The sequence below is a fragment of the Anser anser genome (assembly GCF_964211835.1).
Source record: "Anser anser genome assembly, chromosome: W".
NCBI classification, from domain to species: domain Eukaryota; kingdom Metazoa; phylum Chordata; class Aves; order Anseriformes; family Anatidae; genus Anser; species Anser anser.
In genome coordinates, this window is record NC_139731.1 from 7,622,291 (window position 1) to 7,764,303 (window position 142,013).

General features: G+C 44.2%; 1 protein-coding gene and 4 long non-coding RNA genes across 9 annotated transcripts; 2 read left to right on the forward strand and 3 right to left on the reverse strand.

Annotated features, from left to right (window-relative positions):
- The first annotated feature begins 6,609 nt into the window (after window positions 1–6,609).
- Window positions 6,610–68,077, forward strand: LOC310888735. Its single transcript, XR_014576110.1, has 2 exons — window positions 6,610–7,089; window positions 66,060–68,077. It is a non-coding gene; the product is annotated as an uncharacterized lncRNA (long non-coding RNA).
- On the reverse strand, window positions 25,146–63,883 carry LOC310888593 (Golgi phosphoprotein 3-like). 2 transcript variants are annotated; one of them, XM_083815436.1, is made up of 4 exons: window positions 63,408–63,883; window positions 33,494–33,625; window positions 30,633–30,747; window positions 25,146–27,078 (listed from the first exon to the last, which is right to left on the reverse strand). In XM_083815436.1, exons 1-4 carry the CDS (start codon window positions 63,621–63,623, stop codon window positions 26,654–26,656), a joined length of 888 nt encoding a protein of 295 aa, XP_083671562.1. In that variant the 5' UTR covers window positions 63,624–63,883; the 3' UTR covers window positions 25,146–26,653. The 2 variants fall into 2 exon arrangements, with proteins under 2 accessions (XP_083671562.1, XP_083671563.1); XM_083815437.1 differs by lacking the exon at window positions 63,408–63,883 and adding an exon at window positions 47,982–48,010 and having other exon boundaries at window positions 33,494–33,665.
- A 14,331-nt stretch (window positions 68,078–82,408) lies between the features above and the next one.
- On the reverse strand, window positions 82,409–88,201 carry LOC310888732. Its single transcript, XR_014576104.1, has 2 exons — window positions 87,808–88,201; window positions 82,409–84,687 (listed from the first exon to the last, which is right to left on the reverse strand). It is a non-coding gene; the product is annotated as an uncharacterized lncRNA (long non-coding RNA).
- A 14,176-nt stretch (window positions 88,202–102,377) lies between these two features.
- On the reverse strand, window positions 102,378–118,236 carry LOC310888733. Of its 4 annotated transcripts, XR_014576105.1 has the most exons (4): window positions 117,821–118,236; window positions 105,437–105,579; window positions 103,637–103,767; window positions 102,378–102,884 (listed from the first exon to the last, which is right to left on the reverse strand). It is a non-coding gene; the product is annotated as an uncharacterized lncRNA (long non-coding RNA). The 4 variants fall into 4 exon arrangements; XR_014576106.1 differs by lacking the exon at window positions 105,437–105,579 and having other exon boundaries at window positions 102,380–102,884; XR_014576107.1 differs by lacking the exons at window positions 105,437–105,579; window positions 117,821–118,236 and adding an exon at window positions 112,719–112,753 and having other exon boundaries at window positions 102,380–102,884.
- A 689-nt stretch (window positions 118,237–118,925) lies between these two features.
- Window positions 118,926–123,014, forward strand: LOC310888734. Its single transcript, XR_014576109.1, has 2 exons — window positions 118,926–119,425; window positions 122,821–123,014. It is a non-coding gene; the product is annotated as an uncharacterized lncRNA (long non-coding RNA).
- The last annotated feature ends 18,999 nt before the right edge of the window (window positions 123,015–142,013 follow it).

Genomic DNA, 142,013 nt, shown 5'->3' on the forward strand with positions numbered 1-142,013 from the left:
TAGACTTTCGCACTGGCCATATGGGACTATTAAAAGGTGAATGAGTCTTGCTGATCACTCCTTGGCTCTCCAGTTGACGAATTAGCTTATGGATGGGACTCAGGGAGTCTCGGTTGGTGCGATATTGCCGCCGGTGCACAGTTGTGGTAGCGATTATTGGCACTTGCTGTTCTTCAACCCTCAGCAACCCCACAACAGAAGGGTCCTCTGAGAGACCAGGCAAGGTAGACAACTGTTTAATGTCCTCTGTCTCCAAGGCAGCTATGCCAAAAGCCCAGCGGAACCCTTTTGGGTCCTTGAAATATCCTCTTCTGAGACAGTCTATGCCAAGGATGCACAGAGCATCCGGGCCAGTCACAACACGGTGCTTTTGCCACTCATTCCCGGTTAGACTCACTTCAGCCTCCAATACAGTTAACTGCTGGGATCCCCCCGTCACACCATAAATACAGATGGGCTCTGACCCTTTATAGCTTGATGGCATTAGAGTACATTGTGCACCGGTGTCTACTAAAGCCTTGTACTTCTGTGCGTCTGATGTGCCAGGCCATCGAATCCACACAGTCCAATAAACTCGATTGTCCCTTTCCTCCCCCTGGCTGGAGGCAGGGCCCCTCTAGTCCTGGTCAGAATCTTCGTTTCTGTGTTTAAAGGACTGCCTGCTGGAAGTTGGAGCAGCAAACTTTTCAGAGAACCCCTTTTTCCCAATTGTTTTCCTTTGCAATTCACGTACCCGTGCCTCTAGGGTCGCAGTAGATTTTCCATCCCATTTTCTCATGTCCTCTCCATGGTCACGTAGGTAAAACCACAGGGTGGCGCGGTGTGTGTGCCCACCATATTGTCTTCCTTGCATAGATGAACGTTTACCCCTAATAGCTGAGACATTGGTTTGTACAGGTGGGGAGGAAAATAATCTCTCTTCAAGTTGGTGGATCTTTTCAGAAAGTTTCTCCAAAGTATTCTCTTTTAGCTGGTGGACACTGTTTCGTTCAGGTGGAGGGGAAGATAATCTTTCTTCAAGTTGGTGGATCTTTTCAGAAAGTTTCTCCAAAGCATTCTCTTTTAGCTGGTGGACACTGGTTCGTTCAGGTGGAGGGGAAGATAAATTCTCTTTAAGTTGGTGGACCTCTTCAGAGAGTTTCTCCACAGCTGAGACACAGGCCTGTAGGGAAGAGGAGAGATTTCCTTCGTACTGCCGGAGTAATTTAGCCACTTCATTCACTGTGGGATTCTCCTCCGCTTTCCAGGCTATTATTGCCAATGAGCTGGCATATGATGATGGTGCACTCCGTACAAACTTCTGCCACATGGGTGGTGTACACCGGACTGCATCTGGATCTGCGGATGTTTGTGCATCGTCTAGGTCCTTATAAATTACTTCCCGTACGGCCAATTCCCTCAGGTACTGAATTCCCTTCTCCATGGTGGTCCACTTGCCTGGTAGACATACAAGTTCTTCCTTGAAGGGATACCTTTCCTGCACAGCTGACAGGAGACGCCTCCAGAGGCTGCGAGATCGTGCTCCATCTCCAATTGCTTTGTCAATGCATGCGTCCCTAGCAAGGGATCCCAGCCGCCTGGCTTCCCTGCCCTCTAATTCCACATAATTGGCTCCCATGTCCCAGCACCGGAGCAGCCAGGTGACAAGCTGCTCACCTATACAGCGACCAAAATCTTTTCGCACATCTCGTAGCTCACGCTGGTATAGAGTCCGGGTAGTTACTGTTGATTTTTCAACATCCTCATCCTCATCTACAGTCTCCTGCACCTTTGATGGCTGGTGTAGAGTCCGGGTAGTTACTGTTGATTTTTCGACATCCTCATCCTCATCTTCAGTCTCCTGCACCTTTGATGGCCCAGCCTCGTCTTCACTATGCCCAGACTTAGCAGAAGACTGTCTGCGTTCTAAACGACCTGAGCCTCTATACCATTTTTTCACCTTGTCTACAGGGGCAACTTGCACTGCTACAGCTCGTTTCTCTGACCCAGACACAGGGTCTGCCACAGGGGTTGGAATACCCTCTGCGGGGTCAACTTGCACTGCTACAGCTCGTTTCTCTGACCCAGACACAGGGGCTGGAGCTGCTGCAGGGGCTGGAGCGGCTGCAAGGTCCATCATGGGGGTTGGAGTGGCCGTTGGGCCATGGGGGACCGGCTGCGGGAGCGGGAGCGGCTGCAGGAGCGGGAGCAGCTGCAGGAGCGGGAGCGGGAGCTAGGTTGCTAGTAGCATCAATTGCAGCTCGATAGGCACAAGCCAGACCCCAGCACTCTACAGTGATTTGTGTCACTTTGGAACTGCCAGAGTCATGACACCTTTTTTTCAAGCATTCTGCCAGCTTTTTAGGATTTTGCAGTTGTTCAGGGGTGAATGTCCAAAACACTGGAGGTGACCACTGCTCTAGAAACCTGCCCATATCCTCCCACACTCCCTGCCACTCGCAGATATCCCGCCTCAAGACAGATCTCCGGATGAGATTCCTAAGTAGTTGTTTAACCCTCAACAAAACCTGAAGCGCATTCAGGAGACATAACAACAAGAGCAGGCTGGTCTGAGTATCCCAAGGATATTCAACATCTCGGAGAACCACCGTAACTAGCTCGGGGGATAAGAGGGTGGTGGTGAAGGAGAAAGGGAGAGTGAACAGGTAGGGAAACATGTCTTCCCCTGTCCCCTCCACAGATTGGCTCCCTAACGAAAACAGGCAATAGGTGTAATTGCTAACAGCTTCCGAGATATGGGTTCCAAAGTATAGAGTCGACGTCAGTGCTGAGTACAAATACCAGGTTAAAGTCGTGACCAGATATTTCATCATTTCATAAGCCATTGTTACACCGCACAGTACCATAACAATCTTAAACCAGGGCCCGGAAAGGATAAACAGTGCAACAGGGAGCACATACAGAAAGTAACGCGCTATAAAACTCAATTTGGAATACAGGTACAGCAGACTGGAGATTAAGGCAATCAACATCGTGACTAGCAACTATTAAGCAGGTCCAATACTTATACCAATTTTAGTTTAACACACTCAGGTCAAATCTGTCGATATCTCAACCCTTCGAGCCCCACGTTGGGCGCCAAAAGGGCTGTTGTGGTTTAACCCGGCTGGCAGCTAAACACCACACAGCCGTTCGCTCACCCTCCCCCCTCCCTCTCTGGGATGGGGGAGAGAAACGGGAAAGTGAAGCCGGTGAGTTGAGATAAAGACAGTTTATTAAGACAGGAATATAATAATAACAATAATAATAATAATAGTGATAATAGTATTAATAATAATAATGTGTAAGAAAACAAGTGATGCACAATGCAATTGCTCACCACCCGCTGACCGATGCCCAGCCTATCCCCGAGCAGCCGGCCCCCCACCCCGGCCAGCCACCCCTATATATTGTTTAGCATGACGTCAGATGGTATGGAATACCCCTTTGGCCAGTTTGGGTCAGCTGTCCTGGGTCTGTCCCCTCCCAGCTCCTGCTGCACCCCCAGCCTGCTCGCTGGCAGGACAGAGCGAGAAGCTGAAAAGTCCTTGGCCTGGTGTAAACACTGCTCTGCAACAATTAAAACATCAGCATGTTATCAGCGCTCTTCTCATCCTAATCCAAAACATAGCACCCTACCAGCTACTAGGAGGAAAAATTAACTCTGTCCTAACTGGAACCAGGACAATCAGTATAGAGATAGAGAACTGGCCACTTTTCTCGTTCAGCAATATCTGAAGCCAGCTGAATGGCTTTCACTTCTGCAAACTGACTCGATTCACCTTCTCCCTCAGTAGCTTCTGCAACTCGTCGTGTAGGACTCCATACAGCAGCTTTCCATCTCCGATGCTTTCCCACAATACGACAGGACCCATCAGTGAACAAGGCATATTTCTTCTCATTTTCTCATGTCCTCCCCATGGTCACATAGGTAAAACCACAGGGTGGCGCGGTGTGTGTGCCCACCATATTGTCTTCCTTGCATAGATGAAAGTTTACCCCTAATAGCTGAGACACTGGTTTGTACAGGTGGGGAGGAAAATAATCTTTCTTCAAGTTGGTGGATCTTTTCAGAAAGTTTCTCCAAAGTATTCTCTTATAGCTGGTGGACACTGGTTCATTCAGGTGGAGGGGAAGATAAATTCTCTTTAAGTTGGTGGACCTCTTCAGAGAGTTTCTCCACAGCCGAGACACAGGCCTGTAGGGAAGAGGAGAGATTTCCTTCGTACTGCCGGAGTATTTTAGTCACTTCATTCACTGTGGGATTCTCCTCCTCTTTCCAGGTTAGTATTGCCAATGAGCTGGCATATGATGATGGTGCACTCCGTACAAACTTCTGCCACATGGGTCGTGTACACTGGACTTCATCTGGAACTGTGGATGTTTGTGCGTCGTCTAGGTCCTTATAAATTACTTCCCGTACGGCCAATTCCCTCAGGTACTGAATTCCCTTCTCCATGGTGGTCCACTTGCCTGGTAGACATACAAGTTCTTCCTTGAAGGGATACCTTTCCTTCACAGCTGACAGGAGACGCCTCCAGAGGCTGCGAGATGTTGCTCCATCTCCAAGTGAAAGCAAACTGTGGCCTGCACTGTGCTGCTAGAGGGATGGAGAAAAATGCATTAGCGATATCAATTGTGGCATACCACTTGGCTGCCTTTGATTCCAGTTCATACTGGAGTTCTAGCATGTCCGGCACTGCAGCACTCAGTGGTGGCGTGACTTCGTTCAGGCCACGATAGTCCACTGTTAGTCTCCACTCACCGGTAGACTTTCGCACTGGCCATATGGGAATATTAAAAGGTGAATGAGTCTTGCTGATCACTCCTTGGCTCTCCAGTTGACGAATTAGCTTATGGATGGGAATCAGGGAGTCTCGGTTGGTGCGATATTGCCGCCGGTGCACAGTTGTGGTAGCGATTATTGGCACTTGCTGTTCTTCAACCCTCAGCAACCCCACAACAGAAGGGTCCTCTGAGAGACCAGGCAAGGTAGACAACTGTTTAATGTCCTCTGTCTCCAAGGCAGCTATGCCAAAAGCCCAGCATAACCCTTTTGGGTCCTTGAAATATCCTCTTCTGAGACAGTCTATGCCAAGGATGCACAGAGCATCCGGGCCAGTCACAACACGGTGCTTTTGCCACTCATTCCCGGTTAGACTCACTTCAGCCTCCAATACAGTTAACTGCTGGGATCCCCCCGTCACACCATAAATACAGATGGGCTCTGGCCCTTTATAGCTTGATGGCATTAGAGTACATTGTGCACCGGTGTCTACTAAAGCCTTGTACTTCTGTGCATCTGACGTGCCAGGCCATCGAATCCACACAGTCCAATAAACTTGATTGTCCCTTTCCTCCCCCTGGCTGGAGGCAGGGCCCCTCTAGTCCTGGTCAGAATCTTCGTTTCTGTGTTTAAAGGACTGCCTGCTGGAAGTTGGAGCAGCAAACTTTTCAGAGAACCCCTTTTTCCCAATTGTTTTCTTTTGCAACTCACATACCTGTGCCTCTAGGGTCGCAGTAGATTTTCCATCTTGCCATTTTATTCCTAAAAACTGGATCTCTCAGGCAGGTCCTTTAACTTTATTCTGTTTTATGGCAAAACCAGCCTTCAGAAGGATTTGGACTATTTTCTTCCCTTTCTCGAAAACTTCTTCTGCAGTGTCACCCCACACAATGATGTCATCGATTTACTGCAGGTGTTCAGGAGCTTCCCCCTGCTCCAGCGCAGACTGGATCAGTCCATGGCAAATGGTAGGGCTATGTTTCCACCCCTGGGGCAGCCGATTCCAAGTATATTGGACTCCCCTAACGAAAACAGGCAATAGGTGTAATTGCTAATAGTTTCCGAGATATGGTTTCCAAAGTATAGAGTCGACGTCAGTGCTGAGTACAAATACCAGGTTAGAGTCGTGACCAGATATTTCATCATTTCATAAGCCATTGTTACACCGCACAGTACCATAACAATCTTAAACCAGGGCCCGGAAAGGATAAACAGTGCAACAGGGAGCACATACAGAAAGTAACGTGCTATAAAACTCAATTTGGAAACAGGCACAGCAGACTTGAGATTAAGGCAATCAACATTGTGACTAGCAACTATTAAGCAGGTCCAATACTTATACCAATTTTAGTTTAACACACTCTGGTCAGATCTGTCGTTATCTCAACCCTTCGAGCCCCACGTTGGGCGCCAAAAGGACTGTTGTGGTTTAACCCGGCTGGCAGCTAAACACCACACAGCCGTAGCATGACATCAGATGGTATGGAATACCCCTTTGGCCAGTTTGGGTCAGCTGTCCTGGGTCTGTCCCCTCCCAGCTCCTGCTGCACCCCTAGCCTGCTCGCTGGCAGGACAGAGCGAGAAGCCGAAAAGTCCTTGGCCTGGTGTAAACACTGCTCTGCAACAATTAAAACATCAGCATGTTATCAGCGCTCTTCTCATCCTAATCCAAAACATAGCACCCTACCAGCTACTAGGAGGGAAAATTAACTCTGTCCTAACTGGAACCAGGACACTCTCCCATCAGGGAGTATCCATTTTCCCTCAGACTTTGTGGCTCCTGATTCCTTAAAAAAAACTTTCTCTTAAAAACTTTTTAGTTCTTTCTTAGTTTTCAACAATTCCCTCAATCCTCTCTGGATTTATTCTTCGTTTTCCCTCAGACATTAGATGCTTTAAATACCTGACTTCTCTTTCTACATATTGTAATTTATTTTTCAATACTCCCAAGCCCTGCTTTCCCAGAAGGTTGAATAGCTTGTTAGTAGCTTCCTTCATAACTGTTTTCTCCTGTCCTGACAATAAACGATCATCCACATATTTGTAACAGTAATTCCTCCTTGGGAGGCTGTAATTGCTCCAAATCTGTTCTAGAACTTGCCCAAGTAAATCGGTGGCCTTGTAAACCCGAGGTAAAACTGTCCATCTGTATTGTTGCTTCCGCCCCCACTTCAGAGTCTTTCCAGTCAGAGGTGAATATATCTTTGCTCTCAGGGCCTGAGAGCACTCCATTAATAACAGTGTTATTCCAGTCTAACAATTTACTATTTGAATGCCCAATTTCATCATCAAATCCCTTCCCAACAAGTTAGTCCCTGCCTTGGGTACATACAACAATTGCCCAGAGATCATTTTATCCCCTAGTCTCAGCTTGGTATCCCCCAAAAGTGGCACTGTTATCACAGCCCCTTCTACCCCCATCACTTTTTAGGGTTTCATTAGTTAATTTAATCCCTGATACTTTACAGGCCAGTCATTGAAGGCACGCACGACACAGACTCCTGATGGCTCTTCAACAGCAGGACCTTTATTGCCATTTTTTTACCACTACATATACTTTCCCCGTAGCCCCACACGCTGTCCATGCACCCGAATCTGTCATACAATTGGTTAGAGACCCTCAGACACGCGCCTCGAGCCAGCCAGCAATTGGCCACTGCCCAAAACTCATCTTTAACACTGTAGCCAATTTACTTTATCTCGCCCTTGCTTAAGTTTTGGTTCTACTGCTGTTTTCCTCATTATCTCTAATTCAGGGACGTGTGAAACAGCACGAAGCCACCTGTGAATTCCTTTCCCACAAAACAGCACAAGGCTCCCTGTGAATTCTTCTCCCACAATTCCCCCTTTTTTATTTTCAATCAACCAAAAGCTTTCTATAGATTTTTCTATCAATCACCGCACACACTGCAATAAGCAAGGTACAATAAGCAACAGGGTGAAAAATCACATGCAGAACTACGATTGTAAAGTAGCGTGCCTACTAGAATCTACATCAGTCAACAAGCCACTAAGTGCTAGCAATGTTGCTTCGCAGCGATACTGCTTCTTACTCGCACAGCACAATCACACAATCACACAATCACGCAAAGAGGCCTCTTGCACTTCTCATTCATACCACAAGAAAACATCACCTAAAATAATTTGTGTGCGGCTTCAGGAGGTCCTCGTCTGCTCCCGTGGTGAGTGGCTGAGAGTGGAGACCCCTCCAAGGAAAAAATGCTCGGGGTGCACCTAGGGGCGTCCGTTCCACAGTCGATCCCACAGCCGAGCAGATCGGCTCCTGGCGCAAGGAAGGATGCTATTATAATTTGTATAATGACAGCAAAGAGATGCATTGCAATAAGGAGCAAGTGTGGCGTTGACCTTTTTTTTTTTTTTTTGAGCAATTAAACCTTACACATGCTATTACTGTTACACATCTCAGGATATCTAATTCCTGTGGCTCTAGGGGCGCTTGCCATAATTATCACAGTATCACAGATTTCTAGGTTGGAAGAGACCTCAAGATCATCGAGTCCAACCTCCGACCTAACACTAAGTACTCCACTAAACCATATCGCTAAGCTCTACATCTAAACGTCTTTTAAAGACCTCCAGGGATGGTGACTCCACCACCTCCCTGGGCAGCCCGTTCCAATGCTTAATAACCCTTTCAGTAAAGAAGTACTTCCTAACATCCAACCTAAAACTCCCCTGTCGCAACTTTCGCCCATTCCCCCTCGTCCTGTCACCAGGCACGTGGGAGAACAGACCAATCCCCACCTCTCTACAGCCTCCTTTAAGGTAACTGTAGAGAGCGATAAGGTCGCCCCTGAGCCTCCTCTTCTCCAGGCTGAACAAGCCCAGCTCCCTCAGCCGCTCCTCAGAAGACTTGTTCTCCAGACCCCTCACCAGCTTCGTCGCCCTTCTCTGGACTTGCTCGAGCACCTCCATGTCCTTCCTGTAGCGAGGGGCCCAAAACTGAACACAGTACTCGAGGTAAGGCCTCACCAGAGCCGAGTACAGGGGGACGATCACTTCCCTAGACCTGCTGGCCACACTGCTTCTTATACAGGCCAGGATGCTGTTGGCCTTCTTGGCCACCTGGGCACACTGCTGGCTCATATTCAGCTGACTATCAACCAATACTCCCAGGTCCTTCTCTGTCAGGCAGCTTTCTAACCACTCATCTCCCAGCCTGTAGCACTGCTTGGGGTTGTTACGCCCCAGATGCAGGACCCGGCACTTGGCCTTGTTGAACTTCATACAGTTGACCTCAGCCCATCGCTCCAGCCTATCCAGATCCTCCTGCAGAGCCTTCCTACCCTCGAGCAGATCGACACACACACTTAGCTTGGTGTCATCTGCAAACTTACTGAGGGTGCACTGGACGCCCTCATCCAAATCACTGATAAAGATATTAAAGAGGACCGGCCCCAGTACCGAGCCCTGGGGGACACCACTAGTGACCAGCCTCCAACCAGATTTGACTCCATTCACCACAACTCTCTGGACCCGGCTATCCAGCCAGTTTTTAACCCAGCAAAGCGTACGCCAGTCCAAGCCATGAGCAGCCAGTTTCTTGAGGAGAATGTTGTGGGGAACGGTGTCAAAAGCCTTACTGAGGTCAAGGTAAACCACATCCACAGCCTTTCCCTCATCCACCAAGCGCGTCACTTGGTCATAGAAGGAGATCAGGTTCGTCAAGCAGGACCTGCCTTTCATAAACCCATGCTGACTGGGCCTGATCGCCTGCTTGCACTGCAAGTGCCACGTGATGACCCTCAAGATAATCTGCTCCATGAGCTTTCCTGGCACTGAGGTCAAACTGACAGGCCTATAGTTTACCGGGTCTGCCCTGCGGCCCTTCTTATAGATGGGCGTCACATTGGCTAGCTGCCAGTCAACTGGGACCTCCCCCGATAGCCAGGACTGCTGATAAATGATGGAAAGCGGCTCGGCCAGCTCCTCCGCCAGTTCTTTCAGTACCCTCGGGTGCATCTCATCCGGCCCCATCGACTTGCGCACATCCAAGCTCCGTAGCAGGTCGCCAACCATTTCCTCATGGATAGCGAAGGCCACATCCTGCTCCCCATCCCCTTCCACCAGCTCAAGGCACTGCAAAGAATCTGCAAAGAATCCCGGGAGTGTCGTATGACTTCTAATGTGGATCACGCAATAAGGGTGGGTACGGTGCTCTGTAAGAAATAATAACTCTTTAAATTTTAAGAATAGTGCTTCGTTGTGGATGTTTTTGATCTGAGATCTTTCAATGCGTTGTGCTACTCCTACTGTATAATGTGAATCAGAGACAATATTTAGTGGAGCCTGGTCCCATTGCTTGAATGCCATTACTACCGCATGTAATTCTACTATCTGAGGGGAGCCCTGTATTGTTTCTATGACATGTTGCCAGTGGCCTCCTTGTTCCCACGTGACTACAGCTTTTCCCGTTCTCCCTGACCCGTCTGCGAATACTGTTTGTCCTTGGACTGGGTGCCATCGATATAGCAGCTTGTCCTCAACATGTACATTATTATAAAAAGTAAGCATTTTATGAGACAGGAGATGTATATCAAGTTGACCATTGAAACCCGAAAGGGCTGATTGTAGCTCTAAGCTATTCTGGAGGCACCAATCGAGGTAGTCTTTAACTACCGGAATGATAATGGATTTTGGCTCTTCTCCGGCCATTTCTATAATTCGTTCTCTTCCCTTCCTAATCAAATCTGAAAACATTTCAATGCGGGTGGCAAGTGTCTTTGTCGGTTGGTGGGGTAGAAACACCCATTCTAATAGCAGCAACGGGTCTGTTGCATTGGAGTCCCATTGTGCAATAATAGCTAAAGGTTGTGGATTCTGGTTGCATATGTAGAGCTGAATGGGTAAATTTTCTGCTCGCCGCTGGCATTGTTGGGCAGAGATCTTCTCCTCTATAAGGTGTAGCACCGCCCTGGCTTCATTAGTCAGCCGGCGGGGTGCATTAATATTAGTGTCCCCTTTTTTAACAACTTGAACAGGGGTGCTAGTGTATGGTTGTCAATTCCGCATTGCGTTCTTATCCAATTTATATTGCCTATAAGCTTCTGGACATCATGGAGCGTGCGAATTTCCGTTGTAATGGCTACGTTTTGGGGTTGAATACTGTGCTGCAGTATCTTCCAGCCTAAATATTTCCAAGGCGGCTCGATTTGAATTTTCTCCGGTGCAATTTGCAATCCCCATGTCTGGAACTCCTGCCGTAGAACAGGCAGTACTTCTTGCGTTAAGTTGTCTGTTGGGCTGGAGAGCAATATGTCGTCCATATAATGATAGATGTATACGTGCGGGAATCGTTTGCGTACGGGGCGTAGCGCTTCTGCTATGCATGTTTGGCAAATTGTTGGGGAGTTTTTCATCCCTTGAGGCAGCACAGTCCAATGATACCTATCCATTGGTTCGGTCTTATTGATTTTTGGGACCGAGAACGCGAATCGAGGAGCATCAGCAGGGTGAAGTGGAATAGTAAAGAAGCAGTCCTTTAAATCGATAATCAAGATATTCCAATTGCGAGGGAGCATAGCAGGAGAAGGTAATCCGGGCTGGGGAGCTCCCATGTCTTCCATTGCATTGTTTATTTGACGTAAATCATGAAGTAATCGCCATTTCCCGCTTTTCTTTTTAATAAGAAACACGGGTGAATTCCAGGGGCTGGTTGTGGGGGTAATGTGTCCCAACTGGAACTGTTCTTGGACAAGTTCTTGGAGAGCAGCGACCTTTTCCGCAGGAAGTGGCCATTGATTCACCCACACAGGATTATCAGTTCTCCAGGTGAGTCTCATGCACGGTCGCTCGTCAATGGCCGCTATCGAAAATTTTCCGGAAAGCCCAGGGTGAACTCGCCCTGCCCCATCACATCCCTCCCCAGGAGACTGACAGATATGAGGGCAGCATACGGCCGGACGTTATACAGCAAGCCTTCATGAGTCTTAATGGTAAGCATATACCGGCTCTGAAAGTACCAGAGACACCGCTGACTCCCACAAGGCCTTTTGTGGTGGAATCTAAAGGCCAACCTTTGGGCCAATCATGAAGAGAAATTACTGTAACATCTGCCCCGCTATCCATTAATATGGTTATTTGTGCGCTGGAGGGGTCAGCCTGCGGGTGATGAAGTGTTAGGGTCAGCGTAGGCCTCCTGATGGTAATGGCCGAGGCCCAAAAAGCTGACGGGGGGTCCCGTTGATCCAAACTCCGCGTCGTGTCGGTCACATGTCTCTGCTTGTGGAACTATGGCTTTAAATAGTATTAACTGTGCAGCTGTAGTCCCCTTGGGAATGAGCATCGGTGGGGAGGGAGTCCATGCCATTGCTTGTATTATGCCTTCATAATCAACGTCAATGACTTCAGGCAGTATAAAAAGACCCGTTAGTGTGGTGCTAGACCGCCCTAGCAAGAGGGCGCTGCATCCCTTCCCTATTGGTCCCTGTACATTTAGAGGTATTCTGCGGACCCGAGTGTCCCAAAGGGTGCAGCTCGTTACTGTGGAGACATCCAATCCGGCGCTTCCTCGGGTTCTGGCTGTGAGGGAATCCACGGTGACGTAGTCGGTGGGATCGCTGGAGCAGTGGGCGGCTGTGGTCGCAGCCCGGTAGTCATCATCGCCCAGGGCGGTGACTTCCGCGAGGACGGCCCGCCCACGAAGGAGGGCCGGGGCACTTGTGTCATCGCGCGGCCCCGCCCCGCGCTCTGCTTCCCGTTTCCCTGCCACGGTTGTAAAGGTCGTCCCTCTGCATCATGCGTCGAACGGCACTGGCTAGCCCAGTGCCATCCCTTGCCGCACCGTGGGCAAACAGTGGGAGGGGCAGAGTTACCACATTCCCCCCCCCGCTCCTCGCTGTGGGCATTCGGTGGCAAAATGCCCCGTGGCTCGACAGCGAAAACACCGTTTTCACCCGGTTTTAAGTGCAGTAGCAAAAGCTCCGGCCAAAGCGGCAGTGTGGTGTTCTACGGATCCGACTCGATTGCAAGCCTCTATCATTTGTACCAGTGTAGTATTAGCAGGCAGGGCTTGGAGTATTTTCTTACAGCCTGTGTTTGCATTTTCCACTGCCAGTTTTAGTATAAGGGCCTCTTTGGCCTCGCGGTTGTCAATTTGTTTGTCCAAAGCGTCTCGCAATCTATCAGTGAATTGCATATAAGGCTCGGTAACTTGTTGCCTAATGCTGGTAAATGACGGCTCGGCTTTTCCAACTTCAGGCAACTTCAACATAGCCTGGAAGGCCAGAGACGCGGACTGCCGCAGGATGGCATCGTCGAGCCTAGCCTGCAATCTCGGATCAAGTAACGGCTCAGTCCCCATCAACTGTGGGATCCCGGCTCCCAGGAGGGGGTCGCCGGGCTGCCGGTCCAGGTTACCCAGGGCGGCCAATTCGCACGCTTCTTTCCATTTTTGCTCCCACAGTAATTTTTGTGTTGGCGTTAAAATCATCGCGGCTACCTGACGGCAATCGTACGGCACCAGCAAGTGACCAGTCATAACGTTTTCTAACAGTGACTGAGTAAATGGTGCATGTAATCCATATGTAGTCACAGTCTTTCTCAACTCTTTAATTAGGTCCCAGTGGAAGGCATTATATTCATTTGGACCGTTGGGTCGCACCTGCACCGGGAAAGCCATTCCCACCGGGTCCCCGTCCTTTAGCGCTTCCCGGCGCACCAGCTCCCATTGTTCCCGCAGGTCGAAAGCTCGGGCCCGCAGGGAAGCATTATCGGGGGCAGGCAAGGCAGGAGCCGAGGGGGTCAGCGGGGAGGGGTTCTGTGGCGGCATCGGGGAGGGGCTCTGCGGCGGCGGTCCGCAGCCCTCTTCCTTGTCATCCCCCAGGTCTATCAAATTGCACTGCTCTGGTGACCTTGCAGGCTCTGATCTCGGTTCGGCTGCTGTTACTGCCTGTTATACCGCTGTTTTCCTCATTATCTCTAACTCAGGGACATGTGAAACAGCACGAAGCCACCTGCAAATTCCTTTCCCACAAAACAGCACAAAGCTCCCTGCGAATTCTTCTCCCACAAGTCATGACCTAGCTGCCCCATTGTATTGGGCTCGATGGCAAGGCTGGGGGGGGGGGCTGCAGTGGCAGCTCCCGCAAGAAGAATCCAGAAGCCTCCCTGTGGCAGATAAGGGACAGTTTCCTCCGGCCCCAAAGGGGCCCACTGCTGCCCAGAGCCAAGCTATGAGCAACACAGTCCATGCCTCTGTGAGAGCACATCCATGAGAACAAACAAACAAACAAAAACCTGCTGCTCAACAGCAGCTGGGAGAGCGAGGAGTGAGAAATCTCCCCGCAGACACCAAAGTCAGCACAGAAGGAGGGGGAGGAGGTGCTCCAGGTGCCGGAGCCAAAGCCCCCCTGCGGTCTGTGGAGAGGCCCCTGGTGGAGCAGGCTGTCCTCCCCCCCTCCCCCAAATCCTTGGGAAACTGACCAAACACCACAGCAAATATACCAAAACTTCTAGACTGTTACTTAGATAATGCCTACATCCTCTTTCCCTGCTCATTCAACTTTCCCAACTCATTCAAAAAACAGCTCTGTCAAACATTACATACCACACCTTTAACACCTTCAATAACCCTTTTTAACACTTCTTCTTATCTTTCTCCAGCCTGTACTTTCACCAAAGGCTCAGTCAGGGGCCAACTTAATTCCATCCTTCTCTCCTCCTTCTTCCACTCCAGATATTCCTATTTGAAGTGGCCAGCCTGGCAGAGAGACAAGCTGTATGGTTACCTATAGCTGTAGAGAATGCAGGGGGAACCCTGATATTGCTATCACGCAAGGAAGGGAACAGCAAAGAGAGAGACTTACAGGCCTCATTTCCCCAGGCAGTCTTTTCTTGGTACTATGCAATCATACATCGCATCCCTTGGGAGTCCTTGGTCCACCCCAACGGGAAGGGCACTATCTGGGCAATTGGTCACCCCGAGGCACAAGCACAGCAATTGCTATGGTTGAGACTCTGGACAGTATATTTGACCCATTCTATCCAGGCATTCACATCCCCATACCCTGTTTCAATCTCAAATGTTTGCCTAAGATCTTTTATTTCTTTAACTGTGACAACTGCCGCATTTTGAAGAGGTTCTCCTGTTTTCTCTCCTGTTTTCTCCTTGAGTTTCTCCCTTTCTCTGATGGCAAAAGAGTATTGTTCCCTTACAGCTACTCTCAATCTGGCTGTTGGGTCTCGCCCATTTACATCTGATCCGAGACCATAAGTATGGTTTGTAAGGTAATCAGCCTGACTAATTGTTATAGTTATTGGATTACATTGTAGATGCTGACAATTGGGCTGAACAGTTCTTTTAAATATGTTAATTTGTTTCTTTAACCTCATGAAGTAAACACTTGAGGTGGGTGTATGTGACCACCCTTTATGATTGGTCGTCCACCATTCATCAGTCCATGCTGGGCAAGGGGGGTCCTTCAAACATACTGCTAGTCTTAGGTTCAAGACAGAGATATTTGTCCTCTTTGCTCAATTGTCGCTGAGCATTTAAATCTCCACAAGTCAACACCTCACAAGCATCAAACATGATGGATTGTGGTTCATAACTCTCTGTCACATTCACCCATATTTTGACAGGATACCCTGTCTTTGCTATCATCTGGTCAAATCTTTTCCAAGTTTCCAATTGACCAAGGCCTTCTCTGAGGCCTACAATTACCAGAAACAAAATTAATAGTTGATTTTTCCCTGGCATTATTTTTAAACCTTAGATTTCCAAATAATTATCAATACAAAGAATAAGATGTACACTACTACTATAACAAACCCCTCTTGGGAGCACTTCTATTTGCTATAGGTCTGTCCTCACAAGTCACACTCATTAGTTACCTGTGAAAATAAAAGGTTAGTTTAAGGTTGTAAGCTTTTATCCTGTTCAGAGTCTGTTATGAGATTTTTCTTTTTGATTTTAACTTTCAGCAAGTCTTCTGTAGGAACAACTTCCCAGGCGCTAGGGTAGATGGATGCCTTCACTCGAGTATAGTGAGTCCAACCTTTTTCCGCAGTTCTTACGGCTGTTTCAGTGGTTAGTAGTACTTGGAATGGTCCTTCCCATTCAGGCCGGAGTTTTGATTCTCTCCAGGTGCGTATCAGGACCCAATCTCCTGCATGGAATGAATGTACTGGGAATTCCAAAGGTGGAGTTTGAGCCAACAGTCCACGAACCCTCAGAGATGCTAAGGAAGAAGATAATCCAAGTATATAATCTTTGAGAAAAATATCTTTAGTTTCAAAAATAAGTATCTCACCGTTTCTACCCAGGTACGGTAGTCCAAACAACATCTCATATGGTGAAACTCCTACATCTTTTCTAGAAGCAGTTCGAATTCTGAGAAGTGCTAAAGGTAAACACTTTGTCCAGGGAAGCTTAGTCTCTAAAACCGGTTTTGACAGATGTTTCTTTAATGTCTGATTCATTCGCTCCACTTTCCCCGAGGAGGAAGGATGCCATGGAGTATGAAACTCCCATTTTATTCCCAAGGTTCTCATTAATCCTTTTAAAATAGATGAAGTAAAATGACTTCCTTGATCTGAGTCTATATTTTCAACAACCCCATATCTAGGGATTATTTGTTCCAGGATTATCTTTATCACCACACTAGCTGTTGTTGATGCTGAAGGAAAAGCTTCTACCCATCCTGACAAATGGTCAATTAATACCAGCAAGTACTTAAATCTACCTACTTTAGGTAATTCAGTAAAATCTACTTGGATGCTCTGAAAAGGTCGAAGCCCTGGCTCCCATCCACCCAGAGGTTGTTTCCGCAGAGCCTTTTTATTCACTCGTTGGCATATTATGCAACTTTTACACACCTGTTTAGCTACAGTATACATGCCTACACATATACATTTTCTTAATACAGTGTCACACATTGCCTGGACTCCCCAGTGGCTTCCTTGATGTAGAACAGCTAAAATTTCCCTCATTATTTGTTTATTTACCATTTCTCTCCCATCAGGGAGAATCCACCGTCCTTCGGACTCCTTCGCTCCTAACTCCCTGAAGGCTTCTATCTCCTTTTCACTGAATATTTGCTTTTCAGGTGGAGGTTTTATTTCAGGTACAAGAAGCAGCTTTGCTTCTACTTCTAATTGCAAAGCTGATTCTTTAGCCTTTTCATCTGTAATTCTGTTTCCCCATTCAACTAGGGAGTTTCCTTTTTGATGTCCTTTCACATGCACCACAGCAATGTCTTCTGGTAGTAACAGATTTTTCCAAAATCTGTCAAATTAATTCTTCATGGACCAATTCCTTTCCCTTGCTGTTTACTAAGCCTCTTTCTTCCCAAATTTTTCCAAATGTATGTACCACCCCATATGCGTATCGTGAGTCAGTATATATAGTTGCCTGTTTCCCTTTTAACAGCTTTAATGCTTGATTTAATGCATATAATTCACAAGTTTGGGCTGACCAATTACTAGGCAGTTTTCCCATTTCTTCAACATTCCCATCTGTTCCTTCAATGATGGCATAACCATTACATCTCCTTCCTTGCACCACCCTAGAAGATCCATCTATGAACAATATTTCCCCTTCCTCTAAGGGCAGCTCTTGTAAATATAATCTTATCTTTGTCTGGTAATGTATTAGATCTAAGCAGTTATGTTCCATATCTATTGGATCTTCAATTCCCTTTGACAAGAAGGAGGCAGGATTCAAAACAGGTTCTGTAGTTATAGTTAAATCATCCTTTTCAATTAGTATAGCTTCATATTTTAGTATTCTGGAGTCTGTCTGTCAGCCACCTTCCTGCTTTCTGAGTGAGAACAGTCTTCACTTGGTGAGGGGTAACAACAATCAGTTGTCTTCCAAAGGTCAATTTCCTGCTCTCTTCTACTAATAAGGCAGTTCCTGCTACTGCCTGAATGCATTCTGGCCATCCCTGGGACACGGGGTCTAATAATTTAGACAAATACGCTACAGGTTTCTTCTTATCTCCCCATTCTTGGGTTAACACCCCCAAAGCAGCACCCTCACTGACAGTTATAAAAAGATAAAATGATTTCTTTAGGGCAGGAAGAGCTAAGATTGGTGCCGTAATAAAATCTTTTTTTAATTTTTCCATTACTTCTTTTTCCTCTTTAGTCCAGTTCAGTATATTGGGTTCTTCCTCCAATAATTTGAGATATAATTTCTTTGTTTTCTGCGTATATGCCTCTATCCACAGTCTGCAATATCCAATTAAACCTAAAAATTTTCTCAATTCCTTCTTTGTTTTAGGGAGAGGAAGTTGCACAATTCCCTGAATCCTTTCAGGGTTTATTCTCCTTCTGCCCTCAGAGACTAAATGTCCCAAATACCTAACCTCTTTTTCTACATACTGTAATTTATCTTTAGATACCCTTAGCCTGTGTTCTAAAAAATTCAGGAGTTTGTTTGTGGCTTCTTTTACCTCTGATTTTTCTACCCCAGATATCACTAAATCATCTACATACTGTAACAACATCACCCCTTCTGGAATCTGAAATGTTTCTAAAATCTTTTCCAATTCTTGCCCAAACAAATTAGGGGATTCAGTGAATCCCTGAGGCAAAACAGTCCATCTATATTGCTGTTTACGGCCTGTTTCTGGGTCTTCCCATTCAAATGCAAAAATATCCCGACTTTCAGGATCCAGTGGGCATGCCCAAAAGGCATCCTTTAAATCATTTGTGCTCATAAGGGATTTTACTCATCAGGGTATAAGGGTTAGGAACCACAGGGTGGCGCTTTCGTGTTATCTCATTAACTTTTCTCAGGTCTTGTACTAATCGGTACGAACCATCTGGCTTTCGCACTGGTAAAATTGGAGTATTATATGGTGACATACAAGGCTCCAAAAGACCATCTCTAACTAAAGTTTGCACTTTTTTGTTTTTGCACAGGTTTCAGGCCCATTTTTCCTTCACAAGAGATAGGATACTGCCGTTGTCTAACTATTCCGCTCCCTTCTTGAACAGTTATCTTTAAGGGAGTTATATTAAGCCCTCCTCGATTTCCTTCCCTTACCCATACCATGGGATTTATTTCTTTTTCATCATTTTCTGTTAATAATTTCATTGAGACTGTTATTCCTTTTTCGCAGGTCTTCAATTGTAATCCTAATTTGACTATTAAATCTCTCCCTAATAAACTGGTCCCCGCTTCAGGTACATATAACAATTGCCCAGTGACAATTTTAGTTCCCCAATATAATTCAGTAGTTTCAAAAAGTGACACTACCATACCAAATCCTTCTACCTCTGTTACTCGTAGAGTATTATTAGTTAAATTGAGTCCTGATATTTTATAAGCTAAAGAGGATCTGGCTGCTCCTGTATCTACTAAAAATACAACCTCTTCTTTATTAGGTCCCACTTCTAAATTTATCAAGGGCTCTTGGTGGGACCACTGTTCAAAGAACCCCTGACCCCAGAGTTTATGATGGTAAAACAATCTTTCTTCCCTTTTCCATTCAGGACATTCTCGTTTAAAATGTCCTGTTTGCTCGCGTTTATAAGATCCTTTTTGTACCTGCCGTGGCTGAGGAGGAAGTGGCCACTTAGATTTCACATTCCTGTTCCCTTTTTCTTCTTGATTCCATCCCAACCCTTGTCTTTCCTGAAACTTCTTTTCCCGTCGGTTCCCCATTCTCTGCCCCACCACTTGATTCACTGTGGAGATCATCTTTTTCGTCTTTTGCTTCTGCTTTTCATCTTCCCTCCTGACATACACTTTCTGCGCTTCCCTCAAAAGTTTTTCTAACGGCTCTTCGTTCCACCCCTCCAGTTTCTGAAGTTTCCTTTGTATGTCCGGCCACGTTTTCATCACAAAATTAATCTTCAAAAGCCCCTGCGCTACAGGATCGTCAGGATTCATTCCTGAATACTTTCTCACCCTGTCCCTGAGCCTTTCCAAGAAATCACTTGGAGTTTCATCTTTACTCTGCTGAACCTCAAATGCTTTAATAAAATTCTGAGACTTAGGTACTGCTTCTCTAATTCCTCTAATTACCATTTCTCTCAAGTCTTTCATATTAACCCTATCCTGCACATTATTGTTGTTCCAATTAGGGTCCACATTTGGAAATTTTTGCTCTGCTGGAATCACCCCATCTCCTGGAGGATGAGCCTTTTCCCATTCCCACATTGCTGCTCTTCTAATCATTCCTCGTTCTTCCCCTGAGAATAGCAGATTCAGAATTGCCATCATTTCTCCCCAGCAATATAGATTGGGTCCCAAAAACTGATCTAACTGTTCTGCTAATCCAATGGGGTCCTCAATCAGAGATTTCATTTCCTTTTTAAAATTTCGCACTTCTCCGCTAGAAAGGGGGGCATTTACATACCCTACCTGTCCAGGTCCCAGCGGCACTTCACGGAGAGGATACATAGCAGCTTCAATAGTGTTAGTAGTATTAGTACCAGGGAGTGGAACATTCTCAAGGTCTTTTTTACATTGTTCCAATTCTTTTACAAGTCTGGGGTACCTCCTGTTCCCAGAGCTAATGTTATCTACAGTTCCTGTCTCTTCTCTCGGAGAAACTACTACAGCAGTCGCTGCTGCTGCTGCAGCTTGGGGGTTATAAGGAGGAGGTAAGTTATCCAAAAGGTCCCATTTATCACTTGTCTCTTCCTCTTTCTTTCCCTCTTTATTCTGATTTTTGCTCAAAACCAAATTTATTCCTTGTATCCAACAAGCTGCATACTCAGATTCTTCTTCCGAAAATGGAAATTTGTTATTAACATACAAATTTAAGGCCTGACATACCCAATCTTTGTCAGACCCGTATTTTGGCCAAAATACTGCAGTTCCTTTAATTGGTTCTTTTGTCCAGACTGATACACAATATTTAACCATTTTCTTCCTATCTTTTTCTGTAGTTTTGGGGTTATTCTTCCAATTTCTCAACATCCTTCCTAAAGGACAGTCGGTAGGCACTGCCCCAGGGATATCTCCCTGTCCCCTGGAACTCATATTTCCCATTTTTCCTAGCCCTTGTCAGTGTTATGCTACAGAAATTTCCCTCCTGCAGGGTACCACACACTAACATTCCGATTCTGGAAAATGGGGGTGTACTGCCAAGCACTTTACCATGCAAGGGGTACCGCACACCTATGAGTTTACCAGATTCCCTGGTGTACTGCCAAGCACTTCCCATGCAAGGGTTACCGTACACCAAATTTCCCGAGACTCTTCCTTTCTCTCCCTTATCTCACACTTCGTCCGTCTCCGGCCGCACCCCTTGCGGAGCTACGGAACCGCAGATCAGGACTCCACACTCGCTTCGTATAAAAGTACGTCTCAAATCACTCAGAGTCTCACCCGACCCCCAAGGCAATAACTGATATTTCTTACCTTGGTCTGTGCACAGAGTTACCGGATCAATTCTTAAACCCGGAGTGACTACCTTCTTCCCTTCCCCAGTACTTCATGGATCCTGCCTCTTTAATCAGTCTCGGGCCCTCTGTCAGCTCTCCGCAGAACCGCCACCATCGATGCACAGGACCACTGAAATCAGCGGGGCATGCCTTCCTGCTGCTATGGCGGTGGGGCTCCCCAGTAGGTGACTGGATCCCGGACGAGCCCCCAAATTGTGAGAAGCACTCTGTAGCCAATAACTTAGGCTCAGGCGAGGATCTTAGTGAAGCAGTAATTTATTCACGATTGCAATGGCGGGCGTCCCACAAGCAGGAGCGCACCTACTAGTCACACAGTACTGTTTATATACTTTATTTCTCGATGACTGGGACCCTCCCGTTTCCCCATTGACTGGGTAATCCAGGTTCACAACCTATCCAATGCTTCACAGACAATGCATGGCCTTCAGTTGCAGGCCTGTTAAATTTCAAATTTCTTTTGACGTTTTTTTTTTACTGTTTGAAGTGGTAATGTTTCTTCCCTTATCTGACTTGACACTGTGATTTTTACCTAATTGTTCTAAGGAATCTGGTTGTCTGCATTTTACAAGGTTGCCTGCTAAGTTTTCTTATCACTGCAAGCATATCTCAATACCACATTCCTTACCTTTAAACAATGTAACTCTGCAAAAACAACATTTTTATTCCCACATATATGACCTTACTACAAGAAAAGCTTGAGTCTTTAGAGCACTGACTCAGGAACAAGATCTTCTTACATTAGAGAACTCTGTTAAAAGTCATGATACTCAGCTCTAAGTCCTCCCTGTTGCATGGACAATAGCTTGCTTTGGAAGCAAGCAAAGAGAAGTTTCAATGTAAATTAGCATCAACTTTTGTTCATCTTAACAAATCACATCGTGTAAGCTTGATCAGAAAGCCAGCTGCTTTAGTTCAACCACCAAGGCAGTTAGTGTAGACAAAGATATTTGTTGAAGAAGGGGAGGTTCCTTGAAGCATCAGTAGGAAATCAGAGAAGAGGTGAAAGCAACTCTGAAGACGAGGTAATAGATTTAAGCTCAAATTGACTCTAAAACTGAAGGCAATGAAAAACTTAGTAATAAAAAGGCAAGAGTAGAAACATCTGAGGTTCGAAGTTAGTACAGATTGTTTCTGAGCACAAGAGGAGAGGAAGTCACCAAGAAAGAGAGGAGAGGAGAGGAGAGGAGAGGAGAGGAGAGGAGAGGAGAGGAGAGGAGAGGAGAGGAGAGGAGAGGAGGGGAGGGGAGGGGAGGGGAGGGGAGGGGAGGGGAGGGGAGGGGAGGGGAGGGGAGGAGAAGACCAGGTGCCAAAAGGTTTGAGAGAAAAAAAAGTAGAAACAGCAAACAGTTTGGAAAGGTAGTGGGTGGAAAAATCCTACTAATCAGCATTTCTTTCCCTATCCTTTCCACTGTCTTAAAAGCCAACTTTTCTTCTGTTTCTACAGAAGCTTTTCCTCCTCCTGAGTCAGAAGGCATTTCTTATCTTCAGCTTTTCACAGGCTTTGTGTTGCTGCTTTGTAGGAAGGAGAAAAAAAAAAAAGATGCAATGGGAGCAAACTCTAGCTCTTGTCCAGAGATGAACATGGGCAGTAGTTCTCACCATGTTTCTTCCCCATCCAAAGATCCTCCCCTCCTATGCAAGACCACCTGAAGTCACGTTTTTATATTTGACACTTATAAAGCACTTGGCAGCACCTCATTCCCTGAGTAATTAAACTGTTGTATAAATTAAGCATAACCACAGAATAAAGGAGTTATTTTCAAAAAATGTGTACTTCCCTGAACCTGGAAACCCCTTTCCATTTAGAAAGATAGATGGACACAATACAGGGAAACTAGGATGCAAACAGGCTTTTGACTACCTGAAGTGCCTGAAGCTCAGTTTAGATAGAACTCACTTTAATGGAAAACTGAAAAGTTCCATTTCCCAAACTGGTGAAGACCTTCGGAAAAATACTCATAAGCTACTGAATAAATGAAAAAAACCTTCAGGTACTGCATGCATGTGATACACATTTACCACTTGGAGCTCATAGCTTGAAAGGGTACTTTATTTTGTTTCAGTACAGATTCAGTCCAGTTCACAGAGAACACAGTTAATACATATCTTTACTTTGTAGGAGAAATGGGCATGAACACATGAGCACTCGGTCACCAGTCTTTTATAGCCAATTTATGCAACTTTCACCTCGAAAGCATCATGCGTGGCACAGAGTTTTCACTAACACCTCATATAGGAGCACTGTAAAGTCATCTCTAGAAACACAGGAAGATGTAAATCTCAAGGACCGTAAAATTAAATGTATACGTCTATGCCATTTGTGGATTTATCCTTCAAAATCCTGTTTTTGAGATTAACTTGGAAGTTTGTTTTAGAAGAATGAGTCCCTGAATAATACTTATTCTCCCTTGAGGTTCAGGTTCTTCAGGCTATAGATAGTAATCTTTACTTCAAACAGCCAGAGACAGGCTCACAGCAGCCAAAACTCTCTTAAAATCTGGATCTGTGAGCAGCAGCAGCAGCTAATATGAAGAAGGGTACATGAATCTCAGCAGAACAGTTTCCCATGTTCAACCACGTTATTAGAACCTGAAACACCAATGAAGGTAAGGATGTTTGCTATATCAATCCCTGTTAACATACCAAACTTACCTTCATCTTCATTGTTAGACTTAAGGTCTAGTAGCATCTGTGAGGCTTTGTTGTGTTTTTTGTTTGATTGGTTTTATTTGTTTTTAAAAGCACATTGGACTTGAAGACTCCAAAAGCTCTTCTATTTCACACACACACAGAGGTTTATATCAGGTGGTCTAGCAAAAGGTACCATCGCTCTTCACAAACCACTTGTTATTTACATCAAACCTATCATAGGGTTCTTTGATACACCTAATACAAACTCCATCACACAGGTTCTACCTTGAAGGAAAAGAAAACTGATAAATATTGTAGGGAGTTATCTTCTATCTGGAGGGTGGAAACCTCTCTCTAGAAGTGGCTAAAGAAGGGTGACATTTTAAAATATGTTGGCTCTAAGGGAGACAAAAACCCTGTATCTTCTACAACCTAACATGAAACCCAGCAGGAACATAAATACAGAATGAAGATGAGAGGACAGAAGGGACTATGAAAAGATACTGTCAGTCAGAAGCACATTTCAAGTATAGCTTTTCAAAGCTGTTTTAAAAATTTTGTGCACTCAACTTACTTCTGAATACTTCACTATTTCTCTGACCTTTCCAACTGATTTTTTCTCCTCTCAAAGAGCTACAGAAAATAAAACATCACGAGAAACAACAAAAGCAGTGAGTTACCATATACTATCAAGTACAAAAAGTAAGCTGTAAGCTGTCAAATATGAGCAACACAGCAACTTTCACTTTTCCTCCATTTAAAACAACCACGTTTTGAAAAAATTTAAAATAAATGCCCAAGCTGAAAGTTCATGCCCAAGCTCCTCAAAGTTTTAAACATAGCATCTTACAACTGAGAAAAGTTTCTTTTTATTTGTAAACCAGAGTTTGAAATACCTTAAAATATACTTTTAATTTCATTTTTCTAAAGAAACAGCATTTAAGAACTGAAAGAACAGCATGACATTAAATGTTAAGGACCATATTTTAAAAAAACCTTTATTAAAAAAGTTTACTTAGGCATGATGATGATTTAAGTTGTATTTTAAAGTCAACTACTTAAGCATATAAACAATACAAACTGAGGTGCAAAATCAGAAGTCCAGTCACAGATGAGACTGTAGAATTGTGCTCAAGATAGAAGAGGTCTACCCATGGTGGGCACAGCTGCATGCTCATACACTAATTCAGTCTGTCTTGGTCACAAACCCTGCAGACCCGAGAAACTCTGCTGATTAGGTCAGTTTGATCTACTTAACATAAACTTGCCCTTTCTAATAAGAAGGATATTAACTAAAGCCTTCAGTTAAGCAATAAAACCTTTCTAATTAGCAACAAAAAATAAAAATGACATGCTTGCTCTGTTTTAGGCACTTTCAAGATCATAGTTTATTTACTGTAGGTAAAAAGCTAGTATACAGATTAAGGGATCTTTTAAATTTCAACTCTACAGTTATACACCATCTAGTATTCTTGCTCTGAATATTAACCAATAAAGTTTCTAAACACCTGTAAGCCCCACTGTAAATCTGTGTTATAAGGAAAAAATATATAAATCAACGCTTAATTTGTTCAATGCATAATATTTACACTGTAAAGCCAATGGGAGATGTAACAAGCAATGGTAAAGAGGCAATACATTTTAAAAAGCCAAAGTTTTATATATTTTTTTTTTACAAGTGTGTTAATCAGCATAACTGTATATAAAAATTAAAATATAGTATAGTGTCCCATTACAGAAATCTTAATAATCTGAACTGCAGTCATTACTTGCTAACCATTTACATGCAACACCTGCTAGGACTGACTGTTTTTAAGATGTAAAATAGATTATGACTTTTAAGAGACAAACATTAACTTGTGTACAAACAAAATTAAAAACTGCACTCAAGAACTGCACTGGTCACAAGCCTCTTCTGTACAGGAGGGGAAGAAAAAAATGACAGAAAGTGGTCTCTTTCCATACACTAATTATCAAAGGCAATGCATAGACAGAGAATACCTGGACGGCAAACTCTGTAGATGCTGGAAACAAACAGCTTTCACATACATACTCTTTATAAGAGGCCTTTCTTTCCACCAAATGGCAATGACTGATAACAAGTAAGGGGCACCAGATGTACAACTACATAGCTCTTGCAAAATACTAAGATGGGGCAGTTGTTAATGTACAACTTGAACTGTATTTACAATATAATGGAATGTTTCCCATCCCAAAACTGGTTTATGAAACAATTGGACCTTTCTACACTAGCCTTGTGACTCAGCTATCATTCTAATGAAAATATAAGTACACAAGAGACTTACATGAAAAGTAAAATTTATGGGGTTTTACAGGAACTATTGACAAAGCTGTTAAATGGAATTTCTGCTTTTAAAGTAATTTTGTTAGATATAATTGAAACAACATTGAACCAATTGAAACATTGGTGATTTTTTAAAAAGGCCCTTTTTGATCTGTTATGAATTGTACTGCAGAAGTATTGATGCATGCACACATCTGTGTCAGCTGAGACTAGTGATCCAATTGCATGCACGTTTCCTTGAGGTGCTTTCCATGTTAAACCACCTCAATAACAATAAGATGAAAAATAGAGTAACAAGTATTTCAGATAACTCAAATTTAAAAGGAAATGGAAAGCCAATATGGCAGTAAAACCTTTTTCTGTTTTTTTTAAATAGGAAGGTCTCTTGTACCAACAGAATCCTGTATACAGATGCACAGAGAAAGAGGGAATACACCACTTATAATTCCATTAAACAAGAGTCAATTCATGTGAGAAGGTACAAATTACAAAAAACATGAGTAGCCAACAGAAGAGAAACAATTGGTTTACATGAAAGAAAAGAGAACACTTCAGTCTGATTGCAGTTATTTTGTGAAAGCTGCTACAACAGCCCATAGAACCTCATTCGTGTTGGCTTTCATACATTCAACCTCAGGGTCTAAATCCAGAAGCTGCCGCACTCTCTTTGTGGCTAAATCATACTGCTCATCCAAAAGGGGGGCAAAAGCGTTCTCCAGAACATCTGAAGCATGGGCTAAATAAACGAGTGCCAACAAGCGCTTGTCCATGCGGTGGGGGTCATTCACCCATTTGTCAAGAACTGCTTCTTGAACCTTCTTGATGAGGCGCTGTTTGATACTGTTGTTGGTGAGAGGGTGCGTAGTCATGTCAAAAAGAAGGAAGTTCTGTTTCTCTGTTGTCAGTACACCTTTTTCCACTAGATTTTTAGCTAACCGTTCACGGACATTTCGTAACTGGTAGTGCAACTTTAATGGGTTCCATGTTTCACCTAAAAAAAGCAAAGGAAAAAGCCAACAGTCAGGCAAAATCTAAGCTGTACTACTACAGCAATTTTTTCCCCTCTCGTGGTGCAGAATGAGCTGTCAAATTCATATAGCTGACTATTACAGTAAGTTAGCGTGCTCATGTCAGCATTTCTCTGATCTCTGACCCATCTAGATACATGCATAGAGACTGAGACCATGTGAGCATCTCTGAGGAGTTTCACTGTGCATTTAAAGTTGGGATGAAACACTAGCTAAGCCATGTCTTGAGCAAAGATATGACAAACAAGCACTCCTGTACTGAAGAAAAATTAGCCATGAAGACTTTTTTTTTTTAAACAGTAACCATAAAAATAAAAATTAAAAAAGTTTTAAAAAGCATCTCCTCCAGCCTTGTCTGCTCAGCCTTTGTCAATTCAGGGACTGGAAGAATCACAGAATCATCTAGGTTGGAAGAGACCTCCATGATCACCTAGTCCAACCTCTGACCTAACACTAACAAGTCCTCCACTAAACCGTATCAATAAGCTCTACATCTAAACGTCTTTTAAAGACCTCCGGGGACGGTGACTCAACCACTTCCCTGGGCAGCCCATTCCAATGCCTAACAACCCTTTCAGTAAAGAAGTTCTTCCTAATATCCAACCTAAACCTCCCCTGGCGCAACTTTAGCCCATTCCTCCTCGTCCTGTCACCAGGCACATGGGAGAATAGACCAACCCCCACCTCGCTACAGCCTCCTTTCAGGTACCTGTAGAGAGCGATAAGGTCTCCCCTGAGCCTCCTCTTCTCCAGACTGAACAATCCCAGCTCCCTCAGCCGCTCCTCGTAAGACTTGTAAGCATCATTGCTATTCTTTCTGTCACAGACAAGCTAATGCACACCTATCCCATATGCTCTCCTCATTTCTCTTATTTCTTCAGGTTTATGCTCTTCTTTCCACTTCTGCTCCCTCCAAGGTGAAACAGACATGCACCATGTGAGTGTGGGTGGATGGATGTACAGAAGAGCACTCCTGTTGAGAGGGGCTTTGATGTTTCTATGAAAATTATTTCTAATGCTTTGTTATGGCAGGACAAATGGGCACTTCAGAGCACGTGTATGCACTTAAAGGAATTTAAAAAGCACAAAATAATATACCAGCAGCTACTGATAAAGCTGAAGTTGTTAAGCACTGAGAAATCCTTCTTTGATTAGAAGTTTACTTCAGCTAAAGTTTTTAGGTCCAGCTTACCTCAGTATTTACTTTAAGTATTAAAATCTCCTCCTGATATTAAACAGCCTATGCGCTTTAAGAGGCAAGGGAAGAAACAGCATTAAGTATTTCTTACGTACAAGTGTTTTTTCCATAAACAATATGACAGCTTCTATAGCAACTTGTATTTTAGAAAGCTTTTTTTTTTTTTAATCTTTGGTTATCTTTTAATAGTACTACTTAAAACAAAACAAAACAAAACAAAACAAAAAACAGATGAATTTAAGGTTTCTCTCATTGCAATGGAAGGTGACAAGCATCTAAGTAACAGCCAGGTTAAGTACACAAATGAGGTAACACCAACTGCATAGTGTAAAGGTAAAGAATCTACCTAGGCCTGAACTATGTAAGTCCCTATAGGTCCTACACTTCACTGAGGTGTGATTTCCCAGCTTGACCACAAATGAAACTATCATATGCCAGCCACCACCTCCCCCCCAAAAGGCAGTCTCCTTATAGTGTTTCACATAGTAGAGGTTATTTCCTAGATGCTTCTAAATTTATCAGGTGAATGCATCTATATGATAATAAAAATCAGTACTGTGGTGACACCTTGTGACCAATCTCCACCATTACACAGATGTAACATTTATTTCATCTGCAGGAAGACCTGACATTTTGATCCAAACTTCTATATTCCCTATACTTGCTTCCCTTAGAGGTGATCTTATAAACAAGAACAGCCTGGAAAATATAGCCTCAAATGTCCATACAAATATTTCTGTGATGGCTTTGAACTCGTATGTACTGGACCTTTAAGCAGTATTCTTTGCATCTCTGATAATTATGGCTGGAATAGCTATTTTCCAGGATCCACCCCTAAAGTAAAACTCCAAAAGAATTTACAGAAAGAAAAAAAAATTCTTCACAGGGCAGTTCTCTTAACCATGGGAAATGCAAAGAATCCTAATGCCATCAAAGAACTAGTAATTAAATACCCATGGGCAAGTAAAAAAGACTGATCCAAATCACAGCACTAATGACGATAATCCTCCCAGAGACAAAGCTTAGCAGGCTCGTGCCTCAAGGAAACCTACACTGTTCATTCATTAGTTGACCTTTTTTGAATCAGTACTAACTTTATGTGCTCTTCCCTGGGAGACAAAGCCAGTGCATATTATGTATTTGGCCGGAGGAAAAGAATTGCTTTTGCAAGCTGTAAAAGTGGAGTAGAGCTGAGCAAGAACAGACTAGACTGCAGGGATGTGCAGCAGCAATGCCCCCTACTGACAAGAAATGTTTCTTTCTCTCTCTGACAAACACTCATGGAACAAGAAGGAAGGAACGGCAAGGACACAGTATGAACTGTGCAAGAAAATATTGAAGTACAAGGAAGGCTATTTCAGGTGGTACAGGACAAATGGGAAGAACATAATGAAAACAAGAAGGCAGAGAAAGCTGGAGAGGTTTTGCTCACTTTTGAAACTCATTTATCTGTTATTACAAGTAACAAATATATTTAGATGAGCAAGTCTCATTGCCCCCTACTTCCCAAAGTTATGTTACTGACAAAATAGTGATTCCCTCCCCACTACTGCGCATGCAACTGAAGTACAGCTCTGATCTACTCCAGGGAAACTGCATTTTGTGTTTTGTAAAAACAGCCAAGCCTTGGTAATACATTTTGGCTACAGAAAAAAAAATGCTTTTGGCCACCAATCTCTTCAGTTTAATTTATGCAGTTTAATTTATTTCAGTTTACTTTCCTTTACAGAAAAAGCTGTGCACAAAGTGCTCATCTTGAAGCCTTTGTTTTGAACAACTAGAAATACATATATATTCAACATATATTCTAATGTTGTTACATTTCTCTAGTTAACGGAAAAACAGAACTCCTCTCTACTGTTTCTTTATGATTGATGGCTGAATTTTCACCCTCAATTTTTACATAGGAACAGTGAGCTCTTTATCTTCTTTCCTTATCAAAAAACTCTACTGAATCCATATGATTATACTCTAAACTTCTACTACCCCTCATTTCCAGTTACAGAGGAAGACAGTTATATGTCTCCAGGGCACAGTCCTGATTCACTTCAGATTCAGCAGAAGACATCTCTTCCATAGAGTTGATATGTTCTGACACTTCAATCTAGATCCGTTCTGTACCAACTTAAGTCAAAAGAAACAGTTACTTATGTTTGATTAAAGGCTACAATCAACAAGAGACTACTCTAGAGGACGGACTAATTACATTTTTGCATAATTTCTTCTCCAAAATCTTGCAGTGTAATCTCTAGTGATGCCATATTGAGTGGCATCACTAGAGATTACAAAAAAAGCAAATATGTTATGTCCAAGGCTTACCACTAAGCAGTTCAATCCAATTTTGTACTGTTTCAGGAGGTTGGGTCTCTTTTATGTGTTTCAGAGCTTCATCAAGCAGAACATCCCCTGTAGAAGTATCTGACTTGCAAATCACCTACGACAGAATGAAACGCAGCTTTTTCACTTAGTTCATATACCATAAACATCCAACAATAAAAAACAGGAAAATTAACTAAACTTACGGCATTCATACATGCTTAATACCTCTTTGTTTATATATACATATTTTTAAGGAAGATAATCCACTGACCTGACTAGATCCTTCATTTCCTCCTCAAAACAAAGTACACTACAGTGTTAAACTGATCTCTGATGGCACTCTATTTTACTGCTTCAAATCAATTTATTCAAAATACTGCAGTTAAACAATTAGGCCACATGAAACTGAGAAATCAGTTAGGAACTGGAAAAAACAGGAAAACTGGTTTTCTTCCATAGATCAATGTCAATACAACATCTGTAAGTTTTTCAGCTCTGAAGAACATGCTCACCAGCAATATTATGTTCCATTCACTAACAGTTCATATATATTAAGCAAAATCTGTACGTACAATAAATGACATTATATATTACAGGGGTTTATGTTTACCATTTAATAAATTCTAAAATGATTTAATTGACTTATTTCCCCAAGAGAGCACAGGAGAAAGAAAATCATTCACAGGAATGTAATAAAACTTAAGAACTTGAGTAACTGCTTGTTTACCAGTACAATCAGTTATATAAACCATGTACAAATACCTTTTTTTTTTTTCTCTTGGTTAGAAAGACAACAGCACCAAGCTAAAAACGTATGGATTTAATTAGCCCAAGTCAATATAGTTTAATTATAAAAAAGACACACACCCAAAAAGAAAACACTATTTCTTTAGGAAAAGAATAATTACTACAGCACCAAAGCTGCTTATGAAAATAATGATTAAAACCGGCAATTCAAGTTGTTTGATAAGTTATCTTTTTACCTGATGCCTATAAAGTGCTAACAGGAAACAAAGAAAAAAAGGAACTTCTACCTTCTACCTTCCCACAAAGTTCCAGAAAGGACTGGGGCAGGGCAGAAGGGTTAGCTTGAGGTGCAGAGGCTATATAAAGTGATATTGCTGCTGAAGCTCCACACCTCACTGAATTACAACCCTGTATACAACTAAACAGCTCATTCCATTCACTAACCATGGTATTTGACCTTGTTTTTTTCTGTGAATTAAAGCGAGCAAAGCCTGCAAGCTTGTACCAAAGGAGTGTAGAGGTGGACACTTGGTAGAGTTCAGGCACATAAATCTACCAAACATGGGAACAAGACTGCAATTTCATATTAAACAATGCAAGACTTTACATAAAATGAGAAAAGACACATGAGAATGACTTCTAAACTGAGAGGTAGGGTAGGACAGAAGAGACATCATAGATATCAGTAGTTAGGGATTTTACGTGCATGAAATTCTGTAAGCAGAAATCAATCTTCATTTGAATTTTATATTGTCTTTTTCATAGAATGCTCCCACCTGCAAAAATCTCTAGTTTTTCTTACAACAAAAAGAACAAAGCATTGAATACTAGTTAGATTTAGCTCTCCTTAAAGCAGTAAAAAAAAACAAAACAGAAGAACACAGACAGACCCACCCCTAAAAAGCACATGATAAAATTTTTAAAAAGGAGGGGGGGCAGACAACAATTTGGTTTGTATGCTGTAGTAAAGATATGCACAGGTTATTTCTCCATTTTCCTAAAAAAAAAAAAAAAGCAGTTAAAACTTCAGATAGACAGACCTGACAAGGTTTGCATAGAAAGAAAATAACCGTTAAAGAACATTCCTGAATGCCTAAGGAGCCAAAAGCTTTGTGAGGAAAAAAACTGTAGAAACTAATCAGTGCTGAATATGCTTAAATGAAGCTAAAAGAAGCAGGTGCTGTTTGCCTGAACAGAGGTTCAGTTCTTTGGAGGAGAAGGAAGCTGGGAGAAGATTAGGGAATTTGGAAGCTTTCCTTTAAAAAAAAAAAATCAGCAAAGCGTAAAACTGACGGGGAAACAGGCTATGAAAGAGAATTTACTTGTGGTGGATAGAAATATTTGACCATAAACTTATTTTACAAGTATCCACTAATGCTGATGAAGTAGAAATTCAAACAGTATAACTTTGCACATTTTGTACTAAGGAAAAAAAAAAACAACAGCAAAATCAATAAATTAAAGCTTCAAATTTTCAGCCTAATTCAATAAAGAACCTTAAAAATTTGCTCATCTTAAAGGTCAGTGAGTACAATCAATTTAACACACCAGTCACGCACTTTAGCTAGAGTTTTGCATTCTCAGGGGCCCAAGGTACAAGGATGTTTCCTTCCTACGCACTGCAAAGCATACTGTGCAGAGGATATTGTGTACGCCAGCACTAACTGGTGGCTTGCAGGATACATCTGGCTCGCTGTCAGTTAGCTGTCCATCTCAGCCCCAGCCCACATCTCACCGACAGAGCAAAAGCCAGTTCCTTCGACAGATAACAACTGGTGCTGCTGGAACACAGCAGCAACTGCTATCACTGCACCCTGGCCACAGCCACAGCCAGCTGATTGTGAAAGGCTCCCAACAGCAGCAGGAACACATCAAGAGAACAAACAGGAACTGAGAACAAGTACAGAAAATTTACAAGACCCTTCAGCTCACCACTGAAACAGTTTAGATAATAACTCTGTGCCTGTAACATAAGTCACTACTCAGAATCTCTAACCCCATTTATAGGAAAAGAAAAAAAAATAAGTTTTACCTTAAAACTCACTGTTATTTGTAACTACTGCATTGCAAGAACACGACGCAAAAGCAAATATGACCACATTCCTCCCACTTACCTTTCTTGTCAACAGACTTTTGCGCCTCATTCCACAAGCCTCTAGCTGAAGACGCCCTCGCAATGCCAATTCGATTAACATGCATCCACGCAAACCTGAGGAGATGCAATCATTCCAAAATGAAGTGTAACCCTGAGAAGATGAAAAGACAGTAAGATACTTCCACCTCCACCTGAAAACAAATAGAAGAATCATAGAATCATTAAGGTTGGAAAAGACCTCCAAGATCATCTGGTCCAACCATCCCCCTACTACCAACGTCACCCACCAAACCATGTCCCTAAGCACCACGTCCAACCTTTCCTTAAACACCCCCAGGGACGGTGACTCCACCACCTCCCTGGGCAACCCATTCCAATGCCTGACCACTCTTTCTGAGAAGAAATGTCTCCCAATTTCCAACCTAAACCTCCCCTGGCGCAACTTGAGGCCATTCCCTCTCGACCTATCACTAGTTATCTGCGAGAAGAGGCCGACCCCCAGCTCCCCACAACCTCCTTTCAGGTAGTTGTAGAGAGCAATAAGGTCTCCCCTGAGCCTCTTCTTCTCCAGACTAGACAACCCACGTTCCCTCAGCCGCTCCTCATAGGACTTGTGGTCCAGGCCCTTCACCAGCTTCATGGCCCTTCTCTGGACATGCTCCAGGGCCTCCATGTCCTTCTTGTAGTGAGGGGCCCAAAGCTGAACACAGGACTCGAGGTGTGGCCTCACCAGAGCAGAGTATGGGGGAACGATCGCCTCCCTGGTCCTGCTGGCTACACTATTCCTGATACAAGCCAGGATGCCGTTGGCCTTCTTGGCCACCTGGGCACACTGCCGGCTCATGTTCAGGTGAGCATCAATCAGCATCCCCAGATCCTTTTCCTCCGCACAGCTTTCGAGCCACTCTGCCCCAAGCCTGTAGTGTCGCATGGGGTTGTTGTGGCCAAAGTGCAGGATCCAGCACTCAGCCATGTTGAAACTCATCCCGTTGGCCTCTGCCCATCAATCCAACCTGTCCAGGTCCCTCTACAGGGCCTTCCTACCCTCCGGCAGATCAACACTTCCCCCCCAACTTGGTGCCATCTGCAGACTTACTGAGGATGCACTTGATTCCCTCATCCAAGTCATCAATAAAGATATTAAAGAGGATGGGCCCTAACACCAATCCCTGGGGAACACCACTGGTGACCGGTCACCAGCTGGATTTCACTCCGTTCACCACCACTCCCTGGGCCCGGCCGACCAGACAATTTTCAACCTAACAAAGAGTGTACCTGTCCAAGCCACGGGCGGCCAGCTTCTCCAGGAGAATACTGTGGGAGACCGTGCCAAAGGCCTTGCTGAAGTCTAGGTAGCCTTTCCCTCATCCACCTGGCGGGTCACCCCGTAATAGAATGAGATGAGGTTGGTCAGGCAGGACTTGCCTTTCCTGAAACCATGCTGACTGGACCTGTTTCCATGGTTGTCCTGCATATGCTACATGACTGCATTCAAGATGACCTGTTCCATCACCTTTCCTGGCACCGAGGTCAGGCTGACAGGCCTGTAGTTCCCCGGGTCCTCCTTACAACCCTTCTTACAGATAGGCGTCACATTACAGAATGACAGAATCATCTAGGTTGGAAGAGACCTCCATGATCACCTAGTCCAACCTCTGCCCTAACACTAACAAGTCCTCCACTAAACCGTATCACCAAGCTCTACATCTAAACGTCTTTTAAAGACCTCCAGGGATGGTGACTCAACCACTTCCCTGGGCAGCCCATTCCAATGCCTAACAACCCCTTCCGTAAAGAAGTTCTTCCTAATATCCAACCTAAACCTCCCCTGGCGCAACTTTAGCCCATTCCCCCTCGTCCTGTCACCGGGCACATGGGAGAATAGACCAACCCCCACCTCGCTACAGCCTCCTTTCAGGTACCTATAGAGAGCGATAAGGTCTCCCCTGAGCCTCCTCTTCTCCAGACTGAACAATCCCAGCTCCCTCAGCCGCTCCTCGTAAGACTTGTTCTCCAGACCCCTCACCAGCTTCGTCGCCCTTCTCTGGACTCTCTCGAGCACCTCCATGTCCTTCCTGTAGTGAGGGGCCCAAAACTGAACACAGTACTCGAGGTGCGGCCTCACCAGAGCCAAGTAAAAGGGGACAATCACTTCCCTAGAACTGCTGGCCACGCTGTTTCTTATGCAAGCCAGGATGCTGTTGGCCTTCTTGGCCACCTGAGCACACTGCTGGCTCATATTCAGCCAACTATCAACCAGTATTCCCTGGTCCTTCTCTGCCAGGCAGCTTTCTAACCACTCATCTCCCAGCCTGTAGCACTGCTTGGGGTTCTTGTGCCCCAGGTGCAGGACCCGGCACTTGGCCTTGTTGAACTTCATACAGTTGGCCTTAGCCCATCGCTCCAGCCTATCCAGATCCTCCTGCAGAGCCTTCCTGCCCTCGAGCAGATCGACACACGCACCTAACTTGGTGTCATCTGCAAACTTACTGAGGGTGCACTCGATCCCCTCATCCAGATCACTGATAAAGATGTTAAAGAGGACTGGCCCCAGTACTGAGCCCTGGGGGACTCCACTAGTGACCGGCCTCCAACTGGATTTGACTCCATTCACCACGACTCTTTGGGCCCGGCTATCCAGCCAGTTTTTAACCCAACGAAGCGTACGCCAGTCCAAGCCACGAGCAGCCAGTTTCTTGAGGAGAATGCTGTGGGAAACGGTGTCAAAAGCCTTACTGAAGTCAAGGTAGACCACATCCACAGCCTTTCCCTCATCCACCAAGCGTGTCACTTGGTCATAGAAGGAGATGAGGTTCGTCAAGCAGGACCTGCCTTTCATAAACCCATGCTGACTGGGCCTGATCGCCGCCTTGCCCTGCAAGTGCCGCCTGATGACACTCAAGATAATCTGCTCCATGAGCTTTCCCTGGCACTGAAGTCAAACTAACAGGCCTATAGTTCCCTGGGTCTACCCTCCGACCCTTCTTGTAGATGGGCGTCATGTTTGCTAGCCGTCAGTTGACTGGGACCTCCCCTGATAGCCAGGACTGCCGATAAATAATGGAAAGCGGCTTGGTCAGCTCTTCCGCCAGTTCTCTCAGTACCCTCAGGTGGATCCCATCCAGCCCCATCGACTTGCGTACATCTAAGTGCTGTAGCAGGTCGCCAAGCATTTCCTCGTGGATTATGAGCGCCACATTCTGCTCCCCATCCCCTTCCACCAGCTCAGGGTACTGGGTATCCAGAGAACAACCGGTCTTGCCACTAAAGACTGAGGCAAAGAAGGCATTAAGCACCTCAGCCTTTTCCTCTTCTCTTGTCACTAAGTTTCCCCCCGCATCCAGTAAAGGACAGAAATTCTCCTTAGTCCTCCTTTTCGTGTTTATGTATTTATAAAACCATTTTCTTTTATCTTTAACAGCAGTAGCCAGATTGAGCTCCAGATGAGCTTTGGCCTTTCTAATTTTGTCCCTGCACAGCCTCGCAACATCCTTATGATGCGTGATTGCATTCAAGATGACCTGTTCCATCACCTTTCCTGGCACCGAGGTCAGGCTGACAGGCCTGTAGTTCCCTGGATCCCCCTTATGACCCTTCTTATAGATGGGTGTCACATTAGTAATTCTCCAGTCATCTGGGACCTCTCTGGATAACCACGACCACTGACAGATGATGGAAAGCAGCCCAGCAATCACATCCACCAACTACCTCAGCACCCTCGGGTGGATCCTATCTGGCTCCGTGGACTTGTGACAGTCCAGGCGGAGCAGCAGGTCTCTGAGTGTTTCCACCTGAACGGTGGGACATTTCTTCTGCTACTCGTCCCAGACTTCCAGGTCGGGAGGCTGAGTACCCCAAGGGTAAGTAGTCTGGCTAGTAAAGACAGATGTAAAGAAGGCATTAAGAACCTCAGCCTTTTCCTTATCCTCAGTTGTCATATTCCCCCTGGCCTCCAGTAAAGCATAGAGATTCTCCTTGGCCCTCCTCTTGCCGTTAATATATTTATAAAAACATTTTTTGTTATCCTTAACCATAGTGGCCAGGTTGAGCTCGTGCTGGGCTTTGGCCTTCCTGATTTTTTCTCTGCATATGCTGGCAACTTCCTTGTACTCTCCCCGAGTTGCCTGCCCCTTCTTCCACCGGACATGATCTCTCTTTTTCTCCCGGACACTCAGCACAAGTTCCCCGTTTGGCCACGCCAGTCTTCTTCCCCACCGTCCCATCTTACGGCACACGGGGACAGCCTGCTCCTTCGCCTTTAAGACTTCCTTCTTGAGGAGCATCCAGCCTTCCTGGACCCTTCCGCCCTTCAGGACTAACTCCCAAGGGACCCTCCCTACTGCTGCCCTGAACAATTCAAAGTCTGCCCTCTGGAAGTCCAAGGTAGCAGTTTTACTACCCCCCCCCCCCCGACTTCACCAAGAATAGAGAACTCGACCATGTCGTCATCACTCTGCCCAAGGCAGCTCCTGACCACCACATGTCCCACCAGTTCTTCTCTGTTCGTGAACAGCAGGTTTAGCTGGGCACCCCCTCTGGTAGGCTCACTAACCAGCTGAGTCAGGAAACTGTCTTCCACGCACTCCAGGAACCTTCTAGACTGCTTCCTCAGGGCTGTATTGTATTTCCAGCATATGTCCGGGAAGTTAAAGTCCCCCAGGAAGACAAGCGCTGGTGACTGAGCGACTTCCGCCAGCTGCTTATAGAACGCCTCATCCGTCTCTTCATCCTGGTTTGACAGCCTATAACAGACCCCCACCAGGATGTCTGTCTTGTTGGCCAACACCCTGACCCTTATCCACAGGGACTCGACCTTATCATTCCCAGCCCCGAGCTCAACAACATCGAAACACTCTCTAATATAGAGAGCCATGCCACCGCCCCTCCTTAGTTGCCCGTCCCTTCTGAAGAGCTTGTAGCCATCCATTGCAGCACTCCAGTCATAGGAGTGGTCCCACCATGTTTCAGTGATGGCAACTAGGTCATAGTTTGCCTGCTGCAGAATGGCTTCCAGCTCCTCCTGTTTGTTGCCCATGCTGCGTGCATTGGTGTAGATGCACTTCAGTTGTGCCACTGCCCTCACCCCCAACCCTGGGACTGCTCCCCCAGTCTCATCTCTATCGAGCCTCATTTCCCCCCCATCCCCCTTCATACCTAGTTTAAAGCCCTTTCTACAAGCCCTGCCAGCTCCTGGGATAGAATCCCTTTCCCCCTTTGATATTTGGATCCTCCACTACTTGGGATGAGGTGCTGAGCAGGGGCAGGTCTTTGTAGGTATGCTGGGGCCTGGGCTCTGGGATGAGATGTGGCACATCCTATTCCAGCAGTAAACCACCTTCCCTTTTGCATAGAGTAACAGACCTCCTCCCCTTTCTTCTTTCAATAAAACCATAAGCCATATGGGATTTCTGTCTCATAGCTCATCTGGAAGTAAATAAATGCAATAAACAAATTTGCGGCACTGCTCCAAAACGCACGGTTATTCTGGCTGGTGTGCTGTCGCTCCTGGCAGGTGTGGGGCTGTGGGAAGCTGAGTGTGATGGGCTTGCCTTGGTGCACAGCCTTTTCTTTCAGTCCATGCCAACGTGTTCATCAAAGGAGGTAAAAGCGTGGTGAATGACAGCTCCTGGATAACTTGCATGGAAAGGGCCTGCTTTGTCATCTAGCCCTTTGCTCTGCTTTCAGAAGGATCCTTCCTAATTAAAGGACGACTGGTGGTTGCAAGATGTCTTGTTTGGGTGGTTTAATAAATTACCACCCTCTCTGTGAAAGAGAAAGTGTATTTACTAATGCGGCTGTAAATATCTCAGCTGTGGGGTGGTTATTTACTGCACTATTTTAATGCAAATGTTCGTGGTTGTCTGCATTGAACATGCAGGCAGCACACAAATTTTATTTGTGGTGTATTTAGGCTTATTTTTTCCTCCTTCCTGCCATATCTGTTCCTGTGTGCACTGTGCAACAGAGACTGCTTGATGTGTAATTGTCTGTCACTCAAGTGCCACTTTACAGCCTAGAAATATATCAATGAAAATATTCTCCCAATTAATTTTGAGTCTTAGGGATGAGTTATCCCTGTCCTAAGAGAACATTCTCTTAAATCATTCCGTATTTCATGCATGTATTTACTTTTAAATGTATCCTAAATGAAAGGTAATGGCCTGTAGTTATAACAGCAGTAAGGAGCATTCATTGTAAGGACCGTGGTGCTCCTGGTGTGGATGCAGCTTGAATGCTTCAGTCTGATAGATGCAAAATCACCAGTCGCATTGTGAGAGGCTTGTACACAGCCAGAAAGCCTGCAACTACCCTCTTGTACTGCATTTTCCTGGAGCGTAAGGTAGGGAAAAACTTGGATATCACAGCTGCACTTTTGCCAAATGAACTATTTCTTTAAGTTTGTTCATTTGTCCTAAGCTCTGTAGCTCCTGTGTGCTTCCCTTGTGGATGTGGGCAAGCGTCAAAAATGGTGGCTCAGCTTGAGCAATGTGGAAACTCTCTAGAATTGATATTTCATCTTTGGAGTGCACCTGCGGTACAATGGTGGCTTTTCTCTGTACCGAGACTTTGGAAAAATGGAGTCTGTGAGTAGGAAGTCCTGCTTTCAAATAGTCTGCTTTGTGAATAACAATTTTATCTGCGGCCTTTAAATACCTCCTGTAGATGGGATGATAGCTCAGAGATAATTGCCCTGATGGAACGCAGGAAGCATTATTGGTTGGAAGATATGACGTGGCATCTGTTAATGTCTCTCCTCAGTGTTCAATGGGGATAATCCTACCTCAGGGTAGGGGATGCCTTTAAATCTGATGGAGTCTGAGTAGATGCTGATTGATTTAGGTATCGAATCTGTAGTGATTAAAACTATTTGTTTGGAGCTTGTAAGCACACACAGAAATATATAAAAAAGTTAGGAGAGTTTTTGAACTTTATGTATTATTTGATTGTCAAGACACTTTTATTTTAGCTCCTGGCAATTATATCACAGTGAGCTCACACTCATAGGACCATGCCTGGATGTATTGACTTCCATTGTGGGTGTAAGTGAGGGAGAGGGCTGCTACTTGTTCTAAGAACTACTCTAAGCTGCTAAGACCAATTACAGTTTGTCCTGGTTTCAGCTAGGATACAGTTAATTTTCCTCCTAGTAGCTGGTAGGGTGCTATGTTTTGGATTAGAATGAGAACAGTGCTGATAACATGCTGATGTTTTAATTGTTGCAGAGCAGTGCTTACAACAAGCCAAGGACTTTTCAGCTTCTCGCTCTGTCCTGCCAGCGGGACAGGTGACCCAAACTGGCCAAAGGGGTATTCCATACCATCTGACGTCACGCTAAACGATATATAGGGGTGGCTGGCCGGGGTGGGGAAGCCAGCTGCTCGGGGATAGGCTGGGCATCGGTCAGCGGGTGGTGAGCAATTGCATTGTGCATCACTTGTTTCATACACATTTATTATTATTATTATTTTCCTGTCTTAATAAACTGTCTTTATCTCAACCCACAGGCTTCACTTTCTTGTTTCTCTCCCCCATCCCAGAGAGGGATATATCCTGCCGTATCTGTTCCCCTGTACATTGTGCAACAGAAACCATGAGCCCCACCAGCTCCTGGGTTAGGATCCCTTTCCCCCTTTGAGACAGGTGGGACCCATCGGCAGCCATCAGGCCAGGTGCTGAGTAAATCACCCCACAGTCAAAAAAAACAAACAAAAACAAAAACAAACAAACAACAAAAAAAAATAATTCCTGCAATGGCACCAGCCTCTCAACCATGTATTAATCAGCTGGGCCTTCCAGGTCTGCTCAGTATCCCTCCCTGCCCCTGAAGGGATAGAGGAAAACACCACCTGCGCTCCCACTCCATCCAGTAACTGTCCCAATCCCCTGAAGTCCTTTTTGATAGCCTTCAGGCTTCTCTCAGCAATTTTGTCTCTGCCAGCCTGAATTATCACTAAGGGATAATAATTGGAGGGGCAAATCAGGCCAGGAAGTTTCCTGGTAATGTCCCTGACCCGGGCCCCAGGGAGGCAGCAGACTTCCCTGCAGCTAGGGTCCGGCTGACAAATGGGGCCCTCTGTTCCCCTCAGAAGGGAGTCGCCTACGACCATTACCCTTCTTTCCTTCTTGGTGGAGGAAGTCTTCAAGCATGGACTTGACTTCCTTGCCCTAGACAACCTCCTGTGTGGACCTTCCCCCACATCCTCACCAATCTGTCTCTCAAGCTCCAGGGGCCTCAAGCCTATTGTGTAAGGGCACCTGGGGAGGCGAGGTGAGCAGGGAGGAGGCTCGCCTGCAATGTCGAACAGGGACCTGTTTCCATTCCTCTCCATCTCTCAGGTCCCCTCCCTCTCCGCAACAGCAACAGGGCAGGGGGTCCACCACTATCTGGGGTGTATCGCCCCGGTGCCTTTCTCGCAGGCATGGCAGGGAGTTTCTCCACCAGTCTAACTCCTGCTCACACTCCCTGATAGTCCTTAATCTCTCCACCTCTTCCTTGAGCTCTGCCTCCAGGCTGATCAGATCCTCCACCTGCTTGCACCTCATGCAGGCAGTATCTCTGCCACCCTCCACTGGTAGCAACAGGCTCAGGCACCCTGCAGCTGGAGACCTGAACAGACACATTTTTGGGCAGTCACTTGGTCTGGGTTGCCGCAGTCTTTTTGGCAAGAGGAGGCTTGCTGTGTTCTGTAAGCAGTTCTCTTACCCTCATGCACTTTTGAAGTAGCACTACTAGACAACCACCATTCCTGTACTGTAAATGTAAACATGAAAGAGAAACAGACTCATCCTCTGTTAATTTTGACACTTAGCCTGTTCTTGGAAGAACAGAGGAACTTCAGGAAAGTGACAAACAAAACAGTACATAACATTTAGTTTATATGTAGTCAAAATTAACTAATTACATTTTAAGACATCAAGCATTTGGCATTACTGACATCACACAGGCTTATCTGAGTTTCCTGAGACACATTAACATGCTTTAATATCCATAAACAATATGGCACTGAAGTAATAATTTGAAAAGCAATGTTAAGAAATATATATAGTTCTTATATGGATTGCAAAGCTGCAAATCACATTTATTCTATGAACCACACCATACCTATCACACTTCATCTGTATTTCTGCATTGATAGCTGTCTGCTTAAATAGCAGAACCAAATATTTGACACAATAAATTTACTCAATCACTAGAAACACATTTATTCAATTTTGTACTCCACTGCTTGACAACTGTGACAAAAAATATGAAAATGATTCTATTTAAATTATACAGTTGCCAACATTTAATATTACCAAACATGCAAGAACAGTACGCAGGACAAAGCAAAATCATTCTGAGAAAAAATTTGTCTTTTGAGAAATGATTGTGGAAACACTTGGTATGATCTAGAAAGACCTTCCAAAACTCCTCTAGCAATGCATCCTCTTTATGAAAAGATCCACTTTGGAATACAGAAGAAAAAAAAAAAAAGGAGCACTCTCTCATAAAATTTACCCTAGCCAGTAACAACAACCAGCTTAAACCATGAGCAATACAACTTTATCTTATTTGCAAATGACAGCTCCCAGTGTATAGATACCAGATGGACACACCTGAAGTCCACTAGACGTACAACCCAGTCACCAACTAATACATGCCATTAAATATAGATTTCTAGGAACAAAAAAAAGTTTTCATTTAGCACTTAGCTATTTTCAAGAGCTTTATTACGTAGATGATCCATACTTCTAAAAATTCTACAAAAATTCTACAAAAACACTGAATTAGTAGAAAACCATTACTGAAATGTCACAGATGTTTACTTAAAAGGCCATAGACATAAGGTTGGAAAGGCATTTGAGGAGTTATCTATTCATCCTTTTTACTCAAAACCGATGCTTTGTATCAGCTACTCTCAGAATCACAGAATCGTCTAGGTTGGAAGAGACCTCCAAGATCATCTAGTCCAACCTCTGCCCTAACACTAACAAGTCCTCCACTAAACCGTATCACTAAGGGCTACATCTAAACGTCTCTTAAAGACCTCCGGGGATGGTGACTCAACCACTTCCCTGGGCAGCCCATTCCAATGCCTAACAACCCTTTCAGTAAAGAAGTTCTTCCTAATATCCAACCTAAACCTCCCCTGGCGCAACTTTAGCCCATTCCCCCTCGTCCTGTCACCAGGCACATGGGAGAATAGACCAACCCCCACCTCGCTACAGCCTCCTTTCAGGTACCTATAGAGAGCGATAAGGTCGCCCCTGAGCCTCCTCTTCTCCAGACTGAACAATCCCAGCTCCCTCAGCCGCTCCTCGTAAGACTTGTTCTCCAGACCCCTCACCAGCTTCGTCGCCCTTCTTGGACTCGCTTGAGCACCTCCATGTCCTTCTTGTAGCGAGGGGCCCAAAAGTGAACACAGTACTCGAGGTGCGGCCTCACCAGAGCCAAGTAAAAGGGGACAATCACTTCCCTAGACCTGCTGGCCACGCTGTTTCTTATGCAAGCCAGGATGCTGTTGGCCTTCTTGGCCACCTGAGCACACTGCTGGCTCATATTCAGCCAACTATCAACCAGTATTCCCTGGTCCTTCTCTGCCAGGCAGCTTTCCAAACACTCATCTCCCAGCCTGTGGCTCTGCTTGGGGTTGTTGCGCCCCAGGTGCAGGACCCGGCACTTGGCCTTGTTGAACTTCATACAGTTGACCTCAGCCCATCGGTCCAGCCTATCCAGAAGCCAGCCATTCTGTATGTTGTTTTTGGTAAGCACCAGACATTTCTTTGCCAAAAAAAAAAAAAAAAGTAAGATAAGGTGCCATATTTGCTTGATGAAAAAAAAAAAAAGGATTCCTACATTCTATTTCCAATCAAATAGTCTCTTTACATAAAAAAATGAAATCAGACAACACATATGCAAACTAAAAATCTACTGGACAAACAGCTGTGGCATAATATATACTTTTTCTATTCACAAAAAGTGTTATATTATTATGCAAGTAGTTTAAGTTCTAAAAACCTTTCCCTTGTTTAGTAATGAAAACTGAATTTAAAGCCTTTGTCAAGGAGGTGATGTTAACTACACTATTCCCAGCAGCAATTACCAGGTGTAAAATCCTTGGCTCCAGCACTTATTCAACATACATGGCCACAAGCTGTGGGCTGCAGAGAAATAAATGATCCTAGGATAATTCGGGTTGGAAGGGACCTCAGGAGATCTCTAGCCCGACCTCCAGCTCAAAGCAGGTTCAGCTATAAAGTCAGATTGAGTTACTCAGGGCTTTATCCAGGCAGGTCTTTAAAATCTGCGAGGGAGGAGACAGCACAATCATCTGCTAGTTTTTAATCAAGTGATCCTGAAAGGCAGTTCAAAAAGATTATGACCTTCATAAACAAAACTGCTTGCTCTAGTGGGTTTGATGACAGTAAAGTTATAAGAATGTATACTGCCTCACTTTTTTTTTTCCCCAGGCTCAGAGTTTGCAGGGGATCCAAGAGAAGGAACATCTTATTTCAGTATACAGAAATTATATCACTATTTACAAAGTGAGGAAGGAGGTATTATGTAACAGCCAGTGTCATCCTCAACATTTTTCAATCCATTATGCTGGTCTTTCCAGGTAGTTCAAACAGATGGATGGATAATGTTTTGCTCTTACTGCAAACACTTCAGACAATTGAAGAAACCTTCAGAGAAGGTCAGGTTAGCACACAACAGTCTAAATCATCCTTTAAATTAACTCAAACTTCCTGGCGTAGCTGAAACAGAATAGAAGCGAACATTTATCTTCAGTGCTGCAAACAGCTCCTTGACACCTACCTCAAGTGGCATACAGCACAACTAGAATAAGGTACAGAAAAGAGAAAAAATAACGCTCAGCATTACAGAACTACTGCCTATTAAAGAGGCAATAGAGGGACGGTGAAGAATCCTAGAATCATTAAGACCATTAAGAACTTGAGGCCATTCCCTCTAGTACTATCGCTGGTTATCTGTGAGAAGAGGATGACCCCTAGCTCCCCACAACTTCTGTTCCAAATACCTAGTCTGTTCCAAATACCTAGCAGTCTCAAAACACTTGCATTAAAGATCAAAGACCACTGTTTACAGATGCAAGCCATTCCACTATTTAATACCCTTAAATAGCACTAATATTCCCACCAAATACAACACCAAATGTTTTTGCTGTATGTCTTCCTTGCAAGTCTTTTCTAATTTTATAAACACCTTAACTCAATGAAATACTTATTTCATTATAGTTGCTAAGCAAGGTGTGTGTCTTAAAAGGTAATGAATTGTTATCTGACAGCAATCGCATTAGAACAGCGCTTTAAGCTATGAATGGCTCACAAGCCAATTTTATATCTCCATTGATTCAATGATAAGAATGTTCACAACTGTCATATCTCTGTCTATCTAACTGTCTATCTCTAAGGGGAAAACAGATCCTAGCCCAGGAGCTGGCAGGGCTCGTTGAGAGGGCTTTAAACTAGGAAAGAAGGGGGATGGGGCTGAAAGAAGGCCTGTTGGAGCTGTGCCGGGGGGAACAATGGCAAAGCCGGGGAAGAAGGCAATGGCCCGACTGAAGTGCATCTACACTAATGCACGCAGCATGGGCAACAAACAAGAGGAGCTTTCCATCATTTATCAGCAGGCCTGGCTATCAGGGGAGGTTCCAGTCGACTGGCGGCTAGCAAATGGGACGCCCATCTACAAGAAGGGCCGGAGGGTAGACCCAGGGAACTATAGGCCTGTTAGTTTGACTTCAGTGCCAGGGAAAGCTCATGGAGCAGATTATCTTGAGTGTCATCAGGCGGCACTTGCAGGGCAAGGCGGCGATCAGGCCCAGTCAGCATGGGTTTATGAAAGGCAGGTCCTGCTTGACGAACCTCATCTCCTTCTATGACCAAGTGACACGCTTAGTGGATGAGGGAAAGGCTGTGGATGTGGTCTACCTTGACTTCAGTAAGGCTTTTGACACCGTTTCCCACAACATTCTCCTCAAGAAACTGGCTGCTCGTGGCTTGGACTGGCGTACGCTTTGTTGGGTTAAAAACTGGCTGGATGGCCGGGCCCAAAGAGTTGTGGTGAATGGAGTCAAATCCAGTTGGAGGCCGGTCACTAGTGGAGTCCCCCAGGGCTCAGTACTGGGGCCAGTCCTCTTTAACATCTTTATCAGTGATCTGGATGAGGGGATCGAGTGCACCCTCAGTAAGTTTGCAGATGACACCAAGTTAGGTGCGTGTGTCGATCTGCTCGAGGGCAGGAAGGCTCTGCAGGAGGATCTGGATAGGCTGGAGCGATGGGCTGAGGTCAACTGTATGAAGTTCAACAAGGCCAAGTGCCGGGTCCTGCACCTGCGGCGCAACAACCCCAAGCAGAGCTACAGGCTGGGAGATGAGTGGCTGGAAAGCTGCCTGGCAGAGAAGGACCTGGGAGTACTGGTTGATAGGCAGCTGAATATGAGCCAGCAGTGTGCTCAGGTGGCCAAGAAGGCCAACAGCATCCTGGCTTGCATAAGAAGCAGTGTGGCCAGCAGGTCTAGGGAAGTGATTGTCCCCCTGTACTCGGCTCTGGTGAGGCTCGCACCTCGAGTACTGTGTTCAGTTTTGGGCCCCTCACTACAAGAAGGACATGGAGGTGCTCGAGAGAGTCCAGAGAAGGGCAACGAAGCTGGCAAGGGGTCTGGAGAACAAGTCTTCTGAGGAGCGGCTGAGGGAGCTGGGATTGTTCAGCCTGGAGAAGAGGAGGCTCAGGGGCGACCTTATCGCTCTCTACAGGTACCTGAAAGGAGGCTGTAGAGAGGTGGGGGTTGGTCTATTCTCCCACGTGCCTGGTGACAGGACGAGGAGGAATGGGCTAAAGTTGCGCCAGGGGAGGTTTAGGTTGGATATTAGGAAGAACTTCTTTACTGAAAGGGTTGTTAGGCATTGGAATGGGCTGCCCAGGGAGGTGGTTGAGTCGCCATCCCTGGAGGTCTTTAAAAGACGTTTAGATGTAGCCCTTAGTGATATGGTTTAGTGGAGGACTTGTTAGTGTTAGGGCAGAGGTTGGACTAGATGATCTTAGAGGTCTCTTCCAACCTAGACGATTCTGTGATTCTGTGATTTATTTACAGAAACAGCACAAAAGTGGTTTCCTTCTGAGCTGACCTAGAAACTCTAAAAAGTACTTTTATTAGACAAGCATAAAGGGGAATGAAAATAAAGTTTACAATGGAAACTTGCTACTCTATTAACTTTGAAAGCTTAAACTTTCCACTCAAGTATGGCAAAGCACGTAACTAACACCAACATCTTCTTTCTACTTAAAGAATAGGTTATCCAAAATCCACGTTCATTACACCATTTCCCTCCCATCACCTCTTGCAGCATTTATTCACTTTCTCCTCTTTGCACGCCCCTTCCCCAATTCCCAGCTGACACAAGCCTTCCTGCTCAGTTAGCCTTTAGTTACCTGGAACCTAAATCCCACCCATCTCCTGACCATGGCCCTATGCCTGAGTATTACCAACCTACCACCTTACCTTCTACTTTCCATGTTTACTTTGCCTCTTCAGCTGCATGTCCCCACCACCTGCCCGCGACACCCTCTCCTACAGCTGCCTGCTTCCCCACCTCATGCTCCTGTAACATAAAATACATTAGATTTTCACTTCTGGGTTTATAAAGGATTGAGTTTCTGCAACCCTCATGGATTTCCTTAGATGTGTTCAAGCAGATGGGGCAGACAAGGCAGAGAAAGTATTTACAGTATATATGGTGAACAGCCATCTTATTCTCTTCCTGGCTCCAAGAAGGGTAGAAAAGCCGCACGATTATATTAAAACACATTCAAGCAAGCAAGCCTTACCAACACACTGGGTCTAGCTTTGCTGAGCAAGGCACAAGCTCTTGCAGTTGGAATCCACAAGCTCACATCTGTATACAGCACAGTGTAATCATGTGCTAGGACCCAGTCCCCTAGAGATGCTGGCATGCAGAGCACAATGGGGCAGGGCCCATGCACACACCCCACAGGGAAAAGACCACGACTTGAAAGGTCCTACCAACATCCCTCAAATCCTTCACTTATGTTATTCCCTAAGGACATCCTTACCCAGCTTGCCAAGATCCCCGAAACTCAACCTTCACAAAACTATACTTACAATAGAATAGAGTCCTAGGACTTGCAAAAGAGCGTTTATAAGGATTGCTAGAAATTGTGAGAAATCCTGCACAGACAAAAAAATGATGTCTTAAAGCAGGTAAAACATTTTCACTGTGGTTACAAAAAGTCTAGTGCCATCATCTGGTTATGCTGTAACAAAGCCACAGCAAGAAAGACAAACTTTTTCAAAAAGAGAAAAAACATACACAACACTGATAACACCAGGATTCTGTGCAGAGTCTATTCAAGTATTTTGTTGAATCACTCAGTACTATTACAGAATAAGTTGTAGAAGTATCAGAGTACACTCCCACAGAACACATTTATTTCCAATTTTCCACGACACTCAAAATTTAAGTTTCTGGATATTTAAAATTCATAAATTACTCAAATGTCATGACTTGAAAATATTAAAAAAAATCAAGTAACAAATAAGACAACACTTTCTTCATCTCAGATCCCAAAAGCTGCTGCACCAATGACCATTATAATTGACCAAGCACGTAACAATCAGAATGAGAAGACCTTAACATGACCAGAACAACTACAGGTATTTGGTAAAGACCAATGCCAAGTGTGTTCGCAATTTCTACACAATCAATGCTGCTAAAAAAAACTTGCAAGAAACTTCAAAAAATGTTTCACTTAAGCATTAAACAGCCAGCCTTCACAGAGCAGTCATTCAGTTACCTCCTTCATTGCTCTATTCAGTTTCCAGACAATTGTCAATCTTGTTCTATTAAGAAAAAGTTCAATAATTTCTCTATCCCAAGTGCAAATTAAAGCCACCTAGCAGTAGCAATGAAAAAAAAATATTTAATTGCTGATGCCATTTCACATTAACAGCAGTTATCTCAAAATATTGTCTGAGAAAGTCTAACAGATTGCAGAGTGAAGGTTAAAAAAAATACCTTTTAAAAATGAGGGCAAAAGATTTGTATGGGACCATGTAATGTCTTACTTCAGAATACTTTGTTTCATCCATAAGAATTACTTAAAAAAACCCTTCCCATTACAGAAGAAACACATTCTCTCTCTCTCTCTCTCTCTCTCTCTCTCTCTCTCTCTCTCGTTCTTCAATTAACTCACAACAGGAGACCAGCAGTTTTAGCCTACCTGGCTGAGATCAGAACAGGGTGGGGAAATCTGAAAAATCTGTGGAAGTATTTCAGATTCAAAAGAAAGGAAGAGAAGAAAAGTACTTGCAGAGTTCCAACCGCGAGGCTTCAAGATACACATACAGTAATAAAACTCACATTTAAATTACTTGGTTAAGACTAGCCGTTTACAGATTCTTCTACAACATACTGCAGACGCCAGTGCATTCCCTGATCTAACCCAGCAAGCCTCACACTATTACAGATTACTTTACAGACCACAGAGCCAGAGCAAGTGAATATCAGCAAGATATGAGATCTATTCATAGAAAGCAAGACAAGAGATCTACTGTAACCAAACTGAAATAAACCAAACAATTAAAGGGGAACATTCTGAACCAGAAACATCACTGAAGCTACCCAAAATCCCAAATTCCTGTTCTCAGGAAATTCCAAGTTCTTCTTCTATGAAAGACACAAACCAAAAGACTTAAAAAATTTAGTAAAGTTTCTGAAACTTCATGTAGAGACACCAGAAAGAAAGAAGAAAAAAAAAAAACACGTAACCCTTTTGAACCCTGATAGCCCCATCAGAATAGGAGCTGGCCAACTTGGGAAGTAACAGAAAGCCACAATAAACAACAATTACAGTTCCCAAGGGGCTTGAAAGTCCTAGCTCCAAAGCAATACAGCTCAGAGTCTACCATGAAGACATGAAACTCCTAACTTCAGGATTTCTCAGCCAGGAGTCACAATCTAGGTTAAAGAAAGCTTTTGCTTTAGCTAACAGTAAAACCTAAATTTACAGGTAGCCTGTTTCCCATTAGAAGAATACTTCAAAAGAAGATTTTCAACCAGCTCTACTACTTGGATGCTGAGAGAGAAAATACCAGACTTCTTGAACTCTGCTGGAGTTTGCTATTATATTACTTCTGCATGGATGGCATTCAAGTACTGCGTCAGTGGCAGCAGTATAAAAGCTCCACGACAAAACTTATTATGTATATGTATATTACATATATGTTTAACAAGTATCTAGCTTTCCCAAACAGTGGCTTTCTTCATTGCCTTCTATTCTTTCCTGATATGTAGCAGACTATTTATGGTATGTTCTCAGAAATCACAGATGACAAACATACTGGAAAACATTCCATGCCTGGTGGCATCATAGGATGTTATTGAGGTCACTTATCTCCAGGTCTCATTCATCAACTTCATCAAATTTACATGTCAACATTATAAAGATCCAGTGTTGGAGACCTCATGGCCTGCTCGTGAGCCACGATTCAGGAGACGTAAAAAATACAAGGTGGTTCAGTTCTCTTTTGAAGATGAGGGTGAGGAAAAATAGTTGTCAACAGATGTATAGCCTGAGATGGACCAAATAAAGCAAATGTGGAACAACTGTGGAAGTCAGTTTGGGTCATTTGTAGGATTGTACAAAGCAACAATCTGAGTGGTCTGCTGGTAGAAGTTATATGTTGCACTGCACAATTATCAGGGAGTCTTCTAGCATTTACACAGCATGGTGCGTCATGAAGCAAGAATACCTGAATGCTTGTATGTACATAAATTCAAGTATCTTTTCTTAGAGGTACTTAAAACAGCAGCAAGAAACACCAGGGAGGAAAAAGCTAACAGAAAAACTGAGAACAAAATAACATCTTAGCATTTAACTATTTTGCCAGCATAAGCACCTCTTGAACTGTACAGCTTTTCAACTATCCTTCCTTCAAGAGACTCGCATCAGTTTTGAAACCTACTGCAAAAAGCAGAGATAATTACTCTTGAAACGTTGGCTACTGCAAGTCTTATTTCATTAAGGACTTGATCACAATTGCAACTCAACTTTCACTTTTTCAGTCAAGGAGTTCCTGTCTGAAGCAATAATTTAGGGATCTACAGGAAGAGAGCTAGGGAGTACAGAGGGCAAAGGAGTAACAACAGACACTGTCCAGGTGCACTGCAGCAGGTTAAAAGGCAATAGGGATTTTTTCTGCCACAGTTTTCATGTCAGGGATGGCTGTTTCCCTCCCCTTACATCCTCTCACTGACATAAGTTGTAAAGTGGCTTGCAACAGATTATCTGCTGCACAGCTATCATCATTGATGCCAAACGCTTTTTAAATATTTTAATGAAGAATGCTAGCAGTTCGAGGAGCATGGGGTTATCATAACCCCCACAAAGAGGAGAGCCACCTTAATATACTGTTCCCTTTATGTAGTCTCTGAGATTACTCATACTATTTTAAATTTTTGAAAGTAGCTGGAATCACCTCAAGAACGTCAACATCTCCTTAAAGCTGTTATCAAATCCAAAGAGGTAAAATACAAAAAACAAGCAGTATATGTTCATAAGCCAGATGTTCACATAATCATTTATTATAATTTATGCTTTAACATAAAATTTCACTCCTCCATATTGAACCAAAAGGTTCATTTTATGAATTCCAAATGCACCTATTATCAACATTCTTCTACAACAAACACATTACATCTTCTTGGATATTCAGGTCAAGTTATACAACTAAATGGAGATCCCAGCAGATAGGGGCAGGAGAAGACAAAGAAGAGCAAGTGAATCTCAAATTCGGACAATTCTTTGTACAATTCCATTGTTCCTATCCTTTTAGCTGAAAGTAAAATCACTGATTAAAAAGTTAAAAATTAATCCTGTTGCAGGTAAGTAAATCAATTTTTTTTGTGATAATGCAACTTTAAGCAAAAATCTCATGCAGATCAAAGTCAATAACCGAGTTACTGTTATAAGTTTACAGTTTTTAGATAAGAAACCCCCTTGGAAGCTACTGTTTTATTTAGAAACATCATCATTCTATAAGGAAGAACAAACAGAACTTCTGAATCTCGTGTGGAAGTCAGCGAGATTTACGCAATATATGCTTAATTTAACATTGAGCATATTTATGAAGCATTTGTCCAACAAATCTGGTACCTGACTTCTCTAGCTAATCTTAAAAGCTTCAACCACATCCTTTTTCAGGAAGTGCTTATATTAGAATAATAAACACAGATTATTTTGGTTTATTATTCTAGAATATCATTGCAAGAAGCTTCTCAACATAAAAATAAGTAAACAAGTTTTGTAAAAATGAACACACAAAGTACAAAAAACAAGTTTCTCCAAGTTCTCGGTAACACATAGGAAAAGCCTGTCACTACTTGGAGAAACAACTGCAAATTCATTCTTATCATTTGAATCCCTCAGATCAACGTTTCTCAAACTGTATTCTATGTAACATGACTGGGTGGAACAATTTTAGATAATATACACTGCCATGTCAGTAGGAACGGTTGACAATCACACATCTAAATACAGAAATACCAGAAAAGCAGGTACAGAAGTTACTAAAAAGTTGTTAAACTTTCAAAAGCATTGCAAAAAAAAAGTGCTGCTTATGTCTCCAACCTGCACAAATACTTAATTTGATGTAATATTGGTTGACACATTGGCTAATACATGGTGCCTTGCAAATTTAATTAGTGTTAAACGATACATTTATCTAATCTGCTAATTAAATTTTAATATTTTAACAAGCATTTCAAATACCTCTTCTATATATTTCCTATAGGCCACTAAAATACTTTAATACTTGGCAGCCAGGAAAACTGGAAATTTAGTTTTATCAGTTGGTAAACAGATGAGGCATACAGAATTTTGCTCTGCCAAAAATCTAATAAGCTTCAAACTGCTGATAGCTCGCTGTGGGCACAGGAGACACAACAGAAATATAATGGACAATTCTACTCTAGTTCTGCTCAACTCCTCCTGTGCAACTCCTCCTGTGCAACTCCTCCTGTGCAACTCCTCCTGTGCAACCAGCCAGCATCTGTTTTTCCTCAGCTAAGTCCTTTCGTGGACTTCTACGAAGCTCTTAGGGAGCTCTTCTGGCTGGGCTTATCAGGAGGGCTTTAAACTAGATGTGGTGGGGGAAGGGGGATGCACCTCTGAGTGGTGAAGAAAGCATACCTGATAACACTAAGTAACAGCAGGGGAAGACTTGTGAACTGCCCCAATGCAATCTGGAAGGGTTCTGGAAACGTGATACAACTGATTACCCAGCTGAAATGCCTCTACACCAATACACACAGCATGGGAAACAAGCAAGAGGAATTGGAAACCATGGTGCAATTAGACAGATATGACCTGATTGCTATCACAGAAACATGGTGGGATGGATCACATAACTGGAACATTGGAATAGAGAGCTACAAACTCTTCAGAACTCTTCAGAAAGGGAAGGAAGGGAGGGGGTGTTGCCCTGTGTTAGGAAAGGGATTGATTGTGAAGAGTTGCCTCTGAGAAACAGCCACGGACAGGTTGAGAGCTTGTGGGTGAGAGTTAAAGACTGTACCAATAAATGACAGCTTGTGGTTGGGGTCTACTACAGGCTGCCTGATCAAGGGGAGCCTGTGGATGAGGCATTCTTGCTTCAACTACAAGAAACGTCATGCTCACATGCTCTCATCTTGATGAGAGACTTCAACCACACGGATGTCTGCTGGGAAAACTACACAGCAGGCTGTGAGCAATCCAGAAGGTTCCTAGAGTGCGTTGAGTATAACTTCCTGGTGCAGGTACTAGACAAACCAACCAGAGGAGAAGCGTTACTGGACCTGGTGCTCACCAACGCAGAAAAGCTCATTAAAGAGGTCAAGACTGGAGGCAGGCTAGGGTGCAGTGACCACGCCATGGCTGAGTTTGTGATCTCGAGGAATATGGGCCTGGCAAAGAGCAAAATCAGGACCCTGAACTTCCAAAGAGCAAACTTCAAGCTATTTCAAGACCTAATAGCTGAGATCCCCTGGAACACTGTCCTTAGGGACAAAGGAGCTGAACAGAGCTGGCAGCTCTTTAAGGATGTTTTCCTTAGAGTGCAAGAACTCTCCATCCCCCTGCGTAAAGAAGTGGGCAGGGAGGGCAGACAACCAGGATGGCTGAGCAAGGACCTGCTGGGCAAACTGGGGTGCAAGAAGGAAATGCACAGGCAGTGGAAGCAGGGACACATGGCCTGGGAAGAGTACCGGGATGCGGTCCAGATGTGCAGGGATGGGATCAGGAAAGCCAAAGCACGGATGGAACTGAGCTTGGCAAGGGATGCAAAGAACAGGAAGGGATTCTATAGGTACATTACTCAGAAAAGAAAGGCCAAAGAGAGTGTACCCCCTCTGATGGATGAGAAGGGTGAACTGGTAGCAACAGACATGGAAAAGGCTGAGGTACTCAACAAGTTCTTTGCCTCTGTCTTCACTGGCAGACAGGCTTCCCACATCTCTTTTCCCTGAACCCGTAGATGGAGGCTGGAGGAGCAAAGTCCCACCCACTGTAAGTGAAGAACAGGTTCAAGACCACCTGATGAAACTAAACACGTACAAGTCTATGGGACCTGATGACATGCATGCCAGGGTCCTGAGGGAACTGTCTGATGTAGTTGTTGAGCCTCTCTCCATCATATTTGAAAAGTCCTGGCAGTCAGGCAAAGTCCCTGGTGACTGGAAAAAGGAAAACAACAGGACACTTTTTAAAAAGGATAGAAAGGAGGATCCAGGGAACTACAGACAGATGAGCCTCACCTCTGTGCCTGGCAAGATCATGGATCAAATCCTCCTGGAAGCAATGTTAAGGCACATGCAAGACAGAGGTGATCCGAGATAGCCAGCATGGCTTCACCAAGGGCAAATAATGCCTGACCAAACTGGTGGCTTTCTACGATGGAGGACTGCATCAGTTAACAAAGAAAGACCAAGCGATGTCATCTACCTGGACTTCTGCAAGACTTTTGACATGGTCCCACATGACATCCTGGTCTCCAAATCGGAGAGATGAATTTGATGGGTGGACCATTCAGTGGACAAGGAATTGGCTTGAAGGTTGGACCCAGAGAGTGGTGGTCAATGGCTCTGTGTCCACGTGGAGGCCAGTGACGAGTGGTGCCCTTCAGGGGTCTGTCCTCTGACCAGTACTGTTTGATATCTTTATCAACAACATAGAAAGCGGGATCGAGTGCACCCTCAGCAAATTTGCAGATGACACCAAGCTGAGTGGTGCAGTCAATACAATAGAAGGAAGGGATGCCATCCAAAGTGACCTGGACAAGCTTGAAAAGTGGGCCCACGTGAACCTAATGAGGTTCAACAAGGCCAAGTGCAGGGTGCTGCACCTGGACTGGGGCAATCCCAGACAGGAGCACAGACTGGGAGAAGAACTCATTGAGAGCAGCCCTGCAGAGAAGGATTTGGGGGTTCTGGTGGATGAAAAGCTCAACATGAGCCAGCAGCACGCACTTGCAGCCCAGAAGGCCAACCGCATCCTGGGCTGCATCAACAGAGGAGTGGCCAACAGGGAGAGGGATGGGACTATCCCCCTCTTCTCTGCCCTTGTGAGGCCCCACTTGGAGTGTTGCATCCAGGTCTGAAGACCCTGGCACAAGAAGGATTTGGAGCTGTTAGAACAGGTCCAGAGGAGGGCCAAAGATAATCAAGGGGCTGGAGCACCTCTCCTATGAAGAAAGGCTGAGAACGCTGGGGTTGTTCAGCCTACAGAAGAGAAGGCTCCAGTGGGACCTCATCGCAACCTTTCAGTACTTGAAGGGGGCTTATAAAAAAGATGGAGAGCAACTCTTTGCTCAGTTGGATAATGACAGGATGAGGGGGAAAAACTAAAAGAGTTTAAAAGAGTTAAAACTAAAAGAGTTTAAAGTTGGTTTTAAACTAAAAGAGAGGAGATTTACATTAGAGGTTAGGAGGAAATTCTTCACTCAGAGAGTGGTGAGGTACTGGAACAGGCTACCCAGAGGTTGTGGATGCCCCATCCCTGGAGGTGTTCAAGACCAGGTTAGATAAGGCCCTGAGCAATCTGATCTAGTGGGTGGCATCCCTGCCTATGGCAGGGGGGTTGGAATTCGGTCTTTGAGGTCCCTTCCAACCCAGGACATTCTATGATTCCATTCAATTAACCTGTAAACATACAAATGACCTTCAAATCCAGAGAGAACCAATTAGAAGTCCTTTTACCAACATAAACACATTCATAAGGAGTGGGGTAAAAATGCAAACAATAGAAAACAATGATGGAAGAAGAGAAAAGGAAAAACTTCATTGTGGCATTAGTTGGAAGACAGGTTGGAATGTCTAAAATTGTTTTAACCATCAAGATAATATAAGGCTGACCTCACCACAGGTATTTATTATACATGTTAATCCATTTTCACCTTCAGAGGATAAAAAGATGTTATTTTCTTTCCACTGCAGGTTATTGCAATTTAATCTACCTGAAGACAAGCTTCACCAGAGCACAGAAGCTGCAGCTGACAGTGAAAAGCAGACATGGTCAAATTCTGTATGTGCTTTAATAACCTAGGGAATCTCCGTTACTTTCTAATACACGTTCAAAGCTCTTGTATTAATCTTATCTAAGTCTAACAGCTATAGATTTTTTTTTACCTCTAAGAAAATCCGATACTCCATGACACTACAGTAGGGCACGATGCCAGATGGGTTAAAACACAAAACCAAGTTCAGCTTCTGTGGCAGAAATCTCTAACAAGTCCCAAGTCGATTTCCTTTGGCAAGGAACTGTATAGGCTTACCCCAATCTATTGATGCATGGCTGAGAATATAATGTTCAGGGTTAGGGTCTTGCTTAAGGAACTCTTTAATAATAGCTTGCCTTGTCTCCTCTCATTGTTTATCTATCCATTCCCTCCTAAAAGAGGAGAGAATAACAGAAGACTGTTCTGGAATACAAGAATACAGTTAGCTGAGAACATACTTGAAGTTTGTGTTAAAATCTAGACATGAGAAAAAACTTCCCTGAAATGCAAAAGTTTATTTTTGGTTTTGACAGCAATAAGCTTCAATAAAGTTTATTATTATCTAGATAATTATAAAAAGACACGACTTCATTTTTTTTTCCCTTTTTAAAAACCAGAATTGATCTCACATCTACAGTTAGCTAGACTGCAATTTTAACTGTTACTCTGGACCAACTTCTTTGGTGAAAGATACAACCCGGCTTTACCTGATGGGACTATATTCAGAGAGGGCTGTTCTGTATGTGTCTTGTAACTGAAACTGGAATTACTGCAACACAAGTGAACATGTGCAGTAGTCATTTGCTCCAAGTAGAACAGTCATTCTTAACTTTTCTTACTGTCTGCAGCACTTTGGCTGATCAATTTAGCCTTGAAAAGAAGGCCCATTACATGTAGCTTAACAGAGCTAAGCGCAGCAGTTCCTGAAATACTTGAATATAAAAAAAAAACATCTGAACACCACTTTTTCTTTAATGTAAAATGTTATTTTTTCAGTTCCATGATTACTTACTCCATGATTAGTCAGCCATACTTTCTCATGTATACCTCATGCAAAATTTTCAAAAAAATCACCTTGCTGTAGGAGAGGAAGAAGAGTTACAGCTTTGCTTTTTAAGAGCACTTAAAAAATTTAGAAGTATCACTAGAAAGGCTCTGGCAAATTTTTGTCTGGCCTTCCTACACTAGACAGCTTGAGATTAAAGAACAAACTACACTACACTTGAAGATATTCACAAATAAGTAATATAGATTACAAATTAGCCATGCTAGAAGAGCAGGGATAACCACACTGTCTGCATGAAGAAACATGAAAAATAAACACTATTTTAATACATAAAGTCAACTTGTATCTACAATGCTGCCTCCAGATGAGCATGTCCTCCAAAGAGCCCCAAAACAGCAGGTTTTACTGAGAAGCCTGGCAAAGAGGTACTTCATTGCATCTTGTAGTGCTCAGAATTTGGGTACTCCTCCTCCCATGCCTCATCTCTTCTGATGACCTGTAATTTATGTATGGTCATGAAAACAAAAATAAGACCAGAAAGGTAGGCAATTATGAAAGAATTTTTCATCACAGACATTACACACTTTGTTGTTATTAGGCCTTGAACTTTTGAGAAAAAGCATGTCTTTGTCAAGGTTTCAACATTCATACATCATTCTTCAACTCTGATGTGAATTCCCGACAGACACCTCCTCACGTTTCACTCATTTGTCCCAGAATTTTTTCAGCAAAACCTGGGAGCTCTGGAGTTGATATTCTGGCTAGTACTGAAGCTTTTTATTAAATAGAAAAGCACAATTGAAAACTAGAGATACCAAGACGACTTTCCACAATTTATTTGTTACACAGGAGGAAAAAAAAACACACACCACTTCTGCATCACAATATGAATTCCACAAATCCAAATTTTAAGATTATAGAAAATGCCACCCATAATCCAGATGTTTTTAAAAATTCTTCTTACTTTTCAAAAAAAAACAAAAACTCTTTAGGATTAAAACACATTTCAGTAACAAACCCAGCTGCTCAGATTTGTAAGAGGAATAAAGAATAAGTTTCATTTTAGCACTAATCTGATCAACACAAAACACCACATTTAAAGCAGGCAAAACACCTCCCTGATAACTTGCTTATTTCCATACAATGAAAATACAACCCAAAAACCTTCACAGGAACTGCTTGAACAGAAAGCTACGCTGTAAGACTACTGCAACACTAACTTTTCAGTAATAAATGAACCAATGTGAGTAGCAAAGATCCAAGAAAACTTCTGTACTGAACAAAGTGACTGAACACCGCTTCACTCTCACTTCTTTGGTGTTCACCAAAGAAAGGATAAATAAATCCAGAAATATTCACTGTTGCAACAGCGTGGGACTATTATTTCAGCAGACTTCATACGAGTTTTCTTTTAGCAAATAAGGAAATAGTTACAGATCAAATAAGTATTTTTATCTTATTAAGCACAATTATCTGATCTACAGAAGTAGGTGCCATGTCTCTATAGCTAGTTCAATTTGTTGATCTGTGGCACATTGTGTACAGGAACAGCTGTGAGCGTTGCTGCATTTGAATAGATTCCCCACTACTACTACTCCAAAAAGGAAAAAAATATATATATACACACAAATGAAACAGAGACAGTCACAGAGCACAGCCACCTTGCAGCCTCTCAGTTTTCTATGGGACAGAGTCACAAGATGTCCAGAAGAGCCATAACAAACAAACTGGTCTATACTCATCTCTGAGCTGTCATTTTCAAATAAGCTGTTAGTATTTATTACTCCATTCTTTTGGCAGCAGTGACCTTAGATGCTTCAGGAGTTCTACATAATAGCCTCCCTTCCACTGCAGCTTTGACCTATCCTACTGCAAAACTATTTTTAACTTAATACAGCAAAGTATTTTATTTCAGTGATTATTTTTTATTCCTATAGCAACAGGCTATTGCTCTGCTCTAAATGGATGAGCATGACTCCCATTCCCAGCTTTATTTCTGAAGGGATTCCAAGTATTTCCTCAAGGATGCTCCCTCTAGAATTGTAGTAATGCATTCTATTCCAGTGTATTACCTGCTCCTCCAAGGACACGGCATTTGTCATATTATATGCGGGCATTTCAGCATATGCCCCTTGCAACCTATCTTGACTTTGGAATACAGAAATAGTTACATATATATAGAAGACACAAATGAAGAGGAACCACTGGTGGAAAAAAAAAGAGCAACCAGCCCTACATAAACTACATTTTAATAAGATTAAACTGGGGGGGAAGGCACAAGTAAAGGCAGTTAACGGTGTGCAAGCATTAAGAATGGGCTGAGGCGTACTGTACTTTAGGGCAGCTAGACATTCACATCACTGAACCAATACTGCAGCAACAACCATGCAACAACTCAAGAGTTCTGCTATGGCTGTTAAAGGCCTTGCTCTGTTCTGAAAGCAGGATTCACGTAAGTATCTAAATCTCCTAAAAACATACAACTCATCTATCCATCACTGCCTGAATCTTCCTGCAAAACTCTAAGAGTAAAGGCTCTTCCACCTACATGTACAAATTATAAACTGTGTCTACTTGCATGAAAGGCATTCCGTACACAATTTACATTGTATTATGCCATATTCACCAGTGTTTAACATTAGAAAAAAAATTACCCCCCAAAATTTCAAAGCTAATTTATCGATGCAGTTATCAGTGTCTTCTCAGAGAGAAGCTATTTTCAGGGAAACATGCTCTTACACCAATTCAGCCTTGAGGCCAAATTATTATTTTATTCCAAGAGGATAAAATAATTTAGTGTTTAGTTAAACAGGAAGGATGTTCCCAGCTTTAGATTTACTGGTTTTCAGTCGAGTTTAAAGCTCACATACCTGCCTTTGCCTTTCCCTTACACTTTGTGTAGTTTCACAATCATACTTCACAGACCTTATTTTACTTTTTCTCTGTTTGCTGTCATAAGACAGACTCACACAAATGTCATTGGGAACCAACTCTACTGGAAGTAAAAACTTTATAAAAAGCATTCCCAGTTGCATAAATTTCTTTTGCTTACTTATTCAAAAAATAGAGAACAAAAAATTCATCTTTAAAAATGAACCTATAATTTAAAATAGAAAAGACAAAGAGCTTTATTTACTATAAGGGAGAGAGGCACAATGGACACAAAACCAAAACAAACCCTGGTGATTCATGTCTAACAAACCTCAGGAACTGTGTATGCTGTTTATGCACATAAGCCCCGTACCCTAGAGATGACATTACCATTCTTCTTGGCTGATGTTTCAACTGCAAAATCTTAAGGGAGTCATGAATATCCACATCACTGTAATCAGTTATTTTTTTCATTCTAAGAAATAATACATTATCTGTAGCATGTGCCCCTGCTGCTCTTAGTAAAGTCACGTGATTTATAATTTTGATGCACACCAGTGCAAAGCCGGATTTTTTTTAGGCCCAATATTAATTACTAACTTTCATGTACTAGGAATACTTACACTGTATATTCCTAGGCAGACAGAACACTACCTAACTTGAAATCTTTACAGCCCAGTACCCACAAATTCAGCAGATTTACCACAGATTCATGAGAAATGGGGCTGAAAGATCACCCAGTCTATCGCATCTTTCTTGTAGGCAAACCTGACAGAAACCTGCCTTGGCACGCCTAACACTTCCCTGCAGCTATTCAGGTGAGTCAGAAGAGAAATGCGCATAGGCACATACATCTTCAGAGTCAACAGGTAGAAGCACACATCATTGTGAATATCTACTGACTTTATTAGGATGCCATGGCAATGTCCATCTGAAAAAAAAATTGGATTATAAGAATATGGCCTGAAGCACATAGCCAGAGAGAAATAAAGCACGTTACTGTAGCAGGTATGTACACAGATACATCCCCACACATTAGAAAACAAACATTAAGCAGGAAAACTACTCTTTAATCTAATCATCATCAACCAGCAAATTTATTTTAGATGCAATGCACTGTCAAAGAACATACAACTTATCAGCTTTTCCCCCCCGTTACTCTGTGCTCATAAACAGGAACAACTTCAAGATACTTCCACCCAAATCAATGAGCTGTCTTCATTAGTTTACAGCAAAAAATAAAGCAGGCCACTTAATGAAATTCATATTATAACTCAGATCTGAAATAAACATATTATGCTTCACCACACACCATATCAAACTATTTCCCCTGATAGGGCTGACTTTCAGCAGTGTGCGTATTTTTTATATTGATTATCCCTTCCAAATGATAATCAATATAAAATTGACCTCCCTGCCAGTAGAAATATACCTTCTGTTATTCACAGTACGATGGTGAACAATCTGTAAATTCAATAAAAACACTGAATTATCATTTTGACCCACTTAGGACTCAAAACCTATTTTTGTCACATGTATCTCCTTAAATTTTAAGACATTTTTCATGTGCATTAGTCTGAAGTATTTTTAGAAAGAGCTGCTGCACATCCTAAAGCCCTGTAAGTACAATATAGTTGTGTCTGACAAAACGTGGACAAGTCTCCCAGGTAAGAGCTACAGGTAAGTTGGAGGAGGAATAATAAACATCATAGGCCTACACAGGCCTTCAAGCCAAGCACTAGTGCCGTCTGGAGGCCTTAGCCCTCACCTCGGGGTACCCATCTGCCAAACCCTTCCTCAAGCCTTCCTTGAGATGCTACAAACTAAAAAACCCTTCCACCAGCCCCATATCCAAAGGGGGGGGGGAGGGCCAACTCTCCCTCAAGTGCCTTCCCCACCTCCTCCAAACCCCTTTGCACACACCCTGTCCTCCAGCAACATCACGAACAGAGAATCACAAAATGGTTTGGATTAGAAGGGACCTTAAAGCCCATCCAGTTCCAACCCCCTACCATGGACAGGGACACCTCCCACCAGACCAGGCTGCCCAAAGCCTCATCCAGCCTGGCCTCGGGAACCTCCAGGGATAGGGCAGCCACAGCTGCTTTGGGCAACCTGTGCTAGTGCCTCACCACCCTTTCAGTGAAAAATTTCCTCCTAACCTCTAATCTAAATCTCCCCTCTTTTAGTTTAAAACCATTCCCCCTTGTCCTGTCATTATCCAATTGAGCAGAGAGCCACTCTCCTTTTTTTTTTTTTTTTTTAAATAAGTCCCCTTAAATACTGAAAAGCTGCAATGAGGTCACCCTGGAGCCTTGTTTTCTTTAAAAGATCCCTCTCTCCCAGCACCTGCCCCAAAGCCTCAAGTCACCCCGCACCTTCCCCGCCCCATCCCCCCCGCACCCTACATCGTCGACGCCCTCCCCCGACCTCCCTTTCACCGTCAGCGCCCCCCACAACCCCCCGACAAACCACCCTCCCTTCAGGGGCCGCCGCACCTCGCGGTCCTTGAGGCCGAGGAGTAGCACCTCCTCCATGAGGGTGAGCCGCGTTTCCTTGGAGTCGCCCTTCTCGTCGTCCCCCGGCTCGTCCCGACGGCCTTCGTCCTCGGGGCCGCCGCCGGCCCCCCGCTCCTTGTCGGCGGCCGCGGCGCTGCGGGAAGCCTCGGTGCGGCGCTGCACCAGGCCGGAGCTGCGCTGGGTAAGGGAAGTCATGGCCGGAGGCGGCGGGGAGGGCGCGGGGAGGAGGAAAGCGCGGGAGCCGCTCCCACCTCGGCCCTACCCGCACCGCGGCTGCGGCCGGCCGGGAGGACTCATGAGGAGCGGGACTAGGGCTCGGCCACGGTGGGGGAGGTGGAGACGGCCGGCGTCCTCCCCTACGGCGACGGAGCTGGAGGAGTGCGCTTCTCGCCCAATATGGCGGCGCGGGCTGATGTCAGCGGAGGATGTGGCAGCGGCGGTCGGGGGGGAGGCACCGGAAAGGGCAGCGAGCAACAGGAGCGGGACCCGACACATCCCCACCTCCTGCCCGCCCCGCTCTGCTCTGAGGGGCAGTGAGGGCGGTCCCCCGGGAGGGGCGGCTGTGGGCAGGGGGGCGGGGGGTTTCGGGGGGTTCCACAGCAACAGACGGGCGAAGTGCGGTACAGAGGGAGGGGGACAGGGAAAGGAAGGGGGAACGAAGCCCAGGGGGTGTCGGTTGCCGTCGGGGGTATCTCGGTTATAGCCGGGGTGAGTCTGTGACCCCTCGGGAACTGTCCCCCGAGCCGGCCATGGCACTCGATAGACAAAGTGCCTTACTGATGGCCCTCGCTCTGCTTGGTTTCAGTTTTAGCTGCCAGATCTTGCCTCATTGCTACCATGGCACTCTCAATATGTGTGTCTGATATATATAAACACAACGACGAAGCTCAAGACACATTGAGCTCTTAGCACTCTTGACTTCAAAATGAACAGATGCAGTCCCTTGTCCACAAGGCATCTTGTCAAGCCTTCAATCTGCTCCTGCAGGCCTGTCCAACACCTTGACACCAGTGCTGCTGCTGCTGCTCCAGCCAGAGATGGAGGCAGCACAACTTCGCTTCCCATGCACTTCTATTTACCCCATTCAAGCACTGCGATGGCCGTGTTTGTGAGAAACACTGTAGCCAATAACATAGGCTCAGGCGAGGATCTTAGTGAAGTAGCAATTTTATTCACGATTGCAATGGCGGGCATCCGACAAGCAGGAGCGCACCTACTAGTTCCATAACACAGTTTATATACTTTATTTCTCGACGACCGGGCCCCTCCCCTGTTTCCCCATTGACTGTGTAGTCCAGGTTCACAATCTATCCAGTGCTTCACAAACAATACATGGCTTTCAGTTGCCGGCCTGTTACAAGTCAAATTTCTTTTGTCTTTTTACTCTTTGAGGTGGTAATGTTTCTTACACCTTGATTTCTGCCTAATTGCTCTAAGGATTCTGGTTGTCTGCATTTTACAAGGTCGTCTGTTAAGCTTTCTTATCACTGCAAGCATATTTCAATACCACATTCCTTCCCTCTAAGCAATGTATCTCTGTGCAAAAACATTCCCACATGTTGCACCAAAACCTCAAACTATCAAAGCCAAATCCCACACGTATTCATTCCAAAGTAGTGTATTTTGTTGCAGAATAAAGGTGCCTCTGATGCAAGGACAGCCTATACTCCAGGGTTAGTGAAGCCAAAGATAGAAGAATGGGGACTTGCTTAATCGCATTAAAAATAGGTGTTGCTGAATGTCTTTGCTTACTACTGTGCAAATTAACTGAAACAAGGAGTCTTGGGGCCCCTCACAAAGGATGGTTCCTGACAAAAATGGGGAACCTGTCTCAAAAACCAGCTGAGACCGACCTTGTGGTTTGGACAAGAGCCAAGGAGCAGCTGAGTCTGCACAAAGGCAGGAGGTCAACTAGTGGTGATGAAGAAGAGTTATCAGCCTTCATCCCCACAACCCCTGGTGACCACCACCAGAAGGCACTGTGCAAGCGCAGACGGAGGAGTTTATGGAAATGACTTCTTGGAATAATTTTAATACGAAGCGGGGATAGGTTATGAATATGTATAGGCGTATTGGGAAACTTCATGCATATGTAACTCTTTACTGCATATAACCAAGGCAAGTTGCCGCGTTGGGGTGCGCATGCCTTTGGGAGCTATCCCGCATGCACTTGGCGCCAAAATAAACCACATACCTACTTTATAACTCATTTGCTTTCAGTGGTAGAGTTCTTCCACGGATCATTTTGGCGAGCCAGCCAGGAGGCTCTCTGCCTGCCCACAGGCGTGGCCGCGCTGCGGATATCCTAGCGCACACCGGGCACAATTCCCTGGAGGAACTCTGCTCTTTGGCCGCTCACTGCGGGGGCAGACAATGACCTGCTGGACCGTGGACAAATGGTATGTGTAACAGTACAGGAAGGGTCTGTAAGTCGTACGTGTGGCCAGGGCAGCTGGTAAACCGCGCAGAGACGTCTGGCGTGCAGCATAGTCCCTGTAAGGGAGGAGGCTACCCTACAGGCTGACCGATAGAGCGGTCAAGGGGGATTTGCTGACCGATGGAACAGCCGCTAGCGATCTTGGGAGCAGATCGAGCAAATCCGAGGTTACCACTGCATCCCAGTTTTGGGAGTGTGAGAAACACTCCATAGCCAATAACTTAGGCTCAGGCGAGGATCTCAGTGAAGTAGTAATTTATTCGCGATTGCAATGGCGGGCGCCCCACAAGCAGGAGAGCGCACCCACTAGTTCCAAAACACAGTTTATATACTTTTTGATGACAGGACCCTCCCCTGTTTCCCCACTGAGTGGGTAATCCAGGTTCACAATCTATCTGATGCTTCACAGACAATGCCTGGCCTTCAGTTGCTGGCCTGTTAAATTTCAAGCTTCTTTTGACTTTTTTACTGTTTGAAGTGGTAATGTTTCATCACTTATCTGATTTGACTTGACACCGTGATCTTCACCTAATTGCTCTAAGGAGTCCGGCTGTCTGCATTTTACAAGGTTTTCTGTTAAGCTTTCTTATCACTGTAAGCATATTTCAATACCACATTCCTTCCTTCTATACAATGTAACACTGCAAAAACAACATTTCCATTCCCACAATTCCCCCCTTTTCTCTTTTTATAATTTGTTGATTTTTGCAAAATTTTGCTCTAAGGTGTAATTTGGTAGATGTCTTCCTCTTCTCCACTTTCTTTGCTTTCCATTTCCTCTAATATCATCATCTTATCTGAGTAGGGTGGTGGATCCATGGTCATTTGTTTCGAAAGTGCAGTTTCAATTAACCGTTGGACAAGTCCCCTTACACAGGGGATAATGCAACAACCAATGGCTGTCAAAACTCCTGCTACTACAATCAAGGATGTAAATATGGACACTACCATTCCTTTCCATTTACCAAACCAAGATTCCAACCATCCTGTGATGGAAGTGTCTGCTCCTGAGTTTTCTGCCAATTCATTGGCAAGGGTGGTAAGCCCTTGCAATGCTCTAGTTACTGTGCCATCCGGGGCAGTATTGTTAGGGATAAAAGTACAACAATGGTTGCCCAGCATCACGCACACACCACCTTTCTCCGCAAGAATCATATCTAATGCTATTCTGTTTTCCCAAGCCATTTTGCTGGTGGCATCTAGTTGTTCAGCGATTCCTCTTATCGCATCTCTTGTATAGTTTATGAATCTCTGCTGATTATAATAGATATAATTAATCCAATCCACATTTTTATTAATTGTTACCCACCAGAACAGTGACTCAAACCCTGCAGCAATTTGATTCCTGGCTTTATGTTCATCAGGAACTCCTCTAGGCACCCCTATAGAATCTATGTATACTCTATCATCAAATTATATTCCTAAGCCTCTTTTACTTCTTCTGGGTATTTGTGATGTTTCGCTTTCAAATGCCAGGGTGAAGGGTATAGCTAATTGAACAAGTGCACAAGTGCCTCCCCAGTTAGATGGTAGGGTGGACCGTAAGATCTTCCCTCCACAGTACCACCAGAGATCTGTCCTAGGGATCTCAAGTCTTGAATAGTTTCCCATCAAGTCCTCGGTAGCATTCAAGGTCCTCGTGCACAAGGCAAATTCTCCCAGATGCCAGGTAGCACTCACACCCTGCCGTGAGAGGCAAGCTGTATGGTTACCTATAGCTGTGGAGAATACAGGGGGAACCCTGATATTGCTATCATGCGAGGAAGGGAATAGCAAAGAGAGAGACTTACAGGCCTCATTTCCCCAGGCAGTCTTTTCTTGGTACAATGCAATCATACATCGCATTCCCTGGGAATCCTCGGTCCACCCTGTTATAAGTGAGACCATACAAATTTCTTGGTCTATCAGAAATATTTTATTAATTAAGTAAGCAGGCACAAGCAAAACAGCGCTGGGCGGCTGGGGAGTCTCCGCTCCACCACAGCACGCAACTTTCCCCTTTCAGTGTCGCCGTTTTATAGCATCCAAGTTTCGGCTTGTCAGGACTTGTTGGACCTTCTGAAGCTGCGCAGTTCGTTGTTGGGGGTCGTTGTTTTTCTTTCAATGATCATGCGTTGTGCTCGTGTTCAAGGGGGAGGGTAGTGAAGCGGGAAACAGTATTTCACAGAGTCTTTGTTTTACCAAGGATGTTTATCCAACACCCCCTCCCCACTATCTACTTGCTTAGTCTTCCCCCTTAACAAGGTCGTAAATTGCAAAACCTTATCTTCTCAGCAGATCCTCTGAATTCCTTTTAAAGACAATGAACAAACACCCGCTAATTTATCACAATCCCTCCTTTTTCTTTTTCTAACATATTTTGTTCATTGATGAATTTTTGAAGCACTTGTTTGCTCAATATTAAAGTTTCTGCGTCATCCTCCTCCTGTTCAAGAGATTCATATTTCGCACGCACAAGCATAAGGTGAGCTGCCTCTAATCGGTTTTTTTTACAATCGCGATTATTCGATTGAATATACATGGTACAAAAGTTAGTGTTAATATGAGCAGCAACAAAGGTCCTGCTATAGTTGATAGCAGTGTAGTGAGCCAAAGTGAGTAATTAAACCAGGATTCATACCAATTCTGGTGGGCTTCATTTTCTATTTTTCGTTTTTCTAGCCCTTCTCTCAATTTAGTCATTGTATCCCTTACTACTCCAGTATGATCTGCATATACGCAACACTCCTCTCGTAGGGCTGCACACAATCCTCCTTGTTGTAGAAAAATCAGATCTAATCCCCTACGATTTTGTCGTACAGATTTCTCTAAAGCTGATATAGATTGCTCGATACGGGCCAAATCCTCATCTACAGCAATGCGTAGAGAGGTAAATTCTTGGCTTTGTTTTACCAGAGAGGTAATTTCAGTTCCGGCTCCTGCAGCCCCCAGAATCATCAGAGTGGCTAAAGTGACAGCCGTAATAGGCTCTCTCTTCCTTAAGTGTTTTTTTGCCATAGCATGTTGGATGTACATATACTCCTCAGAATGGTAAAGAATCCTAGGTATAATTACTACCTGTACACAAAAATCATGAGACGAGTTGAACAATTTCAAAGATAAGCATGGAGTTACCCCCAGAGATGAACATACCCATCTGGTGTTATCTGCTGGTATTAACCATTTTTCTTTGTCTAATTGTGTAACATTTTCTGTAATATTGCATAGATGGAACTTCTCACCAGGGACCGTGCTTACGCACCTGCCATTCCCAGTTACTTCCGTTAATGTTATTCCTACATCCCTTCCCCAATTGCATTGTGGGGGATCGGTTTCGTTTGAACGGGTGGTTTCTCCCAGATCCCCAATGGCGTCGTAATATGAGGGCCTTATATCAAGACATAACCAGCAAGGTCTAGGCACGTCTGGATTTGGTTGATTCAACAACTGATAACTAGCATTCATGATTCTCCATATGTTATTCCCAGTCACCCCTTCATTTCTAATCCCATACTCCGGGTTTACTGATTTATTAGCAACCTCCAGTGGTTTAGGGCTATTAGGAGTTAGCATTCTAAAAGCTTGTGTAGGCTGAATCCTCAAAACACTCCCTGACAGTTTCTGATTTGGTCCCACCCGTTGGGGACTCTTAGTCTCTTCCTTCTTTATATAGATGATGCCTCCCCTATCAGTCCCCCAGCAGTAGTTATCTGCTGAACAACATGGTGATCTTCCCATCTAATCAGGCTCCATTTAAAAGGTTTGTGAGGGTGCGCAGACCCAGGAACAGTGTAAACAATCGTACCCATTACTATGTATCGCAAAAAAAAATGGCTAGGGCCCATTTTCCAGAGTTCTTTACCTGGCCACGTAATTCCCCACCGTTTCACTCTCTGCCTCGCTTGTCAGTTCGGTTGCAGCGAACTACAAGGTGCAAGTTCTTCTTGGCAGCAGCAGTGTTCTTCAGGGGAGTTTCTCAGGTAACCGCGACCTTTTTCTGACCAAACAGGGTCCCCTTTCCTCCTTTTTTTTTTTTTTTTTTTACGATACATAGACAGTTAGACCATACTTATCGAGTTCCTTCCAACGTGAGCTTTAAGTCATCAGGGCCTGCAACCGCTTCCCATTTGCTTTTCTGGATCGGTCCTTTCACACGACTGGCATGCGTTCACCCCTTCTCAGCCGTCCGGATAGCCGTCTCTGTGATAAGTAAAACAACATAGGGGCCTCCCCACCGTGGTGTTAAAGACGTTTCTTTCCATGTCTTAATTAGAACCCTATCTCCAGGTTGTATCCTATGGATTGCTATATCTAGCCACCAAGCCTTTCGCTTGCAACTCCCTCCGTCGGTTCATAAGCTGTATTAAATAAGGTTTTAATTGGATATCCTGTACCTGGGGGTGATCAGATGGCATCTCTAAATCATAAGGCATACCATACAGCCTTTCAAAAGGTGAGATTCCGACATCGGCTCGGGGCTATGTCCGGATATTCAATAGTGCAAGCAGTAAACATTTCACCCAGGAGGTTTTAGTCTCTATCATAAGCTTTGTTAGTTGCTTTTTAATTTCACCATTCATTCGTTCTACCTTTCCCGAACTCTGAGGATGCCAGGGAGTGTGATATTCCCATTTAATTCCCAGAGCCTTCATCGTGTCTCGGGATACCTTTGACACAAAGTGTGGGCCTCGATCAGAGTCAATTGCTTCTATTACCCCGTATCTGGGTATGATGCTTTCTAATAATATCTTTACCACGGTTTGAGCTGTGGCCCTTGCCGTAGGGAATGCTTCAACAAAGTTTGTGAGGTGGTCTACAATAACTAATAAGTATCTATATCGCCCCGTTTTTGGAAGTTCAGTAAAATCTAATTGAATCTTTGCAAAAGGTCGATGTGCCAATTCTCGTCCTCCTCCCGGGACCCTTTTTCTCATGTGTTGAGCATTTACCCTCCGACAAGTTATGCAATCATTTACGATCCTCTTTGCTATATTATAAATCCCTATACACATATAATATGTGGCAAATTGATCCACCAACGCCTGAGTACCCCAGTGCGTCTGTTCATGAAATCTCCGTAGCACCCTCATAGCTACTGATTTTGGTAACACTTCCGTCCATCAGGCAGTACCCATTTCCCTTTATCTGTTTTTTTTTTTTTTTTTTTTTTTTTGAACCCCCATTTGTGTCATCTTGTCTTCTTCTGTAATAGTGAAACAGAGTAAGGGGAGGGGAATGTGTCCATTCGACCAGAGGGAGTTAGTCGGCCCGCACTTGTAGCAGTTTTTATAAGGCGGGCTTTCTTCCTCAGAACAATTGCATTCAATCCCATCAACTCCCCATTCACTCCAGCAATCATAACATGGAAATTCCTTTAAGCCTTTCCCACAGTATTAAGTATTATATTAAGCATTATTATATATTATATTATTATTAATTATTATATTAATTATTATATATTAAGTATAAGTATTAAGTATTTCCCACAGTCTGGGCAATCTTCCCTCGTTCTTATAATTCTTATACTCATTAATGCCGCCCTTTTTGCCTCCTGATCTGCTAGATTATTACCCCTAACCTGAGGGGTGAGGCCTTTTTGATGCCCTTTTATATGTACTACAGCAATTTCTTTGGGCTCTCTGATAGCTTGTAAAACCTGGGTAATCAATTCCTGATGTATTAAACCCTTTCCTTGTGAATTGATGAGCCCCCTTTCTTTCCATATTTTACCAAATATATGTACTACCCCATAAGCATATTTTGAATCTGTATATATTGTACCGCTTTTATTTTTCAACAATTTTAGGGCCTGCAATATGGCATATAGCTCGCAAGCTTGGGCAGACCAGCTAGGACTCAAAGGTCCAGATTCCACTATCTCAAATGTTTTCTCGTTTACTAACGCCTATCCTGATTTTTGCTTTCCCTCGACTACTCTCGAGGAACCATCCACATATATCTGTTCACCGATGGGTAATTCCACCTCCTCTAGATCAGGTCTCAATTTCGTTTGCTCTTCTATATTTCGGAGGCAATCATGTCCTAAGGACTCATTTGGTTCCCCATAAAGAAATTGAGCAGGGTTCTGTAGGGAGGTTGTTCCTAAGGTTAATTTTGGAGAGGAAATCAAAATTCCTTCATATTTTAATAATCTGGCGTCAGTGATCCATTTCTCTGCCTTCTGTTGCAGTACCCCGCATATATTGTGTAGAGATATTACTTTGATTTCCCCCCCAAAAGTGATCTTCTGTGCTTCTTCCACTAACAAGGCAGCAGCTACCACTACCTGCAAACAGTTTGGCCAACCCCGGCTAACCGGATCCAATAATTTAGACAAATAGGCCACAGGTTTTTTGTTTTTTTTTTTTTACTCCCTGCCCATTCTTGGGCCAGCACTCCGTATGCTGTGCCTTCTGCGCTGTTCACAAAAAAAAAAAAAAAAAAAAAAACAGCCTCCTTAAATCTGGTAAGCTTAACACTGGGGGGGGGCGTACTAGTTCCTCCTTTAAGTTGTTCAGTCGTTCCTCATCTTCTTTTGTCCATTTGAGTAATCCATCCTTATTCAGCTTGTTATATAAAAATTTAACCTTTCCACTATAATCTTCTATCCATTGTCTACAGTATCCGGTCAACCCTAACAGTTGCCGTACCTGCCTTTTAGTTCGCGGGGATGCTAAAGCCAATATTCCACTGATTCTGCCTGGGTCTAACTTCTTAGTCCCCTTACTTAACTGGTGACCCAGGTACTTTATCTCTTGCTCCACAATTTGTAATTTTGCCCCTCCTTTTTCTTTTAAAGGGTACAGAGGGTACAGATTAACTCGATTCTCTGAGCCAATCCAAAGGCTCGCATATTCGCTCTCCTCTAAACAAAAAGGTTCCTTTGCACTTACATAAATGTTTAAGGCTTGGCAAACCCAGTCTTCAAACGACCCGAATATGGGCCAATAATTTGCCTACCTCCCCAAACTTCAACACAATAATGAATCATTTTTACTTTATCCTTTCCCCGCCTAAAAGGGGAATCACTCCAATTCTTAATCATTAACCCCAGTGGACTATCTGGGGGAATAGGGGGCAACCTAGCACTAGGCATTACCCCACCCATGGGACCAGAAGGCTTACTCTTCTTCTGTCCCATCTTCCGGAGTGCCTTCACACACACACAGAGCCGCTTCCCCCTGGTCGTGGCCCAGTCCCTCGCGGGATGTGGGAACCGCACTACTGAGGGGTCCGCACTCACTTCGTCCGCAATTGGACGTCTCACACAGACGCACTCCGGGATCACCAACCCCAACCGAACGGATCACCGGCCTATACTTACCCACCCCGTGGGTCTTCGTTCGGTCTTCGTGCACAAAGATTGCTTGGGGTTACCGGTTTTATTTGCTTGTGCCTAATTTGGGGTTCGTCGGTGAAGGGCTCGAGCGGGATTTCCCGTTCCCGGGGCCGCCAGAATCGGCGGGGCGCCTCCCCTAGAGGGATTCCCAGTCAATCCGCCTTCATCCGAGTCACGGCACCAAATTTGTTATAAGTGAGACCATACAAATTTCTTGGTCTATCAGAAATATTTTATTAATTAAGTAAGCAGGCACAAGCAAAACAGCGCTGGGCGGCTGGGGAGTCTCCGCTCCACCACAGCACGCAACTTTCCCCTTTCAGTGTCGCCGTTTTATAGCATCCAAGTTTCGGCTTGTCAGGACTTGTTGGACCTTCTGAAGCTGCGCAGTTTGTTCTTGGGGGTCGTTGTTTTTCTTTCAATGATCATGCGTTGTGCTCGTGTTCAAGGGGGAGGGTAGTGAAGCGGGAAACAGTATTTCACAGAGTCTTTGTTTTACCAAGGATGTTTATCCAACACCCCCTCCCCACTATCTACTTGCTTAGTCTTCCCCCTCAACAAGGTCGTAAATTGCAAAACCTTATCTTCTCAGCAGATCCTCTGAATTCCTTTTAAAGACAATGAACAAACACCCGCTAATTTATCACACACCCCAATGGGCAGGGCACTATCTGGGCAATCGGTCATCCCGAGGCACAAGCATAGCAATTGCTATGGTTGAGACTCTGGACAGTATATTTGACCCATTCTATCCAGGCATTCACATCCCCATACCCTGTTTCAATCTCAAATGTTTGAACTGCCGCATTTCAAAGAGGGCCTCCTGTTTTCCCTCCTGTTTTCTCCTTGAGTTTCTCCCTTTCTCTGATGGCAATAGAGGATCGTTTCCATACAGCTATTCTCAATCTGGCTGTTGGGTCTCTACCAGTTATTTGTTCCCTCTGCTCAATTGTCGTTGGGCATTTAAATCTCCACAAGCTAACACCTCACAAGCATCAAACATGGCAGATCGTGGTACATAACCCTCTGTCACATTCACCCATATTTTTATGGGGTATCCCATCTTACTATTATCTGGTCATGCCTTTTCCAAGTTGCCAATTGACCAAGGCTTTCTCTGAGGCCTATAATCACTAAAAACAAAATTAATAATTGATTTTTCCCTGTCATTATTTTTAAACCTTAGGTTTCCAAATAATTATTAATACAAAGAATAAGATATACACTACTACCATAACAAACCCCCCTTGGGAACACTTCGATTCACTATAGGCCAGTCCTTTCTCTCAATCACAAGTCACACTCACTAGTTACCTGTGAAAATAAAAGGTTAGTTTACAATCGCAAGCTCTTATCCCGCTCAGAGTCCACTATGAGATTTTTCTCTTCGATTTGAGCTTCCAACAAGTCTTCTGTAGGAACAGCTTCCCAGGTACTAGGGTCGACGGATGCCTTCACTCGCGTATAGTGAGTCCAACCTTTTTCCGCAGTTCCTATGGCTGTTTCAGTGGTTAGTAGTACTTGGAAGTGTCCTTCCCATTCGGGCCGGAGTTGATCCTTTCCAGGTCTGAATCAGGACCCAATTTAACACGGGTCCTGAGAAATGACAAAGAAGAGGACAACCCCAGAACACAGTTCTTAAGAAAACTCTCTTGTTTCGAATTGTGGTATCTCATCCCTTCTGCCCAGATAGGGTAATCCGAACAGCATCTCATACGGTGAAATTCCTATATCGTTTCTTGGTGCTGTTTGAACCTGGAGGAGTGCTAAAAGTAAACATTTTACCCAAGGAAGTTGGGTTTTTAACACTAATTTAGTTAATTGCTTCTTTAATGTCTGGTTCATTCCCTTTGCCTTCCCAGAAGAGGAGGGGTGCCAGGGGGTGTGAAAAGCCCACTCAATCTCTAAGGCCTGCATTAACCCTTGCAGTACTTGTGAAGTGAAATTATTTCCTTGATCTGAATCAATGTTTTCAGCTATCCCATATCTAGGGACTATTTGCTCCAGTGATACCTTAGCCACCGTGTTTGCAGTGGCAGATACAGAGGGGAAAGCTTACACCCATCCAGTCATGTGGTCAATTAGGACAAACAAGTACTTAAATCTCCCTCCTTTAGGTAACTCAGTAAAGTCTACCTGTATACTTTGTAAAGGTCAAATCCCTGGCTCCCGTCCCCCTCTAGGTGAGTTACAAATGACCTTTTTATTTGCCTTTTGACATATGGTACATCCTCTGCATATTTGCTTCACTAAAGTGTATATTCCTACACAGACATACTTTCTTAGCACAACATCACACATTGCTTGCATCTCCCAATGACTCTCTTGATGTAAAACATCATATTTGCCTCATTGGTGCTTTATTCAGCATTTCTCTCCCATCAGGGAGTATCCATTTTCCCTCAGGCTTTGTGGCTCCTGATTCCTTAAAGAAATCTCTCTTAAAAACTTTTTAGTTCTTTCTTAGTTTTCAACAATTCCCTGAATCCTCTCTGGATTTATTCTCAGTTTTCCCTCAGACATTAGATGCCTTAAATACCTGACTTCTCTTTCTACGTATTGTAATTTATTTTTCAATACTCCCAAGCTCTGCTTTCCCAGAAAGTTGAATAGCTTGTTAGTAGCTTCCTTCACAACTGTTTTCTCCTGTCCTGACAATAAACAATCATACACATTTTGTAACAGAAATTCCTCCTTGGGAGGTTGGAATTGCTCCAAAATCTGTTCTAGAACTTTGCCCAAATTAATCAGAGGCCCTGTAAACCCCTGAGGTAAAACTGTCCATATGTATTGTTGCTTCCGCCCCCACTTCAGAGTCTTTCCAGCCAGAGGTGAATATATCTTTGCTCTCAGGGCCTGAGAGCACTCCATTAATACCACTGTTATTCCAGTCTAACAATTTACTATTTGAATGCCCAATTTCATCATCAAATCCCTTCCAACAAGTTAGTCCCTGCCTTGGGTACATGCAATAATTGCCCAGAGATCATTTTATCCCCTAGTCTCAGCTTGGTACCCCCCAAAGGTGGCACTGTTACCCCAGCCCCTTCTACCCCCATCACTCGTTAGGGTTTCATTAGTTAATTTAATCCCTGATACTTTACAGGCCAGCAATGACCTAGCTGCCCCTGTGTATTGTGTTTGATGGCAAGGTTCGGGAGGGGGCTGCAGTGGCAGCCCCCACGAGGAGAATCCAGAAACCGCCCCGTGGCAGATAAGGGACAATTTCATCCGGCCCCAGAGGGGCCCACCGCTGCCCAGAGCCAAGCCATGAGCAACACAGTCCGTGCCTCTGTGAGAGCACATCCACGAAAACAAACAAACAAACAAACAAAAACCTGCTGCTCAACAGCAGCTGGGAGAGCGAGGAGTGAGAAACCTCCCCGCAGACACCAAAGTCAGCACAGAAGGAGGGGGTGGAGGCGCTCCAGGCACCGGAGCCGAAGCCCCCTGTGGCCTGTGGAGAGGCCCCTGGTGGAGCAGGCTGCCCCCCCCTGCCCCCCCCCCTTCTCAATACTTGGGAAACTGACCAAACACCACAGCAAATATACCAAAACTTCTAGACTGTTACTTAGATAGTGCCTACATCCTCTTTCCCTGCTCATTCAACTTTCCCAACACATTCAAAAAAACAGCTCTGTCAAACATTACATACCACACCTTTAACACCTTCAATAACCCTTTTTAACACTTCTTCTTATCTTTCTCCAGCCTGTACTTTCACCAAAGTCTCAGTCATTAGCCAACTTAATTCCATACCTTTCTCCCTCATCCCATTTTCCTTCTCTCCTCCTTCTTCCACTCCGGATATTCCTACCTGAAGTGGCCAGCCTGCCCACACTTAAAACATCCCATCAAAGCCTGTCCCTGCTAAGATTCAGGCCACAACACGGGTAGCTTTCCTTGCCTGCCATTCCTTCATCTCTCTTCCCCTCTTTTCCATCCTGGCCCTGACTCCTCCTGAAGATTTTCTTCCTCTTTCTCCAACCCTCTGCCTGACTACCTGCTACACTGTCAATACCATTAGTTTCACTCTCTGCTTTTCCTTCTCATCTCCCCTCTTGACACACACCTTCAGGGCCTCCCACAGGAGGGCCCCCCAGTGACTGTTCACTACATCCCCCCACCTTCTGGAGCATTTTCTGTGCATCTTGCCAGGCTTCAATCACAAAATGAACTTTCAAGAGCCCTTGGGATACCGGGTCCTCAGGATTCATCCCCGAGTACTTTCTCATTCTGACCCCAAGTCTCTCATATGATTTCTGTGTTGCACACTATTATTCTTCCAGCCAGGATCGGCAAGTGGTTATTTCTGCCCTGCCGGTATTACCCCTGGTCCTGGAGGATGAGTTCTTTCCCATTTTTGTATAGCAGCTCTCCTCCTGATCATTCCCATTTCTTTCCCTGTAAACAACATATTTATATACATAATTCCCCCTCCCCAAGAGTATAAGTTAGGTCCTAGGAAACTCCTAACCTCTCTGCTGGTAAGGAGGGGGGGAAGTTCACTTAAGAGGATACACAGTTAGTGTTAGTGCTGTTAGTATCAGGGAAGGCAAAATTTTCAGTACCTCTTCTACCTTGTTCTAATTCTTTTACCAGTTTGGGGTACCTCCTGTTCCCAGAGCTAATGTTATCTACAGTTCCTGTCTCTTCTTTTGGAGGAACTGCTACAGCAGCCGCTGCTGCTGCAGCAACTTGGGGGTTATAAGGAGGAGGTAAGTTATCCAGAAGGTCCCATTTATCACTTGTCTCTTCCTTTTTCTTTCCCTCTTTATTCTGATTTTGCTCAAAACCAAATTTATTCCTTGTATCCAACAAGCTGCATACTCAGATTCTTCTTCAAAATGGAAATTTGTTATTAACATAAAAATTTAAGGCCTGACATACCCAATCTTTGTCAGACCCGTATTTTGGCCAAAATACTGCAGCTCCTTTAATTGGTTCTTTCGTCCAGACTGATACACAATATTTAACCATTTTCTTCCTATCTTTTTCCTTAGTTTTGGGGTTATTCTTCCAATTTCTCAACATCCTTCCTAAAGGACAGTCGGGAGGCACTCCCCCAGGGATATCTCCCTGTCCCCTGGAACTCATATTTCCCATTTTTCCTATTCTGGAAAATGGGGGTGTACTGCCAAGCACTTCCCCGTGCAAGGGCTACCGCACACCTATGAGTTTACCAGATTCCCTGGTGTACTTCCGAGCACTACCCCGTGCAAGGATTACCGCACACCAAATTTCCCTGGTGTACTGCCAAGCACTACCCCGTGCAAGGCTTACCGCACACCAAAATTCCCTGGTGTACTCCGAGCACTACCCCGTGCAAGGATTACCGCACACCAAATTTCCCTGGTGTACTGCCAAGCACTACCCCGTGCAAGGCTTACCGCACACCAAATTTCCCTGGTGTACTCCGAGCACTACCCCGTGCAAGGATTACCGCACACCACATTTCCCTGGTGTACTGCCAAGCACTACCCTGTGCAAGGCTTACCGCACACCAAAATTCCCTGGTGTACTCCGAGCACTACCCCGTGCAAGGATTACCGCACACCAAATTTCCCTGGTGTACTGCCAAGCACTACCCCGTGCAAGGCTTACCGCACACCAAAATTCCCTGGTGTACTCCGAGCACTACCCCGTGCAAGGATTACCGCACACCAAATTTCCCTGGTGTACTGCCAAGCACTACCCCGTGCAAGGCTTACCGCACACCAAAATTCCCTGGTGTACTCCGAGCACTACCCCGTGCAAGGATTACCGCACACCAAATTTCCCTGGTGTACTGCCAAGCACTACCCTGTGCAAGGCTTACTGCACACCAAAATTCCCTGGTGTACTCCGAGCACTACCCCGTGCAAGGATTACCGCACACCAAATTTCCCTGGTGTACTGCCAAGCACTACCCCGTGCAAGGCTTACCGCACACCAAAATTCCCTGGTGTACTCCGAGCACTACCCCGTGCAAGGATTACTGCACACCAAATTTCCCTGGTGTACTGCCAAGCACTACCCTGTGCAAGGCTTACCGCACACCAAAATTCCCTGGTGTACTCCGAGCACTACCCCGTGCAAGGATTACCGCACACCAAATTTCCCGAGACTCTTCCTTTCTCTCCCTTATCTCACGCTTCGTCCGTCTCCGGCCGCGCCCCTCGCAGAGCTACGGAACCGCGGATCAGGACTCCACACTCGCTTCGTACAAAAGTACGTCTCAATCACACATCACACATCACACAGAGTCTCACCCGACCCCCGAGGCAATACTTAATATTTCTTACCTTGGTCTGTGCACAGAGTTACCGGATCAATTCTTAAAACCCTGAGTGCCTACCTTCTTCCTTTTCCCCACTACTTCACGGTTCCTGCCTCTTTAATCAGTCTCGGGCCCTCTGTCAGCTCTCCGCAGAACCGCCACCGTCGATGCACAGGACCGCTGAAATCAGCGGGGCATGCCTTCCTGCTGCTGCGGCGGTGGGGCTCCCCGGTAGGTGACTGGATCCCGGACGAGCCCCCAAATTGTGAGAAACACTCCATAGCCAATAACTTAGGCTCAGGCGAGGATCTCAGTGAAGTAGTAATTTATTCGCGATTGCAATGGCGGGCGCCCCACAAGCAGGAGAGCGCACCCACTAGTTCCAAAACACAGTTTATATACTTTTTGATGACAGGACCCTCCCCTGTTTCCCCACTGAGTGGGTAATCCAGGTTCACAATCTATCTGATGCTTCACAGACAATGCCTGGCCTTCAGTTGCTGGCCTGTTAAATTTCAAGCTTCTTTTGACTTTTTTACTGTTTGAAGTGGTAATGTTTCATCACTTATCTGATTTGACTTGACACCGTGATCTTCACCTAATTGCTCTAAGGAGTCCGGCTGTCTGCATTTTACAAGGTTTTCTGTTAAGCTTTCTTATCACTGTAAGCATATTTCAATACCACATTCCTTCCTTCTATACAATGTAACACTGCAAAAACAACATTTCCATTCCCACAGGAGGACCTGCTAATGACTGTATAAGAAGCAGGAGAAGGGTAAGCAGACCTCTCAAAATTGTGACAAGGTTACCTGAGTAATATTTGCAGCTGCTGGAGGGATACTAATTGGAGTGTTGATAATTGTATGTCTTATTTGTAGATGTCTGGGTATCTCATGTTGAAAGCATTTGTGTAAGTGTATGTGTTTGAGACAAAGTATTGTTGTGAAGTGAGTTACACCACGAGGAACATGGCCAGAGACGATACAAACAAGTTTGGTTTTGTTTTAAGTGATATATTCTTTTGGTATGAACGAGAAGTGCAAGGGGCCTCTTTGAGTGATTGCATGATTGTGCTGTGTGAGTGAGACACAGCATCGCTGCGAAGCGAGTGTGGAGTTCCGATCCACCGTTCCGTATTCTCCGCGAGGGGAGCGGCCAGAGACGAACAAAGCCCATGACAGATCAAAAGGAAGGAAGTGCTGTTTTATCCAAGTGTTGACTGGTGGTGCCCAATACACGGTGTGAGAAACACTCCGTAGCCAATAACTTAGGCTCAGGCGAGGATCTCAGTGAAGTAGTAATTTATTCGCGATTGCAATGGTGGGCGCCCCACAAGCAGGAGCGTGCCTGTTAGTGTTGGGGAGAATCGAATGGATGTTCTATTAATGTTTCTCAGGTGATGGATCATACGGTATAATTAAATATTATTAAATGTACTTACATTATCAAGTAATCTATGTATACTGGAAACCTAGGGAGTACACTGAACATTTAAAGGAATCGTTGAAGGGGAACCCTGGGAGGGAATAGGTACAACCTGACCTTGGATAAGGGCCTGGAGATGATGAAATGAGTTGAAGCAGAACCAAGGAGCGGAGGGAGCATGCGTCGAGTGAGAAAGGTGAAAGAGTTCAGCGGAGAGGAAGACTCCTTACTTCATCTGGACGACCACCTGGACGACCACCAGAGTGCGCCACGCATGTGCAAAGGGGAGGGGAGCTAATTAGAATGAAAAGCGAGGCTGATGTTGCAACCTGTAATGAATATGTATACCTGACGCAATATTGTATGTATAAATAACGGCTGGGAAGTAACGGGACTTGAAGCCAGATTTGGGCACCTGCCCCGGCTTCCAGCGCTGAATAAAGCACCTTCATATAATCACTTGGTGGTTATGTGGTTGCTACGCTAACATGCCTACTGGTTCCAAAACCCAGTTTATATACTTTTTGATGACAGGACCCTCCCCTGTTTCCCCACTGAGTGGGTAATCCAGGTTCACAATCTATCTGATGCTTCACAGACAATGCATGGCCTTCAGTTGCCGGCCTGTTAAATTTCAAATTTCTTTTGACTTTTTTACTGTTTGAAGTGGTAATGTTTCTTCCCTTATCTGATTTGACTTGACACCGTGATCTTCACCTAATTGCTCTAAGGAGTCCGGCTGTCTGCATTTTACAAGGTTTTCTGTTAAGCTTTCTTATCACTGCAAGCATATCTCAATACCACATTCCTTACCTTTAAACAATGTAACTCTGCAAAAACAACATTTTTATTCCCACAATTCCCCCCTTTTCTTTTTTTATAAATTGTTGATTTTTGCAAAACTTTTCTCTAAGGTGTAATTTGGTAGATTTCTTCTTCTTCTTCACCTTCTTTGCTTTCCATCTCCTCTAATATCATCACCTTACCTGAGTAAGGTGGTGGCTTCGTGGTCATTTGTTTCAATAGTGCAGTTTCAATTAACCACTGGACTAGTCCTCTTACACAGGGGATAATGCAACAACCGATAGCTGTCAAAACTCCTGCTACTATGATTAAGGACGTAAATATGCCTAATTTTTCTGCCAATTCACTGGCAAGGATGGTAAACCCTTGCAATGCTCTAGTTACTGTGCCATCCGGGGCAGTATTGTCGGGGATAAAAGTGCAACAGTGGTTGCTCAGTATCACACACACACACCTCCTTTCTCATATCATTTCTCAGCATCATATCTAATGCTATTCTGTTTTCCTAAGCCATTTTGCTGGTGGCATCTAGTTGTTCAGCAGTTCCTCTTATCGCATCCCTTGTATAGTTTATGAATCTCTGCTGATTATAATAAATATAATTAATCCAATCCACATTCTTATTGATTGTTACCCACCAGAACAGTGACTCAAACCCTGCAGCAATTTGATTCCTGGCTTCCTGTTCATCGGGAACTCCTCTAGGCACCCTGTTATAAGTGAGACCATACAAATTTCTTGGTCTATCAGAAATATTTTATTAATTAAGTAAGCAGGCACAAGCAAAACAGCGCTGGGCGGCTGGGGAGTCTCCGCTCCACCACAGCACGCAACTTTCCCTTTTCAGTGTCGCCGTTTTATAGCATCCAAGTTTCGGCTTGTCAGGACTTGTTGGACCTTCTGAAGCTGCGCAGTTCGTTGTTGGGGGTCGTTGTTTTTCTTTCAATGATCATGCGTTGTGCTCGTGTTCAAGGGGGAGGGTAGTGAAGCGGGAAACAGTATTTCACAGAGTCTTTGTTTTACCAAGGATGTTTATCCAACACCCCCTCCCCACTATCTACTTGCTTAGTCTTCCCCCTTAACAAGGTCGTAAATTGCAAAACCTTATCTTCTCAGCAGATCCTCTGAATTCCTTTTAAAGACAATGAACAAACACCCGCTAATTTATCACAATCCCTCCTTTTTCTTTTTCTAACATATTTTGTTCATTGATGAATTTTTGAAGCACTTGTTTGCTCAATATTAAAGTTTCTGCGTCATCCTCCTCCTGTTCAAGAGATTCATATTTCGCACGCACAAGCATAAGGTGAGCTGCCTCTAATCGGTTTTTTTTACAATCGCGATTATTCGATTGAATATACATGGTACAAAAGTTAGTGTTAATATGAGCAGCAACAAAGGTCCTGCTATAGTTGATAGCAGTGTAGTGAGCCAAAGTGAGTAATTAAACCAGGATTCATACCAATTCTGGTGGGCTTCATTTTCTATTTTTCGTTTTTCTAGCCCTTCTCTCAATTTAGTCATTGTATCCCTTACTACTCCAGTATGATCTGCATATACGCAACACTCCTCTCGTAGGGCTGCACACAATCCTCCTTGTTGTAGAAAAATCAGATCTAATCCCCTACGATTTTGTCATACAGATTTCTCTAAAGCTGATATAGATTGCTCGATACGGGCCAAATCCTCATCTACAGCAATGCGTAGAGAGGTAAATTCTTGGCTTTGTTTTACCAGAGAGGTAATTTCAGTTCCGGCTCCTGCAGCCCCCAGAATCATCAGAGTGGCTAAAGTGACAGCCGTAATAGGCTCTCTCTTCCTTAAGTGTTTTTTTTGCCATAGCATGTTGGATGTACATATACTCCTCAGAATGGTAAAGAATCCTAGGTATAATTACTACCTGTACACAAAAATCATGAGACGAGTTGAACAATTTCAAAGATAAGCATGGAGTTACCCCCAGAGATGAACATACCCATCTGGTGTTATCTGCTGGTATTAACCATTTTTCTTTGTCTAATTGTGTAACATTTTCTGTAATATTGCATAGATGGAACTTCTCACCAGGGACCGTGCTTACGCACCTGCCATTCCCAGTTACTTCCGTTAATGTTATTCCTACATCCCTTCCCCAATTGCATTGTGGGGGATCGGTTTCGTTTGAACGGGTGGTTTCTCCCAGATCCCCAATGGCGTCGTAATATGAGGGCCTTATATCAAGACATAACCAGCAAGGTCTAGGCACGTCTGGATTTGGTTGATTCAACAACTGATAACTAGCATTCATGATTCTCCATATGTTATTCCCGGTCACCCCTTCATTTCTAATCCCATACTCCGGGTTTACTGATTTATTAGCAACCTCCAGTGGTTTAGGGCTATTAGGAGTTAGCATTCTAAAAGCTTGTGTAGGCTGAATCCTCAAAACACTCCCTGACAGTTTCTGATTTGGTCCCACCCGTTGGGGACTCTTAGTCTCTTCCTTCTTTATATAGATGATGCCTTCCCTATCAGTCCCCCAGCAGTAGTTATCTGCTGAACAACATGGTGATCTTCCCATCTAATCAGGCTCCATTTAAAAGGTTTGTGAGGGTGCGCAGACCCAGGAACAGTGTAAACAATCGTACCCATTACTATGTATCGCAAAAAAAAATGGCTAGGGCCCATTTTCCAGAGTTCTTTACCTGGCCACGTAATTCCCCACCGTTTCACTCTCTGCCTCGCTTGTCAGTTCGGTTGCAGCGAACTACAAGGTGCAAGTTCTTCTTGGCAGCAGCAGTGTTCTTCAGGGGAGTTTCTCAGGTAACCGCGACCTTTTTCTGACCAAACAGGGTCCCCTTTCCTCCTTTTTTTTTTACGATACATAGACAGTTAGAACATACTTATCGAGTTCGTTTCAACGTGAGCTTTAAGTCATCAGGGCCTGCAACCGCTTCCCATTTGCTTTTCTGGATCGGTCCTTTCACGCGACTGGCATGCGTTCACCCCTTCTCAGCCGTCCGGATAGCCGTCTCTGTGATAAGTAAAACAACATAGGGGCCTCCCCACCGTGGTGTTAAAGACGTTTCTTTCCATGTCTTAATTAGAACCCTATCTCCAGGTTGTATCCTATGGATTGCTATATCTAGCCACCAAGCCTTTCGCTTGCAACTCCCTCCGTTGGTTCATAAGCTGTATTAAATAAGGTTTTAATTGGATATCCTGTACCTGGGGGTGATCAGATGGCATCTCTAAATCATAAGGCATACCATACAGCCTTTCAAAAGGTGAGATTCTGACATTGGCTCGGGGCTATGTCCGGATATTCAATAGTGCAAGCGGTAAACATTTCACCCAGGAGGTTTTAGTCTCTATCATAAGCTTTGTTAGTTGCTTTTAATTTCACCATTCATTCGTTCTACCTTTCCCGAACTCTGAGGATGCCAGGGAGTGTGATATTCCCATTTAATTCCCAGAGCCTTCATCGTGTCTCGGGATACCTTTGACACAAAGTGTGGGCCTCGATCAGAGTCAATTGCTTCTATTACCCCGTATCTGGGTATGATGCTTTCTAATAATATCTTTACCACGGTTTGAGCTGTGGCCCTTGCCGTAGGGAATGCTTCAACAAAGTTTGTGAGGTGGTCTACAATAACTAATAAGTATCTATATCGCCCCGTTTTTGGAAGTTCAGTAAAATCTAATTGAATCTTTGCAAAAGGTCGATGTGCCAATTCTCGTCCTCCTCCCGGGACCCTTTTTCTCATGTGTTGAGCATTTACCCTCCGACAAGTTATGCAATCATTTACGATCCTCTTTGCTATATTATAAATCCCTATACACATATAATATGTGGCAAATTGATCCACCAACGCCTGAGTACCCCAGTGCGTCTGTTCATGAAATCTCCGTAGCACCCTCATAGCTACTGAGTTTGGTAACACTTCCCATCCATCAGGCAGTACCCATTTCCCTTTATCGTTTTTTTTTTTTTTTTTTTTTTTGAACCCCCATTTGTGTCATCTTGTCTTCTTCTGTATTAGTGAAACAGAGTAAGGGGAGGGGACTGGGTCCATTCGACCACAGGGAGTTAGTCGGCCCGCACTTGTAGCAGTTTTTATAAGGCGGGCTTTCTTCCTCAGAACAATTGCATTCAATCCCATCAACTCCCCATTCACTCCAGCAATCATAACATGGAAATTCCTTTAAGCCTTTCCCACAGTATTAAGTATTATATTAAGCATTATTATATATTATATTATTATTAATTATTATATTAATTATTATATATTAAGTATAAGTATTAAGTATTTCCCACAGTCTGGGCAATCTTCCCTCGTTCTTCTAATTCTTATACTCATTAATGCTGCCCTTTTTGCCTCCTGATCTGCTAGATTATTACCCCTAACCTGAGGGGTGAGGCCTTTTTGATGCCCTTTTATATGTACTACAGCAATTTCTTTGGGCTCTCTGATAGCTTGTAAAACCTGGGTAATCAATTCCTGATGTATTAAACCCTTTCCTTGTGAATTGATGAGCCCCCTTTCTTTCCATATTTTACCAAATGTATGTACTACCCCATAAGCATATTTTGAATCTGTATATATTGTACCGCTTTTATTTTTCAACAATTTTAGGGCCTGCAATATGGCATATAGCTCGCAAGCTTGGACAGACCAGCTAGGGCTCAAAGGTCCAGATTCCACTATCTCAAATGTTTTCTCGTTTACTAACGCCTATCCTGATTTTTGCTTTCCCTCGACTACTCTCGAGGAACCATCCACATATATCTGTTCACCGATGGGTAATTCCACCTCCTCTAGATCAGGTCTCAATTTCGTTTGCTCTTCTATGTTTCGGAGGCAATCATGTCCTAAGGACTCATTTGGTTCCCCATAAAGAAATTGAGCAGGGTTCTGTAGGGAGGTTGTTCCTAAGGTTAATTTTGGAGAGGAAATCAAAATTCCTTCATATTTTAATAATCTGGAGTCAGTGATCCATTTCTCTGCCTTCTGTTGCAGTACCCCGCATATATTGTGTAGAGATATTACTTTGATTTCCCCCCCAAAAGTGATCTTCTGTGCTTCTTCCACTAACAAGGCAGCAGCTACCACTACCTGCAAACAGTTTGGCCAACCCCGGCTAACCGGATCCAATAATTTAGACAAATAGGCCACAGGTTTTTTGTTTTTTTTTTTTTACTCCCTGCCCATTCTTGGGCCAGCACTCCGTATGCTGTGCCTTCTGCGCTGTTCACAAAAAAACAAAACAAAACAAAACAGCCTCCTTAAATCTGGTAAGCTTAACACTGGGGGGGGGCGTACTAGTTCCTCCTTTAAGTTGTTCAGTCGTTCCTCATCTTCTTTTGTCCATTTGAGTAATCCATCCTTATTCAGCTTGTTATATAAAAATTTAACCTTTCCACTATAATCTTCTATCCATTGTCTACAGTATCCGGTCAACCCTAACAGTTGCCGTACCTGCCTTTTAGTTCGCGGGGATGCTAAAGCCAATATTCCACTGATTCTGCCTGGGTCTAACTTCTTAGTCCCCTTACTTAACTGGTGACCCAGGTACTTTATCTCTTGCTCCACAATTTGTAATTTTGCCCCTCCTTTTTCTTTTAAAGGGTACAGAGGGTACAGATTAACTCGATTCTCTGAGCCAATCCAAAGGCTCGCATATTCGCTCTCCTCTAAACAAAAAGGTTCCTTTGCACTTACATAAATGTTTAAGGCTTGGCAAACCCAGTCTTCAAACGACCCGAATATGGGCCAATAATTTGCCTACCTCCCCAAACTTCAACACAATAATGAATCATTTTTACTTTATCCTTTCCCCGCCTAAAAGGGGAATCACTCCAATTCTTAATCATTAACCCCAGTGGACTATCTGGGGGAATAGGGGGCAACCTAGCACTAGGCATTACCCCACCCATGGGACCAGAAGGCTTACTCTTCTTCTGTCCCATCTTCCGGAGTGCCTTCACACACACACAGAGCCGCTTCCCCCTGGTCGTGGCCCAGTCCCTCGCGGGATGTGGGAACCGCACTACTGAGGGGTCCGCACTCACTTCGTCCGCAATTGGACGTCTCACACAGACGCACTCCGGGATCACCAACCCCAACCGAACGGATCACCGGCCTATACTTACCCACCCCGTGGGTCTTCGTTCGGTCTTCGTGCACAAAGATTGCTTGGGGTTACCGGTTTTATTTGCTTGTGCCTAATTTGGGGTTCGTCGGTGAAGGGCTCGAGCGGGATTTCCCGTTCCCGGGGCCGCCAGAATCGGCGGGGCGCCTCCCCTAGAGGGATTCCCAGTCAATCCGCCTTCATCCGAGTCACGGCACCAAATTTGTTATAAGTGAGACCATACAAATTTCTTGGTCTATCAGAAATATTTTATTAATTAAGTAAGCAGGCACAAGCAAAACAGCGCTGGGCGGCTGGGGAGTCTCCGCTCCACCACAGCACGCAACTTTCCCCTTTCAGTGTCGCCGTTTTATAGCATCCAAGTTTCGGCTTGTCAGGACTTGTTGGACCTTCTGAAGCTGTGCAGTTCGTTGTTGGGGATCGTTGTTTTTCTTTCAATGATCATGCCTTGTGCTCGTGTTCAAGGGGGAGGGTAGTGAAGCGGGAAACAGTATTTCACAGAGTCTTTGTTTTACCAAGGATGTTTATCCAACACCCCCTCCCCACTATCTACTTGCTTAGTCTTCCCCCTTAACAAGGTCGTAAATTGCAAAACCTTATCTTCTCAGCAGATCCTCTGAATTCCTTTTAAAGACAATGAACAAACACCCGCTAATTTATCACACACCCCAATAGAATCTATGTAGACTCTATCATCAAATTATATTCCTAAGCCTCTTTTACTTCTTCTGGATACATGTGATGTTTCTCTTTGAAATGCTAGGGTGAAGGGTATAGCTAATTGAACAAGTGCACAAGTGCCTCCCCAATTAGATGGTAGGGTGGACCGTAAGATCTGCCCTCCACAGTACCACCAGAGGTCTGCCCTGGGGATCTCAAGTCTTGAGCAGTTTCCCATCAAGTCCTTGGTAGCATTCAAGGTCCTCGTGCACAAGGCAAATTCTCCCAGATGCCGGGTAGCACTCACACCCTGCCGTGAGAGACAAGCTGTATGGTTACCTAGAGCTGTAGAGAATGCAGGGGGAACCCTGATATTGCTATCACGCAAGGAAGGGAACAGCAAAGAGAGAGACTTACAGGCCTCATTTCCCCAGGCAGTCTTTTCTTGGTACAGTGCAATCATACATCGCATCCCCTGGGAATCCCTGGTCCACCCCAACGGGAAGGGCACTATCTGGGCAATCGGTCACCCCGAGGCACAAGCATAGCAATCGCTATGTTTGAGACTCTGGACAGTATATTTGACCCATTCTATCCAGGCTTTCACATCCCCATACCCTGTTTCAATCTCAAATGTTTGAACTGCCGCATTTCAAACAGGGCCTCCTGTTTTCTCTCCTGTTTTCTCCTTGAGTTTCTCCCTTTCTCTGATGGAAATGAGGATTGTTTCCATACAGCTATTCTCAGTCTGGCTGTTGGGTCCCTCCCAGTTATTTGTTCTCTCTGCTCAATTGTCCTTGGGCATTTAAATCTCCACAAGCTAACACCTCACAAGCATCAAACGTGACAGATTGTGGTACATAACCCTCTGCCACAGTCACCCATATTTTTATGGGGTATCCCGTCTTACTATTATCTGGTCATGCCTTTTCCAAGTAGACAATTGACCAAGGCCTTCTCTGAGGCCTACAATCACTAGAAATAAAATTAATAGTTGATTTTTCCCTATCATTATCTTTAAACCTTAGGTTTCCAAATAATTATCAATACAAAGAATAAGATATACACTACTACTATAACAAACCCCCCTTGGGAGCACTTCGATTCACTATAGGTCTGTCCTTTCTCTCAATTACAAGCCACACTCATTAGTTACCTGTGAAAATAAAAGGTTAGTTTACAATTGTAAGCTCTTATCCCGCTCAGAGTCCACTATGAGATTTTTCTCTTTGATATCAGCTTCCAACAAGTCTTCTGTAGGAACAGCTTCCCAGGTGCTAGGGTCGATGGATGCCTTCACTCGAGTATAGTGAGTCCAACCTTTTTCCGCAGTTCTTACAGCTGTTTCAGTGGTTAGTAATACTTGGAAGTGTCCTTCCCATTCAGGCCAGAGTTGATCCTTTCCAGGTCTGAATCAGGACCCAATTTCCCACGGGTCCTGAGAGATGACAAAGAAGAGGACAACCCCAGAACACAGTTCTTAAGAAAACTCTCTTGTTTCGAATTGTGGTATCTCATCCCTTCTGCCCAGATAGGGGAATCCGAACAGCATCTCATACGGTGAAATTCCTATATCGTTTCTTGGTACTGTTTGAACCTGCAGGAGTGCTAAAAGTAAACATTTTACCCAAGGAAGTTGGGTTTCTAACACTAATTTAGTTAATTGCTTCTTTAATGTCTGGTTCATTCTCTCCACCTTCCCAGAAGAGGAGGGGTGCCAGGGGGTGTAAAAATCCCACTCAGTCTCTAAGGCCTGCATTAACCCTTGCAGTACTTGTGAAGTGAAATGACTTCCTTGATCTGAATCAATGTTTTCAGCTATCCCATATCTAGGGACTATTTGCTCCAGTGATACCTTAGCCACCGTGTTTGCAGTGGCAGATACAGAGGGGAAAGCTTACACCCATCCAGTCACGTGGTCAACTAGGACAAACAAGTACTTAAATCTCCCTGCTTTAGGTAACTCAGTACAGTCTACCTGTATACTTTGGAAAGGTCGAATCCCTGGCTCCCATCCCCCTCTAGGTGGGTTACGGATGACCTTTTTATTTGCCTTTTGACATAGGGTACATCCTCTGCATATTTGCTTCACTAAAGTGTATATTCCTACACAGACATACTGTCTTAGCACTACATCACACATTGCTTGCACCTCCCAATGACTATCTTGATGTAAAAGATTAATATTTGCCTCACCGGTGCTTTATTCAGCATTTCTCTCCCATCAGAGAGTATCCATTTTCCCTCAGACTTCGTGGCTCCTGATTCCTTAAAGAAATCTTTCTCTTAAAACTCTTTAGTTCTTTCTTAGTTTTCAACAATTCCCTGAATCCTCTCTGGATTTATTCTTCGTTTTCCCTCAGACATTAGATGCCTTAAATACCTGACTTCTCTTTCTACATATAGTAATTTATTTTTCAATACTCCCAAGCCCTGCTTTCCCAGAAAGTTGAATAGCTTGTTAGTAGCTTCCTTCACAACTGTTTTCTCCTGTCCTGACAATAAACGATCATCCACATTTTGTAACAGTAATTCCTCCTTGGGAGGTTGGAATTGCTTCAAAATCTGTTCTAGAACTTTGCCCAAATAAATCGGTGGCCCTGTAAACCCCTGAGGTAAAACTGTCCATATGTATTGTTGCTTCCGCCCCCACTTCAGAGTCTTTCCAGTCAGAGGTGAATATATCTTTGCTCTCAGGGCCTGAGAGCACTCCATTAATACCACTGTTATTCCAGTCTACCAATTTACTATTTGAATGCCCAATTTCATCATCAAATCCCTTCCCAACAAGTTAGTCCCTGCCTTGGGTACATACAATAATTGCCCAGAGATCATTTTATCGCCTAGTCTCAGCTTGGTATCCCCCAAAGGTGGCACTGTTATCCCAGCCCAGGTAGAACCCCCATCACTTTTTAGGGTTTCATTAGTTAATTTTGTTATAAATGACTGAGTCCCAAATAGGATTACAATCAAAGTTTACAATTTGTTAAATGAATAGAGGCAAGCAAACAGCGCTGGGTGCGCCGGGAGTCTCTGCTCCACCAGGACGCACACCTGTTACGTAAGGCGGCTGGTTTTTATGCTCCTAGGCTAATACATATTCATTACTACTTCTAGAAGAGGCAGGGTTATTATAATTGGTTTCCCGAATCCGAAGTCCTCCCAGGTGCACCTGCTTATCAGTCTCTGTTAGTCTCTCCGGGGGCCGCTCGGACAGGGAGGCTCATATTCTTCCTCCTTATCTAGTGGTCTCTTGGCCGGCTGTCAGAAGTTACTGCACGTCCGTGCAAAGTCAGCAGTTTTTCTCTGAAGAAATCCCTTTGTTCTCTTCTCGCCTAAACCCAGGCCTCAATGTTAACCCTTCACACCCCTTAGTGGCACGAATTGCTGGACTATTCCTTACAATTTAATCCCTGATACTTTACAGGCCAGTAATGACCTAGCTGCCCCAGTGTATTGGGTTTGATGGCAAGGTTCGGGGGAGGGGGGGGGGGGGCTGCAGTGGCAGCCCCCACGAGGAGAATCCAGAAACCACCCTGTGGCAGATAAGGGCCAGTTTCAGCCGGCCCCAAAGGGGCCCACCGCTGCCCAGAGCCAAGCCATGAGCAACACAGTCCGTGCCTCTGTGAGAGCACATCCACGAAAACAAACAAACAAAAACCTGCTGCTCAACAGCAGCTGGGAGAGCAAGGAGTGAGAAACCTCCCCGCAGACACCAAAGTCAGCACAGAAGGAGGGGGTGGAGGTGCTCCAGGTGCCGGAGCCGAAGCCCCATGGTGGAGCACGCTGCACCCCCCGTCCCCCCCTCTTCTCGATACTTGGGAAACTGACTAAACACCACAGCAAATATACCAAAACTTCTAGACTGTTACTTAGATAATGCCTACATCCTCTTTCCCTGCTCATTCAACTTTCCCAACTCATTCAAAAAACAGCTCTGTCAAACATTACATACCACACCTTTAACACCTTCAATAACCCTTTTTAACACTTCTTTCTATCTTTCTCCAGCCTGTACTTTCACCAAAGTCTCAGTCATTGGCCAACTTCATTCCATACCTTTCTCCCTCCAGGATGCTGAAACAACATATCAGTATAACATACTTCATCCCATTTTCCTTCTCTCCTCCTTCTTCCACTCCGGATATTCCTACCTGAAGTGGCCAGCCTGGCCACACTTAAAACATCCCATCAAAGCCTGTCCCTGCTAAGATTCAGGCCGCAACATGGGTAGCTTTCCTCACCTGCCATTCCTTCATCTCTCTTCCTCTCCTTTCCATCCTGGCCCTGACTCCTCCTGAAGATTTTCTTCCTCTTTCTCCAACCCTCTGCCTCACTACCTGCTACACTGTCAATACCATTAGTTTCACTCTCTGCTTTTCCTTCTCATCTCCCCTCCTGACACACACCTTCAGGGCCTCCCGCAGGAGGGCCCCCCAGTGACTGTTCACTACATCCCCCCACCTTCTGGAGCATTTTCTGTGCATCTTGCCAGGCTTTAATCACAAAATGAACTTTCAAGAGCCCTTGGGATACCGGGTCCTCAGGATTCATACCCAAGTACTTTCTCATTCTGACCCCAAGTCTCTCATATGATTTCTGAGTTCCCTCTTGAGGGGCCTCACCCCTCAAGTTAGGGGTAATAACCTGGCAGATCAGGAGGCAAAAAGAGCATCATTAATGAGTATGAGAACCACAAAAACGAGGGAAAATTGCCCAGACTTTGGCAAAAACTCAAAAGAACTTCCATGTGATACCTGTTGGAAAGATTTCGGCTTTGATGTTGTACAATGCAGTTGCCTGTCCTGGGAAAAGGAGGAAGGGAATAAGCCACATAGTTATTGTTATTTACACGGACCTATATACACATTACTGTGTTTTACACAGCCAGAAAAGGATAAAATGGCTCAAATGGGCATAAAAGAAATAGATGGGGGTAAATGGATATTGCCTGATGGAAGGGAAATGCTTCCTAAATCTGCAGCTCTGCGAGTGCTACGGAGGTTTCATGAGAACACCCACTGGGGAGCTCAAGCACTAGTGGACCAATTCGCCACAAAATATATGTGTATTGGAATATACAATGTAGCAAAACGAATTGTGCATGATTGTCTTGTTTGTAAGAGAGTGAATGCCCGACAAATGAGGGAGAGGGTATTAGGGGGTCAGGAATTAGCACACCGACCTTTTGCCAGAATTCAATTGGATTTCACAGAACTTCCAAAAGTGGGAAGGTACAAATATTTACTAGTAATTGTAGACCATCTCACGCATTTTGTCGAGGCTTTCCCAACAGCGAGGACAACAGCCCAAGCTGTGGTAAAAATACTATTAGAAAATATCATCCCGAGGTACGGGATTGTAGAAACAATTGATTCTGACTGAGGCCCCCACTTTATATCAAAGGTGTCCAAAGAAGCTATGAGAGCCCTGGGGACGAGTTGGGAATATCATACACCGTGGCACCCTCAGAGCTCTGGAAAGGTAGAACGAATGAATGGGGAAATTAAAAAGCAACTAACGAAGCTTATGATGGAGACAAAAACCTCCTGGGTGAAATGTTTACCGCTTGCACTATTGAATATTCGAACACAGCCTCGAGCCGATGTTGGAATCTCACCTTTTGAAATGCTATACGGTATGCCTTATGATCTAGAGATACCAGCTGATCATCCCCAGGTACAGGACACACAATTAACACCTTATTTAATACAGCTCATGAATAGACGGAGGGAATTACGAGCGAAAGGGTTGGTAGCACAGCGTCCCCCGTTAGATATAGCAATCCATAAAATACAGCCTGGAGATAAGGTTCTAATTAAGACATGGAAAGAAACATCTTTAACACCACGGTGGGAAGGCCCCTATGTTGTTTTACTCACTACAGAGACGGCTATCCGGACGGCTGAGAAGGGGTGGACGCATGCCAGTCGTGTGAAGGGACCAATCCAGACAAGCGAATGGGAAGTGGTTGCAGGCCCAGATGACTTAAAGCTCACTCTGAAACGGACTCAATAAGTATATACTGTCACTGTCTATGTATCGTAAAAAAGGGGAGGAGGGAGGCTCTGTGTGATTGGTAACAGGTACGAGGTCACTGACCGAGAGACTCCCCTGAAGAGCACTACTGCTGCCGAGAAGAACCCACACCTTGTAGTTCGCCGCAACCGAACTGACAAGCGAGGCAGAGAGTGAAACGGTGGGGATCTGCGTGACCAGGTAAACCCCTAGAGATGGGCCCTATCTCCATCCACTTTTTGCGATACATAGTAATAAGTGTATGTATTTATACTGTTCCTGGGTCTGCGTACCCTCATAAACCTTTTAGTTGGAGCCTAATCAGATGGGGAGATCACCGTCTGGTACAGCAAATAATCACTGCCGGAGGCCCTAGTTTTAAAGTCGCTCTATGTGACCTTGTGACATGGGGCAGAAATGCAAACATATGCTCAGGTCAACTGAGCTTCTATATGTGCCCAAGCTTTAACCCGGGAAGACCGCATTGTAACGATCCACATGAATACTTTTGTGCCTATTGGGGTTGTGAAACTATTGCTACAGACTGGACTCCTGGAGCTGGAGCAGACAAGTATGTGAAGGTGGGGTACGGGCCACCAGGATGTAACCGTAATTGCAGGTTCATATACATCAATGTAACCCATCCGGAAGACCAAAGATGGACCCTAGGACTACGTTGGGGAATTAGGTTGCATGAATCCGGAGCGGATAGAGAGGGGATACTACATATAAGGAAAGAAGAAATTAAGAACCCCCAACAGGTGGGGCCAAACCAAGAACTATCAGGAAATGTTTTGACAAAAGCCTCTGAAATGCAAACTACAAATAGCCCTAAGCTACTAGAGGCCATTAACGAATCAGTGGACCGAAAATATGACCATAATGAAGGGATGACTGAGAATAGCATGTGGAAAATCATGGATGCTAGTTATTTCTTACTAAATCAAACGAATCCCAACATCCCCAAACCTTGTTGGTTATGCCTTGATATAAGGCCTCCGTATTATGACGCTATTGGGGATCTGGGAGAAGCCACCCGTTCACGTTACCCCAACCCTCCACAATGCAATTGGGGGAAAGATGTAGGAATAACATTGACGGAAGTAACCGGGAATGGAAGATCTGTAGGTACAATCCCTAAGGAGAAGCTCCATTTATGCAGCAGTATAGAGAAGGTTACACCAGGAAGTAGAGAAAGATGGTTAATACCTGCAAACAATGTTAGATGGGTATGCTCATCGATAGGTGTTACTCCTTGTTTATCACTTGAACTCTTTAATGTATCCCAAGATTTCTGTATACAAGTGATAATTGTACCAAGAATTCTATACCATTCTGAAGACTATGTATATACACAGCACACAGTAACAGAAAACGACTTAACAAAAAGAGAACCAATCACGGCTATAACATTGGCAACGTTAATAATTTTGGGAGGTACCGGGGTGGGCACTGGAGTTGCCTCTCTGGTCAGACAGAGTCAGGAGTTTACCTCCCTACGTGTGGCCATAGATGAGGACTTAACTCGAATTGAACAGTCAATCACTGCCCTAGAAAAATCGGTACGGTCACTATCAGAGGTTGTTTTACAAAATCGTAGAGGATTGGATCTGGTGTATTTACAACATGGTGGATTATGTGCCGCCTTGAAAGAAGAATGCTGTGTATATGCAGACCATACTGGAGTAGTCAGGGATACAATGATGAAGCTTAGAGAAGGATTAGAGAAAAGAAAACGAGAATATGAGGCTAAACAGAATTGGTACGAATCTTGGTTTAATTATTCACCCTGGCTTACAACGTTACTGTCGACAATAGCGGGACCCTTGTTGTTACTAATATTGAGCCTTACTTTTGGACCATGTATTCTTAATCGTGTAATTGCAACTGTAAAAAAACGTTTAGAGGCAGCACATTTGATGCATATTAGTGCCAAATGCGAATCCATGACCACGAATGAAGATGCTGAATCTCTAACACTCAGCAGACTGGCATACCAGGAATTAATGAACAAAATAACTAACTAAAAGAAAAAGGAGGGATTGTGGTGTATGAGGCATGTTTGTTCATTATTTCCCATGGCTATGTTAAGAAGGAACAAAGGGAGTCGCCAGGTGGCTGTAAGGACCTTGAGGCTCCTTGCCTGTTGCTGTCTGGGGCGGATAGTTGAGAGAACTTTGTGTAAATACTATAACTGCAAAATTTGATAACCCACTGTCCTATCTGAAGACAAAACAGCATGACCGGCTATGGAGGGAAAACATCACGTACCAAGCGGAGGAAGACTACGTCCTTCATCCGTGCGACCACCAGAGGGACCAGAGACGACCCCCTAGCAACAGTCGACGCAGCCGCAGTAGCAGGAAGGGGGGCTATGTAACCCTGGAAGAACTCGGTGATATAAGGACTGTGAAAAGGGGGGGGGTGCGGGCCGTTTGGAGGAGCATGGACTCCCAGGCTGCCCAGCGCTGTTTTCCTTGCTGATCGCTTACTCAATAAACTAATTCTTTCTGGCTAACAGAGTAATTTATAACATTGCACACTATTATTATTCCAGCCAGGATCAGCAAGTGGCTATTTCTGCCCTGCCGGTGTTACCCCTGGTCCTGGAGGATGAGCTCTTTCCCATTTTTGTATAGCAGCTCTCCTCCTGATCATTCCCGTTTCTTTCCCTGTAAACAACATATTTATATACATAATTCCCCCCCCCCAAGAGTATAAGTTAAGTCCTAGGAACTGGTCTAACAGTTCAGCTAGCCTGTTGGGGTCCTCAATTAAAGACTTCATCTCCTTAAAACTCCTAACCTCTCTGCTGGTAAGGAGGGGGGGAAGTTCACTTAAGAGGATACACAGTGTTAGTACTGTTAGTATAAGGGAAGGCAAAATTCTCAGTACCTCTTCTACCTTGTTCTAATTCTTGCCAGAGCCTAGAGTATGCTCTTCTCTAGGGACAGTGTTAATTGCAGTCCCTGTCTCCCTTCCTGGAGCGGCTGCTGCTGCCAGCGGTGCAATATTAGGATTATAGGGAACATAACTTGGCTCCTCCTCCGAAAAAAAAAGGAATCTTATTGTTTACATAGAAATTTAAAGCCTGAATTTTCATCAGGCCCGTATTTTGGCCAAAATACTGCAGTTCCTTTAATTGGTTCTTTTGTCCAGACTAATACACAATATTTAACCTTTTTTTTTTCTTTCTTTTATCATCTCCTCTAATTTTGAGATTATTTTTCCAATTTCTTATAATTCTTCAGGAAGGACTTTCGGTAGTCACTCCTCCAGGGATATCTCCCTGTCCCCTGGAACTCATATTTCCCATTTTTCCTAGCCCTTGTCAGTGTGCTGCTACAGAAATTTCCCTCCTGCAGTGTACCACACAGTAACGTTCTGATTCTGGAAAATGAGGGTGTACTTCCAAGCACTTCCCTGTGCAAGGATTACTGTACACCAAATTTCCCTGGTGTACTGCCAAGCACTTCCCCGTGCAAGGACTACCGCATACCAAATTTCCCTGGTGTACTGCCAAGCACTTCCCTGTGCAAGGGCTTACCATACACCAAATTTCCCGAGACTCTTCCTTCCTCTCCCTTATCTCACGCTTCGTCCGTCTCCGGCCGTGCCCCTCGCGGAGCTACAGAATCTCGGATCAGGACTCCACACTCACTTCGTACAAAAGTACGTCTCAATCACACATCACTCAGAGTCTCACCCGACCCCCAAGGCAATACTTAATATTTCTTACCTTGGTCTGTGCGCAGATTTACCAGATCAATTCTTAAACCCGGAGTGCCTACCTTCTTCCCTTCCCCACTACTTCATGGATCCTGCCTCTTTAATCAGTCTCGGGCCCTCTGTCAGCTCACCGCAGAACCGCCACCGTCGATGCACAGGACCGCTGAAATCAGCGGGGCATGCCTTCCTGCTGCTGCGGCGGTGGGGCTCCCCGGTAGGTGACTGGATCCCGGACGAGCCCCCAAATTGTGAGAAACACTCCGTAGCCAATAACTTAGGCTCAGGCGAGGATCTCAGTGAAGTAGTAATTTATTCGCGATTGCAATGGCGGGCGTCCCACAAGCAGGAGCACACCTACTGGTTCCAAAACACAGTTTATATACTTTTTGATGACAGGACCCTCCCCTGTTTCCCCACTGAGTGGGTAATCCAGGTTCACAATCTATCTGATGCTTCACAGACAGTGCATGGCCTTCAGTTGCCGGCCTGTTAAATTTCAAATTTCTTTTGACGTTTTTACTGTTTGAAGTGGTAATGTTTCTTCCCTTATCTGACTTGACTTAACACCGTGATTTTCACCTAATTGTTCTAAGGAGTCTGGTTGTCTGCATTTTACAAGGTCGCCTGCTAAGTTTTCTTATCACTGCAAGTATATCTCAATACCACATTCCTTACCTTTAAACAATGTAACTCTGCAAAAACAACATTTTTATTCCCACAACGGGCCCGGCGGTGCATCTTGTAATCCTATTTTTTGTTCTTAAATGTTTGAGTGTGACAAGGAGGAAGGTGGGAGCATTATCTAAGTAACAGTCCAGAAGTTTGGGTATATTCGCGGTGGTGTTTGGTCAGTTTCCCAAGCATCGGGGGAGGGGGGCTGACTGATTATCAAAGTGGTAGAACGGAGAGTCACTTCTTTGGTGGTTCGGGCCTGAGCCCTGGGAATTTGGTAAGAAGGGGAAGAGCGAATTTATTTAGGCCTCAATACCTTTTTAAACTCCCATATTGATGGATCCATAGGAGTGATTCCTTGTTTTGTGTGGGCTTACTAACAAAGTGCGTGAGAAAAATTGGCATTCGGCTTTAAATTCGGTCTTGTTGAAATGTAAATTTTGTGAAAAAGGTGGTATTGTTTGTCTGGAAGACGGAGGGCTGAGTGCTTCTGGTGTTTTCCCGAAGCCCTGTGGATTTATGATTGGAACGGGGCTCATTAAGAATCTGAAATAGTAAAGTTTGTATGTGGAAGGAAGAGTTTAATCCCAGGGAACTGGGACATTTGGGAAGAAGATCAGGAAAAGATAGTAAAAACCTGCAATAAAAAGGTTTGCGTGGAAATTGAAACAAGGGACAGTAACTAATAAGGAATAGTAATAAATAAATAAATAAATAGATAAATAAATAAAAGGGAATGGGAAATCAAGGAAATGTAAATAATATCCAAAACAAAGACGTTTCCAAAAGAAAGCCTCGTTGGGTGCATATTGGCACATTGGAAGGATATTGTTAGAAATGGGGGCACAGAAAGCAAGAGGACTTCCACTAAGTATTGCAATCAATAGTGGCCACTATATAAGCTAAATGGCCACTTCATGGATCAATCGACTGTAACACTATCTTGCAATTAACGTTGTTTTTGAGGAGAGAAGGAAAATGGGATGAAATGTTGTATACTGATATGTTGTTTCAGCATCGTGGAGGGAAAAGGTATGGAATTAAGTCGGCCCCTGACTGAGCCTTTGGTGTTGACATTAGAAAAGTACAGGCTGGAGAAAGATAAAGGAAGTGTTAAAAGGGTTGTTGAAGGTGTTAAAGGTTGTGTGGCATATAGTATTTAACAGAGCTGTTTGAAGTTGAATGAGCAGGGAAAGAGGATGTAGGAATGTTAGTAGTTCTGCCTCAACCCGAGGCTGAGATCTCAAAATCACGGGTGTGAGCCCTCTGGGGCAGAGGGATCATGATGGGTCCCAGAAAGTTGTCATGGAAACAGGAAAAGGCATTTTTATTTGCAATGCTTTAATTTTCAATTGGGAAAAATGATTGGAATTCATCAATTTTTACACTTACCCAATTTGCCAGGGTCCTTCTTAGGAAGGGACTTGCTGGAAAAATTGGATGCAAAAAAATTCTTTTGAACAAGGAAAAATGGAAATAACATTTTGGCAAAATTAGACGGGTTTGGTTCACGGTACTAGATTGAAAGGATGTCTTTTTCTGCCTGCCCGTGGCAACTGAAAGCCAGAAACTCTTTGCCTTTCAATGGGAAAATCCTAATAGAGGACGAAAAACTCAGCTTACTTGGACTGTGTTACCACAGGGGTTCAAGAATAGCCCCACCATATTCGGGAAACAACTAGCCTGTGATCTGGAAGCTTGAAAGACCCCTTCGGGAGAAGGGGACACTGTTGCAATACGCAAATGATAGCTACTGAAGAAGAAAAGGAACGGGTATAATGGACTTCCTAAAGTTTTTCGGCACTAATTCTGTGAATCCAGCCTCTTTCCTTAGTCATGTTTGCATCAAGACCATGGACGCGGTATACTCCAGCAGACCAGACTTAAAGGATACACCCCTAGAAGATGCGGAGGATTGGTATATAGATGGCAGCAGCTTCGTCCGCCAGGGATTTTGCCTTACACGATATGCAGTAACAAACATCAGCCCAAAAGGTGGAAATCATCGCCTTGATAAGAGCTTTTGAGCTGGCAAACATTTGGACAGATTTGAAATATGCCTTTGGTGTGGTGTATGCACACGGGGCAATTTGGAAGGAGAGAGGACTTTTATCTTCCTCAAATTAAACATGCAGAAGAGGCTGATAGCAGTTATTAGGGAAGAAGGAAAAAGGAGGCCTAGACAGGAACAGCCCCGGCTAGGCAAGGATCAATGTGCCCTATGTAAGAAATTTGGGCTACAGTGGTAGCCCCTGTGAGAAGAATCCAGCAGCTGCCCCATGGTAGATAAGGGCCAGTTTTAGCCGGCTCCAAAGGGGCCTACCGCTGCCCAGAGCCAAGCCGTGAGCAATGCAGTTTAAATCTCTATGAGAGCACATCCAAGAAAAGGAAAAGAAACTGCTGCACAGCAGCAGCTGGGAGAGTGAGGAGTGAGAAACCTCCCTGCAGACACCAAGGTCAGCGCAGAGGAGGGGGAGTGCAGTGCAGAGGTGCTCCAGGTGCCGGAGCCGAAGCCCCCCCTCGGCCCACAGAGCGGCCCCTGGTGGGGAAGGCAGACCCCCACCACCCATGGTGTACTGCGGCGGAGCAGATTTCCACGTTGCAGCCCATTTAGGAACAGCCCAGGAAGGTCGGCACCCCACGAGAGGGACCCCACACCAGAGCAGCTCCCAAAGAGCCTGTTTTTCGCTGCCCGTGGAGAAACCCACACAGGACCAGCCCAGGAAGGTCGACACCCCACAACAGAGCAGGGGGAAGAGCGACTGTGATGGAGCAGTGGAAACAAAGCACCACGGACTGACTGCAGCCCCCACTCCTGGCCCACCCCCGTGCCACTCAGGGCAGGGAAGAGGTGGAAGAGGGGGAAGAGGTGCCCCCAGCTTGTTTCTTTGTTTCTCACCGCTCTAGCCTGTCAGCAATAGGTAATAAATTTTATTAACCTTCCTATGTTAAGTCTGTTTTGCCTGTAACGATAATTGTAGAGTGATCCCCATTGAGGTACACTTGAGGTACACTTGAGGAACCCTTGAGGTACGCTTTTTCATTTATCAGGGACCTAGCTTTCTGAAAAGCCCCAACTCCCCTGTTCTGAATTTATAACAGCAATCTCTCCTCCTTCTTCCACTCCGGATATTCCTATTTGAAGTGGCCGTCCTGGCCACTCTTAAAACATCTTCTCAAAGCCTGTCCCTGCTAGGATTTAGGTTGCAACACAGGCAGCTTTCCTTGCCTGCCATTCCTGCAGATATTTCTGCTCTATCGGAATTACTCTCAGTCCAGGGGGGGTGTTAGTTCTTTCCCATTCTTGCATAGCTGCCTGCCGAATCATTCCCCTCCTAAACATTCTTCTCCAGTGAATAACATACTCAGGATTGACATTTCCCCCCCTGGAATACAAAATAGTCCTTAGAAACGGATTTGACTGTTCTGCTAGGCCCTCAATTAAAGACTTCATTTCCTTCTTAAAACTCCTAACTGACTCGCGGAAAGCTGACTCCACAATCAGTAAGATTGTAAAGTAAGTATGTTTATTCAGCGCTGGGCGGCACGGGGGGTAGTCCCACCAAAGTTGTGGGCGCCCTAACGCGGCAACTTGCTTTGGTTATATATAGTAAAGAGTTACATATGCATGAAGTTTCCCAGTACGCCTATACATATGCATGACCTGTCCCGCTTAGTATTAAAATTAGCTCCAAGAAGTCATTTCCATAAACTCCTCCCATCTGCACTTGCGCAGTGCCTTCTGGTGGTGGGTGCTGAGGGTCGTGAGGATGAAGTAAGATGTCTTCATCAGGGTTGAACTTTTCACCTCATCTCCTTGCGCATGCTCTCTGAGGCCTTGGTCACAATCTGGGCCATAAGGTTGGTTTGGTCTGGTTCTCGGGGTCCGAGGGGCTCCTGTTATCTCGAGGCCTTGCATGTTTGACATTCTTTATCTTGTCCTTTTGTGAACAGTCCTCCTTATCTTTGTCATTTATAACAGTATGCAACAAATACAACCTAAAAATATAAAAACACTTCCCTGTGTTATTTGGGGCAGCTGATGCATAAGAACAAAACCAAGCGCTTAAGTAGCTTAGGAGTCTGGCTATGATGAATTATGCCACTGATGATCTAGAAAAGGACCAAAAACTAACACCCAAACAGACTAATAAAAAGTGTAAACAACATCACCTCTCTCCCAGGTTTTAAACAAAATTGCTCCATGGGTTCTATCCCCAACAGCTGAAAAGCAACTTTTGGAAAGCCTTCTTCCTTGTCTGCAGAACAATATACCTACTTGACTCCATGAGAAGCATTATACGTGTTCAACTTACAGAATGACTCTTATTAAAGCTAGAAACACTCCTAGTTTGGAGTTCAGATTAACCCATCAAAAGAACTCAAATTATTAGAAAAGTAACTGCTTCCGTATGAGCAAGGCTGAAGTTCATAACGTAGTAAAATAGTATCGTGAAAACACAGAATAGCTTTACAAGTTTGCCTAAGCTGAAGCTAATTATATTATAATACTCTCAAGCTCCACTTTTCTTCAAAGAGACAGTGCACATGGTTTTTAATAGCTATACATATGTTATTTAATAAGGTTAGTTTAAAAAACACCCAAGTCTTCTACTCTCTCTCAGAAAACACTTCAAATTAAAGGGAACTCTCAGAGTGAACTATATCCTTCTCTCATCCCCAATGAAGAAATTAACACCCAACAGCAAGCTTAAAAAGAGGAAAAACACAAATGAAGTTACTATACTTACTCTTTTTACTTCCTCTTCTTCTGCGTATCTCAGGTAGAAATTAAATACTCTAAGGTCTTTACAGTAGATAATTAGCTTCTCTGGGTATTTTCTCAGTTGTCCCATTAGAAGTTTCTTTTTCCCATCATAAACTACAAAATTAAGAAGTAAATATCAAAATCACTTTGTCATTAATTGATAAAACTATCCCTGCTTGATGTCTCAAAATTCAAGAAACTAATTCAAGTCCAAGTTTTAACAAGTCAAAACAAGCACCCTACAACAGTATTGCAAGCTGTTGTGCTGACAACTTTTATTTTATTTGATTTTTATTTTTTATAAGCCCACACAAGCTACCCACTATAAGGTAGGAACTGAATTTAGAGCAAGCCAGCTGCTCAGTGATTACTTCTGTTCACATTCTGGCTACACAACAAGTTCAAAGTTTTGATATGCATAAAGAACAACTTAGTAGTTTTGACTAAGATTCCTCAGGCAACCGTCTGTATTAAGTTCCTTAAAAGAATTATTTTTTTGAACTATCATAAAGCCCTCAGGACAACCCTTTGTTCAGTTCTGTTTGAGAATATACCATTTCATGCCTTCAAGTACTACCAGCTAGGCCACTGGAAATGAAACCAAATAGTGTCTCACAACCATGCTTCAGTGTTCTCCCTAGCCCACTCCTTCACCCATTCACATCACCATTCATAAATACTCTGAACATGAGCCCAAAGTCAGGCTACTCAATAAAGTTTGTAAGCAGTAGAGAAAGCTAGCAGCCTCACTCTTGTGTACTTCTTTTTAAAAAAGCAATACAGGCACGCCTGTAGGCCCTGCTGCAAAACAAGTCCATTTTGTTTGGCTTGTACAGTAAAAACTCATTTTCTACCACCTTTTATATCCTGAAGACATCAAGAATCTCATGAAACAAAGTTCCCTTAGACAAACAAGAGGTATTCTTCAGGAATGTCACCTATACTGCTCTGCAGTGCTATTGCTTAAGTGAAGCAATAGCACTGCACCATTTTTTTCTCCTGGAAAGAGTCCTGTGGAGGGCCACAAAGATGATACAGGGCCTGAAGCATCTCCCCTATGAGGAAAGGCTGAGGGACCTGGGTCTGTTCAGCCTTGAGAAAAGAAGACTGAGAGGGGATCTTATTAATGTTTACAAATATCTTAAGCGTGGGAGACAGAGGGATTTGGCCAACCTCTTTTCAGTGGTTCGTGGGGACAGGACAAGGGGCAATGGCCAAAAAACGGATCACAGGAAGTTCCGCACCAACATGCGAACGAACTTCTTCACGGTAAGGGTGACAGAGCACTGGAACAGGCTGCCCAGGGAGGTCATGGAGTCTCCTCTGGAGATATTCAAGGCCTGTCTGGATGCCTACCTGGGCAGCCTGCTCTAGGGAACCTGCTTTGGCAGGGGGGTTGGACCCGATGATTTTTTGAGGTCCCTTCCAACCCCTACAATTCTGTGATTCATTCAATTGATGTCCAGGTCTGTACTACTCTGAATCAAGTGACTAACACTGAACTTCCACTGAGAGAAATACAATTGACTCAGCATGCTATAAACCTAGGATTTAGCAAGCTAGTGATAGAGCAGAAATTAGCAAGGTCACTGAGGTTTAAAATACACCTCATGTGATCTGGGGAAAGGGTTCTGCAGCTTTGTCCAAATTCATTCCAGACAGTCCGTAAATCAGTATTTTGCTGCAGAAGCTTTAGTTTTCAACATTAAGTTTCTCAGGGTAAAAATTCAGGGAGTTTATGACTACAATCAACACGTCAAACTGTGTTCTCATTCTTGTTCACCTTCAAAGTAATCCTGCACTCTTGAGAGCCATATACCACCATCTCCTTCACTTGTAACACCTAAATGGACCAGCTTCACATGCTCCAGCACATCCACAGAAGTGTAGCATTACCACTCCTCTTTGACAACTCAGTTTGGGCATCTAAAAAAAGGAAATTAGACTCATTTCTAAGGATTGGGGACTTTGACAAACATTTAAAAAGCTAAAAAGTCCCAAAGTCTTTGCAGTTAACACCTGACTCTGGAATAATGCAGAGCTTCGCTGAGCCACACAGCAAACATTTTTCTGGAGCATTTCCACTGCATATCAGCCTACTTGGTCTTGTGCAACCCTAGAATGGTTCTGCAGATGTAGCCCAAATTCAAGTCTGATGTTATACATTAGAGATGTTCGACATTAACACTTTTGCAATTGCTATTAGACAAACAGTCAGGAATCAGGTTTAAACTAACTATAGATTTAGCTTTCAAACCAATCCATGCTTTTAACTTTTGTGGGTTTTTTTTGTTGTTGTTGTTTTTTTAATTTTAGTTACTAATTCACGAGCTAAAAAGTTATAAACTACATCTAACTGTAAGCATCCAGATATACACTTAGAACATTTTCACTGAAAGTTATTAGAGCCTGGTGAAGGATATGTATGGACCAAGTAGTACAGACTGATCAACATGAGCCTGTGGCCATTAAAACTTTCCATAAATCTATAGTCAGTCTGTGTTCTTATATAAAGGAAAGGTAAGATTATTTAGTCAAAGAAACACTATACTTCTTCAGAGTCTGTTTGGTCATAACAAGGCCACCTGTCTTCCTACATTATCATCTGAAGCAGAATCATCATCGAGGAAAGCAATCTTGAAGTTTGTGCATACAAGTTTCCCATAGGTGCCACGATTTGACCCATCTTCTTGTATGTACTTGTATACTGTGCTTGCCTCACAAAGCAGCAGTTCACCTGTGTAAAACAAACATTAACTTGCAACATAAGTTGAAATACTGGTATTTCAGTTATCTTAAACTCAGCATTTACTTCCCGACAGCTTCTTGTAACTGTATGCCTGAAGATAATTCATCATTGTTAAGCAAAGATTAAGAGGCAGCTCCTGGAATCAGTATCCAGACAGCCTCTTCCAGGTTATTAAGATTTCTAAGGATGGACTGAACACTGTTCAGCTGAACACATTTAGAAGTTCTGTAACTAGAAGCAGCTTCATCATGGCCAACTAACTGGTAGAAAAAGAATACATGGAGTAGCAAAGAGCCACCACACAAATGTATACCTGAAAAATCCAAATCCCAGTAAAGAACAGTTAATATAGTCAATGAACAATTTGAAAACTGTTCCAGTTTTCTGCACCACTAAACTCTTAGCAATACTGAAACATTTGAGTTAATTATTACAAGTTTATCATTGTTAGTTTTTCATAGCTTTGACTGTAAATGTTGCTGATTTTACATGTCCCAGCACTATCTTAAAGTTCTCAAACAAGTCTATATAAATAATGGTCAATGAAATTTTAATCTTCAAATTAGCAGGAACTGAACTTCAAATTTAAGAAAATAAAGACAGGTTTAAATAGGTACAAACAACAGCCAGATTAGTCTTTTCTAGAAAAGTACAGAAAAACTGACAGAACAACACTAATTTATGCTGAGCTTTTATTTGTATTTTACGTTAGCAAACTCATCTTTCCTGACCTTGGAAAATACTGTCAGCATTTTAAAAGAAAGAACGGGACAAAAATCAAAGCCACCTTTATGAAAATAGGACAAACTGAAGTACAGACAATTTGCCACATGCAGCTTTACCTGAAGATACTGTTCTCTATAAAAAATCCAATTTTTATATTTTTTCAGTAATCAATGCAGATACAAATACTTAAAACATTCAACCTGCAAGAATGGTTACTCCCAAACCTCTGTTTTTACTACGCTGGACACAGATGTCACTGGAGTGTTTGCTGTACACAAATAAGAAACTTTATAAGTAATAAAAAATCATTTAAATTATATAATTCTAAGCATACAATATACAAGTTACCCGGTAATAAATGAGGATTTACTTCCTTTTCTATGGGTTCCTTTATGTCTATCTCCTAGAGAGAAGAGTAATTACTTCTTTGCAGAGATCATACCTGTAATACGTGCTGTAACTGCACCCTCTCTTAAATTCCCCACATTCTTGCTAATAAAAAAATTAAATTGAGAGTACTTTTAATTAAGGACAAAAAGTTTGCAGTACGCTTTTTCCATTTAAGGTCAGTGGTCTACTAGCTAGACAGTTAAGTTGACACCTACAGCATCAGTTAGAAACATAAAAAAAGAAATGTATTACCTGCATAAGGAACAGACAAAAACAAAGCATTACTAACATTATTCACATTCTTTTGATACATGTAAATGGGTATACGTAAACCTGATGTGTTGCATCATCTCCCAGAGTTCATTCAAAAGCTTTTCTACGACTAAATATTTGTTCCTAATATATCCTTCATAATTTTTCCATGCTTCATCCTTTATTACCAATTTCTACTTTTCCCATATGCGTTACTGCAAACAAAGTCACTTGAACAGTACTACTAAAGTTACAGAGAAAGGAATTTCAGAATCCCAGAGCCAAGAGGTAGAACAAGTCATAGGATAGCCTTTAGTTTGGACTCAAATTGCACAGAACAAACCTATTCAACTCTCCGTATCACTTATTCTGTCCTTGAGGTGCTGACAGTTGGGCTAAAAATCTCCAGCTAAAAGACTATTAAACTAGAGGACATGCTACACTCTTCCTTCACAGGAAATCAGAACATCTTCCTGCAGTCAGAGTAACTTCACATGCACTGGAGTCTTTGTGGAAAGCTATTAGTTAACAGGAAACCCCCTGGAAGCCACAGCAAACTAATTCTAGTTTGTGACTAGCATCCAGAGTCAGATTTTGCAAACTAAGGCAAGCAATCAAAAGGAGACATAAGCGATAGCAGTTTTGCTGGATTAAATACAGAAAAAAGCCCCTGAGAGCACAAAAATAGCCTCCCTTTGCCATTCACAAACACTTGCTCTCAAAGCTCAGAAGACCGAAAAGCTTTAAGGAGGCATAGCAAAATCAGAAACACCAGGAAACTATGTCATGAGAGCAGCAGAGGCTTTTGAGGCAAGCTGATGGCAGTAAAGGTTAACAAAAAACAAAAGTGGTGGTGTCATGAAGAAAAATCTCTAACTACAGCTGGCAGCTATGTACTGGCTCTGGCTGGGTGTGAGAAAGGAATTTGCAGGTGGCTTTGCACTGTTTCACACATCCCTGAATTAGAGATAATGAGGAAACAAGCGGTAGAAACAAAAACTTGAGCAAGGTCGAGATAACGTAAATTGGCTACAGTGTTAAAGATGAGCTTTGGGCAGTGGCCAATTGCTGACTGGCTGGAGGTGTGTGTCTGAGGGTCTCTAACCAATTGTATGACACATTCGGGCGCATGGACAGCGCGTGGGGCTACAGGGAAAGTATATGTAGTAGTGAAAAATGGCAATCAACGTCGTTGCTCAGGGCCCCATTCAAAAGCATTCTTCTTACGGGTTACTTGGTAGAGCGGGTTTACAATCAGACTGTAATTTGGAATATGCATTCTCCAAAACCCCACGACACCTAGGAAAGTTTGTGTTTCTTTTTTGCTAGTTGGTGGAGACATAGCTGTTATTTTGTTGATCACATCCATTGGGATTTGACGACGTCCATCTTGCCATTTTATTCCTAAAAACTGGATCTCTCGTGCAGGTCCTTTAACTTTACTTTGTTTTACGGCAAAACCGGCCTTCAGAAGGATTTGGACTATTTTCTTCCCTTTCTCGAAAACTTCTTCTGCAGTGTCACCCCACACAATGATGTCATCGATGTACTGCAGGTGTTCAGGAGATTCACCCTGCTCCAGCGCAGACTGGATCAGTCCATGGCAAATGGTAGGGCTGTGTTTCCACCCCTGGGGCAGCCGATTCCAAGTATATTGGACCCCCTCCAAGTGAAAGCAAACTGTGGCCTGCACTGTGCTGCTAGAGGGATGGAGAAAAATGCATTAGCGATATCAATTGTGGCATACCACTTGGCTGCCTTTGATTCCAGTTCATACTGGAGTTCTAGCATGTCCGGCACTGCAGCACTCAGTGGTGGCGTGACTTCGTTCAGGCCACGATAGTCCACTGTTAGTCTCCACTCACCATTAGACTTTCGCACTGGCCATATGGGACTATTAAAAGGTGAATGAGTCTTGCTGATCACTCCTTGGCTCTCCAGTTGACGAATTAGCTTATGGATGGGAATCAGGGAGTCTCGGTTGGTGCGATATTACCGCCGGTGCACAGTTGTGGTAGCGATTGGCACTTGCTGTTCTTCGACCCTCATCAGCCCCACAACAGAAGGGTCCTCCGAAAGACCGGGCAAGGTAGACAACTGTTTAATATCCTCTGTCTCTAAGGCAGCTATGCCAAAAACCCACCGGTACACTTTTGGGTCCTTGAAATATCCTCTTCTGAGACAGTCTATGCCAAGGATGCACGGAGCATCTGGGCCAGTCACAATACGGTGCTTTTGCCACTCATTTCCAGTTAGACTCACTTCAGCCTCCAATACAGTTAACTGCTGGGATCCCCCCGTCACACCATAAATACAGATGGGCTCTGGCCCTTTATAGCTTGATGGCATTAGAGTACATTGTGCACCGGTGTCTACTAAAGCCTTGTACTTCTGTGCGTCTGACGTGCCAGGCCATCGAATCTACACAGTCCAATAAACTCGATTGTCCCTTTCTTCCCCCTGGCTGGAGGCAGGGCCCCTCTAGTCCTGGACAGAATCTTCGTTTCTGTGTTTAAAGGACTGCCTGCTGGAAGTTGGAGCAGCAAACTTTTCAGAGAACCCCTTTTTCCCAATTGTTTTCTTTTGCAACTCACATACCCGTGCCTCTAGGGTTGCGGTAGATTTTCCATCCCATTTTCTCATGTCCTCTCAATGGTCACGTAGGTAAAACCACAGGGTGGCGCTGTGTGTACCCACCATATTGTCTTCCTTGCACAGATGAATGCTTACCCCTAATAGCTGAGACACTGGTTTGTACAGGTGGGGAGGAAAATAAACTCTCTTTAAGTTGGTGGACCTCTTCAGAAAGTTTCTCCAAAGCATTCTCTTTTAGTTGGTGGACACTGGTTCGTTCAGGTGTGGGGGGAAGATAAATTCTCTTTAAGTTGGTGAAACTCTTCAGAGAGTTTCTCCACAGCCGAGACACAGGCCTGTAGGGAAGTGGAGAGACTTCCTTCATACTGCCGGAGCTGTTTAGCCACTTCATCCACTGTGGGTTCCTCATCCTCTTTCCAGGCCATTACTGCCAATGAGCTGGCATATGATGATGGTGCACTCCGTACAAACTTCCGCCACATGGGTCGTGTACACTGGACTTCATCTGGATCTCTGGATATTTGTGCGTCGTCTAGGTCCTTATAAATCACCTCCCGTACGGCTAATTCCCTCAGGTACTGAATTCCCTTCTCCATGGTGGTCCACTTGCCTGGTAGACATACGAGTTCTTCCTTGAAGGGATACCTTTCCTTCACAACTGACAGGAGATGCCTCCAGAGGCTGTGAGATCGTGCTCCATCTCCAATTGCTTTGTCAATGCCTGCGTCCCTAGCAAGGGATCCCAGCCGCCTGGCTTCCCTGCCCTCTAATTCCAGACTATTGGCTCCGGTGTCCCAGCACCGGAGCAGCCAGGTGACAAGCTGCTCACCTATGCAGCGACCAAAATCTTTTCGCACATCTCGTAGCTCACGCTGGTATAGGGTTCGGGTAGTTACTGTTGATTTTTCGACATCCTCATCCTCATCTTCATCCTCCTGCACATTTGATGGCCCAGCCTCCTCTTCTCTATACCTAGACCTAGCAGAAGACTGTCTGCGTTCTAAACGACCTGAGCCTCTATACCATTTTTTCACCTTGTCTACAGGGGCAACTTGCACTGCTACAGCTCGTTTCTCTGACCCAGCCACAGGGTCTGCCACAGGGGTTGGAATACCCTCTGTAGGGGCAACTTGCACTGCTACAGTTCTTTTCTCTGACCCAGCCACAGGAGTGGGAGCGGCTGCAGGAGCTGGAGCGGCCACAGGGGCTGGAACTGGAGCAGCTGCAGGAGCTGGAGCGGCTGCAGGGTCTGTCACTAGGTTGATAGTAGCATCAATTGCAGCTCAATAGGCACAAGCCAGACCCCAGCACTCTACAGTGATTTGTGTCACTTTGGAACTGCCAGAGTCATGACACCCTTTTTTCAAGCATTCTACCAGTTTTTTAGGATTTTGCAGTTGTTCAGGGGTGAATGTCCAAAACACTGGAGGTGACCACTGCTCTAGAAACCTGCCCATATCCTCCCACACTCCCTGCCACTCGCAACTATCCCGCCTCAAGACAGATCTCCGGATGAGATTCCTAAATAGTTGTTTAACCTTAAATAAAACCTGAAGCGCATTCAGGAGACATAACAAGAACATGCTGGTCTGAGTATCCCAAGGATATTCAACATCTTGGAGAACTATCGTAACTAGCTCGGGGGATAAGGGTGGTGAAGGAGAAAGGGAGAGTGAACAGGTAGGGAAAAATATCTTCCCCTGTCCCCTTCACAGATTGGCTCCCTGATGAAAAAAGGCAATAGGTGTAATTGCTAATAGTTTCTGAGATATGGTTTCCAAAGCATAGAGTCGACGTCAGTGCTGAGTACAAATACCAGGTTAGAGTCATGACCAGAAATCTCATCATTTCATAAGCCATTGTTACACCGCACAGTACCATAACAATCTTAAACCAGGGCCCGGAAAGGATAAACAGTGCAACAGGGAGCACATACAGAAAGTAACGTGCTATAAAACTCAATTTGGAAAACGGGCACAGCAGACCTCAGATTAAGGCAATCAATATTGTGACTAGCAACTATTAAGCAGGTCCAATACTTATACCAATTTTAGTTTAACACACTCTGGTCAAATCTGTCGTTATCTCAACCCTTCGTGCCCCACGTTGGGCGCCAAAAGGACTGTTGTGGTTTAACCCGGCCGGCAGCTAAACACCACACAGCCGTTCGCTCACCCTCCCCCCTCCCTCTCTGGGATGGGGGAGAGAAACGGGAAAGTGAAGCCTGTGAGTTGAGATAAAGACAGTTTATTAAGACAGGAAAATAATAACAATAATAATAATAATAATAATGATAATAGTATTACTAATAATAATGTGTAAGAAACAAGTGATGCACAATGCAATTGCTCACCACCCGTTGACAGATGCCCAGCCTATCCCCGAGCAGCCAGCCCCCCCACCCCGGCTAGCCACCCCTATATATTGTTTAGCATGACGTCAGATGGTATGGAATACCCCTTTGGCCAGTTTGGGTCAGCTGTCCTGGGTCTGTCCCCTCCCAGCTCCTGCTGCACCCCTAGCCTGCTCGCTGGCAGGACAGAGCGAGAAGCTGAAAAGTCCTTGGCTTGGTGTAAGCACTGCTCTGCAACAATTAAAACATCAGCATGTTATCAGTGCTCTTCTCATCCTAATCCAAAACATAGCACCCTACCAGCTACTAGGAGGAAAATTAACTCTGTCCTAACTGAAACCAGGACACCTGTTCAAGAGCCATCAGGAGTCCGTGTCTTCATCCCTTCAGCTGGGATGTTAACTTTCCCTGCAGCAGTCCATACAGTGCTGTGCTCTGCACTTGTAGCTAGAACAGCAGTAGTATCACACCAGTGTTGTCTGCTGCTGAGCAGTGCTGGCACAGCATCAGCACTCTCTCTAACCCTCCTAGGGGGTGGGCAAAAAAGTGAGAAAGGAACATCACCAGGGCAGCTGACCTAAACCAACCAAAGGGATATTCCATACCATATGATGTCACACTCAGCAATAACAGGTGGAAAAAGGAGGAAGAGGGGAGGGGTGGGCTCTTGTTGTGAAAACGTCTGTCCTCCTCCCGAACACCAGCTACTTGCGTTGAGGCCCTGCTTCAAGGACGTGGTCAAGCATCGCTCGTTGGTGGGAAGTAGAGAGTAATTCCTTTCCTCTGCACTTCCACATAGCCTTTACATGTTTTGTTTTGTTTTGTTTTTTTCCCTTTCCCCCTCCCTTTCCCCTTTCCCTTTTTTCCCTTTAGTTAAATTGTTTGATTAATAATAATCTTTCCTTAATAATTATTTTTTTCCCTTTAATTAAATCATCCTTATCTCAACCTGTGAGTTCTTTCCTTTACTTCTTCCCCTCCTCATCTAATGAGGGGGAGTGAGAAAGCGGTTGTGGTGTTCAGCTGCCTAGCACGGTAAAACCACCACACAGAAAACAATACACAATTTGTCACCTTTGACTTCCAAATCTGAATCTTGTACAAGCCATTTTAGTCAAAGCTCACGTTTCGCCAGGTAAAACGTTATTATGCAAATATGGCTCAAGCAGAACACTGCTGCATTCAGAGAAGAAATGAGTTTTCCCAATGTTGTTTCTTCACCACCAGCAACTCTAAGCTAAACTTTGGGTTGCCTAGTGTCTTTATAGCTATGCCTTCTGCCATCACTATTCACGTGCAGCCAAATGCTGCGCTGTTCGCTTACAAACTATATGCCAACAATCGCTGCTATAGAACAGTAAAGTAGTATACTAACTAGGTGTTTTCCCCATTATCCTTTGCTTTGGGAGATCTTATAAGGCATGTAATAACTACTGTGTATATATAAATTGCTTAAGTTTCACTCTTACAGATATGAGCATCACTGTGTTGGTGCTGTGAGAAAAGTAGACCAAAAAATTTATTGACCCCAAAAGAAGCCCTTTGAGCTTACATCCATCTTTTTTAAAGTGCAATGAAGCTTTTGTAACAGATTCAAAAGAACTTGTGTGATAAAAGTAGTTAGAATGTAAATTGGTTGTCTTCTGAAAGCAGTGAGAATTTTAATTAAACTGCATCACAGCAAAATAGAGACTTCAGTCAAACATGCACTAGCTAAGCTTTTAAAAATCCAATTTCACTGTTTGTTGACAAACAAAACAAAACAAAACAACAAAAAAAAATACAAACTGAAGTGCTTACTGCAATCATAACTCCTATACAACAGCTTCCAACCACTGAACCTCTAGAAGTAAGAGATCTATTTCAGAGTCAACACATGCGTTCCCATAAGAGCATAGATATTTTAAAGACAGTTTTCATACATATGCACTAGGGATGGTTAGAACGTAAACAATGAACAACTGAATGCTGCCGATGAATCCATTCTGCCGCACTCATTTCCCAAGGAAGGATATAAAAATGTTAAATTCTACTAATGTCACATTTCGTATTTGTTCTTTTTAAGAGAGAAAGCAAAGATCTCCATGAGGAAAAGCTGTTAACTCACCAAGAACCAGTGCAAGCTGTGTAGGAACCCACAAGTTTAGCTAGTCTTTCTTCTCAGTTTCAACTTTATTTTTCTAATGGATATCACTTAGGACAATACAGATCTTAGGACTGACTCAAGTGCCCATTGTCTCTCCTCAACACCGCTTTAATCACAGACATGAAGTTTATGCCCCCTGCCTCCCCTTACACCCAGGTTTGTGCGACTACATGGTGAGGTAATTCACAGTTCATAAGATCAGCTGGAAGGTCTTCACTTCCGCTATGCTTGGTTTTCTTGTTACTGCCTGTTGTTAGCAGAACTGGCTCATGAACAACAGATGAGAAGAACATCTAGGGGAGAGATATGAACTACTCCCACACGAAAATGTTAACATATACACCAGATGCTTAAATGATAAAACCCCATGCGTAGGTACAGGTCCACTTAGTTATTTAGCCCAGGAACCTGACAACTGTAGTATGGCAGAATATGTAGGCTTACTAAAATTAGAGATTATGGTGTAGGTGTCAACGAACTCAGGATCTCATGGCTTCAATTTCCTCATGCAAATCTGCAAGCTACAAAAAGGATTCTATTGGCTATGCGGAGATGATCATGCTAGAAAAAGCTTACCCTTAAATTGGAAGGGTCATTGTATCGGGGGCTATCTTAGCCCTCGAGGGGGTATATTCAAATAACCCCTTTGTGATGAGACCCACGAGATTCCATAGTTTTGTAAGGTGGTTGATTCCATCTCTGGGAATAAGTGAATTAGAAAAAGCTGTCGTAAATATCTCAGCCACAGCTGATGCTCTTTCAGCATTACAGGAAGAAATTTCCTCCCTACACAAAGTAGTGCTTCAGAATAGGATGGGATTAGATATGCTTTTAGCCAAGGAGGGAGGATTGTGTACAGTCATAAACCAAACTTGCTGTGTATATGTCAACAAAAACAGATTGAGACTGACCTGGAGAAGATTTCGGAAAAGAATAAAATTTTGCATGCAGTAGCTCAGGACGATACGTCCTGGGGATTTACAGACTTGGTAGAAAAATTGACTTCCTGGTTGCCAAACCTAACCTGGCTGAAACAGTTGTTTATCACAATAATCGTGGTCGTGGTTTTGTTCATGGTTCTTTGTGTAGTGATCTGATGTACCTTATGGTGTTTTAAGAGTACGGGAAACTCCTACAGCGAGTGGAAAAAACCAACTCAGATGGAAACTGGAGTCTTACAGATATTTTGAAAGAGTGATAGATAGAGAAACAATATATTGAACCTATAAATAGTAAAAGAATTTACTAACTTTTTAGAAAAGGGAGCACTGAGAGAGGGAGTTAGGAGAATCTTATCAAGTAGAGAGAGAGTGCTGACGGCATTAAACTAGGATGCTACTTAGTGTCTTTGCTAACTATGGTGCATTGTGCAAATTAACTAAAGCAAGAAGCCTTGGGCCCCTCACCAAGGTCAGTCTCCTAATAAGAGAGTGAGCCTATCTTAAGAAACTGGTAGAAACTGGTCCTGCAGATGGACAAGAGCCAAGGAGCAACTGAGTCTGCGCAAAGACAAGAGGTCAACTAGCGGTGACGAGGAAGAGTCATCAATCTTCATCCCCACGACCCCCGACGACCACCACAAGAATACACTGCGCAAGCGCAGATGGGAGGAGTTTATGGAAATGACTTCTTGGAACTACTTTTAATACGAAGCGGGGACAGGTTATGAATATGTATAGGCGTATTGTGAAACTTCATGCATATGTAACTCTTTACTGCATATAACCAAGGCAAGTTGCCACGTCAGGCACGCAGGACTTTGGCGGGACAACCCCCAGTGCTGCCCAGTGCTGAATAAACATACCTACTTTACAATCTTACTGATTGTGGAGTCTGTTTTCCACAAATCAATAGGACCCGCAGGAACAGTGTTAATCTGAGGCAGGGGAAGTTTAGGCTGGACATCAGGAAGAGGTTCTTCACTGGGAGGGTGGTTGCACACTGGAACAGGCTCCCCAGTGAAGTAGTCACTGCACCAAGCTTGTCTGAATTTAAGAAGCAATTGGACTGTGCACTTAGTCACATGGTCTAAAATTTTGGGTAGACCTCTGCAGTGCCAGGAGTTGGACTTGATGATCCTTATGGGTCCCTTCCAACTTGGGATATTCTATGATTCTATGATTCTATGATTCATCCTTTCTCATTCTGACCCCAAGTCTCTCATATGATTTCTGTGTTGCGCATTATTATTATTCCAGCCAGGGTTGGCAAGTGGGTATTTCTGCTCTGCCAGTATTATCCCTGGTTCTGGAGGATGAGCTCCTTCCCATTCTTGTATAGCAGCTCTCCTCCTGATCATTCCCATTTCTTTCCCTGTAAACAACATACTTAGTACAGACATCATTCCCCCCCAAGAGTATAAGTTAGGTCCTAGGAACTGGTCTAATTGTTCAGCTAGCCTGATGGGGTTCTCAATTAAAGACTTCATCTCCTTCTTAAAACTCCTAACCTCTCTGCTGGTACGGAGGGGGTGGGAGGGGTTCACCTAAGAGGATACACAGTTAGTGTTAGTACTGTTAGTATCAGGGAAGGCAAAATTCTCAGTACCTCTTCTACCTTGTTCTAATTCTTGCCAGAGCCTAGAGTACGCTCTTCTCTAGGGGTAGTGTTAATTGCAGTCCCTGTCTCCCTTCCTGGAGCGGCTGCTGCTGCCACCGGTGCAATATTAGGATTATAGGGAACATAACTTGGCTCCTCCTCCGAAAAAAGAAGGAATCTTATTGTTTACTGTGGTGTATGAAGCATGTTTGTTCATTATTTCCCATGGCTATATTAAGAAGGAACAAAGGGAGTCGCCAGGTGGCTGTAAGGACCTTGAGGCTCCTTGCCTGTTGCTGTCTCGGGCGGATAGTTGAGAGAACTTTGTGTAAATACTATTACTGCAAAATTTGATAACCCACTGTCCTATCTGAAGACAAAACAGCATGACCGGCTATGGAGGGAAAACATCACGTACCAAGCGGAGGAAGACTACGGCCTTCATCCGTGCGACCACCAGAGGGACCAGAGACGACCCCCTAGCAACAGTCGACGCAGCCGCAGTAGCAGGAAGGGGGGCTACGTAACCCCGGAAGAACTCGGTGATATAAGGACTGTGAAAAGGGGGGGGGTGCGGGCCGTTTGGAGGAGCACGGACTCCCCGGCCGCCCAGCGCTGTTTTCCTTGCTGATCGCTTACTCAATAAACTAATTCTTTCTGGCTAAAAGAGTAATTTATAACATTTACATAGAAATTTAAAGCCTGAATTTTCATCAGGCCCGTATTTTGGCCAAAATACTGCTGTTTCCTTAATTGGTTCTTTTGTCCAGACTGATAAACAATATTTAACCATTTTCTTCTGTGGGAATAAAAATGTTGTTTTTGCAGAGTTACATTGCTTAAAGGTAAGGAATTTGGTATTGAGATATGCTTGCAGTGATAAGAAAACTTAGCAGGCGACCTTGTAAAATGCAGACAACCAGACTCCTTAGAGCAATTAGGTGAAAATCACCGTGTCAAGTCAGATAAGTGAAGAAAGCTTACCACCTCAAAGAGTAAAAAAGTCAAAAGAAATTTAAAAAACAACAGGCTGGCAACTGAAAGCCATGTATTATCTGTGAAGCATCGGATAGGTTGTGAACCTGGATTACCCACTCAGTGGGGAAACAGGGGAGGGTCCTGGTCGTCGAGGAAATACAGTATATAAACTGTACCGTGTGACTAGTAGGTGCGATCCTGCTTGTGGGATGCCCGCCATTGCAATCGCGAATAAATTACTACTTCACTGAGATCCTCGCCTGAGCCTATGTTATTGGCTACGGAGTGTTTCTCACAATTTGGGGGCTCGTCCGGGATCCAGTCACCTACTGGGGAGCCCCACCGCCGCAGCAGCAGGAAGGCATGCCCCGCTGATTTCAGCGGTCCTGTGCATCGACGGTGGCGGTTCTGCGGAGAGCTGACAGAGGGCCCGAGACTGATTAAAGAGGCAGGATCCATGAAGTACTGGGGAAGGGAAGAAGGTAGGCACTCCGGGTTTTAAGAATTGATCCGGTAAATCTGCGCACAGACCAAGGTAAGAAATATCAGTTATTGCCTTGGGGGTTGGGTGAGACTCTGTGTGATGTGTGATTGAGACGTACTTTTGTACGAAGCAAGTGTGGAGTCCTGATCCGCGGTTCCGTAGCTCCGGGAGGGGTGCGGCCGGAGACGGACGAAGTTTGAGATAAGGGAGAGAAAGGAAGAGTCTCAGGAAATTTGGTGTGCAGTACGCCTTGCACGGTAAAGTGCTTGGCAGTACAGCCCCATTTTCCAGAATTGGAACGTTAGTGTATGGTACCCTGCAGGAGGGAAATTTCTGTAGCAGCACACTGACAAGGACTACGAAAAATGGGAAAATATGGGTTCCAGGGGACAGGGAGATAACCCTGGGGGAGTGCCTACCGACAGCTCTTCCTGAAGAATGATAAGAAATTGGAAAAATAATCCCAAAATTAAAGGAGATGATAAAAGAAGTGTGAGAAACACTCTGTAGCCAATAACATAGGCTCAGGCGAGTGAAGATCCGAATGAAGACGACGGAGTCGTAAGTATTTAAGGCGTATACCGTTTGGTTGGGTGGGATTCGGTTGCCTGTGTGTGTGAGAGTGTGACTGAGACGGAACGTAGTTCCGAAGCGATTGTGGAGGTTTCTAACCGCGGTTCCAATCTCCCGCGAGGGACTTGGCCGGTGAAGGACCGAAGCGATTCCTATAGGATTCGTGGGTGGGTGATAGGTCCTAAACCCCCTGCAAGACACTCTCACTAAGGCAACCAAGGGCTGTAGGAATTGCCACAGTAAAATTCCTAGATGGGTCAGACAAAATTGAAGACCCGGGACCAGAGAAAAGGGAGCAAATTACCAGACATACCACCAGAAAGTCCATTAGGGATAATGATTAGAAATTGGAACGATAGGGGCCCCAGAAAAGGAAAAAAGTAAATTAAAAATGGTTCAGTATTGTATGACAGAATGGCCGAAGGAGCCTTTAAGACCACATGTCTTTTGGCCCGTTTTTGGATCCTTTGAAGACTGGGTTTGCCAGGCCTTAAATATACATGTTAATTCAAAGGAACCTTTTTAGCCAGGAGGAAAGTGATTATGCAGGATTATGGATCAGGACCTCACGTCCTTTTCCAGCCTCAATATTTACACTAAAAGCAGACGAGAAGTTTGAAGAAGAAGAGAACAAAAAAATTAAAAAAAAAAGGAAAAAGAAAAGATGATGAATGGGAGTCATTGGATAACCTACCACCTCTATATCCTAACAATCCACCCCCGGTGGTGCATCTTGTAATCCTATTTTGTTCTTAAATGTTTTGTGTCAAGGAGGAAGGTGGGAGCATTATCTAAGTAACAGTTTAGAAGTTTGGATATATTCGCGGTGGTGTTTGGTCAGTTTCCCAAGTATCGGGGGAGGGGGGCTGACTGATTATCAAAGCGGTAGAACAGAGAGAGTCACTTCTTTGGTGGTTCGGGCCTGAGCCCTGGGAATTTGGTAAGAAGGGGGAGAGCGAATTTATTTAGGCCTCAATACCTTTTTAAACCCCCATCTTGACGGATACACAGGAGTGATTCCTTGTTTTGTGTAGGCTTACTAACAAAGTGCATGAGAAAAATTAGCATTCGGCTTGAAATTCGGTCTTGTTGAAATGTAAATTTTGTGAAAAAGGTGGTATTGTTTGTCTGGAAGACGGAGGGCTGAGTGCTTCAGGTGTTTTTCCGAAATCCTGTGGATTTATGATTGGAACGGGGCTCATCAATAATCTGAAATAGTGAAGTTTGTATGTGGAAAGAAGAGTTTAATCCCAGAGAATTGGGACATTTGGGAAGAAGATTAGGAAAAGATAGTAAAAACCTGCAATAAAAAGGTTTGCGTGGAAATTGAAACAAGGGACAGTAACTAATATAAATAAATAAAAGGGAATGGGAAATCAAGGAAATGGGAAATGGGTAATATCCAAAAAAAAAAAAGCCTCCTTGGGTGCATATTGGCACATTGGAAGGATATTGTTAGAAATGGGGGCACAGAAAGCAAGAGGACTTTCACTAAGTATTGCAATCAATGGTGGCCACTATATAAACTAAATGGCCACTTTATGGATCAATCGACTATAACAGTGTCTTGCAATTAATGTTGTTTTTGAGGAGAGAAGGAATATAGGATGAAATGTTGTATATTGATATGTTGTTTCAGCATCTTGGAGGGAAAAGGTTTGGAATTAAGTTGGCCCCTGACTGAGCCTTTGGTGTTGACATTAGAAAAGTACAGGCTGGAGAAAGATAAAGGAAGTGTTAAAAGGGTTGTTGAAGTTGTTAAAGGTTGTGTGGCATGTAGTATTTGACAGAGCTGTTTGAAGTTGAATGAGCAGGGAAAGAGGATGTAGGAATGTTAATAGTTCCGTCTCAACCCGAGGCTGAGATCTCTAAATCGCGGGTGTGAGCCCTCTGGGGCAGAGGGACCATGATGGGTCCGAGAGAGTTGTCATGGAAACAGAAAAGCAGCTAACTCTTAAAACAACCTGAGTTCCTGTGTGAGCTCAGATTGCCAATGGGACCGCTCAGGGAACTTTCAACGATTGCATTCCCCTGACCGACCCCCTCACTGAGACCCTAATCACCCCGGAAATTATGTAAATACCAAAATCTGGTTAAATTGGCTATTGGGAATTGAGAATCTGTTCCAACAAGGTCCAAAAGAAACCCCTATGGAATTTATGGAATTTTTTAATTTTTGGACCAACTTTGAAATGCAATGAGAAAAAAAAATGGACCTGGCTTTAAAAAAAAAAAAAAAAGGCAATTGGCTAGCCTCTTTCCAGGGCAATCAGCCCCTGATATCAGAAAGAAATTGTCTTAGGCTGCAGGACAAACTTACAACAGTCAGGAATGATGGGGACCTGGGGCATCTACCCTAGCAGGTCCACTAGTTGAAATAAAGCTAGGAAACGAAGACAGAGGCTTGAATTTTTTGTTGGTTATGGGAGCTTCTTTCTCTGTGTTAATTAGGCTGTAAATGTAATAGGAGCAACATATTCAGTGTTAAATAGTTTAAAAGGACGATTAGGAACTAAGACAACTACAATAATTGGAGCCACAGGGAAAGAGGAGGAATGGCCATTCTTACAACCCCTTGATTTGCGTTTTGGGGGTAAGGAACTAACCCATGAATTTTAGTATGTACCAGAATGCCCGATTCCACTCTTGGGACGGGATCTATTAGCCAACTTAGATGCAACAATAACCTTTGAGGATGGAGAATTAATAATGAAGGTACCTGAGTCCAAAGTAGGCCAAATCCTAATGATCAAAGATAAACCCTTTGTTAATATTCCAAGAGAAGTAGAAAATGCAGTTATACCAACAGTATGGGAAACAGATGTACCAGGGAAGTCGAAACTGGCACAACCGGTAAAGGTGGAATTAAAGGAAGGAGCCAAACCTGTTTGAATCAAACAATATCCACTTAAGATAGAAGCTAGGCACGGGAATGGTGAAAATTATTGACAAATTTCTCAAATATCATATTCTGGAAGAATGTAAATCGGAATACAATACTCCATTTTTTCCAGTAAAGAAGCTGAATGGCGAGTATAGATTTGTACAAGATCTTAGAGCAATAAATGAAATAACAAAGGATATTCACCCGGTAGTAGCTAATCCTTACACATTGTTAACATCTGTGAAAGGGAAATATAAATGGTTTACCGTAATAGATTTAAAGGATGCCTTCTTTTGCATACCTCTTGATAAAGATAGTAGAAAATTATTTGCCTTCAAATGGGAAAACATATTGAAGTTTTTGGACCACATATGGTAACAACCGTTTTGGAACAAAGGGGGGGGGCACTGGTTATCACCCAGCCGGATGATGAAATATCAGGCAATCCTAACTGAACAAGATGACATAACCTTGAAAACGACTAACCTGTTATATCCAGCAGTATTTCTAGGAACCGTTCCAGAAGAAGGACCGTTGGAACACAATTGTGTGGAAATAATCGAACATACGCCAGCCACAAAGATTTGAAGGATGTACCCCTTGAAAGGTATTCAGTGGGAATACCACACTCCGTGGCACCCACAAAGCTCAGGGAAAGTAGAAAGGATGAATCAAACAATAAAACAACAATTGGCTAAGTTAATGATCGAGACACAGCTGCCCTGGACGAAATGCTTACCATTGGCACTTTTAAACATAAGAACTAAACCACACAGTGAGACTGGATTATCATCATATGAAACGTTATATGGTATGCCTTATTCTCAAGGGATGCCCCTAGGGAACAATGTAGTTGAGGATCATAGTATCCAGAAATACATAATTACCATTGGAAGGAGATTACAGGAGCTAAGAGAAATTGGGATGATGACTCAGACACCAGCTTTAGGATTTGTTATTCATAAAATACAACCAGGAGACAAGGTCTTAATAAAAACCTGGAGAGAAGAATCATTGAACCCCCGATGGGAGGGACCGTACCTTGTTTTACTTACTACTGAAACAGCTGTGAGAACAGCAGAAAGGGGTTGGACCCACGCATCCAGAATAAAAGGACCAATAACTACCGAAGCCTGGAGGGTTGAGTCCACTCCTGGGGAACTGAAACTGAGACTAAAGAGGAACTGATATCCCAGCAATGAGGTTCTGCATGAATTAAGGGCACTGGATAAAGAGGACAAGGCTGAAGGGAGGAAAGGGAGAAGGCAAGACCGGGGTAGGACCCTCCACTGCGGCGTGTATGGTCTACCGAGGGACGCAACCCCTATGGGTATTGACCGCCGAGTGAGAGTGCCTCGACCGGACTTCTCCCACACCAAGATCAGTTTGTCCTGAGAAAAATAACATGAGAACCTTTTAAACCCATAATAAAATTGTGATTAGTTTTTCCAGGAGCTGGATCACCCCGAAGGGCTGAATGGTAACACAAGCTCTGAAAGCGGGCCCAACCCCATGATTGAAGGTGCTTCCCACACTCTCAAGGTTGGACGGCGAAAAAGGCTTATAATATGACAGGTCGCCAAAGAGAACTGAATTGTGACTGTAAGTGGAAACCCAACGTGGGAGCTTGGAAGTGCGCATATACGAGTACAAACGGGGCAGACATTGTAACAGGACCACTCGGTAACAAGGACACTCTGTATTATCACGCCCCAAAGAGTAAAGATGGATGGGATGGTCATTTTCCAAACGGGACGTGGGCCCTAAAGGGACATTATTGGGTGTGTGGCAAACATGCTTAGAAGAGGCTACCCGGAAACTGGTCGGGAATATGCTATGTGGGGTACATAAGACCCTTGTTCTTTTTATTGTCACAAACACAAGGAAATCATTTAGGAATAAGATGATATGATGACCTGAACAGAGTAAAACGATCTATTGATACTTCCTTAGCCGGGGGTAGTGCCCAAAAATGGGGAAAGGATGAATGGCCTCCTGAAAGAATCATACAGCATTATGGGCCAGCTACCTGGAACCCAAATGAGTTGGTATCAGGAGCCCGAGAACCTATTTATAATTTGAACCAAATAATTAGGTCGCAAGCTATCCTCGAAGTTGTAACCAATCAAACAGCGACGGCCTTGGATCTTCTGGCTGATCAATCCACTCAGATGAGGAATGCTATCTTTCAACGTAGAATGGTCTTAGACTATTTACTAGCAGAAGAAGGGGGAGTGTGTGGAAAACTGAATGATTCTAATTGTTGTTTACAAATTGATGATAATGGAAAAGTGGTTAAGCAGATAACAAAAGAAATTAAAAAGCTAACCCACGTCCCAGTAAAAACTTGGAAGGGTATGGATTGGGATTTCTTTTCATGGTTGCCCGGTGGACCATGGGTTAAAAGAATGCTATTTTTATTTTTATGTGGTGTAATGACATTATTGTTTATACCTTGCATGATACCTTGCTTTACGTTGTTGATATGACGGATAATAAATAGCACCCAATTTGTGATGACTTCGGGAGAGAAAAGGTGATGTGTCGATAATGATGCTTAAGAAATGGACACCCCGAGAACTGACTGATGAAATCCAATTGCTACTAACAAAGGTTGAAGAAGAGGCACGAATTGATGATATTAAAAAAAAAAAAAAAAAAGGGAGGAATTGTAAGGAATGGTCCAGCAATTCGTGCCACTAAGGGATTTGAAGGGTTAACATTGAGGCCTGGGTTTAGGTGAGAAGAGAACAAAGGGATTTCTTCAGAGAAAAACTGCTGACTTTGCACGGACGTGCAGTAACTTCTGACAGCCGGCCAAGAGACCACTAGATAAGGAGGAAGAATATGAGCCTCCCTGTCCGAGCGGCCCCCGAGAGACTAACAGACTGATAAGCAGGTACACCTGGGAGGACTTTGGATTCGGGAAACCAATTATAATAACCCTGCCTCTTCTAGAAGTAGTAATGAATATGTATTAGCCTAGGAGCATAAAAAACAGCCTCCTTACGTAACAGGTGTGTGTCCTGGTGGAGCAGAGACTCCCGGCGCACCCAGCGCTGTTTGCTTGCCTCTATTCGTTTAATAAATTGTAAACTTTGATTGTAATCCTATTTGGGACTCAGTCACTTATAATAGGCAGTATCCATGACGTATTGGGGAAGGGAAGAAGGTAGTCACTCCGGGTTTAGGAATTGATCCGGTAACTCTGTGCACAGACCAAGGTAAGAAATATTAAGTATTGCCTTGGGGGTCGGGTGAGACTCTGTGTGACATGTGACTGAGACGTACTTTTGTACGAAGCAAGTGTGGAGTCCTGATCCACGGTTCCGTAGCTCCGCGAGGGGCGCGGCCGTAGACCGAGGAAGCGTGAGATAAGGGAGAGAAAGGAAGAGTCTCGGGAAATTTGGTGTACTGTAGTCCTTGCACGGGGAAGTGCTTGGCAGTATACCAGGGAAATTTGGTGTGCGGTAGTCCTTGCACGGGGAAGTGCTTGGCAGTACACCAGGGAATCTGGTAAACTCATAGGTGTGCAGTACCCCTTGCATGGTAAAGTGCTTGGCAGTACACCCCCATTTTCCACAATCAGAACGTTACTGTGTGGTACCCTGCAGGAGGGAAATTTCTGTAGCATCACACTGACAAGGGCTAGGAAAAATGGGAAATATGAGTTCCAGGGGACAGGGAGATATCCCTGGAGGAGTGCCTACCGAAAGTTCTTCCAGAAGAATGATAAGAAATTGGAAAAATAATCTCAAAATTAGAAAAGATGATAAAAGAAAAAAAATGGTTAAATATTGTGTATTAGTCTGGACAAAAGAACCAATTAAGGAAACAGCAGTATTTTGGCCAAAATACGGGCCTGATGAAAATTCAGGCTTTAAATTTCTATGTAAACAATAAGATTCCTTCTTTTTTCGGAGGAGGAGCCAAGTTATGTTCCCTATAATCCTAATATTGCACCGGTGGCAGCAGCAGTCGCTCCAGGAAGGGAGACAGGGACTGCAATTAACACTACCCCTAGAGAAGAGCGTACTCTAGGCTCTGGCAAGAATTAGAACAAGGTAGAAGAGGTACTGAGAATTTTGCCTTCCCTGATACTAACAGTACTAACACTAACTGTGTATCCTCTTAAGTGAACTTCCCCCCCTCCTTACCAGCAGAGAGGTTAGGAGTTTTAAGGAGATGAAGTCTTTAATTGAGGACGCCAACAGGCTAGCTGAACTGTTAGACCAGTTCCTAGGACTTAACTTATACTCTTGGGGGGGGGGGAATTATGTATATAAATATGTTGTTTACAGGGAAAGAAATGGGAATGATCAGGAGGAGAGCTGCTATACAAAAATGGGAAAGAACTCATCCTCCAGGACCAGGGGTAATACCGGCAGGGCAGAAATAGCCACTTGCCGATCCTGGCTGGAAGAATAATAGTGTGCAACACAGAAATCATATGAGAGACTTGGGGTCAGAATGAGAAAGTACTCAGGGATGAATCCCGAGGACCCGGTATCCCAAGGGCTCTTGAAAGTTCATTTTGTGATTAAAGCCTGGCAAGATACCCAGAAAATGCTCCAGAAGGTGGGGGGATGTAGTGAACAGTCACTGGGGGGCCCTCCTGTGGGAGGCCCTGAAGGTGTGTGTCAGGAGGGGAGATGAGAAGGAAAAGCAGAGAGTGAAACTAATGGTATTGACAGTGTAGCAGGTAGTGAGGCAGAGGGTTGGAGAAAGAGGAAGAAAATCTTCAGGGGGAGTCAGGGCCAGGATGGAAAAGAGAGGAAGAGAGATGAAGGAATGGCAGGCAAGGAAAGCTACCCATGTTGCGGCCTGAATCCTAGCAGGGACAGGCTTTGATGGGATGTTTTAAGTCTGCCAGGCTGGCCACTTCAGGTAGGAATACCCGGAGTGGAAGAAGGAGGAGAGAAGGAAAATGGGATGAAATATGGTATACTGATATGTTGTTTCAGCATCCTGGAGGGAGAAAGGTATGGAATGAAGTTGGCCAATGACTGAGACTTTGGTGAAAGTACAGGCTGGAGAAAGATAGAAAGAAGTGTTAAAAAGGGTTATTGAAGGTGTTAAAGGTGTGGTATGTAATGTTTGACAGAGCTGTTTTTTGAATGAGTTGGGAAAGTTGAATGAGCAGGGAAAGAGGATGTAGGCATTATCTAAGTAGCAGTCTAGAAGTTTTGGTATATTTGCTGTGGTGTTTGGTCAGTTTCCCAAGTATCGAGAAGAGGGGGGGACGGGGGGTGCAGCGTGCTCCACCATGGGGCTTCGGCTCCGGCACCTGGAGCACCTCCACCCCCTCCTTCTGTGCTGACTTTGGTGTCTGCGGGGAGGTTTCTCACTCCTTGCTCTCCCAGCTGCTGTTGAGCAGCAGGTTTTTGTTTGTTTGTTTGTTTTCGTGGATGTGCTCTCACAGAGGCACGGACTGTGTTGCTCATGGCTTGGCTCTGGGCAGCGGTGGGCCCCTTTGGGGCCGGCTGAAACTGGCCCTTATCTGCCACAGGGTGGTTTCTGGATTCTCCTCGTGGGGGCTGCCACTGCAGCCCCCCCACTACCAGAACCTTGCCATTGAACCCAATACACTGGGGCAGCTAGGTCATTACTGGCTTATAAAGTATCAGGGATTAAATTAACTAATGAAACCCTAAATGTGATGGGGGTAGAAGGGGCTGGGATAACAGTGCCACCTTTGGGGGATACCAAGCTGAGACTAGGGAATAAAATGATCACTGGGCAATTATTGTATGTACCCAAGGCAGGGACTAACTTGTTGGGAAGGGATTTGATGATGAAATTGGGCATTCAAATAGTAAATTGTTAGACTGGAATAACAGTGGTATTAATGGAGTGCTCTCAGGCCCTGAGAGCAAAGATGTATTCACCTCTGACTGGAAAGACTCTGAAGTGGGGGCGGAAGCAACAATACATATGGACAGTTTTACCTCAGGGGTTTACAGGGCCACCGATTTATTTGGGCAAAGTTCTAGAACAGATTTTGGAGCAATTCCAACCTCCCAAGGAGGAATTACTGTTACAAAATGTGGATGATCGTTTATTGTCAGGACAGGAGAAAACAGTTGTGAAGGAAGCTACTAACAAGCTATTCAACTTTCTGGGAAAGCAGGGCTTGGGAGTATTGAAAAATAAATTACTATATGTAGAAAGAGAAGTCAGGTATTTAAGGCATCTAATGTCTGAGGGAAAACGGAGAATAAATCCAGAGAGGATTCAGGGAATTGTTGAAAACTAAGAAAGAACTAAAAAGTTTTAAGAGAAAGATTTCTTTAAGGAATCAGGAGCCACGAAGTCTGAGGGAAAATGGATACTCCCTGATGGGAAAGAAATGCTGAATAAAGCACCAATAAGGCAAATATGATGTTTTACATCAAGATAGTCATTGGGAGGTGCAAGCAATGTGTGATGTAGTGCTGAGAAAGTATGTCTGTGTAGGAATATACACTTTAGTGAAGCAAATATGCAGAGGATGTACCCTATGTCAAAAGGCAAATAAAAAGGTCATCCGTAACCCACCTAGAGGGGGATGGGAGCCAGGGATTCGACCTTTCCAAAGTATACAGGTAGACTTTACTGAGTTACCTAAAGCAGGGAGACTTAAGTACTTGTTTGTCCTAGTTGACCACGTGACTGGATGGGTGTAAGCTTTCCCCTCTGTATCTGCCACTGCGAACACGGTGGCTAAGGTATCACTGGAGCAAATAGTCCCTAGATATGGGATAGTTGCAAACATTGATTCAGATCAAGGAAATAATTTCACTTCACAAGTACTGCAAGGGTTAATGCAGGCCTTAGAGATTGAGTGGGATTTTCACACCCCCTGGCACCCCTCCTCTTCTGGGAAGGTAAAGCTAATGAACCAGACATTAAAGAAGCAATTAACTAAATTAGCGTTAAAAACCCAACTTCCTTGGGTAAAATGCTTACCTTTAGCACTCCTGCAGGTTCAAACAGCACCAAGAAAGGATATAGGAATTTCACCGTATGAGATGCTGTTCGGATTCCCCTATCTGGGCAGAAGGGATGAGATACCACAATTCGAAACAAGAGAGAGTTTTCTTAAGAACTGTATTCTGGGGTTGTCCTCTTCTTTGTCATCTCTCAGGACCCGTGGGAAATTGGGTCCTGATTCAGACCTGGAAAGGATCAACTCTGGCCTGAATGGGAAGGACACTTCCAAGTACTACTAACCACTGAAACAGCCATAGGAACTGCGGAAAAAGGTTGGACTCACTATACTCGAGTGAAGGCATCCGTCGACCCTAGCACCTGGGAAGCTGTTCCTACAGAAGACTTGTTGGAAGCTGATATCAAAGAGAAAAATCTCATAGTGGACTCTGAGCGGGATAAGAGCTTACAATTGTAAACTAACCTTTTATTTTCACAGGTAACTAATGAGTGTGGCTTGTAATTGAGAGAAAGGACAGACCTATAGTGAATCGAAGTGCTCCCAAGGGGGGTTTGTTATAGTAGTGCATATATCTTATTCTTTGTATTGATAATTATTTGGAAACCTGAGGTTTAAAAATAATGTCAGGGAAAAATCAACTATTAATTTTGTTTCTAGTGATTGTAGGCCTCAAAGAAGGCCTTGGTCAATTGTCTACTTGGAAAAGGCATGACCAGATAATAGTAAGACGGGATACCCCATAAAAATATGGGTGACTGTGGCAGAGGGTTATGTACCACAATCTGTCACGTTTGATGCTTGTGAGGTGTTAGCTTGTGGAGATTTAAATGCCCAAGGACAATTGAGCAGAGAGAACAAATAACTGGGAGGGACCCAACATCCAGATTGAGAATAGTTGTATGGAAACAATCCTCATTTCCATCAGAGAAAGGGAGAAACTCAAGGAGAAAACAGGAGAGAAAACAGGAGGCCCTCTTTGAAATGCGGCAGTTCAAACGTTTGAGATTGAAACAGGGTATGGGGATGTAAAAGCCTGGATAGAATGGGTCAATGTCCAGAGTCTCAACCATAGCGATTGCTACGTTTGTGCCTCGGGATGACCGATTGCCCAGGTAGTGCCCTTCCCGTTGGGGTGGACCAAGGAATCCCAAGGGATGCGATGTATGATTGCATTGTACCAAGAAAAGACTGCCTGGGGAAATGAGGCCTGTAAGTCTCTCTCTTTGCTGTTCCCTTCCTTGCGTGATAGCAATATCAGGGTTCCCCCTGCATTCTCCACAGCTCTGGGTAACCATACAGCTTGCCTCTCACGGCAGGGTGTGAGTGCTACCCGGCATCTGGGAGAATTTGCCTTGTGCACGAGGACCTTGAATGCTACCAAGGACTTGATGGGAAACTGCTCAAGACTTGAGATCCCCAGGGCAGATCTCTGGTGGTACTGTGGAGGGCAGATCTTACGGTCCACCCTACCATCTAATTGGGGAGGCACTTGTGCACTTGTTCAATTAGCTATACCCTTCACCCTGGCATTTCAAAGAGAAACATCACATGTATCCAGAAGAAGTAAAAGAAGCTTAGGAATATAATTTGATGATAGAGTCTACATAGATTCTATTGGGGTGCCTAGAGGAGTTCCTGATGAACATAAAGCCAGGAATCAAATTGCTGCAGGGTTTGAGTCACTGTTCTGGTGGGTAACAATCAATAAGAATGTGGATTGGATTAATTATATTTATTATAATCAGCAGAGATTCATAAACTATACAAGAGATGCGATAAGAGGAACTGCTGAACAACTAGATGCCACCAGCAAAATGGCTTAGGAAAACAGAATAGCATTAGATATGATGCTGAGAAATGATATGAGAAAGGAGGTGTGTGTGTGTGATACTGAGCAACCATTGTTGCACTTTTATACCCAACAATACTGCCCCGGATGGCACAGTAACTAGAGCATTGCAAGGGTTTACCACCCTTGCCAGTGAATTGGCAGAAAAAAAAAAATGGCTGTCAAAACTCCTGCTACTACAATCAAGGATGTAAATATGGACACTACCATTCCTTTCCATTTACCAAACCAAGATTCCAACCATCCTGTGATGGAAGTGTCTGTTCCTGAGTTTTCTGCCAATTCATTGGCAAGGGTGGTAAGCCCTTGCAATGCTCTAGTTACTGTGCCATCCGGGGCAGTATTGTTAGGGATAAAAGTACAACAACGGTTGCCCAGCATCACGCACACACCACCTTTCTCCGCAAGAATCATATCTAATGCTATTCTGTTTTCCCAAGCCATTTTGCTGGTGGCATCTAGTTGTTCAGCGATTCCTCTTATCGCATCTCTTGTATAGTTTATGAATCTCTGCTGATTATAATAGATATAATTAATCCAATCCACATTTTTATTAATTGTTACCCACCAGAACAGTGACTCAAACCCTGCAGCAATTTGATTCTTGGCTTTATGTTCATCGGGAACTCCTCTAGGCACCCCAATAGAATCTATGTACGCTCTATCATCAAATGATACTCCTAAGCTTCTTTTACTTCTTCTGGGTATTTGTGATGTTTCTCTTTCAAATGCCAGGGTGAAGGGTATAGCTAATTGAACAAGTGCACAAGTGCCTCCCCAGTTAGATGGCAGGATGGACCGTAAGATCTTCCCTCCACAGTACCACCAGAGATCTGCCCTGGGGATCTCAAGTCTTGAGCAGTTTCCCATCAAGTCCTCAGTAGCATTCAAGGTCCTCGTGCACAAGGCAAATTCTCCCAGATGCCAGGTAGCACTCACACCCTGCCGTGAGAGGCAAGCTGTATGGTTACCTAGAGCTGTGGAGAATACAGGGGGAGCCCTGATATTGCTATCATGCAAGGAAGGGAATAGTAAAGAGAGAGACTTACAGGCCTCATTTCCCCAGGCAGTCTTTTCTTGGTACAATGCAATCATACATCGCATCCCTCGGGAGTCCTCGGTCCACCCCAATGGGCAGGGCACTATCTGGGCAATCGGTCGTCCCGAGGCATAAGCATAGCAATTGCTATGGTTGAGACTCTGGACAGTATATTTGACCCATTCTATCCAGGCATTCACATCCCCATACCCTGTTTCAATCTCAAATGTTTGAACTGCCGCATTTCAAAGAGGGCCTCCTGTTTTCTCTCCTGTTTTCTCCTTGAGTTTCTCCCTTTCTCTGATGGAAATGAGGATTGTTTCCATACAGCTATTCTCAATCTGGCTGTTGGGTCCCTCCCAGTTATTTGTTCTCTCTGCTCAATTGTCGTTGGGCATTTAAATCTCCACAAGCTAACACCTCGCAAGCATCAAACATGACAGATTGTGGTACATAACCCTCTGCCACAGTCACCCATATTTTTATGGGGTATCCCGTCTTACTATTATCTGGTCATGCCTTTTCCAAGTTGCCAATTGACCAAGGCTTTCTCTGAGGCCTACGATCACTAAAAACAAAATTAATAATTGATTTTTCCCTGTCATTATTTTTAAACCTTAGGTTTCCAAATAATTATCAATACAAAGAATAAGATATACACTACTACCATAACAAACCCCCCTTGGGAACACTTCAATTCACTATAGGCCAGTCCTTTCTCTCAATCACAAGTCACACTCATTAGTTACCTGTGAAAATAAAAGGTTAGTTTACAATTGTAAGCTCTTATCCCGCTCAGAGTCCACTATGAGATTTTTCTCTTCGATTTCAGCTTCCAACAAGTCTTCTGTAGGAACAGCTTCCCAGGTACTAGGGTCGATGGATGCCTTCACTCGAGTATAGTGAGTCCAACCTTTTTCCGCAGTTCCTATGGCTGTTTCAGTGGTTAGTAGTACTTGGAAGTGTCCTTCCCATTCGGGACGGAGTTGATCCTTTCCAGGTCTGAATCAGGACCCAATTTCCCACGGGTTCTGAGAAATGACAAAGAAGAGGACAACCCCAGAATACAGTTCTTAAGAAAACTCTCTCTTGTTTCGAATTGTGGTATCTCATCCCTTCTGCCCAGATAGGGGAATCCGAACAGCATCTCATACGGTGAAATTCCTATATCGTTTCTTGGTGCTGTTTGAACCTGTAGGAGTGCTAAAAGTAAACATTTTACCCAAGGAAGTTGGGTTTTTAACACTAATTTAGTTAATTGCTTCTTTAATGTCTGGTTCATTTGCTTTGCCTTCCCAGAAGAGGAGGGGTGCCAGGGGGTGTGAAAAGCCCACTCAATCTCTAAGGCCTGCATTAACCCTTGCAGTACTTGTGAAGTGAAATGACTTCCTTGATCTGAATCAATGTTTTCAGCTATCCCATATCTAGGGACTATTTGCTCCGGTGATACCTTAGTCACCGTGTTTGCAGTGGCAGATACAGAGGGGAAAGCTTACACCCATCCAGTCATGTGGTCAATTAGGACAAACAAGTACTTAAATCTCCCTCCTTTAGGTAACTCAGTAAAGTCTACCTGTATACTTTGGAAAGGTCGAATCCCTGCCTCCTGTCCCCCTCTAGGTGAGTTACAAATGACCTTTTTATTTGCATTTTGACATATGGTACATCCTCTGCATATTTGCTTCACTAAAGTGTATATTCCTACACAGACATACTTTCTCAGCACAACATCACACATTGCTTGCACCTCCCAATGACTCTCTTGATGTAAAACATCATATTTGCCTTATTGGTGCTTTATTCAGCATTTCTCTCCCATCAGGGAGTATCCATTTTCCCTCAGGCTTCGTGGCTCCTGATTCCTTAAAGAAATCTCTCTTAAAACTTTTTAGTTCTTTCTTAGTTTTCAACAATTCCCTAAATCCTCTCTGGATTTATTCTCTGTTTTCCCTCAGACATTAGATGCCTTAAATACCTGTATTGTAATTTATTTTTCAATACTCCCAAGCCCTGCTTTCCCAGAAAGTTGAATAGCTTGTTAGTAGCTTCCTTCACAACTGTTTTCTCCTGTCCTGACAATAAACGATCATACACATTTTGTAACAGAAATTCCTCCTTGGGAGGTTGGAATTGCTCCAAAATCTGTTCTAGAACTTTGCCCAAATAAATCGGTGGCCCTGTAAACCCCTGAGGTAAAACTGTCCATATGTATTGTTGCTTCCGCCCCCACTTCAGAGTCTTTCCAGTCAGAGGTGAATATATCTTTGCTCTCAGGGCCTGAGAGCACTCCATTAATACCACTGTTATTCCGGTCTAACAATTTACTATTTGAATGCCCAATTTCATCATCAAATCCCTTCCCAACAAGTTAGTCCCTGCCTTGGGTACATACAATAATTGCCCAGAGATCATTTTATCCCCTAGTCTCAGCTTGGTATCCCCCAAAGGTGGCACTGTTATCCCAGCCCCTTCTACCCCCATCACTTGTTAGGGTTTCATTAGTTAATTTAATCCCTGATACTTTACAGGCCAGTAATGACCTAGCTGCCCCAGTGTATTGTGTTTGATGGCAAGGTTCGGGAGGGGGCTGCAGTGGCAGCCCCCACGAGGAGAATCCAGAAACCACCCTGTGGCAGATAAGGGACAATTTCATCCGGCCCCAGAGGGGCCCACTGCTGCCCAGAGCCAAGCCATGAGCAACACAGTCCGTGCCTCTGTGAGAGCACATCCACGAAAACAAACAAACAAACAAACAAAAACCTGCTGCTCAACAGCAGCTGGGAGAGCAAGGAGTGAGAAACCTCCCCGCAGACACCAAAGTCAGCACAGAAGGAGGGGGTGGAGGTGCTCCAGGTGCCGGAGCCGAAGCCCCCTGCGGCCTGTGGAGAGGCCCCTGGTGGAGCAGGCTGCCCCCCCTGCCCCCCCCCCCCTTCTCGATACTTGGGAAACTGACCAAACACCACAGCAAATATACCAAAACTTCTAGACTGTTACTTAGATAGTGCCTACATCCTCTTTCCCTGCTCATTCAACTTTCCCAACTCAATCAAAAAACAGCTCTGTCAAACATTACATACCACACCTTTAACACCTTCAATAACCCTTTTTAACACTTCTTCTTATCTTTCTCCAGCCTGTACTTTCACCAAAGTCTCAGTCATTGGCCAACTTAATTCCATACCTTTCTCCCTCATCCCATTTTCCTTCTCTCCTCCTTCTTCCACTCCGGATATTCCTACCTGAAGTGGCCAGCCTGCCCACACTTAAAACATCCCATCAAAGCCTGTCCCTGCTAAGATTCAGGCCACAACACGGGTAGCTTTCCTTGCCTGCCATTCCTTCATCTCTCTTCCTCTCTTTTCCATCCTGGCCCTGACTCCCCCTGAAGATTTTCTTCCTCTTTCTCCAACCCTCTGCCTCACTACCTGCTACACTGTCAATACCATTAGTTTCACTCTCTGCTTTTCCTTCTCATCTCCCCTCTTGACACACACCTTCAGGGCCTCCCGCAGGAGGGCCCCCCAGTGACTGTTCACTACATCCCCCCACCTTCTGGAGCATTTTCTGGGTATCTTGCCAGGCTTCAATCACAAAATGAACTTTCAAGAGCCCTTGGGATACCGGGTCCTCAGGATTCATCCCCGAGTACTTTCTCATTCTGACCCCAAGTCTCTCATATGATTTCTGTGTTGCACACTATTATTCTTCCAGCCAGGATCGGCAAGTGGTTATTTCTGCCCTGCCGGTGTTACCCCTGGTCCTGGAGGATGAGTTCTTTCCCATTTTTGTATAGCAGCTCTCCTCCTGATCATTCCCATTTCTTTCCCTGTAAACAACATATTTATATACATAATTCCCCCCCCCCCAAGAGTATAAGTTAGGCCCTAGGAAACTCCTAACCTCTCTGCTGGTAAGGAGGGGGGGAAGTTCACTTAAGAGGATACACAGTTAGTGTTAGTACTGTTAGTATCAGGGAAGGCAAAATTCTCAGTACCTCTTCTACCTTGTTCTAATTCTTGCCAGAGCCTAGAGTACGCTCTTCTCTAGGGACAGTGTTAATTGCAGTCCCTGTCTCCCTTCCTGGAGCGACTGCTGCTGCCACCGGTGCAATATTAGGATTATAGGGAGCATAACTTGGCTCCTCCTCCAAAAAAAAAAGGAATCTTATTGTTTACACATAAATTTCAAGCCTGAATTTTCATCAGGCCCGTATTTTGGCCAAAATACTGCTGTTTCCTTAATTGGTTCTTTTGTCCAGACTAATACACAATATTTAACCTTTTTTTTTTTTTTTTTTTTTTTTAACCATCTCCTCCAATTTTGAGATTATTTTTCCAATTTCTTATAATTCTTCAGGAAGAACTTTCGGTAGGCACTTCCCCCGGGATATCTCCCTGTCCCCTGGAACTCATATTTCCCATTTTTCCTATTCTGGAAAATGGGGATGTACTGCCAAGCACTTCCCCGTGCAAGGGCTACCGCACACCTATGAGTTTACCAGATTCCCTGGTGTACTTCCGAGCACTACCCCGTGCAAGGATTACCGCACACCAAATTTCCCTGGTGTACTGCCAAGCACTTCCCCGTGCAAGGCTTACTGCACACCAAATTTCCCTGGTGTATTGCCAAGCACTTCCCTGTGCAAGGGCTTACCATACACCAGATTTCCCTGGTGTACTTCCGAGCACTACCCCGTGCAAGGATTACCGCACACCAAATTTCCCTGGTGTACTGCCAAGCACTTCCCCGTGCAAGGCTTACCGCACACCAAATTTCCCTTGTGTACTGCCAAGCACTTCCCCGTGCAAGGCTTACCGCACACCAAATTTCCCTGGTGTACTTCCGAGCACTACCCCGTGCAAGGATTACCGCACACCAAAATTCCCTGGTATACTGCCAAGCACTTCCCCGTGCAAGGCTTACCGCACACCAAAATTCCCTGGTGTACTCCGAGCACTACCCCGTGCAAGGATTACCGCACACCAAATTTCCCTGGTATACTGCCAAGCACTTCCCCGTGCAAGGCTTACCGCACACCAAATTTCCCTGGTGTACTTCCGAGCACTACCCCATGCAAGGATTACCGCACACCAAATTTCCCTGGTGTACTGCCAAGCACTTCCCTGTGCAAGGGCTTACCATACACCAAATTTCCCTGGTGTACTTCCGAGCACTACCCCGTGCAAGGATTACCGCACACCAAATTTCCCTGGTGTACTTCCGAGCACTACCCTGTGCAAGGCTTACCGCACACCAAATTTCCCTGGTGTACTGCCAAGCACTTCCCCGTGCAAGGCTTACCGCACACCAAATTTCCCTGGTGTACTTCCGAGCACTACCCCATGCAAGGATTACCGCACACCAAATTTCCCTGGTGTACTGCCAAGCACTTCCCCGTGCAAGGATTACCGCACACCAAATTTCCCGAGACTCTTCCTTTCTCTCCCTTATCTCACGCTTCGTCCGTCTCCGGCCGCGCCCCTCGCGGAGCTACAGAACCGCGGATCAGGACTCCACACTCGCTTCGTACAAAAGTACGTCTCAATCACACATCACACAGAGTCTCACCCGACCCCCAAGGCAATACTTAATATTTCTTACCTTGGTCTGTGCACAGAGTTACCGGATCAATTCTTAAAACCCGGAGTGCCTACCTTCTTCCTTTCCCCACTACTTCACGGATCCTGCTTCTTTAATCAGTCTCGGGCCCTCTGTCAGCTCTCCGCAGAACCGCCACCGTCGATGCACAGGACCGCTGAAATCAGCGGGGCATGCCTTCCTGCTGCTGCGGCGGTGGGGCTCCCCGGTAGGTGACTGGATCCCGGACGAGCCCCCAAATTGTGAGAAACACTCCGTAGCCAATAACTTAGGCTCAGGCGAGGATCTCAGTGAAGTAGTAATTTATTCGCGATTGCAATGGCGGGCGTCCCACAAGCAGGAGAGCGCGCCTACTAGTTCCAAAAACACAGTTTATATACTTTTTGATGACAGGACCCTCCCCTGTTTCCCCACTGGAGTGGGTAATCCAGGTTCACAATCTATCTGATGCTTCACAGATAATGCCTGGCCTTCAGTTGCTGGCCTGTTAAAATTCAAATTTCTTTTGACTTTTTTACTGTTCGAAGTGGTAATGTTTCATCACTTATCTGATTTGACTTGACACCGTGATTTTCACCTAATTGCTCTAAGGAGTCCGGCTGTCTGCATTTTACAAGGTTTTCTGTTAAGCTTTCTTATCACTGTAAGCATATTTCAATACCACATTCCTTCCTTCTATACAATGTAACACTGCAAAAACAACATTTCCATTCCCACATGTGTAAAAGGACTACTACAGTGGTTAATTGAAACTGCACTATTGAAACAAATGACCTCGAAGCCACCACCTTACTCAGGTAAGGTGATGATATTAGAGGAGATGGAAAGCAAAGAAGGTGAAGAAGAAGAAGAAATCTACCAAATTACAACTTAGAGAAAAGTTTTGCAAAAATCAACAATTTCTAAAAAAAAAGGGGGGAATTGTGGGAATAAAAATGTTGTTTTTGCAGAGTTGCATTGTTTAAAGGTAAGGAATGGTAAGGTAAAAGATATGCTTGCAGTGATAAGAAAACTTAGCAGGCGACCTTGTAAAATGCAGACAACCAGACTCCTTAGAACAATTAGGTGAAAATCATGGTGTTAAGTCAAGTCAGATAAGTAAAGAAACATTACCACTTCAAACAGTAAAAAAGTCTAAAGAAATTTGAAATTTAACAGGCTGGCAACTGAAGGCCATGCATTGGGATAGCTCCCAAAGGCATGCGCACCCCAACGCGGCAACTTGCCTTGGTTATATGCAGTAAAGAGTTACATATGCATGAAGTTTCCCAATACGCCTATACGTATTCATAACCTATCCCCGCTTCGTATTAAAATTATTCCAAGAAGTCATTTCCATAAACTCCTCCGTCTGCGCTTGCACAGTGCCTTCTGGTGGTGGTCACCAGGGGTTGTGGGGATGAAGGCTGATAACTCTTCTTCATCACCACTAGTTGACCTCCTGCCTTTGTGCAGACTCAGCTGCTCCTTGGCTCTTGTCCAAACCACAAGGTCGGTCTCAGCTGGTTTTTGAGACAGGTTCCCCATTTTTGTCAGGAACCATCCTTTGTGAGGGGCCCCAAGACTCCTTGTTTCAGTTAATTTGCACAGTAGTAAGCAAAGACATTCAGCAACACCTATTTTTAATGCGATTAAGCAAGTCCCCATTCTTCTATCTTTGGCAACTGAAGGCCATGCATTGTCTGTGAAGCATCAGATAGATTGTGAACCTGGATTACCCACTCAGTGGGGAAACAGGGGAGGGTCCTGTCATCAAAGAGTATATAAACTGTGTTTTGGAACCAGTAGGCATGCTCCTGCTTGTGGGGCGCCCGCCATTGCAATCGCGAATAAATTACTACTTCACTGAGATCCTCGCCTGAGCCTAAGTTATTGGCTACAGAGTGCTTCTCACAACTATAACCTCTTTCTCAGTGTGAATGTTTACCTGGGAAAACTTCTAGAGCTCATGTCTTTTTCGCAGCCCCACAGTGACTCTGGACAAATTGAATCTGTCTTCTCCCAAACCTACTAGCTGAAATGTTTCATTTCTTTACCCCAGAAAGTATTTACTTCTAATTTATTAATGGGATAGTCCTGATTGTGCTTCTAACTACTGCTCTCTTCTTATGCACTAGCAGTGTTTTTCTACTGGATTTTGCTGGCATGGCAACTTGGCTGCATAAAGTTTTTTTTTTTTTGCCTATTTTTTTATTAAATGCACCTTTTGTCAATAGAGAGGAACACCGGAGTAGCTGAAAGATCACAGTTTTTGCCTCGTGCTTGTCACAACGATGTGAGAATTGACTGGCCCTTTCCAGATGGCAGCTGCTGCTAATGACAAGAGCCCTCTCTGATGTTCAGAACACACAGACAAGTTACAAGCATATGCCCAGCTGAAGTGGTTGATTTCCTGCATAAAATTGCACTTATTTTGGCTGTGTAGCATCTTGATTTCTGATTTTATTTTTTTACATGTTGCTCGCAGACTCACTTCATTCAAATGTAGCAGAACAAGGCATGAATGCCAGATGTACAGCTTTGCCTGCTAAGATGGATGCATTAAAGGTCAGCCCCTTCGCTTCATCTTCCCTTTCCCCTTTCACCCCAGCATATGAGCACAGTGACCGACCGGCCTAAACAATTTCAGTCTCAACCTCCTCAATCACCTGGCACTTTTTGTCTTCCATGCTTTAGTGGAGCACTGCAGTAGTTGGCATGGGGGGTGGCAAATCACATACTGCACTGACCCTTCTCTCTGCATTGAACAGAGCTTCTCTCTTCATGTTCTTGCACTATTTGTGTGTGTAGTTGTTTGTTTTACTACTTGACATAACTTTTCTTCCATTTTTCATTTAGCTTTCACATGTAGCTCTCCAGCAAAGAGCCTTCCTCATTTTATTTTTTCAGTTGGACCCATTTAATCAGTTCTGTTCTTTCTGATACTGTTTTACTCACTTTTCCCTTTCTTCTCATAATTCATTGAAGTCCTACTTCTTTTTCCTGCTAAAACGTGTACGTCCTTGTTTCTGCAAAATGGCACCAAAATCATAATGAGCTTGAAATAAGTTACATCATCAGAAACAATACATTTGGGACTGGAAAAAGACTGTTGGGTGACATTCTTGAGACGTGTCCAAGACAAGTCCAACTTGTCCATGACAAGTCCAACTCTTGGCTCCACATAGGACCACCCCAAAATCAGACCCTATGCCTGAGAGCATTGTCCAAATGCTGTGTGAACTCTGGCAGCTCAGTGCTGCGACCACTGCCCTGGGTAGCCTGTCCCAGCACCCGACCACACTCTTGGTGAAGAACCTTTTCCTAACACACAGCCTGACCCTCCCCTGTCCCAGCTCCATGCTGTTCCCTCAGGTCCTGTCGCTGTCCCCAGAGAGCAGAGCTCAGCCTGACACTCCGCTCCCCTCGGGAGGAAGCTGTAGACCATGATTCCTACGTATTCTCAAAACCTTGGACAGGTGTAAATCACAAAACACATGCTAAAAAAAATCATAATTACTTGGAGAAATTGGAATGGTATTTAATTATCACAGGCATTTGAGCTTCTGTGACAAGCATGTGCCATTGCTAATACCAGTGCTTTCTTCATGATTATACAACCTTGTAGCTGTTTCATGTGACTATATTGGCAGTGCTCTGTCCCACGCTGGCACAAACTCTAAAAAGGTAAAAATGCTAACACTTTACTTTCATGCATATAAATACATGGTAGTTACCTAAACAACGCCATTTTAGATGTCATCAGGCATATGAAATATTCATCATGACATCTTGTGCAGATGTTGCTTCGTGTCTTTGCTGCTGGTACACAAAATCTCTCACCCTGTAAGTTTATGTTAGCGTTTCCTTAAACTATATTAAAAAGCCCTCTGAAATACTTATTTTTTTTATATATTTATTTTATACTCCCCTGTAGCAAAGCCTAGATGGAAAATAGCAGCTTGCACTGGAGGGCTAGTGGGGAGGCAGGGTGGCCAGCCCTACTATCTGCCCCAGCAAGGCTCTCCCTGCACTCGCAGCTCTCCCGCGGTCAAGAGCTCCACTCCTGGGCCCCTTTCATGGAGATTTTTTTTCTGAATATTGCAGCTTGTGCCCATCACCTCTCATTAGAAGCCTAACAAGAAAATAAAAGCAACAGGACAAGAGGCAACAGGCACAAACTGAAGCACAGAAAGTTCTGGCTGAATATGAGGGGGCACTTCTTTACTGTGAGGGTGACAGAGCACTGGAACAGGTTGCCCAGAGAGGTTGTGGAGTCTCCTTTGGATATTCAAA

What these genes read in the sequence shown, in the direction of transcription:
- LOC310888593 (XM_083815436.1), bottom strand. Translation starts at nt 63,623, where the DNA reads ATGACTTCCCTTACCCAGCGCAGCTCCGGCCTGGTGCAGCGCCGCACC. An exon ending in TCGGCCTCAAGGACCGCGAG is followed by an intron (nt 33,626 to 63,407) that starts GTGCGGCGGCCC and finishes TCATCTTCTCAG; the next exon opens with GGTTACACTTCATTTTGGAA. An exon ending in AAAGTCTGTTGACAAGAAAG is followed by an intron (nt 30,748 to 33,493) that starts GTAAGTGGGAGG and finishes ATTCTGTCGTAG; the next exon opens with GTGATTTGCAAGTCAGATAC.